This window comes from Martes martes (genome assembly GCF_963455335.1).
Source record: "Martes martes genome assembly, chromosome: X".
NCBI lineage: Eukaryota > Metazoa > Chordata > Mammalia > Carnivora > Mustelidae > Martes > Martes martes.
Window position 1 is genome coordinate 21,991,751 of NC_137897.1, and position 144,179 is coordinate 22,135,929.

The following is a 144,179-nucleotide window of genomic DNA, read 5'->3' on the forward strand; positions in this document are numbered from 1 at the left end:
TTCTGGAAACAGCCAGGACTATAATTCAGTACCTTGGGAGCCTTGATCCTGATGGGTGAGAAAAGACAGGACAGAGGGAACCAGAGAGAGAAAAAGGAGGGAAGCCCAGCTAGATGTACTGAAATATGCAAGGAAAAAGGAACATTTACTCAGTCCTTTGGATGACATATTCACCATTCTTCACGTTTTGTGGCAGACTAATAGATTTTTTCCTTCTGTTATACCTTTTAGGTTTTGTAGACATAAACAAATGATTATAAGGAGCATTTTACAATTCTTCCAATTAATATATGAATCAAAGAAACTGAGACCAGGAAAAGTTAAGTTTCTTGCAGAGTATAAAGAATTTATGTTGACAACAGACTAAAGACAAAGGTCCAACAACCATATTTACTTTATCCATTGTCATTGATTTTTTTTCCCATGAGGGTGTCTTATTACCATAGCTTTATTCTCTTTTATAAAACACGCATAGAATGAATACATACTTCTTCATATATTCATTTTCTCTGAAATTAAAACTAATATTTAGCAGTACAGGAACAGGACAAATAGAGAAGGCAATATATCATTTTCTTCTTTATCTACAAACGTTCCCTCATGTCCTTTGTTCATAAGTATTTTTTTTTAAGATTTTATTTATTTATTTGACAGAGAGAGATCACAAGTAGGCAGAGAGGCAGGCAGAGAGAGAGAGGGGGAAGCAGGCTCCCTGCTGAGCAGAGAGCCCAATGTGGGGCTCGATCCCAGGACCCTGGGATCATGACCTGAGCCGAAGGCAGAGGCTTTAACCCACTGAGCCACCCAGGCGCCCCCATAAGTATTAATAATAAAGCTTGGTCAGATCTGCCTGTCTCATAATTGAGGCTCTCAGTAACTTTTCCTTGTTTTTACTGATGGAAATCTGCTTTATGTTTTTGCAGATAATACTTTTAACCAAGGGCCCAATATTTCATCTTCCATAAAGTAATTTTATCATAGCAATGGTTTGTGATTGCATATATGTATTAGCTGATGTGTTAGCTTATAACCACATGATCATGTATTATCTGTAGCCATAAATGTAAATTTCTTCACAGTAAGGGTCATTCCCTTTTTGCTGTGAAGAATTAAGTACTGGACCTCTGCAGAACAATCTGATATAAAAGAACAAGTATATTAAATGCATGCTGTCATCCCAAGGAAAGGCATATATTAATACTTACCAAATATCCCCTAATCACTATACTAATGACCAGTTTAAAAGGATCCCCCTTACTTTTTGTTTTTTTACAGAGATGGCCTTCTTCAACAGCCACACTAGTAGAGGATGGAAACATGTTCCTTGCATTTATATTAGAGATTACAATGCATCATCTCCTCTACTCATTGTTAGCTTTTCCTCTTAAATTTGTCATTTTTTTAAAAGATTTTATTTATTTATTTGACAGAGACCACAAGCAGGCAGAGAAGCAGGTGGAGAGAGAGAGGAAGGGAAGCAGGCTCCCCGCTGAGCAGAGAGCCCGACGTGGGGCTCGATCCCAGGACCCCGGGATCATGACCCAAGCCGAAGGCAGAGGCTTTAACCCACTGAGCCACCCAGGCGCCCCTTAAATTTATCATTTTTAAATTTAGCTACCACTCAAACCCAAAAGAACAGAAAAATAAACTTCTCATAAACTTCTCCCATAAACTATACCTAATCACACTAAGGTTTTTGCTATGAAAAAACATATTACCTCAGGCAAAGTCTAGATCTATTCCAACTGTGGTAACTGCTAGAAATGTTATTAAACAGTAAAGAGCTAGAATTAAATCTAAGTTCAACACAAAGCAGTATTATTCAACCCTGCATTTAAATAAAAATCTTCTGTGTTCATCATGTGTTTGTTAAACATGCATAAGGTATTTCATTTTTAGCTGATGGTAAAAGAAGGAAAATAGTGAAAGAAGAAGGGAGAGTGAATCATGGCAATCTAATGGCTTACAATTGATTTAAAAATTAATAATAAAATCCTGTGCAGGCAAATAGTTGTTCTCAGATTCATTAAAAGAAGCTCAGTGTTTTGTGATGTTGTCCTAATGTTGCTATTTACCAAGAAAAGTTTCAATTTGCCATGGATTTACCTCTACAGGAAACAAACTGTCAAACAGCATATTAAGGCACACCCATATTTTATAACAGTTTCTTTGTTTCAAAAGTATTTTTTAAATGTATAAATTCACACAAGTAACCTTTCATATCTTTTAAAGTTATTTTTATATGAAAAAACAATGATTAAAATAAAACCCCTAATACATTGCATATATAAACATATACTCCCTTTCCTCACAGGAAGCTGTTATTAAGTTTCTTGTCAACCACCCAGAAATAGTCTAAGCATACATCCTTATCTTTCAAAACACTTTTATTTAAATGAGCATTGTACACACTCTTTATATGTGCCTGTGTGTATAGTTTTACATTTTCTTAGAAAATGTTTTATATGTTTCAATATCACCATATAAGAACAAGAATCTGATTTAACAACTAATATTACAATTGTGCTATTACAATTTTTTAAGGCAAAGTATGACTATAAAACCTTTAGGTCCATTCCAGGATTTGACCAGTAATTAATAATACTGAAATGACAAACACTTTACATATCGTTACATGGTATGTTCCAGTCATATTTATAAATATATATGTAGGTTACATAAATGAAATGACCACATTAAAAATACGTGCATTTTAAAAAATGATACTGCCAAATTGCATGCAAAATGTTTCCTTCTTTCACTTTTTTTAATCAAAATATGAACAATGAATTATAAATCTTCAGATCTATGTCAATATAAACAAAAAACTGTGTCTCCAATTTTTATTCTTCACTCTATTATTCAGGATTTGATTTTTCTAAAGGACCTGTTCAAATGCTATTATTTTTTCTGTAAATTGCATATTACTACATTGATCTATTATTTTATTGTTGTGAGTTTTCTATTCCTATGAAAGAATTCATCAAATGTCAATAAAAAAAGCCCTTCACCATATTTCTAACTAATGCTTTTTGTGTGTTTTATTTGTATTTTGATACTGTGCATGTCCTATTTTGCTTTAGAAGATAATTTAACGCCTCCACTCGCTGATCTCTTTGTGCCAGATCCCTATCTATAAAATGGGGGTAGGACCAGTATCATAGATTCTTCCGAAGGATTAAATGATTAAGAAGGATTAAATGTTTAGAAAAATGCTTAGCACATATTAAGTACGTGGCTGCTATTCGTCACCACCATCATCATCATGGTGTTTTGGTTATTTAATCAGGTTTGGCAACTGTTTTAGAGCTTCTAGATTTTCAGTTTTTCTAAAAAGTTCTTGCTCAACATAAAATTATAAAATAGTTATTTTTAAAAAATGTTTTGTTGGGGTGCCTGGGTGGCTCAGTGGGTTAAAGCCTCTGCCTTCGGCTCAGGTCATGATCCCAGGGTCCTGGGATCGAGCCCCACATCGGGCTCTCTGCTCAGCAGGGAGCCTGCTTCCTCCTCTCTCTCTGCCTGCCTCTCTGCCTACTTGTAATCTCTGTCTGTCAGATAAATAAATAAATAATATTTTTTAAAAACTGTTTTGTTTTTTCTCTGTTTATCCCAAATCTTTTTTGGATTATTTACTTGGCATGAAACACTACATTTAATACATGCTAAATTTTCATATTTTGGAAATTTTCTGGACTCATTATTTAGTTTCTTTGATCTGCCTATCCATTCATTTGTTGATATGAATACAGTTGACTATCTACAACTTATTTAGCTTCATTGTGTTTTTCTTACATGAAGTTAAATATATGCAAATAATTGTGTTATTTATTAGGATCATAAATTTCTAGATTAACTTGGGAAGAAATGGTAAACTTACATGAGTTAGTCTTCAAGACTAAAAGCAGTCTTACACTTCTAATAGTCTTAATTCAATTGAGTTTTAAAGTTTTTTCACATAAATCTTTCACATTTCTTAACTGTAATTTGCTCATTTTTCTTACTATAAGTGGTATTGCTTTACTTCATTACATATTCTAACAGGATGCTATGCAAATCTAGGAGAAATTTTAATTGTTAGCCATTAATTCACAGGTCAGCAAACGAAGGGTCTCAGGCTATGTCCAGCCCTCCGGCTGTTTTTGTAACTAAAGTTTTATTAGAAAACATCCATACCCATTTGTCTATATATTGTCTATGGTTGCTTCCATGCTAAAAAAACAAAGCTGAATGATGAAATTGATTATATGGCCCAGAAAACCAAATATATTTACTGTATGGTCCTTTAGGAAAAAATTGCTATATTATATGTTACCTAACTGGAATTTAAATAAAAATTTGAAATAAAAAGAAAAAAAATTTGCTGATCCCTGACTTCATTAATTTTATAACTATTTAATAATTGTGATTATTCTAATAGACATTAAGCCTGTTTTCTTTTGTCTTCAGCCATATGAACACATTACCCAAATATTAAAACACTTTCTACTCTTCATTAGTTTATGTATTCCCTTATTTCTTTTGCTTGCTTTATTCCATTGGCTAATACTACAATAACAATGCAAAATAATGATGGTGATAATAGAGATATTTTTCATGTTCCTAAATTAAATTTCCTATAGTATTTAATGGCTAAAAATAAGTTGGCTTTTTATAGTCACATTAAAGTATCCCTATGCTTCTATTCTATAAAAATATTTTATCCTTTTCAAAATTAGATTGGTTTTGAATTTTTTGAAATCCATTTGTACACATACAGTAAGAATTATGTTTCATCTCATCACTAATTAATATTAGAAAGCATATTCATAAATATCTTAATTACTTTGCAGTGTTATATTAGTATTAGCCAATTCCATTGAAATAAGCAAGAGTAAGGAACAATAGGTATATAAATTATGCTAGCTTGGTAAAAAGAATTTGGAACTGTCCCTGTTCTCTATGCTCTTTACAGTTTAAAAACCATTGGGTTCACACTACCTGAAGGTTTGCTAGCAATTTTCTTTGAAATTGCCAAGGATTAGTACCTTGTTGAGAGTAATTCTTCAAAAGCATTCTCAATTTACTCAATGGAATTGGAATACTTAGATTGTCTATTTCTGAGATAAAGGTTATTATTATTAATATCTTAAAATAATCAATAAATCCATACTTTCTGCTTCTTTATGAAGATTTGAGGAAGACAGTCTCTTCTTTTTTTCTCAACTATTATTTTCCGCATTTTCATTTTTAATATTTTTATTTTTTACCGATTTTCATTTTTAAATGCATGTATTTATACTTTCTTATTTTTTTAATTAGTTGATTATATTATTTTTTTTGCTCTATTCTCCCTCAAATAACCAATTTTCAATTTGTTTTTTATATCTCTTTCTTTTAAGGTTTACTAAACCTTAAGTTATGTTGCTCTTTTTCTGTTCTCTCCATGTCCTTTCCTTATATTTATTTTATCGCTCTCTAACTTTTAAATTGCATGCTTAATTCACTTATTTTCATCCTTGCTTGTAGTTATCACTTTCTGTTGAAAGAGAATATCCTTATAAATGTGGTTGAAACAATAAGGACATTTATTATCTCATATAACAAGAAGTCTGCAGGCAGGGTGATTTCCACAGCTGGTTTAGCAGCTCAATGATATCTTAAAGGGTCACCCTGTATTTTCTATCTTTCTATTCTACCATTCTTACCATATCAAAGTTGTCACCACTCATGTTTTACAGGTAGCTAGAACAGCTCCTAGCTCCATATGCAAATTCAACTATATCCAACAAAGCACTTGCTATTTTAAGCCTAAAGTGTGGAAAGTAATTTCTGCCAGTAAGTAATTAAGGGGTAGGGAGTTGTTGGTTAGGAAATAACAATATCTGCCACACTTGTTAGGATTTAGAATATTTTAAATTATTAGACACTGAACACAGCTTTAACTGTATCCTACTTACATTGATATATATAGTGTTTGCTTATGATCACGTTAGATATTTATGACTTCTAATTTTTACGTCCTTATTTACACAATTTCAAGTGTTTAAAAGTTATGCACATGTGTTTATTTCCTAAGTCATGGTGGTTTTTTCTTATTATTAATTTGTGGTTCCATTATATTATGAAGATAGAATACGGTATACTTATTTTTAAATATTTGGAAGATTATTAGCAATTCTTATTGATGTATGTGACCAAATATACAGTTGATTTTATAGAATTGTCATGTGGGCATTTCAAATGAAGATACAGTCTCTGATTTTATGGCACAGATTTTGATATATATCTATCAGAGCCATTCAAATTTGTATTTACTTGAGTGAACATGAATTGATAGATGTCAGTTAAAGATGCTCAGTGATATTTCATTCTTTCATTTCTTTCTATTTTTGCTGATTTAAACTTGACTTTCTTTTAATTACTTTTTTTCTTTTATTTTGTGCATTCTGATTGTTTGTCTTTCTCTCTTATTCTCATTTCCCTTCTTTGGAATCTTATACCATATCTCTTAAGCCCTGTTTCAGAGAAGGCATATTTATTTTAATATATTTGATTAAATGTAGAAAGTTTTTAAATGTGTTTTTATTCTATACAACTTTTTTCTAAAAGTTTTTTCTTTTATTTTTAATGTTTTGACTCTCTGGCTTATTTGCATTATTTTTTGTATATGACATATCTAAGATATGTCATCATTCATCTCTGAATCAGTAAACTTCCTTTTGGGACAAGTTTCAAGCAGATTCCAGTTATACAGAACATAAATGTCTGTAGTTATTTTAAGGACAGATTTAAAACAAATTAGAACATATTAAGGAATGGGCTGACATACATTATTCCATAATGAGCAACACAGAACAGATCCACCTGTTGGGAGTTGCTACATCTTCTATTATCAAGACTATAGCTAATCAGAAAGATGTCACTGAAACTAATGACTGCAAGAACACACCACCATAGCTTCAATCCAGTGATCATTAAGTGGCTCCAGTTCTTGGCTCTAGAACCATGCCATTCTTTATAGATCCCCACCAGCCCAAAATAGATATCTCACATTCTGCTTCTTGACACCATGGATGCTAGCAATTAACATTCAGTGTTGTAGGGGTGGAAACGGGGGAACATGGCCTTCCTGACAGCAGAAAAAAAATAGGAACAACACTTCATTCCAAAATTCACATAAATGCTTACAGAAACTACCTAAGTTTCTAGCTAAAGACAGCTAGAAAACACAGTTTTTAGCTTTCCAGACTCTGAAGTACAAAAAAAAAAAAAAAAAACAAAAAAAAAAGACAAAACAAAACAAACAAACAAAAAACTAACTAAAATGCGGTTGAAATGAATACTAAGTGCCAACTGAACATATCTTCTACATTCAAGCTTTCATTAAACAGTGTGAAGGAGAAAGACCCAGGGGATGAGTTGAGAAATAAGTATCTCATGTTTAGATCAACAGAATTAAAACTCTTTCTCCTTGTCATTCACTGCTGAGAGTATTTTCCATTTACCAGTTGGTAGAAGGCACGAGTCTCAGTGAATCCAGTAACTTAGGGATCCTTTATACTGTAATTTAGCTTCCATTCATCTTCAGCTAACCAAGATGAGCAACTACAGATCTTTATTCTCACCTGCTAGTCATTTATGCTGAGCCATAATTAAAATCTGATTCCCCCAATGATGGTATATCTAATTCTTTGAACTCCACTTTCCCCTGAACTTCTTGTTATTTCATGAGTTTTGCCAAACTTCCCCAGCCTGTCCATGGAAAATGACCTTATGATTCAACAGATGGAAGGCCAGTTTGGTAGGCTAATAACTTATGAACAGTTCTATGAGACTGATGCCTGAGAACTTAGAAAGCATATGATTTCTTCAGGGTTACTATCTAGATCTGGTCCAAAGTTTACTCTAATTCATCAGGGACTTGATTTGGATTTTTGTGTGTGTGTTTTTGTTTGTTTGTTTATTTGTTTTTTCTCACAAAGTTTAAGTTTTTAACTTATTTATTTTTCCATGTTGTTTGTCTTCAGCTATTTACAGGGAAGAAGGTGATCCCATTTTAGGCATATATCCCCAATCTCATTTAATAATCAAATAAGCTCATAGATAAATTGGAAATGAAGAAAGTAAAGAAAAAATAAAAGGTACCAAAATGTTTAAATTATGTGATCAATAAATATGGAAGCCTGGAAAGATAAAACCAAGAACATGACTCAGAAAAAAACCTTAAAAACCAAATAGTTCCCAATCTCCTTATTTCATAAGTCAGGAATCTTATAGAAACACATTTGTTTGTTCTAGACTTTGTCAATTTTTAGGAGTGGTCAGGAGGAAACTAAAATCATAAACATAGTATTTTTAAGTTAGGAGCAAAACTATTTCCAATATATGTACCAAATAGGACATTGGACACAGAATTAGTTGACTCTGAGAAACAAACTGAGGGTTTTGGAGGGGAGAGGGAGAGGGGGTTGGGTCAGCCTGGTGGTGGGTATTATGGAGGGCACGTATTGCATGGAGCACTGGGTGTGGTGCATAAACAATGAATTTTGGAACATTGAAAAAAATAAAATAAAAGAAATAAAATCTTCAGAAAAGAAAATAAAAGAATTAGTTGAGTCTGTTCATTCAGAAGCACAATGGTTCCAACAACTCTGTAATGTGTTATCTTTGAGTAAGGCTCATCAGATCCTCACAGATTCTGATGGTTAAAGCCTCATAAATATCAGTCACTCATTCAAAACATGGTCCTGTGTAAAGGGAACTTGCACAAAAAAAGAAAAACAGCTGCTGTGATCTTCAGTCTTTTTAATTTCTTTAAACAAATCTAAGGCAACATGTTCTCCACGGCAATATAGATTCCTTTGAACATAGTTGGACAAAAAATAGAAAAGAAGTAATAGCAAAAAAGGGGGGGAAAGTACAGAAGTGGATATTGTGGGCACAGGATGTTTGAAAAAGTAAATTTCCAACCGTGTATTTTCTTAATACCTGGAATAGTCACAAAAGAATGATCAAAGGGGCCATACATGATCCTAAAAGCATAACATATCCATGTTTATTTTTGTTTATATGAGCAAGAGTATCCCACAAAGAAATGAGAATGAAACATATAAAGGCAAGGTTGATAAGATGGCAACTTAATAGTAAAGCTCTAGATAGAGATTTTAGCTTAGTTCAGAAGATGTACAAAAACTGATTTCCCTCAGCACTGCAAGTTAAGTGTTAAAATCTCCCATACCAGTCAATTACAGTCTTCATCTTCCAACCATTTTCAGCCTAGGGGCAGTAAAGGTGGAATTAAAGAGCAATCACCTTATAAAAAGAGCTTAATGTAGTTTACAACTCTTATTTATATCATCTTCTTAAATGCTGAAATGCTTCATTCAATATAGTATAGCATAGACTATTTTTATAAGTCTCACTTATAAAACTACAATCACTGTGCAATTAAAATACCACTGCAATTAAAATGTGTGTAATGGAACATTCAGAAATGTACACATGACTTTCCATTATAATCACCAAGGGAGACATTTTATATTCAAGTCTCCCAACTTAAAAGATTCATTCAGCTAACAAGGGAACTTCTTTATTCACACAATAGCTTTATACACACACACACACCCCCCTATCCACTCTGGAGTGTCATATGTTTATAAACACCCAAAGGAAAATTTTAAAACTTTATACTTTTAAAGTTTGAATTGTTATATGAGGATAAAATTTATTTTATATTGTTTATAGATTATTCTTTCACATTTTAATTTTTTCAGCTGAGAAGAGAAAGTGAGCAACATCATGGCACCAGACATTATACTAATTGCTTTATGTAAGTTATCTTAATTGATTTCAAAAACAGGGTGGCAAGAAAGTCTCTTTTCAGTTTCACAGAGACTAATGCTCAAAGTGGCCATATCACTTATATTTAGTAAATTATATGGCTGGAATGCAAACCTAACTTGCAAAACCCTTGCCCACATATGAACTCTAGTTACCTAACATAATTCCTACTGTAGTTAATGTACTTAGAAGTTGGTTTTGGTTATTAGGTACACTCGGTGTGAAAAATTTGCCAAGCATTTTGAATGTGCTTTACTTAAATATAGGTAGACTCTTATAGATGATGTGATTTCACCTAAAGATTTTGGGGATCTAAGAAGCTGAGGTGATTGCATCAAGTTCTCAGCAAATACAAAAAAGCAGGTTAAAATTTAGAAATCCCAAACACCTAATAACCTGCTTGCTGTTTGTTGTTTATAATTTACCAAGAACCTTTGGTTTAATAACTATGTAAGTACTGTAGACTCTAAATGGTATTCATAAATATTTCAGAGTATTTAAAAAATCGAGATTAAACAACTACATATATACCACATTAAGCACTGAAGGCGCAAATATTACTACACATTACAATGTAGATCATCCAAAAGATCACATTTTTCCTTTTATATGTTAATAGTACCTACCTCACAGGGTTGTTGTAAGGATTAAATGAAACAATTCATGAGGAAAACTTAGAACAACCCATGACACATAATGAATTGCTAAGTATTATTATTGGTAATGTCACCAATCTATCACCCATACTTCCATCCATTCTATGTAAGTACTGCCTATCCCCTGAAGAAATACAGCTCTATTTCCTAAAGCAGCTTACAAAATAAAAATAACTGTTACTGAGAAATTAAGGAAATGGTATAGTATGTTTGATTTTTTTAAAAAAGATCAAACTGAGATTGTTTTTAAAGATCTCTTTGATTCCTTGATTCCTGTGGTGGCCCCCACATTTTCCACCAACTTATATTTCATGCCTTGCATAATACCCTCCCCTTTAGGGTGGATAGGACCTGTGACTTGCTTCTAGCCACAGAAGAGGCAAAGGTAAAGGGGATCTGCAGATATAATTAAGATACTAAATGAGTCCAAACTGAATTAATCAAAAGGGAGATTATCTAGGGTGGGTCTGATTTAGTCAGGTAAAAACCCTTTGAAAAGGGACTGGGCCCTCCTTGAGCAGATTGAAGAAGTAAGTGGTCATGTTGGAAAAGCCCATGTGGCAAGGAACTATAGGTAGTCTCTGGGATCTGATGATAGCTTCTAGATGACAGCCAACAAAAAGCCAGGGCCCTCAGTGATAGAAGGGCAAAGAAATTAGTTCTGCCAATGACTTGAATGAGGTTGACAGCAGATTCTTTCCCAGTCAGGCCTCAAGATTAGAACACAGCTCAACCAACACCATGACTGAAGTCTTGTGTGACCTTGAGCAGAGCACTAAGCTAAACCCAGACCTGGACTCTTGACCCACAGAAACTATGGGAAAATATATATGTATTGTTTTAAACAGCTAAATTGGTGATAATGTGTTACCCAGCATAGAAAACAAATATGGGCTTATGTTTTATTTCATCTGTCCCTCTGTATAGCATACTGGTATTACAGACTAGAAGTAAAGAATAAGACAAATATGGAGAGAAAGGAAAGAATAGCTTTTTGGTTTACAAGTTAAAGAATCAAACTATGGAGAAAATAATCCTTGAGTTTAGGCAGCAATTTCTTTGTAATGAACTTAAAACCACAAAGTAAGTTATCTCTGACCAAAGATTTCTCCATCCTTAACCAATTTCTTTCCCTGAAATGCCCACTCTTACATTTTCATGGTTGAACACAGTGAAGGTACTATTTCACATACTATCATTCTAAAGATAACACATAAGTGTCCAAATGCTTTCATACTAATGGTCTAATTTGAGTTTCAAAACAATTATGTAAGGTAAGAAAAAAAGAACTGGGATAGCCTCAAATGCAGGGGCATAGTTGTGAACCCAGTGGTTATCCATTGGCCTGAAGATATCAAAGGCCCTCAGGAAGTGCTAAAATGAATGAAGATTACTTTTTCAGATAAAGAAATTACAGTTCAGAAAAAACAAATGACTTGCCTGGCAAAGCCTGTACACAAAAGTATGAGAATTAAAACTCAGACCATCTGCATCAAAGGCCAAAAGTTATTTTCTGTTACAGCATTTTACCCCTGAGAGGGAAACACATTTAGCTATTAACAGCCATTAACCTTTATGTTCAAATTCACATCTCTCCTTAGCAAAGAACCCTGAAGGAAGGGGTGCAAGGAGAGATGAAAGGAAACATCATGGGTATGAAGCAGTGTCCAGCCTGTGGAATGCCTTGAATATCTGAGACACAGCAGGATCACAGTGGATGCCTCTAGATAGAGCTACCTTCTGACAAAGGGAAGATGAGTTGGAAAATGAAATATTAAGATTTTAAAGGAAAACCACCTATTTATTTCCTTTTCTAGCATGGCCTATGAAGATGCAAATCAACAATTGTCTTTTCTGAAAATGAATTTCCAAAAGCTTTTAAAAATAATTTTGCTACTGGGCACCTGGGTGGTTTAGTGGATTAAGCCTCTGCCTTGGGCTCAGGTCATGATCTCAGGGTCCTGGGATCGAGCCCCACATCGGGCTCTCTGCTCCACAGAGAGCCTGCTTCCTCCTCTCTGTCTCTGCCTGCCTTTCCACCTACTTGTGATCTCTCTCTGTCAAATAAATAAATAAAATCTTTAAAAATAATAATAATAATTTTGCTACTAACACTTTCTCTTATTCTAATGTAACCTCAAACAATAGCTCATCATGTAAATCCCTGTCTCAATGAGAGTACTGGATTGATTTGGAAACTACACCATCAGATGTTGAAGAAAATAACAACTGAAGCTTAATACCAGTAGCATCTTCACACTGTCATGAATATCAAGCTATCAGTCTTCTGTTACCCTAAGCCTTCTCATTCTTGTTCAGCTGAAATATATGATTTCCTAGTTTTATCCATACAAAAAGCAGTGGTCATTGAAAAGACGCCAAGATTCCCTAAGCAATAGTTTTGTGGTATTGATGCTTACCAGCTAAAGAACACCAGGAAAGGGACGCCTGGGTGGCTCAGTTGGTTAAGCGGCTGCCTTCGGCTCAGGTCATGATCCCAGCGTCCTGGGATCGAGTCCCACATTGGGCTCCTTGCTCAGCAGGGAGCCTGCTTCTCCCTCTGCCTCTGCCTGCCTCTCTGTCTGCCTGTGCTCACTCTCTCTGACAAATGAATAAATAAAATCTTAAAAAAAAAAAGAACACCAGAAAAGATATCTGGATTTATTAGAAGCTTCCACACCAAGGTGACATGTCAACAAAAGGCTGTTGGGGAGGACTTTTTTGTAGGATTTGGGCTTGTGGCGCCTTTGGCAAATTTTCAAGGAAGTGGAGATTTAGTTTGGATTGGGTGTCATTAGAAAGCAGAAGCAACTGAGTGACAGGATATCTTAATAACTTTTGTCAAGGAGGTGTGAGAAATAAAGTAGGGTCAGAATTGGTAAAGAAAGAGCAACCATCTTATAAGCTGGAAAAGGGGAAAGTGTGGACAATTTTGTGGTTTTTACCATTCTTGTTTTTGGCTGAGCTCAGACACGATTATGAAATGGCCATGTTTTTGTCTCACTTCATCAGGGACACAGATGGACTTCATCTGATGTTGGTATTCTGTGCATTCTTGTTCATGTTCAGCAAGAGATCCCTACCAGACTACAGCTGTCAGGGATGCTTTGTTCTTTCTCAGTGTACATTCAGGTTGTCAATAGAGAGCCACTCCTCCCTATTCACAGACTGTTTGGTTCAGATGAGACTGACTCAGTCCCTCTCTTTTAAGGATGGTCACATGATGTAGGTCTAGTGAATTAAACTTTGGTATCTTTCAGCACACAGTGAATGTTTCAGAAATGAACACTTGATTCAAGGAGGGCCAATGACAGCCAATATCCACAAAAATTTTGCTGAAGCTACCTGGAAGGAGGTGTATTGCTTTAACGAGACCATGTAGGCCCAGAGGCTATAAAGGGTTAAGATGTTTTTACTACCTCTACCCCAGGAGTTATAAGTCCCTACCCTGAACCATCTGGATTTCCTGCTAAACACAAAACCATTCTTCCTTAAACTGTCCGTTTTCCTTGTTAAATTTGAACTGGAGTATGTACTTTCCCAGAATTGCATATCCATAAAACATCTACTTCAGAAAACTGACTATTATCCACTTGCTTTGCCTTGTGTATCATATTTTTTGTTTTTCTATTCCTTTTTCTTTAACCACCTGAGTGCCTGTAGCACATAATACCTCAGCTAACTGCTAGAAGGCACAACAATCCCATTTCAAACTGCAACATTGTGCTTTATAAGAAATATATATATTTGGTCATTCAGATGACCAAAATTTATTTCTCATACATATCTGGTCTTTCCCATTTCTGGCACAGAGCTCCTAAAATTCTTGAAATTTCCTGTCATAAAAGCAATAAAAGTATCTTTTGCTATGTTAATGAGGTGACTTTTGGAAAACCCTTAGGAAAATGTAAGGATAAGGGGTCTGGTTGCCAGGAGAACCAACCCAGTGGAGGAGGAAGGCCTATGTAATGAAGCTTCTATAAAAACCGAAAAGGATGGGGTTCAGAGAGCTTCTGAGTTGGTGAGCACTTAGAGGTGTAGGAAGAATGGTGCACCTGGACAGGGTATGGAAGCTCTGAGTCCCTTCCCCATGCCTTGCCCTATGCATTTCTTCCATATGACTGCTCCTGAGTTAACCCTTCTATAAAAAAATGTGTAACCTAGTAAGTAAATGTTCTTCTAAGTTTTGTGAGTTGCACTAGCAAATTAATCAAACCAAAGGAAGGGGTAGTAGGAACCTCTGATTTATGGCTAGCTGGTCAGAAGCACAGTTGAGAACCTAAGCTTATGACTGGTATCTGAAGTGGGAGCGGCAGTCTTCTAGGACTGAACATTTAACCTGTGGGATCTGACACTATCTCCAGGTAGATAGTGTCAAAAATTGAGTTGGTTTGTAGGACACCCAGCTGGTGTCTAGAGAATTGCCTGTTTGTGGTGCAGGAAAACGCCCCCTCCACACGTTGGAAATTGGGTCCAGGAACCCAAAAGACAGACCAACCCTCCTACTAGCAGCTGATGGGGAGCAGAATTTGTTACCCCAAAATATACCTCTTGGGCGTAAGGATTATTTTAGGCTGATTATTTTTAAAAAACAGCAGACATGAAGGAAGTTCTGAAAACCAAGTAGAAGTTACCCTTTTGTAAGAGACATTTACATTTATAAAGGAAACATATTTGAAAGAGTTTCTCCCTCTCTCCTCTAGGTACCAGAAGAATGACTCAATCTCTAGAACCTCTTATCAATGGAGAAGGCAAGAACTTAAATCTGCATAACAACCTTACCCTTGATTACTCTGTTTTCCCTGGTAACTGGCTCCCCACCCCCAACAGCTTTTATCTTTAGCTGGAGATGTTATTCAATGTGATGGCTTTGGAGAGTTACACAATTTTCCTGGGTATCTTCCATGCATAAAGGAGGTATACATGTTATCAAAATAATGATCGTTTTTCTCTTCTTAATCTGTCTTTTTATTACAAGGGGCTCTAAGTCCTTAGAAGTGTAGAGAAAAAATTATTTTTCCTCCCCCACACAGCCAGTAAAGGCTTTCTTGTTCCACTCTGAAGGTCTTTATTTCAGGATCCTTTTGAGAATGTGATGGTGGCCATTTTTATCTCTATATTGGAAGAGTTTTCTTAAGAAGTAAACAATGACAACAACAAAAAGAGAGCCAAAATATGGACAAAGATCATATCATGATGTCATTTGTTCTTGTGGATAGTTTCTCCTATTTGACTTCAAATAGAGGGAACTTCTTGTGAACTTCTTAGTTATCAATAAATTACCTTTTGGTTTCAAGTACTCTCTGGTTGGGCTTCTGTTACCTCCAAAAGGAACACAGTTCTCCCACTCCCTCACACTAACATTTTGAGTACATGAAGTATGTCAAACAAAAAGAAATCCAGACTAAGATAGGAGAGATTTTAATTAGAAAGCAAGACAAGTGCAGTTGTGAAAACACTCTACTCTCTGAAATCTGCGTCTAAAAATCAAATGGAAAAACTTTTTCTTCCATTGTGGAAAGGAGGCGAGCAGAGACAAGCTTCAACTTTTAAGGGGCTGCTGGACAGGCAAGGGTTGAAAGGAAAAGGGTTTTGCTGTGATCAGCTGATTTTCCAGGAGGAACCCAGAACAGGGACAAGTTCCACAAGTTCCAGTGTTTGCTAAGGCTCTGGGGCAAGCCAAGCTCACTCACCTAAAGGAAGGAGAGAAGCCAAACTCGAATTTGACAAAGACAAGGTCTTTGTCAAAGACTTTGACTTTGACAAAGTCAAGACAAAGTAGAGGATGAGAAATGGGCAATGGTGACCACTTGGTCAAGTTTAGGGTTCTGAAGATCCACACAGGTCTTGATGAGAAGGATAATGACCATTCCTTTGTATCTAATGGTTTATTACTTCAGGCTGCCAATGAAGATTCAAGGTTAAATCTCCATTTCCTTAAGTTTAGCATATGTATCTGTTCCTACAGAATACCCTGTTTTTAGACATTATCTTTTTCTCTAACATAGTATAAAATGGCTCAAATCCCAATTCCATGAAAAGTGGGAAACAGTCATCAGCAAAAATCTGTGAGGTTTTCCAGAGACAGAGAAGAACTTATTTTCCTTGATTCAATCCACATTGCAGCCTGCTTCTCCACCACTATCTCACACCCCACTGATAATCTGAGATCCAGAGCTTGAGTCCTTCTGTTACAGAACCTGGATTGGATCCTGACAGAAGAACCAATGGGCACTTGGAGACTTTGGAGGATCGGAGGTTTATTTAACACCAGTAGGCTCAGAGGAAGTTGTTCTCCAAAGGTCTGAGCCCCGAGCACAAGCAAGGAGAGGAATTTATAACCTTCTACTTCTGCATACTTGGTACTTTTGGTGCACATGTGGGAAACGAGGTAGGAAAGAACCCGGAAGGGCTTTGAGACAGGGACTGGAATTCCCTTGCTGGTTTAGCCAGCCATCTTAGAGTACAGTTTTCCCCTAACACTTCTGTGAGAGGGTAGAGAAAATGCCTTACAAATTGACCCATGAAATTCTCTTTAATACCCCTGCATCCACAACCTCTACTTGTTTTTACATTGAAGTCGGTGACCAAACTGGTATTTTTATGTCTCTTTTACATGTCCTACATAGGTGATCTCCTAATTTGGGAACAGGAGGTTATTGGTACTTAATATCTTAGGGTGTCAGACATAAATAAAACTAAATAATTTCATTTAATATGCTGTTTTTACATTCTTCACATTATGAATGGGTTGTTCATAGAAAAGTCAAAATACCTAAGTAAACACATACTGGAAAAATTATAATTAAATTATCAGATATAATATTTTTTAAATCACACAGCTTTTAAATATATAAAGTGGTAAGAGAAGAACAGGGGACTATAATGGGAAAAGTTACAAATAAAAAAGATTAATTAGCCATTAATTTTTAATGTGTCATTCATTAATTTTTAAAATACATTTTTATATTATTAATTCTGAAACAAATAACATTCATATTGATAGGGTTCAGAATGAGTATCCCCAGAATGTGCCACTTCAGTACGTAGACTATTTTGAGCTGAAGACAGTCAAGGCCCAAAAGACTCAGAAAGAGCTTTTTTCTCCCTCTTAACTTCCTAAAGTAATTTAGATAGAGGGCCTGGTCCAAGAAGAGAGTATCACTAGAGATAACTACAAAGAATATTGGCTAGGTGTGGTAACATGGCAGCAAACTCTGATAGAATCTGTTTGTTCAAAGTCCTCTTTGTGTCCCATTGTCTCTGCATTGGTATTGCAAACATATGTTTACCAAACATTTGTTCTTCCCATCTTCCTGTAAAGTGTTTTCCTCCTCATGGAAGTCCCAGACCCCTAATCCCTTCCTAGCTCAGAATGGCATGTAAGCCTCAATTGTCTGACTACTTGTGGTTCTCTCATTCTTATGAGGCCTTAACACATATGCAATTAAACTATTTTCTCCTATTAACCTGTCTCACGTCAATTTAATTATTCGAGCAGCCAGAAGAATCTGGAAGGGTAAAGGAAAAATTTTCCTCCTCTAAAATACCAAGGATAATTTTGTTGAATTACACATCATGGAGGGTAACTCATGCTGGTAACAACGTGTTTCCTTTCAGATATATACACACTACAAGAATGTTTCTCAGATATGTTATTGTTCTCACCCCTCAACCCAAAGATATCTTAATAGACAAATTAATGAGAGATTTATCAAGATTTTATTTATTTTACTCATATGTGGCAGCCTACATTTCAGAATTCTAATAGGCCAAGGAAACACTTAGTTTCTTCATAAGAATTATGACGAGATCTAGCTTAATTTCAGTAAAAGTATAAATTTAACAAAATTTAAAGCATCTATTTTTTAAAAGATTTATTTATTTATTTTAGAGAGAGAGAAGAGAGAGCGTGAGAGAGCACATGAGCTACAGGAGGGGCAGAGGCATAGAGAGAGAGATAATTGCAAGCCGATTCTGTAATGAGAATGAAGCCCAACACGGGGCTCAACCTCACAACCACGAGATCATGACCTGAGCCAAAATTAAGAGTCAGATGCTCAACAGACTGAGCCCCCCAGGTGCCCCTGAAACACTTATTTAAAATAAAACTTAAAAATTAGAAAAAAATAATACATTTAGCAAAGACACAGTATTCCCTATAGAAATATAAATTGTTGAATCAGAGCCACTAAAATATTTTTTTTCAATAAAATAACCCTTAAACTTTCTCATTTGGAATAAGGAATATGTTGCTATTGCCCAAGAGAATCTATGCTTATACTGCCATTCCTTAATTCAGGCCAGAAATGAAGGTAGGTCTTTGCTAATATATGGATTGCTTATTTTAGGTTTTTCCCCTAAGAGAAGAAGAGAAATTAGAGCTTACGTAGTAGGCTCTATACCATACTGTGCATATTTTGTATTATACATTTCATAACTACTTCATATATATTTTAACATGTTTTAATTAATTAAAACTATAGAGTTAATGATGGGGTGCCTGGGTGGCTCAGCTGGTTAGTGTCTACCTTTGGCTCAGGCCATGATCTCAGGGTCCTGGGACTGAGCCCCACATCAAGCTCCCTGATCAGTGGGGAGTCTGCTTCACCCTCTCCCTCTGCTCCTCTTCCAGCTCATATTCATTCTCTCTCTCTCTCTCTCTCTCTCTCTCTGTTCTCACTCTCTTCCTCTCTCTCAAATAAAAAAATAAAATCTTTAAAATCAAACTGTAGAGTTAATGTTACAAATAAAAATTAAGTCATGGAAGTAATAATTTTCATGTTTTTTTGTGGTTATTTTCATTTGATATAGGTACAGAGTGAATTAGGAAAGGCTATAATATATATTTGCTTCTTACCTCTTGAAAGATAGGCTTAAACATTTACAACGGTTAAAAAACCCATTTGGGCTTCCTTCACTGCATCATTAAGAACTCATTCTAGAGTTTTCATGTCAATTAAGCAACATTATTCTTTAATGGACTCATGAGCACCCTACTAGGTTGTGTAGGGAGATATGCCTGCCTTCAAAATTCTAATGATCATTTGAATTAGAGAACATACATGGTGAACAGGTATAATCCAAATATACTAGCAAGCTTATGAGAATAAACCTTAGATGAACTGATATTATTGATGACCTTAACTCTGAAGTCAAGCAAACATTACACTTTTGATCTCTTTCTGGCTGAAGGCAGCATATCATAAAAACAAAGAAAAAAATGAAACATATAAACTAAAAACTCTACCAGCTTTGGGGCACCTGGGTGGCTCAGTTGGATAAGAATCTGCCTTCCGCTCAAGTAATGCTCTCAGGGTCTTGGGATCAAGCCTCATGTTGGACTCTCCGCTCAGTGGGGAGTTTGCTTCTCACTCTTACTCTCCCGCTGTGTGTGCACTTTCTCCCTTTCTCTCTCTCTCTCAAATAAATAAATAAAAGTAAAAAAAAAAAAACCCTACCAGCTCTAAACAAACAAATCTGAGATAAAAATCTTGGCTAGTAGTTCTAGAAATGGGATAATTTTTTAATCTCTCTGAGCCTGTTTTTTCCTCTGAAAAATGTGAAGTTATTTGTCTCCTAAAACAGAATTATACAAAGATCTGTACCTGACATACCATAAGCATTCTATAAATGTAACTCTTATTACGATGCATATAGAATCAATTGCTGAGAGACACATAACTGGGGGAAATGGTGGTATATATGAAAGTACAAAATGACTTTTTTTTTTTACAAAACAACTAAAAAAAATGAAAAGACATTAAATTAAGGGAGTATGTAAGGGATTTGCCTATGGTTTTGCCTTTGCTTGCTTGTCCGTCATTGGAATTCTCTTCTATTCCTGAATAAACCCATTTTGGCAGGTAAAAATAAGTAAATAAATAAATAAATATAAAGAGAGAGAGAGAGAGAGAGAGAGAGAGAGAGAGAATATAATCGTCCCTGAAACCATGAAAGTTAAAATTTAGATTCTAAGCTCAGAGAATGTAATTTAACAATTTGGATTATATTGGCAATGGGATTCTGGGCTCTACTTTTAGAAAGAAAGGTACATAAGAGTGAATAAACAAGTAGAGAAAATAGAAAAACTTACTAATATATCCAACTATAAAAGTATATTTTAGGCATGAAGATGGCTCCTCATAGAACTTGGGGGAAAAAGTCTTCCCACAGAACCTAATGCAATGAAAAAGATAGGATGTGGGAAATGATTTGAAGAGAAATAGTAAGTATGCACTAAAAGTTTAACCAAGCCATAATTTTTTTTCTGTCCATATATTTTCAACCATTTGGCTCACTGTCTAATAGGAAAAATCATACTGTACCCAGGTAGATAGTGAAGAAAGCAAAACTAAGCCTTGTTCCACCATTTTAGTGCCAGAAGCAGGTCCAGAGCGAATTCCCCCACTTAGCATTTCCAAATATCTGTATATGTGTATCCCTCAAAGAAATATCCATATGCTGACTCATAGATAAGTAGGAGAAAAATCAAATTGGGAACTATATAAACTTATAAAAGGAGAGGAGAATGAGAAAGACGCAGGAAGAAAAAGAAAAGGGAAGGTGGAGAGGAAGTGGAAGATGCTCTAGAGAGAGTTGGAAAGGAGAAGGTAGAAAGACAGGAGAAATCAGGCAAAAGAGGGGGTGTACGCACCTTAGAAGTATTCTTTTAAAAAAAGAAGGAAAAGAAAAGAAATCCTTCATAGTTTCAAGACAATTCAAATGAAATCTGCCTCTATTAAAATGAAGTTATGAGTTATAAGCTGATGTAAAAACAGAATAAGATAAAAAGAGAACTTCCAGAATTAAGGAACTAAATCTGAGGATAAAGCACAGAAATTTAAAATGCATGCAAAGTAGCAAAGTGCAAAAACAATGCTGCCAGGAAGTGAATAAGAGGTTTTGAAGCAAGTATTGGTAAATGTTACAGAGAGAGTAAAGAGAGAATAGTGGGTGGCTTAAAAAGATACAATATGTAAAACGGAAAATAAATGTTTTAAGAATATGATGCTAGGGTGGCGCCTGAGTGGCTCAGTGGGTTAAAGCCTCTGCCTTCGGCTCAGGTCATCATCCCAGGGTCCTGGGATCAAGCCCTGCATCGGGTTCTCTGCTCAGCGGGGAGCCTGCTTCCTCCTCTCTCTCTGCCTGCCTCTCTGCCTACTTGTGATCTCTCTCTGTCAAATAAATAAATAAATTCTTAAAAAAAATAAAGAATATAATGCAAGGAAATTTTCTTATAATAAGAGAAGACCAGGTATTCAGTCTGAAAGTTCTCACTGTGTACCAAGACAATTCATAAGGAATGTTAATGCTAACACATATCCTAGTGAAATGACTAAACCACAAATGTACATTCCTATAAGCCTTCAGTCAGAAAATCAGGCCATTAAGTTGGGGGAAATTATTAACTACTCTTTCTTTTCAAGAACATTAAACATAAAAAGTATAAATGGAAATACCTACTGGGGACTTTTTTAAATAACATTTTCGTCTAACTTTAAAAAGTTAAAATATGTATTATAGAAAAATGAAAAACCAAACAAGGAAAGGACACAAAAAACTTCAATAATCATGAGCAGTTTTGTTTGACATAAGCTTCTAGTTCTGTGTGTGTGTGTGTGTGTGCATGTGTGTACATTTATACAAGTAAGCATCCATTTTGCAGTTGAGATCTGAGAGTATATATCACTCTTTATCACATGTAAATATATTTAACAATTTACATCTTGACTTGGTCATAACTACTTTGATAATGAAGAATACAATACACCAACTCAGTCAGGATAGAAATGTAACCTTATCTTTCTCAAGGTCAAATATTGCTTAAATGACAAAAATGACAAGCCTTTAATAAAAAAAAATATGCTGGCAGAATTACAATTAAAGTACTACATTCCCTGGAGCACCTGGCTGGCTCAGTTGACAGAGCATGTGACTCTTAATCTCAAGGTCCTGAGTTCGAGACCCATGTTGGGCAAAGAGACTACTTTATAAAAAAATACTACATTCCCTTAATGTTCAATTTGAGATGACACAAAGCAGGAGTGCAATGAGCATAGTGCTTTTAAGAAAATCTATTATCAGGTCCATAGCATTAAAATAATAGGTAGAAGGTGTTTCTATTGAATTGTTTAACAATGTATTCAAAGAATATGGCCAAAAGTATTCAAAGAATATGGCCAAAAGTAAGCACATATATATCTTTTTTTTTTTAAAATGGTGAATGTTTATTTATTTGACACAGAGAGACAGAGGAATCACAAGTAGGCAGAGAGGCAGGCAGAGAGAGTGAGGAGGAAGCAGGCTCCCTGCTGAGCAGAGAGTCCTATGCGGGGCTTGATCCCGGGACGCTGGGATCATGACCTGAGCCAAAGGCAGAGGCTTTAACCCACTGAGCCACCCAGGCGCCCAAGCACATATATTTCAATCTTCTTCTATAGTTTACAAATTATATTTCCGAAGAAAATACTTCCCATTAATATTTTCAAAGCTATCCAAAATTCTTATTTTACTACCACTACTTAAATACATTGGGCATTTCTACATATCTAGAAAGTTTAGCTATCTAAAGTAAGAACTGGGGGCACCTGGATGGCTCAGTGGGTTAAAGCCTCTGCCTTCGGCTCGGGTCATGATCCCAGGGTCCTGGGATCAAGCCCCACATCGGGCTCTCTGCCCAGCAGAGAGCCTGCTTCCTTTCCTCTCTCTCTGTCTGCCTCTCTGCCTACTTGTGATCTCTGTCTGTCAAATAAATAAATAAAATATTAAAAAAAAATAAAGTAAGAACTGTTTTTCCACTTTATTCACAGTACCATTAAGCAGAACGACACATGTAAGGATGATTACTGTCCAAGGTAACTTCTAATTATGACCATCCTAGCTATCAACCATGTCCTTCTCACTTCCTTCTCTATACCAATCCAGTGGACAAATATAGATAAATATACTATTCAGAGGTGGTTGAACAAATTCAAATTAATTTCCAAAAGTATTTTACACAAGACAAGCTTTCCTATGTGTTTCAACACAAAATGTACGAATGGGCTAATTTTATTCATATGGTTCTTAAACATCTAGATAGTAGATGCTGCTATATCGGGATTTATTTTTCTTTAATGCACTATAAACAGAGCAAAACAAAATATGGCTTAGAGAAGAGGTTTAGCCATGTCATTCCAAAATGATAAGATCTCATACAGATTTTAATAAAATATTAACAAAACATGTTCTTTTACTACATCTACTTTTAACATATTTTGTGCATCTCAGCAAACTTGGAACATGAAAGATTAGATATTTTTTTAAAAAAAGGACACAACTTTATCAACTATGTATGCAAAAGTGGAATAAGATGCTATATAGATATAGATCCATGTTTATGACATGAAAACATCCTCTAAATATGAACTCTTTTTCCTCCAGGTCTTTGTTCTACCTCTAACCCACTGAAAAAATGTGGTCCTGTGTTGCTCCTGGTGTCCTTCCTAGTGGTGGTCTAAAGATTCTTCCATTTCCAAAAGGCCTACCAGAAGACTTTTTTTTTTAAGATTTTTTTTTTAATATAGAAAAGGTTAGTTAATAAAACCTGTGATTTCTAACTATACTTATTAATCAAGTGTCAGCAACCTCTTTAGGTCTAGATGCCTAGTTGTAGCAAAATAAGAATCTGAAGTTGACTTCCAAAAGGCTGAGGGAAAAACTGAGAGAAGTCTTTTTATGCCATATGTATTAAGCGCTTTATAAATGACCAGTACGTCTCCAAATGTAGGGCTTGCCCTGCTGGCCAAGATAGTACATTTTCTATCTTTCCTCTCACCCACTCACTCCCCAGTCCTGGCAGCAGGCCTACTGCCCACTGCTGGCTGCTGACCTCTCCCCTGGCCTTGTCCAGGGCTCTACTAACCTGCCGGGCCAGAAAGGCCTTGCTGTGTTCTGGTCGCATGAGGCAGCATCTGCTTCAACTGGGACACAGGGGCTTAGCTGAGTCACAGGATGTGCAAGTATCCCGTCAGGACGAGTTCCCGCGCCCATGGGTATTCTGGCAACCTCCAGCTTCTGCACCCCACCGTGGGAATCAAATAGCAAACCACAGTCTGGAAGCGGGGTGGCCTCCAGCCGTGCAATCAGGTCACCAACACAGGTTGTCGCTGCCTCTGGGCCAGGCAGGCTCCCGAGGGCGTGAGCAGATGCGCAGGAGCAGATGCGCGGGAGTCCCTAGCTTCCAAAGCCTACGCGAGGCTGCCGGCTAAAAGGTTTCCGGAACCCTAGTGGAAAGGCACGCGTGTGATCGGAAGAGCCCCCAGCGGCACCAGCTCAGAAGCCGGAAGTGGCTGGAAAATCCCTCAGTCAATAGCAGGAGATGCGGGGCGCCTGGGTGTCTCAGTGGGTTAATCCTCTGCCTTCGGCTCAGGTCATAATCTCAGGGTCCTGGGATCGAGCCCCGCATCGGGCTCTCTGCTCGGCGGGGAGCCTGCTTCCCCTTCTCTCTCTGCCTGCCTCTCCGCCTACTTGTGACCTCTCTCTGCCAAATAAATAAAATCTTTAAAAAAAAAAATAGCAGGAGATGCAACAGTGAGAAGAAGGTCCTTTGTTTCCACAGCATTGCAGCAGGTAAATGGTCAGAAGGGCCTGGGTTCCACAGCGGTCGGGCTGGATTGTGGCCTGAGGAGCCCCACGGATCTTCACCGCAAGAACCATGCTGTGGCTGAAAGGGTAACCAGGTAAGGAGCTCCAGGGCGGGCCGGGATTGGAAAGTGCCTCAGGGCATCAGTGTGTGCCTGCGGTGATTGATGTTAAGAGTCCTAGATTCTGCCCGCACCATGAAGGCAGGTTAGGGATTGAAAGGAACCTCCTGGCACCGGCGCACACGGGGAGGATGGTAGCCAAAAGGAAAAGCCTTCAGTTCCCCCAGAATGCTTGCAGGCCAGTGGCAAGTAACCAGCAGAGCCCTAGTGCCCCAGGATGGGATGCAAGATGACTAGAAAGGCCTTTGTTTTCCCAGCATGCTGGCACATTGGTGTCTGTAAAGTCTTGTCTAGGAAAAACTGTATGTCTAGAAATTAGTAAGGAGAGGATCTTGAGGAAAAATGACTATTGCAATAGGGACGCAGGGACAATTGCACTAAGCAGATGTTTAAAACATAAGCCGGAAACAGTTTAGGGAAGAGGTGGGTAAGAAAGCTTTGATAATCAGAAACCATGGGATAGGTGGCTGTGGGAGAAGAAAGGAGGATGCCAAAACTGCTAGCAGGAGGGCTTAAAACTTAACAACTGTATCAAATATTGCAATAAGGGAAAGGTTGGGGCAGAAAATGTTTATCTGTGCTTAAGCACCTGAGTCACAAGTTGGGCTTGAGGTAAGCAAACAAGTCATGGTGCACGAAGTTCAGGTAAAGTTTAGGGTTTAGCTGTCCTAGTCAAGCTGGTCTAAAGCTATGTCAAGGACAGCATTTGGTCAGTCTTGTCAGTCTCTTCTCTTATTCAAGATAGGTTGCATGATACAGTCTTTGAACAACTCAGGGAGAAGGAGAATCTGAAGTAGGAGATGGCTAAGTGAAATAATCCCCAGGGTCAGTGTTTTCTCATAGTTTTGTCTCTGGAGGACCAGTTAAACCATCTGTTAGATCCACTGACATAGGTCACTTGTTTCACGGTCCTACAGATTAGGCATCTGATAAGAGTGGTGCCCAAATGCAAATGATAAATATTATTATGAAAGGTCATAGCAAGTAATATGAAAGGTCAGGAATTGATCACTAAGGGAATCCAGTCCGGTGAATTCTAAGAAGTCAGTGCTTAAAAATCTTGCAATCACACAACATTGCTTATTGAATTTTTGATGCTGTTGATGACATTGACTATAGCCTTTGTTAACTCTCTTATTAGGGCATGCCTTGCCTGAGCAGTTCATCAGCCTTTACCAGTGGCCCTGAAACTTTTTCCTGAAGAAATTAGCTCATGTATAGTCTGCTGCTGTGATGAATCCTTCAAGATATAAATCACGTTGGTCTGGCTTTAGCTCAATAGTACTTCTTCAGATCCTGGAGAAAAAGGCAGCTATGAGGCCACCTAAAATCCCTAAAAGAATCTGGTAGTCAGGTTTTAGTTTTTGATGATACCAAGGTAAGAAGGAGGTAGAAAAATTGGAAATGTTAGTTTGGAGGAATATAGCCAGATATTAAAATCCACTGGAAGAATGAAAACTTGGTACAGCTTGACTGTAATGGGATCCATTCCAGTTTACAGGTAGATAACAAAAATGGTTTTTCTACCATGGGAGAGAAAGCCAATTTTATCTCCACCATAAAAGACAGAATTTGCATATTCACCAATTACTTTCAATTTATAAAGAGGAATGAAATAGCTCAAAGACACTGAATGAGACCAGAATCTGATAACCCAGAGGGATGTGATATAGTTTTTCTTTGTTTGTTTATTTAATTTCAGGTGTATAACATACTGACTTGACAGTTCTGTGTAATATGTACTCACCATGGTAAGTGTAGTTACCATCTGTCACCATACAACATTAATACAATGTTACTGACAATATTCCCTGTGCTGTACTTTTCATCTCTATGGCTTTATTTTATAACTGAAATTTTGTAGCTTTTAATCCCCATCACCTATTTCCCTACCTCCCACAGCCTTTTCCTCTGGCAACCACCAATTTGTTCTCTGTATTTATGAGTCTTTCTTGTATGCTTTTTCATCTGGTTTGTTTTTAGATTCCACATATAAGAGATCATATGATATTTGTCTTTCTTTGTCTGACTTATTTCACTTAGCATAATACCCTCTAGGTCCATCTGTGTTGTCACAAATGGCAAGATCTCATTCTTTTTTATGGCTGGGTAGTATTCCTGTGTGTGTGTGTGTGTGTGTGTGTGTGTGTGTGTGTACCATATCTTCCTTATCCATTCCTCTATTGATGGGCCCTTAGGTTGTTTCCATGTCTTGGCTATTCTAGATAAAGCTGCCATAAAAGTAGGGGTGCATATAGCTTTTTGAATTAGTGTTTTTGTAAATTCTTTGGGTAAATACCTACTAGTGGAATTACTAAAATATATGGTAGTTCTATTTTCAATTTTTTGAGGAAACTCCATGCTCTTTTTCACACTGGCTGCACCAATTTATATCCCCACCAACAGTGCACTAGGGTTTCCTTTTCTCCATATCCTTGCCAACAGTTATTTCTTATCTTTTTGATACGAGCTATTCTGATACATGTAAGATGGTAGATCATTGTGATTTTGATTTGCATTTCCCTCATAATTAGTGATGTGGAACATCTTTTCATGTGTCTGTTGGCCATCTCTGGAAAAATGTCTGTTCAATTCCTCTGCCCATTTTTTTAAAAAAAATTATTTATTTAATTTATTTCCAGTGTTCCAGAATTTATTGTTTATGCACCACACCCAGTGCTCCATGCAATATGTGCCCTGCTTAATACCCACCACCAGGCTCACCCAACCCACCACCCCTCTCCCCTCCAAAACCTCAGTTTGTTTCTCAGAGTCCACAGTCTCTCGCGGTTCATCTCCCCCTCCAACTTCCCCCAACTCCCTTCTCCTCTCCATCTCCCCATGTCCTCTGTGTTATTCCTTATGCTCCACAAATAAGTGAAACCATATGATAATTGACTCTGTATGCATGACTTATTTCACTCAGCATAATCTTTTCCAGTCCTGTCCATGTTGATACAAAAGTTGGGTATTCATCCTTTCTGATGGAGGCATAATATTCCATAGTATATATGGACCACATCTTCTTATCCATTCATCTGTTGAAGGGCATCTTGGTTCTTTCCACAGTTTGGCGAGTGTTGGAGAGGATGTGGAGAAAGGGGAACCCTCTTACACTGTTGGTGGGGATGCAAGTTGGTGCAGCCACTTTAGAAAACAGTGTGGCGTTTCCTTAAGAAATTAAAAATAGAGCTACCCTATGACCCTGTAATGGCACTGCTGGGTATTTACCCCAAAGATACAGATGTAGTGAAAAGAAGGGCCATCTGTACCCCCATGTTCATAGCAGCAATGGCCATAGTCGCCAAACTGTGGAAAGAACCATTTTTTAATCAAAAACAAGTTTTTGGTGTTGAGTTGTAGGAGTTCTTTATATATTTTGGATATTAACTCCTTATCAGATATATCATTTGCAAACATCTTCTCCCATCCAGTATGTTGCTTTTTTCCTTTTGTTGGTGGTTTCCTTTGCTGTACAACAGCTTTTTACTTTGGTGGTCCCAATAGCTTATTTTTTTGTTGTTGTTGCCCTTGCCTGAGGAGATATATCCAGAAAAATGTTGTTAAGGGTGATATCTATGTTTTCTTTTAGGAGTTTTATGGGTTCAGGTCTCACATTTTCAGGTCTTTAATCCATTCCGAATTTATTTGTAAGTAAGTAGTTCAGTTTTATTCTTTTTCATGTGGCTGTCCAGTTTTGCCAACACCATTTGTTGTCCTTTCCTTATTGTATATTCTTGCCTTCTCTGTTGTAGAATAATTGACCATGTAAGTGTGGGTATATTTCTGGACTCTCCATCTTGTTCCATTTAAGCATTTGTTCCATAAAATCAACCTTGGCTCCTTTAAAGTGTCTAGTTGTAGCTCATTAAGTGAACTTCATTCTCAAATGTGAAATTCTAGACAAAGCCTCGGTGGCATAACCAATGTTTCCAAATACGTTCTGTTAATAAGAAAGATGCATTCTTTGAATCTGTGCAAATAACTAATATTGCCATGAAAATAAGAATACTCAATTAAGAGTTTCTGGATTGATAGAGGGATCAGGCAGGGATAAAAAGATAAATGTTTCATTCTTTTTGCAAAACTGTAGTCTACTAAATTATCATGAGTTGGAGATAGCTTACATGCAGAAATAGAACATTAAAGTACCAGCAGTATTCCTAACAAACCCTATAATCATCCTTCATCAGTTCATTCAGTCCTATGTAATTAATTCTTGTTCCATTTGATTTGGGTTACCAGTCTCATGAACCCATCTGGTTTTTCACTAGAATTCTGGAAATCCTGACTCTAGCCACTGGTATGGTTTTAAAGTTGTTACAGTGATGTCATCAGAAGCCTGTACCCAAGAATACCCAGCTGGCATAGTTCTTTTCTGTGGGCCTCTGAGACTGTCCTTTGTTGAAGATAAACATTCTGCCTGTAGCTGATGGCAGGCACTTTCAGGGAAGCCTCAGAATAAAACAAAAGCTATGTTCTATATGACAAAAGACAAAATAGCTATGGTTAACTTATTACTGCCAAGTTTCAAAATGAATGATCTGATATGAGCTCATTATAAAAATAATGTGATTAACCAGGAGGTTTGCTTGTTGTAAGGCCTGCAAAATGAAAAATGCAATCCCGAAAGGTTTTGGACAAAAAAAAATCTATAAACATAGTGATTAGCCCCATTTTCATAGGAAAGTTGGTATCTAACTTATGAAAATGAATGAATATAGTATTTACAGAGAAAAAATCTTCAAATGTAACATGTAATACTCCTAAGATATAATATACCATGAATATATCAAGAAATTATTTAGATTATACCCAAGAATATATCAAGAATATCAAGTCTGGAGCAATTCCTAAATATCTTTGTATTAATAAAATTCCATAGGCTAGTGTTATGAATTCTCTTTCTAACATGCTGTATTTACTTTTGAGAAGTAAAATTTGATCAAGTTAACATTAAAAAATAACTGAAATTGTCATTAATAACATTATACTGCTGTTGTCTAATATTAAGAAAAGCAGCACCAGGACTCTGATAAGTAGAAGTATCATTGGCAGCAAAGGCATTGATAAATATCTAGGAACTTAATTTAATTTAATTTGTTAATTTATTATTATATATATTAATAACATTTTTACCCGTACACATTTATCCTAGGAAAGGCTTAGTGTCTCTTCTGATTTACAGTACTTCCCATGTAGCTCAAAACATCAAATAAACTTAATTATTGCTAGCAACTTTCTTTTTACAAGGTGAAGGTGAAGGTGAAGGAACAAATCTTTTGTGATTTTCCAGGGACCTTCTGGGAAGTGCAAAGATAGTTTTAGTTACAAAAGATAACATTTAGGATTCACTTTGAGGAAGGCAAAATGTCATAAGCTGTCAGGACATTTAAATACTTGATTAAATGGGGTCAGGGGTCAGTGTAATAGAATATTTGTCTACCCAAGTGACAATAGAAGATTTTTAAGAGTGAATATAGGAAGTAACATGATTATAAAATATCTTAGATCTTTTAAAAGTGAGAACATTTTGTTTTCTTAAACAATCCAGAACATTATAGAGTCAACAAAAGGCATGGGAAATTGTTCTATAATAACCAGCCTATTTGCCTAAAAAGCAGATTACTCAGAAGATAAAGAAAACCTTTTTACTACTTCTTATTAAGAGAAGAGCAATAAAAAAAACAAAAAAATAAAAATAAAAAACAAAAAAAATTTAAAAAAGAGAGAAGAGCAATAATCTAAGAAAATTGTGTCAATTTAACAGAGAGAAAAACCAAATTCTAGTTTTGCATGAATATAATATTTGATACTAAAGCCCTTTTAGAAATCATATAAATAAATTTATTAACCTTAGCTAGCTTAGACCACAATAAAACTCCCTGTACAACAAAATTCCCTGTCGATGAACCTTTTATAACTTTTCAGCTTTGTCCTACACTTTTTTCTTTCTCATTCTGAAATAACCAGTTCTTTTACCTTAGGACAAAACTATCTCTTTTCCTTAATAAAAACATATTCTGCATACCTTGTATACAATATCTTGATTATAAATTTTAACAATTGGTAATTTCTATTATATAGAGGAAACTTGTAAGTGGATAATTATGAACTATCATACACTAGCTTTTTATAGCAGAATAGCAAAACTGACAGATAAACATCTAGTAGTTTTTTATAGTTATGTAAAGGATATAGGAATATATCCTTATAGTACAGTTTCTGAACTTGGCAAAAATAAATACATTCATTAATATATCCAAATATATACACCCTTAAAATTATGCCTAGCAATTAATATTTCAGTATTTTATCTCACTTACAATGATTTGGGTATTTAATGAATATCTATTAATTAACATAATTTAGTATAAGTCTAAGGTTTTTAGTTACCTAAACATCTTTAAAAGTGTCTTTTTTTTTAATACACTCCATACCTAGTGTGGAGCCCAGTGTGGGGCTTGACCTCACAACCCTGAGATCAAGTTCTGAGCTGAACTCAAGTGTTAGATGCTTATCCAACTGAGCTACCCAGATGCCCCAAAAGAATCTTTTTAGAAACAGCCTTATTGGGGGACACCTAGCTGGCTCAGTCAGTAGAGCATGCAACTTTTGATCTCAGGGTAGTAAGTTCAAGCCCCATGTTCTGCATGAAACAGGCCACTCAATGATATCCCTCCCTATTGAAGGTCACTGTATCAGTGATGGGGTTCCCATCATTACTTTTTCTCCTTCTCTCCTACCCTTCTCCATGTAGTCTCTCTGTGGTTTATTGTACAGAAGCTCTTCAGTCAGTCCTCAGTTCCTTTTTGAGAGGAATTTCTCTATATGTAGGTATGAATTCAGTGTGTCCATGGGAGGGGGTGAGTTCAGGATCCTAGACTGCCCTCCTATATATTCTTGGGTGAGGTGTTTATATTTTTTACCCATTTTTAAGTTGTCTTATTTTCTTAATTTTGAGTTCTTGGTGTTCTTTCTATATTTTGGATAATAATCCTTAATCAGATACGTGTTTTGTAAAGATTTTCTCCCAGTCTGGCTTATCTTTTCATTCTCTTAATAGCTTCTTTTTCACTGCAGTTTTTAATTTTAATGAATTCCTGTTTAACTTTTTCTTTCATGGCTCATGTTTTTGATGTTGTATCTAAAAATTCAACACTCACCAGAATTACCTACATTCTTTTCTTTTCTTTTAAGATTTTATTTATTTATTTGACAGAGACACAGCGAGAGAGAGAACAAGCAGGGGGAGTGAGAGAGGGAAAAGCAGGCTTCCCACCGAGCAGAGAACCTGATGTGGGGCTCTATCCCAGGATTCTGGGATCCTGACCTGAGCCAAAGGCAGACACTTAATGACTGAGCCTCCCAAGCGCCACCCCTCAACATTATTTTCTATGTTATCTTCTAGTAATTTATATTTTTTTGTGTTTTACAATTAGCTCTTTGATCCATTTCCAGTTAAATATTGTGAAGGGGGTGGATGTGTGTCTAGATTTAAATGCATTTCTTTGCAGTTAGTTGTCCAGTTGTTTCTGTATCATTTGTTAAAAATACTATTCTTTCTCCATTGAGTTGCCTTTGCTCCTTTATCAAAGATAAGTTGATTTTGAATGGGTCTATTTCTAGACTCTCTTTTCTGTTCCATTAATCTATCTGTGTTTTCTTTCACAATTACCACACTATCTTTATAACTATAGCTTTGTACTCAGACTTTAAGTTGAGTAGTGTCACTCTTCTGACTTTGTTGTTCTCCTGCAATACTGTGTTGACTATTCCAGGTCTTTTACCTCTCCATATAAACTTAAGAATCAGTTCTGTCAGCAGAGTTGACTATTGAACAACATGGGTTTGAACTTCTTGGGTCCAGTTACATATGATCTGCTTATAATATAGTAATGTAAATGTATTTTCTCTTTCTTTTGTTTTCTTAATAACATTGCTTTTCTTTACCTTACTTTATTGTAAGAATACTATATAATACATATAACATACAAAATATGTGTTGACTATTTTATCGCTAAGACTTCTGGTCAACAGTAGGCTATTAGTAGTTAAATTGGGGGGAATTAAAAATTATACATGGATTATTGACTGCATGGGGGTCAGCACCCCTAACCGCTGCATTGTTCAGAGGTCTCTTGTAGCCACAAAATAACTTGCTGTGATAATGACTGAGTTTGCATTGAGTCTCTCAATAAAGTTGGGAAGAACTGATACCTTACTAATATTTACTCCTCCTATTCATTTATATGGAATATCTCTCCATTTTTTGTGTCTTTCATCAGAGTTTTCTAGTTTTGTCATATAGGTCTTGGATATATTTTGTTAGATTTATACCTATGTATTTAATTTTGGTGCTAATATAGATGATACTATGTTTTAAATTTCAGATTCCAATTGTCCATTGCTTTTACATAAGAAAGCAATTGAATTTGTATAGTAGCACTATTCTGCAACTTTGCTATGATTGCTAATTATTAGTCCCAGGTATTGTTGTTGTTGTTGTCATTGTTCTTGTTGTTGCTAATTTAGATATTTGTCTTCTTGTGTATATCTTGGCAGATTGCGTCTTTCAAGGAATTGGTCCATTTCATCTAGGTTATCAAATTTGTGGGCATAGAGCTTTTCATTATGGTCCTCTATTTTCATTTTAATGTTTATGGGATTAGTAGTAATTGGTCCTTTCATTGCTGATATTAATAATTTCTTCTTAGTTTTTCTTAGTCGGTCTAGAGGTCTGTCAATTCTATTAATCTTTACAAAGAACCATCTTTTGGTTGTGTTAATTTTATCTGCTAATTTTCTGTTTCAATTTCATTGATCCTGCTAATTTTTATCCTTTCTTGTTATGCTGGATTTAATTTTCTTTATCTAGCTTTCTAAGGAAGAAACTTAGATTATTGATTTTGATTTTCTCTACTAATTTGTGCTATTAATTTCCCTCTAAGCACCACGTCTGCTGCATCATACAATTTTGATAAGTTGTATTCTCATTTTCATTTCAAATTCTTTTAAGTTCAAAATGTCTAATTTCTCTTGAGACTTATTATTTAACCAAGTGTTATTTAGAAGTGTGCTATTTAATTTCTGAGTGTTTAGGGATTTTCTGGGTACCTTTCTCTTACTGATATCTAGTTTAACTTACTGTGATCTGAGAGCATAATATATATTATTTTATAATTATACATTATATACATATTATATAATTATATGTTATAATTATACATGATAATTATACATCATATAATTATAATTATATGTTATACTATATATACCATGTAATAACATAATATATAATATGTAAATTTTATTATTTCATAATTACAATTATTTACAGTATTCAAAATTTGTTACCTTGTGCTTTATAGCCCAGAATGTGGCTTGTCTTTGTGAAAGTTCAGTATCAGCCTGATGAAAATGTATTCTGCTGAGTTGGATGAATTATTTTTTAAGGTCAGTTAGATCCATTTGATTGGTACTATTTAGCTGAACTCCATTCTTACGTATTTTCTGCCTGTTGATTCTATTAATTACTGATTGAGGGGTGTTTAAATCTCCATTTGTAAGAGTGGATTCATGTATATCTCCCTGCAGTTCTGTCAGCTTGTGCCTTATGTAGTTTGATGCTGTGTTTTTTTTTTTTTTTTTAAAGATTTTATTTATTTGTTTGACTGACAGAGATCACAAGTAGGCAGAGAGACAGGCAGAGAGAGGAGGAAGCAGGCTCCCTGCTGAGCAGAGAGCCCGATGCGGGGCTCGATCCCAGGACCCTGAGATCATGACCTGAGCCGAAGGCAGAGGCTTTAACCCACTGAGCCACCCAGGCGCCCCTGATGCTGTGTTTTAATTGTACATACATTAGGGATTGTTATGACTTCTTGGAAGATTGACTGTTTTACCATTATTTAATGCTCCTCTTTATCTCTGTAATTTTCCTTACTTTTGTGTCTATGTTGTCAGAAATTAATATAGCTACCCACCTTTCTTTTTATTGGTTTTAGTGCATAATATCTATCTTGATCCCTTCATTTTAAATCTGTGTCTTTAAAATGAGTTTCTATGGAAGATACATAGATAACTTGTCTTTATTTAACTATTCTGCCAGTTTCTTTGCTTTAATTGGTATATTTAGACTATTGATATCTAAAGTGAGTGTTCCTTCTCTAACAGTCTTCTTTTGTTTATGTAGATCTGAGTTTCTTGCCTATATAATTTTCCTTCTCTCTGAAGAGTTTCTTATAACATTTCTAGTAAGGGAAGTATATGGACTACAAATTACCTCAGTTTTTGTTAGTCTGAGAAAGTGGTTTTTTTCCTCCTTCACTTCTTTTAATTTATTTATTGGACAGACAGAGATCACAGAGATCACAAGTAGGCAGAGAGGCAGGCAGAGAAATGGGAGGAAGCAGGAAGCAGGCTTGGAGCAGAGAGCCCGATGTGGGGCTCGATCCCAGGACCCCGGGATCATGACCTGAGCCGAAGGCATAGGCTTTAACCCACTGAGCCACCCAGGCGCCCCTCCTCCTTCACTTCTAAAGGGTAATTTCTCTGGATATAGAATTCTAGTTTGGTGTATTTTTTTCTTTGAATATAGTAAATATTTCATTTTATTCTTGTCTTGCTTCTGTGCTTTTAAAGAGAAGACTGGTGTAATTCTTATTCTTGCTCCTCTTTATATAAGGTGATTTTCCCCTTTCTGGCTTCTTTCAATATTTTCTCTTTATTTTTGACTTTCTGAAGTTTGTTCATGCTACACCTAGTAGCAGACTTTTTGGTATTTATACTGCTTGGTGTCCTTTCAGCTTCTTACATCAGTATTTTGGTGTCTATTGTTAATACTAGTCTTTGCCATACTGTGTCTGGTTTTGATACTTGCTACATCTCCTTCATTTTTGTTTCTTGTCTTTTGGTATGACTTGTAATTATTTTGTTCAAAACCAGTCATGATGTGATGGATGAAAGGAACTGATAATGGCTCCAGTGGTTGTTTCTGCTCTTGGGCTTCTGCAAGGTGCCTGTTCCTGCCCGTGTGTCACTAAAATATAAGGGGCATCAGTTTTCCCTGTTACCTCATCTTTGATGGATTTTGACCTTGTTTTATGGCCTACCACATGGTCTATCCTAGTGAATGTTTTATGTGCACTGGAAAAGAATGCATATTCTGCTACTGTTGGGTGGTGTCTTTTATATATGCATGCTACCTCTAGTTGGCTCATAGTGTTTTCAAGCCCTATATATCATTATTGCTCTTGTCTAGATATTCTGTTCATTATTGAAAGTGGAGTATTGAAGTCTTCAACTATTCTTGTTAACCCTTTTATTTCTCCCTTAATTTTAGAGCTAGAAAGGCCCTCCTGACACTAATATGATGGGAATAACAGGGGCCAGAAGGATCCCAATATGCTGGAATTATGGTTTTCAAAAGATTTGTATAATCTATGGCATGTGATTTGCCTGTGGGCATTTTGGTCATCAGAAGGGCTCACAGGGAAGATGGTGTCCAGAAGTTCTACCTGCAGCACCAGCAAACTGTCAGTAAGTGTGGAGTTTTTTAATTTGATTATCTGATTTTTGGATGTTGAGTTTTATAAGTTCTTTATAGGTTTTGGATACTAACCTTTTATCAAATATGTTATTTGCAAATATATCCCATTCTGTAGGTTGCCTTTTAGTTTTGTTGATTGTTTACTTTGCTGAGCAGAAGCATTTTATTTGCTATAGTCCCAATAGTTTATTTTTGCTTTTGTTTCCCTTTCCTCAGGGGACACATCTAGAAAAATGTTGATACAGCCCATGTCAGAGAAATTACTGCATGTGCTTTCTTCAAGGACTTCTATGGTTCAGACCTCACATTTAGGTCTTTAATACATTTCGAGTTTATTTTTTGTGTATGGTGAAAGAGAGCAATCTAGTTTGCTTCTTTTGCATGTTGTCATCCAGTTTTACCAACACCATTCGTTGATGAGACTGTCTTTTTTCCATTGGGTATTCTTTCCTGCTTTGTGGAGGACTAATTGACCATATAGTTGTGGGTTCATTTCTAGGTGTTCTGTTACATTGATCTTTTTTTGTGTGTCAGTATCATACTGTCTTGATCGTTATAGCTTTGTAGTATAACTTGAAGTCCAAAATTGTGATGCTATGAGTTTTGCTTTTCTTTTATAAGATAGATTTGGCTATTCTGGGTCTTTTGTGGCTCCATAAAAATATTAGGCTTGTTTGTTCTAGCTCTGTGAAAAGTGCAGTTGGTATTTTGGTAGAAATTTAATTAAATTCACAAGTTTCTTTTGGATAGTGTAGATATCTTACCAATACTTTTCTTCCATTTCATGAATATGCAATGCCTTTCCATTTCTTTGTGTTGTCTTCAATTTTTTTTTTTTTAATCAGTGTTTATAGTTTTCAGAGTACAGATCTTTCACCGCTTTCTTTAGGTTTCTTCTGAGGTATCTTGCAGTTTTTGGTGCATTTGTAAATGATTGAGTCCTTAATTTCTCTTTCTGTTGCTTCACTATTAGTGTGTAGAAATGCCACAGATTTCTGTATGCTGATTTTGTATCCTGCAACTTTACTGAATTCATGTATCAGCTCTAGAAGTTTTTTGGTGAAGTCTTTTGGGTTTTGTATATATAGTATCATGTCATCTGCAAACAGTTAAAGTTTGACTTTTTCCTTGCCAATTTGGTTATCTTTTATTTCTTTTTGTTGTCTGATTATTAAGACGAGGACTTCCAGAACTGTGTTAAATAACAGTGGTAAGAGTGGACATCCAAAGCTCTCAATTTTTCCCTGTTTAGAAGGATGTTAGCTGTAGATTTTTCATAGATGGCCTTTATTATGTTGAAGTATGTTTCTTCTAAAGCTACTTGGTTGAGGGCTTTTATCACAGATGATGTTCTACATTATCAAATGCTTTTTCCATATTTGTCAAAAGGGTCCTTTTGTTCTTATTCTTTTTTTTTAAATTAAGGTGGTATAGCACATTGATTGATTTGTGAATATTGAACCACCCTGGCAACCCAGGAATAAATCTCACTTGATGTGGTGAATGATTTTTTTTTTAAAGATTTATTTGAGAGAGAGGGAGTGAGAAAGAAAGAGCATGAGAAAAAGGAGGGTCAGAGGGAGATGCAGACTCCACCCTGAGTGGGGAGCCTGATGCAGGACTCAGTCCTGGGACTGCTGGATCATGACCTGGGCCGAAGGCAGACACTTAACTAATGAGCCACCCAGGCACCTGATTTTTTTTAATGTGTTTTTAGATTCAGTTTGTTAATACCTTGTTGAGGATTTTTGCATCTATGTTTATCAGAGTTATTGACCTGTAGTTCTCTTTTTTAGTGGTATCTTTGTCTGGTTTTGGTGTCAGGGAACTGTCGGCCTCATAGAATGAATTTGGAAGTTCATCTTCCTTTCCTATTTTTTGGAATACTTAGAGAAGAGTAGGTATTAACTCTTCTTTAAATGCTTGGTAGAATACACCTGTTAAGCCATCTGATCCTGGACTTTTGTTTTTTGGGAATTTTTCAATTACTGATTCAATTTCTTTGCTGGTTATCAGTCTTTTCAGGTTTTCTATTTCTTCCTGTTTCATTTTTATAGGATCAAGCCCCGCATCCGGCTCCCTCCTCAGTGGGGAGCCTACTTCTCTGCCTCCCACTCCCCCTGATTGTGCTCTCTTACTCTGTCAAGTAAGTAAAATCTTTAAAAAAAAAAAAAAAGAAAGAAAAAAGAATTGTGTTCCCGTGGTGTGTTTGTTGCTGATTCTCCTCCTTCCTTTGTGATTTTCTTTACTTGGGTCCTTTCTTTTTGATAAGTCTTACTAGAGGCTTATCAGTTTCATTGACATTTTCCAAAGAACCATCTCCTGGTTTCATTGTTCTGTCCTGTTGTTTTTTGGTTTTGGTTTATCTATCATTTATTTTTACTCCAATCTTCATTATTTCCTTCATTCTGCTGGTTTTGGATTTTGTTGTTCTTTTTATAGTTCCTTTAAGTATAAGGTTAGGTTGTTTGAGATTTTTCATGCTTCTTGAGGTAGGCCTGTATTGCTATATACTTCTTTTTTTTTTTAAATTTATTTCTTTTCAGCGTAACAGAATTCATTGTTTATGCACCACACCCAGTGCTCCATGCAATATGTGCCCTCCATAATACCCACCACTTGGCTTCCCCAACCTCCCACCTCCCACCCCTTCAAAACCCTCAGATTGTTTTTCAGAGTCCATAGTCTCTCATGGTTCATCTCCCCTTCCAATTTCCCTCAACTCCCTTCTCCTCTCCATCTCCCTATGTCCCCCATGTTATTTGTTATGCTCCACAAATAAGTGAAACCATATGATAATTGACTCTCTCTGCTTGACTTATTTCACTCAGCATAATCTCTTCCAGTCCCGTCCATGTTGCTACAAAAGTTGGGTATTCATCCTTTCTGATGGAGGCATAATACTCCATAATGTATATGGACCACATCTTCCTTATCCATTCGTCCATTGAAGGACATCTTGGTTCTTTCCACAGTCTGGCGACCGTGGCCATTGCTGCTATAAACATTGGGATACAGATGGCCCTTCTTTTCACTACATCTGTATCTTTGGGGTAAATACCCAGTAGTGCAATTGCAGGGTCATAGGGAAGCTCTATTTTTAATTTCTTAAGGAATCTCCACACTGTTCTCCAAAGTGGCTGCACCAACTTGCATTCCCACCAACAGTGGAAGAGGGTTCCCCTTTCTCCACATCCTCTCCAACACACGTTGTCTCCTGTCTTGCTAATTTTGGCCATTCTAACTGGTATAAGGTGGTATCTCAATGTGGTTTTAATTTGAATCACCCTGATGGCTAGTGATGATGAATATTTTTTCATGTGTCTGATTGCCATTTGTATGTCTTCATTGGAGAAATGTCTGTTCATGTCTTCTGCCCATTTTTTGACATGATTATCTGTTTTGTGTATGTTGAGTTTGAGAAGTTCTTTATAGATCCTGGATATCAACCTTTTGTCTGTACTGTCATTTGCAAATATCTTCTCCCATTCTGTGGGTTGCCTCTTTGTTTTGTTGACTGCTATATACTTCTTAAGTTGATTATAATTTTTAAAAGTTACTTGCCTAGGCACAGCATGATGTTTTAGCAGGCATATATCCTAATGATTACTTAGGACAGGATGAACATGAAGTTATTTTATTTCAGATGACATTACAGGTGAGCTTCCACCTAAATTATGCCTCTCTATTATGTGAACATTTAGATAATTTAGTGAGAGGCATTTCTATGGAAACAAAAGAATAACAAATGCTAATAGTCCAAACAAATTATAAGTTCAGTTTTGGAGTTTGGAGAGCAGCCAGTTTAGAAAATTTCTATAGTTGAATATGAATCATGTTCAGATAATAAATTGAGGATGGCAGTTTGAGTCTCATACATATTACTAGTTTGCAATTTGAATGTATTTTGATAATATCATCAAGTGTTCCGTTGTACTTCATTGAATGGCCTATTATAGCAATAGGCACAGAGATTGCCAACACATGAGTTTTTGTGGTGATTTTTCTGAAGTTCATATTATACGTTGTCCAGCTTTAGTTTGCATGACTTTAGGAAAACACAGTTTTAATTTCATAGTAATTCCAAGTTAAAACAGTGAGAGAAAACTGGAAATGTTAGTTTTGAGATTTCTGGCAAAATAGTGGAGGAAATCAAAAGAATTTAGAATCCAGTCCAGTTATAGGGAAAAACAAAACCTCAATGCCATTAACAGCACTAGAATCTGATATCCACAAAGGTGTATTACTGAGACATAATTTTTCTGTCTGTAACCATCTCCATTTTTATCAAAAATTACCATAGTAAGACCAATTTGCTTGCAAATTGTTTAATTTCAATAGACTTGGAGGGATTACTTACATCAGTGAAGTAAGAATAGTGATTGACCATGAAGTCTCTTTTAAATCTGCTTTACTGAAAGTTCATACAGCATTAATGTAGTTTTAGCTGTAGGACATAACGATTTCCTATTTGCATGTATTACAGAATACATGTAATCACCACAGTGTCTGGTTAACATTCATGACCATACACAGTTACAGATTTTTGTATGTATGTTTGATGAGAACATTTAAGATTTACTCTCTTGGTAACTTTCAATTAAATAATACAGTATTTTTTTTTTTTACTGTAGTCACCATGCTATATATTACATCCCCATGACATTTATTTTATAACTAGAAGTTTGTACCTTTTGATTCCCTCCACCCATTTCACCCCACCCCCATCTCTGAACTCTGGCAACCACCAATCTGTTCTGTGCATCTGTGAGCTGAGCTTGAGTGTGTTGGGGGACCCCCTCCCAAAGAGAAAGAAACCAAGAGGAGATCCATTGAGAAAAATTTGTCAAGTGATTCTTAATAAACTTGAAAGGAAGACAAAGCAATGTAAATATTTAAAAAACAATGAAAGGCCATATACCCAAAGGTATTATTGGAGGACATTATTTTGTTTAATTTACTGTCTTATAGGCTCAGGTCTATGGACTTTTTGGTTCAGATAATGGATCTCAAGAGCATAAAAATAATAGATTCATTACTCAAAATTAGATTTATACTTACCGAGCTTAGAATTATGTGAAAAAATTTTAATTATAAAATTAAAAATATATCTATCAATCTACATCTGTATACCAGTGTTCCTATGTAATAGAACACATGTTGAGATGACTAAAATATATGTTTTTAGACAGATGTATGGTGAGAAACCATACTATAACCCAAATACGGCTAAGGAAGCATTGATTCTGGTAAGAGAGTCTTCGGAAGTGTCCTTCAACTGTAAGGTAGTATTGGGCAGGGGATATTTCTCCCCTTCCTCTCTTAACTCATTTGGGCAGGTTAAATAATTAAAATGACAGAAGAAAAACTAATTTCGTACATAGGGGGAATCCACATACACATGAAAGATTCAAAAGGCATTTAGGCAAAATGAGGTATATCAGCCATCTAGAGCTAAGGAGAAGGGAGTAGGGGTCTGGGACTTCAAAGGGAAGGAAAGCAATTCATAGGAAGACCACCAAGTGTAAATAATTGGTAAACAAATGTTTGCTGGGCCATACAGAAACAATGAGACACAGAGAGGAACCTTAACAACAGCCTTTGCTAGATTCCTCCCTATTTACCACACATAGTTCATAGTATAAGGTAATTATCTATGTGATAGCTCTCTTCCTGGAGCAAGTCCTCTAAATTCTTTAAGGCATTTATGGGGGAGGTAAAAAGAAGAGCCCCCATCCCCTCCCCTCCAAAACCCTTAGTTTGTTTCTCAGAGTCCATAGTCTCTTGTGCTTCATCTCCCCTTCCGATTTCCCCCAATTCACTTTTCCTTTCCTTCTCCTAATGTCCTCCATGTTATTCTTTATGCTCCACAAGTAAGTGCTACCATATGATAATTGACTCTATGCTTGACTAATTTCACTCAGCATCAGGGAGATTCAAATCAAAACCACATTGAGATACCACCTTACACCAGTTAGACCGGCCAAAATTAACAAGACAATAAACAACAAGTGTTGGAGAGGATGTGGAGAAAGGGGAACGCTCTTACACTCTTGGTGGGAATGCAAGTTGGTGCAGCCACTTTGGAAAACAGTGTGGAGATTCCTTAAGAAATTAAAAATAAGAGCTACCCTATGACCCTGCAATTGCACTACTGGGTATTTACCCCAAAGATATGGATGTAGTGAAAAGAAGGGCCATCTGTACCCCAGGGTTCATAGCAGCAATGGCCCACCGCCAAACTGTGGAAAGAGCCAAGATACAGATACCCTTCAACAGATGAATGGATAAAGAAGATATGGTCCATAAATACATTGGAATATTATGCCTCCATCAGAAAGGATGAATACCCAACTTTTGTATCAACATGGACGGGACTGGGTCTTCTGTTTCTTAAAAATAATCAACCTAAGGGGCACCTGGGTAGCTCAGTCATTTGAGCATCCAACTTTTGGTTTTGGCACAGGTCATGATCTCAGGATCCTGAGATCTAGCCCCACATTGGACTCTATACTCAGCAGGGAATATGCTTGAGATTCTTTCTCTCTCCCTCTACCCCTCCCCCATGCTCATTCATGTTCTCTCTCTTTCTCAAATAAATAAGTCTTGTGAAAAATGAGCTTAAATTAATCCTCATACCAAAGAGACACTTTAGGGTGGCAAATTCTTCTCCCCTACAGTTAAGCATTCTTCCTTGTAATGAGACCATAATAATATATATGATCATGATTCTCTCTCCCCGAGACTGCTTTGGTGAGTTCTAAGTGCATTTTCTTTTTCACCTCATCTGTTTCAAGGCTGATCAACCTCAACCCAATCCATTTTTTTCTTCACCTAGCTTGAGACCTCCAGTCAAGTCCCTTAAAAATATGTATGTAATACATTTAATCAACACAAGGAGCTATGGTGATTGTTAAAGTAGTTTTATGTATCCCTGTTGAGATTCATTATGGGCTTAATTTATAGATTAAGTTTCAAGACTACCTATCTCCTTTTTTCTTTTTACAAGTTTCTTTTTTTTTCTGAAGTAAGCTGCTTCCCAACCCATTTAAAACACATCTTGAATATGATGGCATATAAGAGTTCTTGACTTGAATCAGGTAGAAGACTTAATAACATAGCTAGAAGTAAGGGCTTCCTTCCCTCATTCAGCTCTATTTTAAGAAAGGAGAGTGAGGGCCTCTGTATCAAGTGAGATAAGAACCAACATCTTTCAGTTTCTAGCATCCCTGACTTTCAAATGAAAATGTAAATGAAAGCATTTTTATTTTTATTGAAACTATTAATGTATCCTCCATTTTGAGCCTGGATGTATCTTTAAGTGTTTAAATAATGATTGTTTCCTCTCCATAAGTATATGAGTGATAGAGGAAGAAACACGTAAGGAGTTATTCGGTTCATATCTTGGAAAAATAATAGCAATAAAGTTCTGATAGTATTGCAGAAGTTATACATTTTTTTGCATGTAGCAGCAATCATATTTTAGTTGGTACTCATGGACATGAATTGAAAGAATGAATTGAAATGGATATAATACTTTCATCTATTCAGGAAGCTATCAAATGAGGTGTTATGACTTACACTGAGCAACTTCAACCTATCATTTTTGCCAAACTAAAAATCTGATTAAATGTCAAGCAAGTGCAATGTGAATGTGACTTCCAGAAATGTTCTAAATAAGTAGAAATGGCTGTTTCTTTAGCTTTATGATTTGAGCAATCCTTTTTTGAGATACCAACTTATTAGAACTAAGATGGGTACTGGTACCTGGAAGTGACAGTAACTGAATTTCAGCTGGTAAGTCTACCTCACCATCTGGTTTCTCTTTCTACTCACCCCCTTTTCATTATGCTGTAATCATAGTGACTATCTTTTGGCATTTTCAACACACCTTATATGCCACGATTTGTTACCCTTTTGAGACTTTACATTTGTGCTTCCTCCATCTCGCTATTTGCATCCAGTTCTTTGATGACTCAGTTACCTGAAGGATTAGCAGGGCAGGAATATCTACTTCCTATGTGGCTCACGTATATGGCTGCCAGTTTAATGCTATCCTTTTAGTCAGAGAACTTATTTCCTTGCTACAGGGGCCTCTCCACAGCACTACTTGAGGATTCTCAAAACATGGAGGCTGGCTTCTCCCAGAGTGAGCCAACCAGAAGAAAGAGAGCCACACAGAAGCTATGCTGTTTGTGACCTAACCTTTGAAGTCACTGCATCACTTTCACTTTTAAATTTGATCCCTTAAGACCATCCCACATTAAAGGGGAGGGGACTTCGATTCCACCATTTTATGGGAAGAAGGTGAAAGAATTTACATTATATTTTAAGACCACCATACTAAGCCTCATGATTCTTCTTAATCTAAACATTCCTCAGTTAACAGGTATTGTATTCCTTATAAAATTAATGCAATAATAATAGTAGCAGTGAACAGATAGTAATATTTATTTGAATGTTATGTTTCCTTTAATTATGTGGCTTTTCAGCAGGACAGTGGTCATGGAAGTTGGAATCTGCTAAGGAGTGTGTAACACCTCACGTGCTGAATCAACTAACCCTGAAAATAGATGGTGCTGGAGTGTTGGGCCCATACTGGCTGTTGTTGGTGGTCAGTGACTTGTGTGAGAGGGATGAGGAGTTCAGGGAGGCATGTTATGGTTTCCTCCCCAGGCGGAGCCCTCTCCCCACCCCTCACCTAGTGGACGCTGAGCTTCTTGAGGTAGGAGTGCTGCTGAGGTAAGCCTTAAAGCCTAGGACGAGGCTGTGGTGGAGCCTCTGTAGGTGCAGATCTTGGTGGTGGTAGCAAATATAAAATAAGAAAATAAATAAGTGGCCTTCAAGAGATGTTTGTCTCTAATTTTATAAAGTATATAGAAGACCAAAATTTACTTACAAATTCATTTATAACAAATGGCGATGGGACACATATATAATATATATATGAATTTTATTTCACTTTACAAGTTGATTAGTAATAAAGTGTTAAACTGTATCATGTATAAGATTCATGCAACTATGTTTTATTTCCTCCAATTAATTGAAGTAGAAATTGCATTCAAATTCTAGGACCTACTTTAATTTTCAAACATTTATATAAAACAGTAAAAAGTAGAAGGTAGATGTTATAACATATAAAAGTGTGTATATTCTTTCTGTATTTAAATAACTTAATGGTCGTTCAAATTACTGCTTTAACTGATTTGACTGAACGTCATTCCACTATTCTAAATTTTAGTTTTTAAAACAACTAATTTGATATATAATTTTTTAAAAAGCAGAGGGTAAAACTTATTCATCTTTGGCATCTTATGTTCAAGTGAGATGTGTGTTTATGAGTACTTCTATCTTCCTGTAGTTAATGAAGTCTTAAAACAGCAAAGTCCATTTTTCAAATAAATGTATAAAATCCTAAAGATTAAAGGCATTACATCATTGTATACTTCAGATAATCATACTATGAGTAGATATCTTTCCTGTAGATATATCCAACTACAGGCAAGAATGGGGTGTTCAAAATTACTAAAGTTATTTCTGTTCTTCAGCTGAAAAAATTTAGTTATATCACCAGCTGGAATTCAACACAATGCTAGTGTTGAGTGAAATAAACCTCTCAAAAATGTCTTTTGATAATCACTGTTAATTGTGATGATTTTATTAACCAAATCTTTTAGTGTTGTTTTAATTCTATCTTCTTATAATTTTATTTCAAAATTCTGGAAGATGTTTGTCTTTAATGTTAATTATTTTAACCATGTAAATTTGCTTTGTACCTCCTGGGCGGCAGCATGTTATGTTTGCAAAAAGACACATTTTAGAGTCAGTTAACTCTATGTTTGAATTCCACTTAGGCCTGTCATTTGCTCATGATCTTGACAAATAGCTGATTTTTTCTTGGTTTCAGTGTTCTCTTATGTAAAAAGGGATTAACACCCAATATGCTGTGCTATTCTAATGATTCAATTAGACAGCATATATGCTTTGCACATAACAGATGCTCAATAAATGTTAGTTCTTTACTCTTTTCCAAAAGAGCCTGTCTTCTGGGAGCATTTCTGTTTAATAAAAAATAAAAGCAAAACCTTGCAAGTCTCTTTCAACAAGTGACTTAAATGTGGTTATAATCTGGTCTGATTTTGGCAAAATGGTGAAACAATGGAAACAAACCTATGCTCTTCTGAATCTACTTTAAGAAACCCTCTTCCTTTTCCCCCATAACCTGATAGATGCCACCACTTAACATGTTGTTACCTTGAACAGGTTACTTAACATCCCTGTGCCTGTTCCTTGTCTGTAAATTGGGGATAATCATAGTGCTAACATCATATAGTTATTATGAAGATCAGTTCAAGTAACTCAGACATTTATAATAGTGCCTGTAAAATACTAAACGGTATTTATATTAGGTACCAATATTATTTGAAAAGATACTATAATTCTTTTTCTTAATGCTCAGGAATCACCTCCAAACCCCCATAGCCTGGCTTGAATCTAACTTTCAAATTTTCATATATATTCCCACCACTAACAACATCCAGTATAATTCTGCTAAACTCAAGTGCAGATGGTGTACTTAACTTCAGGAGGTTCCCACAGCCTTTGAAATCCATTCTTAGATCCCTTAACATACTTACAAAGAATTTAATTTGGAAGATATGCAAAGGAATTTATAATATTTTTGAGTACAAAAGTATAACAGAGCTCCAAATACAGAGCATAACATTTATAGTTTATATAAAATGCTTTGTATTTAAACATCTTTAATATACATTTATTTCTGTACCTCCCAAGCTCAGTCTCTTATACTTCCATGGATGCCTTTTTTCTGGCTTTTGCATCTGAGTTCATAGAATATATTTTACTACAAAGGTATTCTAATGTTTGTGTCCTCATTTTGCTGTTTCTAGCTTAGATAGAGAGTTTCCATTGTGTTGAACATGGCGATTATTCCACTAGCTTTTATTAAAAAGCACTTGTTTCCTCCTTTCAAAGACGTGCAAAACAGAAATCTTTCATAATTCTATTTACATGGTGGAATCCTATTGTGTGAGTCAGCATAAGTAAGACATATCCCTCAGTGAATCATTATTTCCTTCTTTAATTAAGATTATCAACTCCTTGTCTTTTATTGATAGATCCAAATTTCATCCCCCAGGTAATCGATTAAGGGCGAATCATCAAAAATTTGTCACAATTCCAAATAGACAAAGAACGTAAATAATAGATCTGCAGTATAAACTCTGATAAGAAGGGAAGGAGAATGGAGATACCTATTTTGTTCAATATATTTCAGAACTGTGCACACTGTCAGGGATGATGAGTAAGCAAGAACATCAATAAATGGGAAAGTCTAGCCCTTCCACTTTGTTTTATAACTTTTTTAAAAAATATATAATGTTAGTCTCCAATTTTATAAATAGTGGTCTGGTCAATGCTTAAAACAGTAATTTTATTTAACAGTAATAAAATCCCCAAAATACATCAGTTATATACATTTAGCCTTTTTTTCATTGCTGTAGAAATAGAAAGGGAAGGAGGACTGGATCTTTTCTGGAAAAAGTAAGGAAATGGGTTCGGGTGAGGTAGAAAAATGACTCAGTTTTAGTTTTCTATGAATAAAAATAATTGGAATCTAGGGAAAAGAGTGGGTCACTCCAGGGAGCATGCAGTTCCAAATCACGAAATGTAGTTGTTGTGATTCTCCAAACATGAAATGCCTGAACAAAATGTTTCTTTTATCATTTGAGTATTTTTAAGAATTAATAAGGTGACTGCCATCATATTTCATTCCTGATGCCCACTCTAACCATAATAGTGATAGGAACCATATCTTATTTATCTGAATATTTTCAGTAACTGGTACTGTCTGGCATATAACAAACACTTGATGATATTTTATAAATGAAAGAGCCAGTAAATGAAATCCACAAAATAGTATGCTAAACTTGAAATTCATTAAGTTCTATTTGAATATATATGTGATATATGAGTAAATGAGTTGAATTTATATATGAATATATACTTTTGTAGATATGACAGTTGTATATGAATATATTGCATGTATGTATTTATATAAATAGGGAGGGAGAGTCGATATATTGTTTGTCTTATTATTATATTGTATCCTAGAAGGCAGAGCTTCCATTTTCTACTTTCTATGAGGAGCTCTCTCTCATATTATCTTTGTTAAGTAAGTTGGAACACTTTATATAGATTGAATGAATATATTGCCTATAAGATTTTAACTTTTAAAATACTCCTTATCTTATTTTTAATTAGCAGCAAGATAAAGATAAAAATAGTAATTTTCCCATCATTGTGCATGCATAATGTTCATTTATTTTAAGGAATCACTAACATTATTTTCACTTCTAAGTTTATGTGCCATATATTTTTCATTTGGAAGTAAACTAGTTTACACATATTTGCACATTGAGAGGTGTGGCTCACCCTTAACCTTATATCTCCTTATTTGATTATTACTATTTTATAGTTAATATAAAGGCTTTTATCCTCCTAGAGGACTTTAAATATGGTCAGGAAGAAAGTACAATAACCATATTTTAGAACCATATTTATTATATGTATATAACTGGAAGTAAAGTATTCAGGGTGTTAAAGCAAAACATACACTCACAATCTATGCACATAAAGGATTTATGTACAATTTTCCCTCTGTTTCAAATTGAATTGTTGCTGTTTTGATTGGAAAGAAAACTTTTGAGTTTAATAAGATATAAATATATATCCAATATGTCATTCAGAGATATGACATTTTATAGTGCTTTTGGTGATTAAAAAATAATATATAAACATTTTAATTGTGGTTTTAAGTTTAAAAACAGAGATAATTGCTGTTAAGGCATAAGATGGCTGCCAGCCTGTGGCAGGAACAAAGGTGGTGAACATTGCTGGCATTCTGCAGGTCAAGAAATTTCATGCAACACTTACATGTAAGTCTCTCTGTTACTGTAATCAGGGCTGCTGTCAATTGTCATGGCTGACTGCCAACTGGTGGAGTCAGTAGTTGTATTTTATCTTCCTAAGGAAAACTCATTCAGGAAACTATAGAACATAACTGCTGGCCTGTGACTTGTTTTATTTTTTAAATAAACATGCAGTTCAGGGAGGGAATCACCATTCTGTGCCTATTATTTACTTTTGAGTCAGAGAGTCATAATCTTTCAGTTGCAGTGAATTTGAGAAGAGAATATTGGAGAGGCATAACAGCAGCTGTATATACCTTGTATAATATTTATGTCTTTCTCTCTATGAGATGGGACCAAGTTCTGTATTTTTGTGAGTCTTGAATTTTGAACATAAAAAGGTACAGTATCTTTGGTACTGAATTTTAAGGAGAAATTGTGACTAAATGGAACAATACAAAAAGGTTCTTCAAACATTTCACTTCCTGATTTTTAACATCATCAGTTATCTGTGGAGTTATGTTTGCTAAGAATACATAAAGTATTAAACAATTGAAACTATTAGACATCTCTGAAAAATATGAAAGCCATAACACTATTGTACTCAGTTTAATTCAAGTGAGAAGAGATGCCTAATATATGTGGTGATCATTGGTGTGTACTTTGAAGGATGTTAAATATCCTTTATTGCAACTCTTAACCATCTTAAACTTGAGCATGTAAGCTGAAGATTTGCCAAGTTAAAAGTGAATATATAAGGAGAAATGTAGCATGTTAAGTGATTGCTCCCTGGAAGAAAAAGGGATTTGACTAGCATTCCTTTCTTAAATGTCAATTTAAGAGCAGAGGATTAGTCTTTTTGTCTTTGAGAGGTGATAAGCCGTCCTCAGAATCTCCTTAATTCTCTGTGACAGTTTCATGGTACTATACTGCAGTGGTTGAATCTGTTCCATTACTCAGATGAAGAATCCCAAATAAATTTTATATTCTTTCTTTTATCCATGTTTCTTTGATTGATTCTGGCTTATGATAGAAGATTTAAGGTAGCAAATGTGCCAAAATACTGCACCGTGTTGGCATCCAAGCAAGGACAGAAGGAAAACAGAAATAGCCGGTGACCTTTAGCCAGTAAGTGTTTCAGCCAAGAAAGGAACAGACTCAAGAAACAATAAAACTCAATGGGTTAAGTGTAAAGTTCTATGAAATACCAAACACTTGTAGTCCTTCATCAAAATGGCATTCGTTATTTGTGGGATTTTGGGGGGCATTTATTGAGTGCCAGATATTTGCCATTCATAAGTAGTTCACCATCTTGTACGGCATGTGCTTTGCAGAAATTTTCTGAGAGGTGACAGATTTACCTAACTCAGCTATGCCATCTTGCTGGCCTATATTATAACCAAAGACATATATTGTGAGATAGCTAATCAGAGTAAAGGCATTGGAATATAGTAAAACTTGTCAGGAAAATTTTTATAGAACACGATTTTAGTTAGATTCACCAACACTGCTTTAATCTTGTGACCTCCCACTTTCTCAGCAACCTTATCATGTTCTTTGTATAGTGATAAAACTTTTGCTGGATCCTTCCTCTCAGCTAGTAAAATGTTTTTGTTTTGCTTTTCTTCCTCGCTGACTTTAGTTCCTTACCTACCATTCATATTTTAGAAGCTTTCCTGTCTCAAAAACTTGAACGAAATTATCCTAATTAAGGTCAATGAAAATCTCCATTTGGGTCTATCCAATAGAAATGCGTTGCTCCCCATCTTAGATTTTCTTTCAGTAGCATTAGACAGTGAAAGTTTCAGGATCAGAAAAAATAGCGATCTGAGTTATGAATGAAGTGACTTGGAGACCATCAAATGTGTGTAGTGAAGGAAAGTAACAGAGATGACTCAAGGATTTTGGCTTTGGTGACTGAGATGATGCCTTAAATTTAAAACATAAATAGAGAAAAGCAGACATTTTACAAAAGAATAATTAGCTTATTTTTTGATATGTTAAGTGAATTGGAAACATAGACCCTTTTATCAGAAGAAATAGCAAGATGCAAATATCTACTTGAGAATGGAGTTAAGAATGGAGATAAGGAATAAGTGAAAGAAAATGAGAGAGCTGAGGGCAAGGGTACAATGAAAGTAAGGATAAATGGCAACCCTGGGAGGATACTGAGGTGGACAGGAAGAGGAAGCAATGAAAAGATTTGGAAGAGTGATGAGAAAGTTAGAAAAATCAGGATAAGTAAGTGCCTTAAGTCAAAGAAATAGAACTCCAAACAATGAGAAAATGTACAAATACCAAATCATATGAAGACTGGACTCTTGGATGCAGTGATTAAGCTCAACTGTAATCTATATGAGAGCAGTTTCTTTAGAATATAGAAATGAAGTCAGTGAATAAGTGTGAACAAAACATATGGATGTTCCCTTCAAGAATAATTGAAAGTAGGGTACATGGGAACTGGATGAAGCTGTCTGTTTAGGGGAAATCAGGATGGAGGGAAGGTTGTTGTGTTTTGTTATGATTTTAATCTTAGTAATACAAATACATGGTAACAATCACACAAGAATCCCCAGCTTTTTTTTTTTTTTAAAGATTTTATTTATTTATTTGACAGAGATCACAAGCAGGCAGAGAAGCAGGCAGAGAGAGAGAGAGAGGGAAGCAGGCTCCCCGCCGAGCAGAGAGCCCGACGCGGGGCTCGATCCCAGGCCCCTGAGATCATGACCCGAGCCAAAGGCAGAGGCTTTAACCCACTGAGCCACCCAGGCGCCCCAAGAATCCCCAGCTTTTAATCTTTTAAGTCTCACTCCCCGAATTTAAGCTATTTTTAATATTTTTATTCTGGTGGAAACCCCCATATTCAGACAGTATGCTTCTACTTCTATTCTTGAACTGTAAAAGAAGTAAGTCTTTAACTCACTTAAATACTAATATTTCCTTTCCTTTTAATTTTTAATTTTTGATGCAGACTTTATGAATTGTACTATTTTCTTATTTTACTTCTTTATTACAACTTGATTTCCAACTTGATGGGATAATGATATTAAGCCACTAAATTTTTTATCCACCTTTTCCCCTTACTTCCATCTCCTGTATTTATCAGCTACACTTTTACACTGGCAGTAGTATTAACATCTAGATTGTATCATACAGTCATTGTAAAGTCTTCCGTGTTCACTCCATAGGAAATGTGAAAGCTCCCATTTCTCTCTCCTGGCATGAACCATCATGACTGAAAAGAATGTTTCTAGAATCAAGAGCGAATGGATTTTTTTCCTTCTACTTCATCAGTTACTTAAACTAATGGAACTTTTTAGTTTATTTCCTAACTGGGCCATTAGTTTCTTACAGAAACATTTCCCTTGAGTTCCTATCGGTCTTTCTTTTGTACTATTTGTCTTATCAATTTTATTAATCATACATCAAAATATTGATAAAATTAAATATTAAATGCAAATTAAACTTCATGTTGAAAGTTTTCTATTTCTGCTTATGCATTTTTACATCATGAAATATTTTCTGAATATTTTATTTATAACTTGTTTATAGTTATTAAAACTAAAGTATAAATATTGAATACTTTATAAATGCTTAATATCTATAAGATGTTAAACATATAGTAAATGCAGTGTATAAGTTTTGAGGATTAGCAGTAATGTAAACATTCATGCATCTATCAACTATTTAAAAAGGTAAAACTTTACCATTAACATCATAATCCCCTTTGGGGACTTCCCTACCACTATCCCCTTTCCTCCAGCTTCAAAAGAAACCACTAATATAAACTTAATATTTATTATCCCTTGCCTTTTTTTGGTAAAGGTGTATATATATATATAGTGTTTGTATGTGTGTGTGTGTGTATATATATATATATATATATATATATATATATATATATTTGAATCCCCAAAATAGGTTGCTTAATTTTACATGTTTGAGATCTTTATATAAATTGAATATTAACTGTAAATTCTTTGAAAACTTTTACATTCAAGATGTTTTAGAAATACAAGTATGTTTTTTTTTCTTTGCTGGAAGTCATCCTGTATATTGTTGTATTGTATATTATACAACAATATTGTTGTATAATATTCCATTTTATGAATATACCGAACATGTAATCAATATCCTGTTTACAGGTAGGCAGACAGTTGCTGATTGTTTTTGGTTTTTTTATGAATTTTCTTGCACATTTTTCTGGCACTTACTTACAAGAGCTTAGTGGTATATATCCAGAACAAGAATTACTGGATCACAGAGTAGGCATATCATTGATTTTTCTAGGTAAACCCAAAATGCTTTCTAAATTAATTGTACTAATGTATATATGTATTTCTATTGCTCCAGACTCCTGAAAAAATAATTGTCTATTCAGATCCTCTGCCCATTTTTTATTTGGATTGTTTGAATTTTTGCTATTCAGTTTTATGAGTTCTTTATATATTTTAGATGTTAACCCCTTATCAGATACATGATTGGCAAATATTGCCTCCCATTCTGTAGGTCACCTTTTCATTTTGATGATGGTTTCCTTTGCTGTGCAGCTTTTTAGTTAGATATAGATAGATATAGTTCCATTGTCTGTTTTTGCTTCTGAAGTCAGATCCAGAAATCATTGCCAACCCTTATGTTAAGAAGTTTATTGCCTATGTTTTCTTGTGGGAGCTTTAAGGCTTTTGGTCTTACATTCAAGTCCTTAATCCATTTCCAGTTAAATTTGGTGTAAGATGATAGTCTCTTTTAGTTCTTTTGCATGTGGTTGTCCAGTTTTCCCAACACCACTCATTGAAGAAACTGTACTTTCCCCCATTGTATATTCTTGCCTCATAAGCTAATTAACCCTGTATATGTACATTTATTCCTGGATTCTCTATTCTGTTCCATTGATCTATGTGTCTGTTTTCATGCCAATACCATACTCTTTTGATTATTATAGTTTTGTCATATAGTTGAAAATCAGGGAGTGTGATGCCTCCAGCTTTGTTCTTTCTTAAGGTTGATTTAGCTATTTGGGGACTTCTATGTTTTTTCTGTTTCTGTGAAAAATGACATTGGCATTTTGATAGGGGTCGCACTGAATCTGTAGATTGCTTTGGGTAGTGTGAATATTTTAACAATGTTAAATCTCCCAGTCCATGAGTGTGAAATATCTTTTTTTTTGTAATTTATTATTAATATATAATGTATTATTTGTTTCAGGGGTACAGTCTATGACTCATCAGTCTTACAAAATTCAGAGCTCTCTCCACAACACATACCCTCCCCAATGTCCATCACCCAGCCACCCCATATCCTACCCCCTCCACCATCAACCCTCAGTTTGTTTCCTGAGATTAAGAGTCTCATATCATTTGTCTCCCTCTCTGGTTTTGTCTTGTTTCATTTTTTCCTCTCTTCCCCTATGATTCTCTGCCTTGTTTCTTAAATTCCACATATCAGTGAGATCATATGACAATTGTTTTTCTCTGATTGATCTATTTCACTTAACATAATACCCTCTAGTCCCTGCCACATCATTGCAAGTGGCAAGATTTCATTTTTGATGGCTGCATAATATTCCATTATATGTATGTGTATATATATATATATATATACCACATCTTCTTTATCCATTCATCTGTCAGTGTACATCTGGGCTTTTCCCATAGTTTGGCTATTCTGGACATTGCTGGTATAAACATTGGGGTGCAGATGCCCCTTCGGATCACTACATATACAAATGTAGTGTAATTGCTGGGTCATAGGGTAGCTCTATTTTCAACTTTATAAGGAATCTCTATACTGTTTTTGAGTGGCTGCACTAGCTTGCATTCCCACCAACAGGGTAGGAAGGTTCCACTTTCTCTCTCTGCATGCATGCCAACATCTGTCTCTTGACTGACTTGTTAATTGTAGCCATTCTGACTGGTGTGAGGTGGTATCTCATTATACTTTTGATTTGCATTTCCCTGATGCCCAGTGATGTTGAGCACTTTTTCATGTATCTGTTGGCCATTTGGATGTCTTCTTTGCAGAAATGTCTGTTCATATCTTCTGCCCATTTCTTGATTGGATTATTTGTTCTTTGGGTATTGAGTTTGATAAGTTCTTTAGAGATTTTGGATACTAGCCCTTTATCTGATGCGTCATTTGCAAATATTTTCTCCCATTCATATGTCTTTTGGTTTTGTTGACTGTTTCCTTTGCTGTGTGGAAGCTTTTTACCTTGATGAGGTCAAAGTAGTTAATTTTTGCCTTTGTTTACCTTGCCTTTAGAGACATCTCTAGCAAGAAGTTGTTGCGTGTATTCTTCTCAAGGATTTTGATGGATACCTGCCTCACATCAAGCTCTTTCATCCATTTTGAGTCTATTTTTGTGTATGGTATAAGGAAATGGTACAGTTGCATTCTTCTACATGTGGCTGTGCAATTTTCCTAACACCATCTGTTGAAGAGACTGTCTTTTTTCCACTGGACATTCTTTCCTGCTTTGTCGAAGATTAGTTGACCATAGAGTTGAGGGTTCATATCTGAGTTCTTTATTCTGTTCCATTGATCTATGTGTCAGTTTTTGTGTCAGCACCATACTGTCTTGATGATTACAGCTTTGTAATAGAACTTGAAGTCCAGAATTGTGATGCCACCAGCTTTGGTTTTTCTTTTTCAACATTCCTCTGGCTATTCAGGGTCTTTTCTGGTTCCATTCAAATTTTAGGATTATTTGTTTCATTTCTGTAAAAAAAAGTTGATAGTATTTTCATAGGGATTGCATTGAATGTGTAGATAGTTCTAGGTTGCATAGACATTTTAACAATATTTGTTCTCCCAATCCATTTGCATGGAATGTTTTTTCCATTTCTTTGTGTCTTCCTCAATTTCTTTCATGAGTATTCTATAGTTTTCTGAGTACAGATTCTTTGCCTCTTTTGTTAGATTTATTCCTAGGTATCTATGGTTTGGGGTGTAATTGTAAATGGAATTGACACCTTAATTTCTCTTTCTTCTGTCTTGTTGTTGGTGTATAGAAATTCAATTAATTTCTGTGCATTGATTTTTACATTCTGCCACTTTACTGAATTCCTGTATGAGTTAAAGCAGTTTTTGTGTGGATTTCCACATAAAGTATCATATCAGCAAAGAGTGAGAGTTTGACTTCTTCTTTGCTGATTTGGATGCCTTTTATTTCTTTTTGTTGTCTGATTGCTGGGGCTAGGACTTCTAGTACTATGTTGAATAGCAGTGGTGATAGTGGACATCCCTGCCATGTTCCTGATCTTAGGAGGAAGAGGTCTCAGTTTTTCCCTATTGAGAATGATATTTGCTGTGGGGTTTTCATAGATGGCTTTATGATACTGAGATATTTACCCTCTATCCCTACACTGTGAAGAGTTTTAATCAAGAAAGGGTGTTGTACTTTGTCAAATGCTTTTTCTGCATCTTTTGAGAGAATCATATGGGTCTTGTCCTTTCTTTTATTAATGCAGAAGATCAGTAAGAACATCCAGCCAACACCAAGTTTACTAATCAATGAGAACTGAAAAACTCCAGTGCTAAGGGAATACAGCACATAGAATTTATGGCTTTCCCCCCATGATTCTTTAGTCTTTCAACTTTAATTTTAAAAATTTTCTTTCTTATTTCTTTTATCTTTTTTTCTTAATTTTTCTTTCCTTTTTCAACCAACTTCTTACCAATTCATTTTAAAAATCTTTTTTAATGTTCATTTTTATAGTCATATTCTATCCCTTCATTGTTTTTAACCTTATTTTTGTATATATAAAAGTTTCTCTTTCTTTAAAATTTTGGGATGCAGTTTTTTCTAACAGACCAAAATACACCCCAAAATTTAGTGTATAGCTCTGTTCTATTCATCAGCCTGATCATACTCTCTCCACCCCCCACCTCTAGTTTTGGGTCTCTTCTGATTCATTTAGTGTATATTTTTCTGCTGACATTGTTGCTCTTTTAGTATTTTGTTCTCTTGTTCATCTATTCTTCTCTGGACAGAAGGACAAGATGTAAAAACTCACTTCAAAAAAGAGAAGAAGAGGTAGTACTGACTGCCAGGGACCTAATCAATATGGACATTAGTAAGATGTCGGAATTAGAGTTCAGAATAACAATTATAAAGATACTAGCTGGGTTTGAAAAAACATAGAAGACACTAGAGAATCCCTTTCTGGAGAAATAAAAGAACTAAAATCAAACCAAGTCAAAATCAAAAAGGCTGTTAATGAGGTGCAATCAAAAGTGGAGGCTCTAACTGCTAAGATAAATGAGGCAGAAGAAAGAATTAGTGATGTGGAAGACCAAATTATAGAGAATCCAGAAGCTGAGAAAAAGATGAAACAACTACTGGATTATGAGGGGAGTATTTGAGAGGTAAGTGATACCATAAAGTGAAACAATAGTAGCATAATTGGGATCCCAGAAGAAGCAGAAAGAGAGAGAAGGGCAGAAAGTTTATTGAAGCAAATTATAGCAGCAAACCTCCCTAGTTTGGGGAGGGAAAGAGGCATCAAAATCCAGGAGGCACAGAGAATCCCCCTCGAATCCCCCTCTATATCAATAAAAATAGGTCAACACCCTGACATCTAACAATAAAACTTGTAAATCTCAGAGACAAAGAGAAAATCCTGAAAACAGCTTGGGATAAGAGGTCTGTAGCCTCCAATGGCAGAAATATTAGATTGGCAGCAGACCTATCCACAGAGACTTGGCAGGCCAGGAAGGACTGACATGATATATTCTGGGTACTAAACAAGAAAAATATGCAGCCAAGAATACTTTATCCAGCTAGGCTGTTATTGAAAATGTCTTTCTATATATTTGTGTCATTTTCAAATTCCTTTGGTCAGTGTCCTACAGTTTTCAGTGTAATGCTTGCTTTGGCAGCACATATACTACAGTTTTCAGTATATATAGGTCTTTTACCTCCTTGGTTTAATGTAGCCCTATTTTATTCTTTTTGATGGAGTTGTAAATGGGAATGTTTTCTTAATTTCATTTTCTGCTAATTCATTATTAGGGTATGGAGATACAATGGATTTCTTTATATTGATCTTATATCTTGCAACTTGACTGAATTCATTTATTCTAATAGTTGTTTGGTGGAGGCGTTAGGAATTTCTATATAGTAGTATCATGTCATCTGCAAATAGTAACAGTTTTAATTTTTTCTTTCCAATTTGGATGCCTTTTCTTGCTTTTTCTTTGCCTTTTTTGCTAAGACTTCTAGAACTATGTTGAATAAAAGTGCAAGAGTATTTTGTCTTGTTCCTGATCTTATAGGAAAAGTTTTTAGCTTTTCTTCATTGAGCATGATGATAGCTGTCATATATGGCCTTTATTATGTTGAGGTATATTTCATCTGTACCCACTTTTTTGAGAGTTTTTATCATAAATGGATGTTGAATTTTGTGAAATGCTTATTCTGCCTCTATTGAGATGATTGTATGTTTTTTTCTTTATCTTGTTAATGTGGTGTATCACATTGATTGATTTGTGGATATTGAATCATCCTTGGATCTCTGGAATAAATACCATTTGATCGTGGTGTATGCTTCTTTTATTTTACTGTTGAGTTTGGTTTGCTAATGTTTCATTGAGGATTTTTGCATCTGTGTTTATCAGGGACATTGGCCTGTAATTTGCTTGCTTACTTGCTTTTTTTAAATTTTATTTATTTATTTATTTATTTAGATGTCTTTGGGTTTGGTTTTGGGTAATGGTGGCTTTATAATGAGTTTTTTTTTTATTTCTTTGGTATTAGTTATTATGTTTCCTTTATCATTTATTATTCTGCTGACTTGGGTCCTACTTTTTTTCCCTAGGTTAGGCTAGCTAAGGGTTTATCAGTTGTGTTTAGCTTTTTGAAGAACCAACTCTTAGTTTGGTTGATACTTCGTTTTCTTTTTTGGTTCTCTGTTTCATTTATTTCTGCCCTAATCTATATTATTTCCCTTTGTCTGTTAACTTGGAATTTTCTGTGTTTTTTTTTTTCCCCTAGTTTCATAATATGTAGACTTGGATTTATTTATTTGATCTTTTTGTTTCTTAATATAGAAATTGATTGCTATGAAGTTTCTTCTTAAAACTGCTTTTGCTGCATCTTATAAGTTGTGGAATATTGTGTTTCCATCTTCATTTGTCTCAAGGCACTCTTTTGTTTCGCTTTTAATTTTTTCCTTTACTTGCTCATTGTTTGGGAATGTTAATTTCCTTGTATTTGTGAATTTTCCAGTTTCCCCGTTGTTAATCATTTGTAGTTTCATGTAGCTGTATTCAGAGAAGATCCTTGTTGTGATTTCAGTCTTGGATTTACTGAGATTTGTTCTGTGACCTAACATATGGTTTATCCTGGAAATTTTTTGTGTGTGCTTCTTCTACATGGTAAAGTCCGATTTTGAAACTTTCTATTGAATTCTTCAGTGACTGCATTTTTCATGTCTCAGGTTTCTTTTTTTTTATTGTTTTTATTTCTTTGTCAAACTTACTTTGTTCATGCATTGTTTTCCTATTTTTATGTAGTTTTCTGTCTCTGTGCTCTTGTAGTTTGCTGAACTTCCTTTGGAGGATTATTCTGAACTCTTTGGCAGTTCACAGATCTCCATTTCTTTAGAGTCAGCTGTTGGAGATTTATTAGTTTCCTTGGCAGTATGTTATTTACTTGATTTTTTTTTCATTATTCTTGATTCTTTATGTTGGATTCTGTGCATTTGAGTAATTGGGCTCCTCTTTCAGATTTTACAGGTTTGCTTTGGCCGAGACAGATCTTTACCAGTCAGCTCAATTTGTGTTACTAGGTGTGAGATGGTAATATCCTTGGACAGGTAGAGCCTGCTATTATGGTTTATTTGGGAGCCAGGCAACTGTTTGAGCTCTGAAATAAGAGTTGACAATTGTGGTACTGACTGAGAATGGTTGGATAGGACGCCTAGTTTAGTTCCTTACTCAGCTAAGGGTATAGAGTGGGCTACACAATTGCCTGGATTCTCTGATCAGGCTTACCAGATGGTCAGGAATGGGTATTTTTTAGTAATAGGTGGGGCTATAAATTAGCTTTCTTACTCTGGGAAGGCAGCAAGATGAGACCCAGCATCCATAACTTGAATCAAGCAAGACTGTATACTAATTTCCTGGCCAGATGGGTCCATTGGTTTTACTCTGCAGATGGGGTATGCCATAGGCCATGCCCTTCATTCAGTTGCCATTGGAAACAAGGGCTGTTGGTTGGGGTATGATGTTTACTATGTTCTCTGGTTAGGTTCCCTGGTTTTGCAGGCTGATGAGTATGTTTAGCAATGGGCAGGTCAATGAAGTAGTGTCTCTGGCTGAGTGCATCTGGGAAAAGCAGCTCTAAAGCTGGTTAAGTCTCTTTGTTATCTTCTCTTAAGCCCAGCAGTGCCCCAAGTTCCCTGGCGGAACACGCTATTGACTTTGTTCTGTGCGTTATCAACTGTTCTTGCCTACCTTTCTGCTTCCCATGTTGCTTGTTGTACAGCCTCCAGGTATTCTTGCCAGCCCTTTTGGTTGGATGCAGCCCAGGATCTCAGGAGTGGGGCTGTGTTTCACCTCACTTGGCTGGGCATGACAGGTAGGGGTCACTCCATGCAACTCCCCAGATTTTTCCAGTAGGCTTTGCAGTTGGGTGGGGCTGGGAGCTATTCTCAGCCTTGGCTATAAATTAATCCCCCTGCCTGTGTGTACCAGGGGAAACCTCCATGCATTTACTGACTTTGCTCTGGGAGGTGATCAGCTGCACCAGCTTACCATCGAGGTGAGATCAACATCTCATCTTGAGCATTGCTGGGCTGAACAACTCCAGCCACTCTGGTCATATTGAGCTGGGAATTACCTAGTCATAGGCAAACCAGGTTCTAGGGCTGCAAGACAGAATACTCAAATCCAGCAGATGTGTACCCCAGTGAGTTTGCTGGTCAGAGTGCACTACTGACTTGGTTTTGCTAATGAGAAAAGCTGCTAGTTGGGATTACTGCTTGGGTACTGCATGTATGAACTGGATCTGCCAAGATCCATGTGCTAGGTGTTGCATCCTTTCCATCACAGATTCCCAGTGGTTGAGCCAGGCAGATTGCCCTGCAAGCCCTGTTTTGTAAGACCAGAGTAGGGGCCTCCACAAAGCAACTCACAATGATGGGGGTGCTGGTTGTTTCTTCTAGGCTCTCCTTTCCCACTGGAGGACCTATAGGCTCAAGGGAGACCTCTCCTCATGGTGCTACCCTGACCTCGGGGAGGGGCAGTGTAGTCATCATGTACCCACTTCTGTTTACCCTTCTAGGGAAGTCTGTCTTGGTCTCTGTGGTGCCAGAGTGTGTTTCAGCTTCACCCCCAGGCCCTAGGATTCTCTCATTTGTGTTTTGTTCATGAATAGTTGTTCTTCTTGTGAGATGAACCAAAGAAATGACCCATGTTGCCACCTTGGTAATAGCACTCCCCCATTACTTTCTTTAACAGCACATCCTCCAAATAGGATGCTAAGAAAGAAGGAATTATTTGTAAAGATTCTTCCAACTCAGTACCTGGGACACTATTTCTTACCATTTCTGTGGCTAACACCTGCTTATCCTTTACATCTCAGCTTAAATTTATACTTTGTCTCTCCAGACTAAGTAAGTTTACCCTTGGTATATGCTTTACAGTACTAAGTGTCTTGTCTGAATATCATTAATTGTTTTTTCATTATTTTTCATCCCCACCAGACCACCATGATGACAGGAATCATTTCAGTTTTATTACCTTCCATGTCTAACACAGGAGTAGGTAATTAATATTCAGTAGATATTGGTTGATTGGTTTAATGAGCAATTTATTTGGTGTTATGGTAATGGTTCTAGAAGCTTTCCAAATAAAAATTTGCAAATTTTAAATATCTAGTTTTCTAGTGTACTTCACATTTATATCAAATGTGTTGTTATATTCTCATAAAACTATATCTTTATCTAGTATTCTTTAGATGCTTGGCTATTATTAACAAAGTTTTGAATATTTTATATAATAATACAATTCCCCATATTGACATTAGGTTTGTAAAGGACATTTATATATAAATTAATGAATTTGTATGACAGAGGTTTAATACACTGTTGGTTGGGTTCTCCTGAAACAGATGTATAGACAGAGATCGGTTGAGGGGGGGTGCAAGACATTAATTTGGTATCAGTAACCTATGAAAGGAAGAGGGAGAAAGCAGAGCTGGACAGAGGGAGAAGCTGATCTGGATGCAGCCTGACAAAGCCCTGGTCTTGGCCAACCTAATGGGAGGACTTTTGACTAAGTAGTTCCCATCAGAGTGTCCCACTCTGGGATGAAAAGGCAGGAACTTTTGCACCCCTGCCTCACTCCATTATTATTGGGCATAGGCTGCCCCGGGGAAGAGAATGGCCTCAGACAAGGCTGCTCACACCATCAGAGTCTGACCCTGCAAGGGCTGCCAGCTGGATGTTGCCTGCTGACCAGGCTTCTCAAGCTGGGCAGCAAGCCCTTCCTATATTTATTATTTAAATTAAGTATTCCCAGTGCTTGAGAGTTCTGGTACTTTCTGCCCACAAAACAGCCATAAGAACTACTAGCAGAGCTGAGATTCAAACTCAGTTTGACTTCAGAGTTTGTGCTCTTGACCACTCTGCTATCCTGTCTCCCTACTTTGTTCGGTACAGAGGTGTATGCACAGTATGAACAAACTGACTACCCATGTCCCAACTAATAACATATATAAATAGTATGGAGGTTGAGCTTTGTTATTTTATGAAAACTGTGAAATTATGTTAATCCTTAAGAGTATATCAGTAAGGTTCTCAATCAAGAAAGGTAAAATTGTCATTCTTGCCCAGATTTTTTTTTGTCCAAGGTAGATACTGTTCTTTGACTCAAGTGATCTGCTTCTCTATTCCAAGCCAGTCTATTCTAACCTTGTCACTTCCTTTTATAACTCAGGTTTCACTGGCTTTGAGCCAGCCTATTAAAGTAGACATTCTGTCCACCTGTACTTAATCCCTCAGAATTTCTTGGAGTCCAGAGGTAGTGCATCACACATTCTCATTAAAATGTTTGGTCTGCTACAACATAGTATCCATGGTGCATTTCTGCTCCCCCTGCTCTTGTCTTTCCTTCTGCTGTACATAGGTGTATCTATGAGTTATAACCATCTCTCAGGCTGCTTCGCTTCCAAAAGGATCCTGCTGCCATGTTGCCCACTTCTGATGAAGGAATAGTACAATGATTCCAGAGTATTTAGGATTGCTCCTCTTCTCTGCCTCCTGTGGCATGGTTACTGGATCAAGCTGCTTCTCTGGTTGTCTCTAACTTCACACTGAATTCTCTCTTAGGGCCTCATCCACATAGATGTCTCTTGATTCATGGCCACTAGCTCACCAGACATGTCTTAACATTGGTGGCTGTAGGCCAGTTTTAAGGCACATTTGTGTGGTTACATTTCCTGGAAATCGATTCTGAACTGGAGTTTTGCTGGCAAGAGGTTTATTGAAGTCAACATCTGAGAGGGAGTGAAGGTAGCCTGAAGGGGCAAAGGGAGAAGTTAAGCTTCAGTGCATTTAGTAAAGAGGCCTCATCACCCTTGGGGAGCTCTGGAGCTGGGATGGCCCTTTATTGTTGTCCTAATAGTACATAAGTCAGTCATTGGATGCCCATCTATAAATGAAGGTAAAGTATTACTCTTTGAGGAAAATTCCTGGGGAGGCTCTCTGCTGTAAGCTGCCATCAGGTAACAGTCCCCAGAGTGGGGAGAATGAGTGCCTCGGTTCTGAAGGGTAGAACGGATTGGCACTTCATACCATCCAGTCCACCATCCAGATTATTATTTTTTTAAGGATTTTAAAAATTTAGTTATTAGAGAGCACACACAAGCAAGGGGAGCTGTAGGCAGAGGGAGAGGGAGAAACAGGTTCCCTGCTGAGAAGGGACCCTGGGATCATGACTTGACCTGAAGGCAGATGTCTAACTGACTGAGCCAACCAGGCACCCCACACCATGCAGATTATTTATTCTACTGACCAAAATTTGGTCTTTTAAGTTACAAGATTGTCTCAGAAATACTCCCTATTATATTTGCTTGGTTCTGGATAGATTATTTTTTTCTCTTTGCAATTTTAACACACATGTACACATGCAGCAGTTACTGTTAGGACTGTAACACTCTCGACCTTTCTATTCTGCCTACTCTATGTATACTTTTCATTTGCAAAGGATTGCAAAACACTACTGCTTCATGCAATTAAAAATAGTATCTTCCAAAATGAGTGCTGTCTGGAAGATTCTCTATGTAACTCACATGCACTTTCTTAACTGCTTGGTTTCCTTATTTTTTTTCAATTTTTATTTGAATATAGTTGATATTCAATGTTGTTAGTTTCAGATGTACAACATAGTGATTCAACAAATTTATGTGTTGTTATATTCAGTGCAAGAATAGTTCCCATCTGTCACCATATATAGACTCTATATTGACTACTGAATACCATTGACTATATTCTTTTATTCCCATGATTTATTCATTCCATAGCTAGAAGTCTGTATCTTCCACTCCCATTCATCCTTCCTGCCCATCTCCCCATCTCCCTCCCCTCTGGCAACCATTAGTTCTCTGTATTCATAGGTCTGATTCTGCTTTTTGTGTTTGTTTATTCATTTTTTAGAGTGAAATCATATGGTATTTGTCTTTCTTATTCTGATTTATTTTAGTTAGCATAATACCCTTTGGGTCCGGGGCACCTGGGTGGCTCAGTGGTTTAAGCCTCTGCCTTGGGCTCAGGTCATGATCTCAGGGTCCGGGGATCGAACCCCACATCCGGCTCTCTGCTCAGCGGGAAGCCTGTTTCCCCCTCTCTCTCTGCCTGCCTCTCTGCCTACTTGTGATCTCTCTCTGTCAAATAAATAAATAAAATCTTAAAAAAAAAATAATACCCTCTGGGTCCATCTACATTGTCACAGATGGCATGATAACATCCTTTTAATGGCTGCATAATATTCCTGTGTGTGTGTATGTGTGTGTGTGTGCGCGCGCGCACGCGCATACCACATCTTCCTTATCCATTCGTCTATCTGGGCCTTTAGGTTTTATCCATATCTTTCAAAAGTGCTGTATCCCTGGATCAGGATGCTTTTAACAAAATGCTGCCTCACTGAGGTGAGTGAATGGGAGTAACAAAACTCCCCAAAGAAGGAGTTTTAAGTAAGCTTTCCAATGATTAGTTCCAGTAATTCAAAAGCTACATATATATATATATATCCTGCCCAAATATAAAATAAGCAATATACAGTGATACTATAGATATTGTACAAACTCAGTATTTCTAGTATCTTCACAATATTAGACAAAATCCATTTTGTTTAATTCAAGTGTGTATGGGTCTCCTGCAAAAGTCTTAGAAATATGTAAATTAATAGTTATTTGCTTATGAGGATGTCTCCCGGGTGACTTTGTAGTATAGTTTCTTTTCAGCACTTTCTCACCCTGATGTAATTCTTGTTCACCCTCTTCCCATGGTCTCCACTGGCAGGCCAAAACCAAGATGACCAATCACCTGCTCCCCGTTGTTCTTTCTTTCATTCCTCAGAGCTATAAATCTCTACCAAGTGTTAAGGTAGTGATGAGATCAAATATTTTGACTTTAAGGTGGGAACAGTTTATTTAATCCTTCTGAATGTTTGCATATGAAAACATGAAACCTGTTGGTGAAATTTAGAAATGTGAGGCAATCAACGATGAATAAAGCATTTCAGAAAGTTTGGTTTTGAGGAAGAGAAGGCCATTTCCTGTGCCCCTTAAAAGACGTGATTTGGGTAATTGCTGTTCTTTATACATGATTGACCTGCTAATTTTGTGTGCCATAGCACACTGGACATGTAGAAACACTGCCAGGATGCGGCAAAAGGAAAATTTCTACTTAGTTCTGTGAAGTATCATAAAATGATACCAGCATACTAAGGATTAACTATTGATCAACGTTATTATTTGGTTAAGCACGTAAGATTTGGGTTTTGAACTGTAAATCAAATTATAACAGTAGCATATACTACTTCTTTGAGCTGAGACAGTGATCTAGATACTCAGCTACTTCCTAAGGAATTCATTTTCATCCAGTCTGTACATTTTGCTCTCTGAAGTTTTTATAGTTGTAGAAACAGCATGAGGAAGAGGACCAAATAAATACTTTGATGATGTTGACCCTGTTTTGGTTGATAAATGATGGAGCTGTTTTTTGCTATGTAAGTGTTTTGCATATCAATTTTAAATTATTTAGTAAATACATAATTCCCCTTAGCATAACTAAATACGTCACATGTGTTTGGGAGATAGACTGAGATTGCTCTTTATAATGTTTTGCAAATTGCAACCAACTGCAATTTAATGGTTACTATATTGAAATCACACTTGTTAACTTATCTTGGAACTATAGGTTATATCAGGCAATTTAACCCCATAGTGTTAAATTTAAAAAAATTTCCTGCATAATAATTTTCCCCTGATTAAAACAATGAGAAGAACTTAAGTCATCACTAACAGTGACAGTGATTCGATGCAGGGCAGGCGTTCCTTGTGAATCTAGGTCAAAGTAAAATAGTGGCTCTTACCTTCAAAAATAGGCTGCCATCATTGGAATAACGTTTGTATAAACTTCATTTCAGTAGCACTTTATCTATTCAGTGGAAGTTACACAGGTGTAATGACTCTGTGTATGTGTGTGTGTGTGTGTGTGTGTAGCACAGCAATGAATTAATATTACAAGTGACAGTGCATTAAGACCCTATCCGTGGAGGTCAACTAGCTTCATACCTTTGGGCAATAAGCAAATAAGCATTAGCTACTATATATATATATATATATATATATATATGCATGCTACACATACACATATATATAATTATATATAATTCTTACATATTATACATACATATATATTGCTTAAATATATGGATCAATGTGTTTATGCATATATACCTATATTTTATTTAAGTTTTATATAATATAACCTAAATAAAATAGATTATATATAATAAAATCTAAAAATAATATTTTTATTTAGATTACTCATATTATTTTATTTGATTATATCTTTACCAATGAATGAAGTATATGAATTGGATTTGCTAATGTTGTAATACATTTCTTATGGCACGGCTTTTAGTGCTTTGATAAATGGTATTATATACTTTCAACCACTTTTAATTATCCCTAATAACCCCAAAAGGTTTAAAAGTGTTTTCAACCCTATTCAAAGTGGCTTGCCGGCTATTAAAGGCTGAGTGCCTCTGGCTGAGAGGCATCTTGGCTGCTAACATGGGTAATTATAGACATTCCTAAGGCTATTAAATTTGTAAGGCTATTAAAACATCTAATGTTTCTTAGCTTTGATTATAAGATATCTGAAATTGCCTGGCTGGACTAGGAGTTTCTTATATTAAGCATTTAGGTGATAAAATTTCTAGACCAAGTCTTATCTATGTTCTGTGATGTAAAACTATACTTCAGCTACTCCATAAACATTATCTAGTAGCTAGTTTTTGAAGACTTAACGTATCTTCCCATGCTATAGTTGAGTTCTTTATTTATGTAGCATTTCTATGGACGTTGAAAAGTTAAATCTTGTACTTAGATTTCATTACATGTGGAAATATGTACTGTGGGTAAAATTGAACACACACACATACTACAGGGCATTGTTATTTGTATATCACACTGACATATGCAAATACAATTAAATACAAATACAACAATTAAAACATTGTTATTTGTAAATATCACTGACATATATAAAGCAAGAGATATTTTTTTAAACTGTAAGCGACCTTAGAGATAGTCTTGACCAAACATCTTATTTTTTAGTTGATAAAGCTGGGAAAGATAGAGTTTATATGACTTATACTGTCACATAACAGGTTATTGGCAATATCAAAGCTATATGGACCTAGAGCTGCCAATTCTCAATAGAGAATAATAGGCTATTATGATAATATAATCCACTCTTTGTAAAATAGAAAGCTCTCCCAGTTTTACTTTCTTCTAAGTAAATTTATTACAGTTGATGATTCAGTTGTTTGTGTGAATAAACCTGATGGTTGTTATTCAGTTAGAATGCAAATAAAAATTAATAATAATTAGTTTCTGACAGTTCCATCCTGTCAAATTGCCTGAATCTATTTTAGAGCCCATGTACTTTTTAAAGCACTCATATCATCTCTCCCTAAAATATCTTTAAATAGAATGTTTCCATGTATAAAAAGAGAATAATTTAGTATAAAACAGGGATGCATCCTTCATTATCTTCATTAGGTAAGGGCTTGAGGATGACTGGGTCCTTAACCTATATTTGACCAACAGATACAATTGTCAAGAAATCAGACTGTGTACTGGAAAATTCTAAGATCAGCTTTTTCAAATATTAGTTTTGTCCATTTTATCACAAGAGGATAGCTATTTACCTCACCAGATCTCAGTTTGTTCACCTATGAAATGGGGATAATATTACATTAAGTTATCTGTTCTATGAGTATTAAATGAAATAATGATAGTAAAGCACATGTCACAGAAAATACCTAGTACGTTGAGATGGTGTGGCATTTATTTACTTACCACTGGCCTCCGTAAGTACTTCTCAGATCCTGTAAGAGATGATCCTTGACTTTTTGAGACCCAGAGTTAAATGGGCATTAAAAATACCAAGGATTAGCAGAAATGTGGATCACTCAAAAGTTTCTGGGGGGGGGGAGGAGTTTAATTAAAATTAGTATCAATTTGTGGCCATTCACAAGATAAGATGAAGTAAAACTGTATTATAAGGAGCACATAACCCTGTCAGGAATTCAGAAGAAAGAGAGTAAGGAAAATTAAGAATGAGAATGCTATTCATATAAGAAAGAATGATTCACAGGGCTTTACTCTAGAGAGGATCTAATTCAAATTAAAGATCTCCAGTTACTCAAATCCATATCTTGTGTAACTGCACAGCATTTGATTATTTCTGAAAAAGCCTAGTTTGGAAAGAAGTGGTTATATTTCCTACTTGGTTCTGTCACCTCTTGTTCAGAACACCTCCCACTGACTTTGGCTCTGACATCAATGCCTTTTCATGCTCCTCTAAGTGTTTCCTAGTTTGTTTTTGTCCTTAATCATGGTTCAACCTTTCCTGTACTTTTCAAGACATTTCTAACAAGTCTGATACTCAATTATTTGTGTTAACAAAGCTGCATCGAAGGATGATATTAGGGAATAACAAAGGTTATAGAGACTATAATAGAAAAAAATTAAAAACTAAACATCAAAACTTCCTCCTCCAACTGTGACAGGGTAGTGGTAGTTAGATAAAATATACTTGCACGCACAATGATATAAGGCATCAGAGAACAATAATGGTTGCTAGTAATTGAAGGACAGTGATCTTGAAGAGAAGGAAGGTGTATTTAGGTGAGTCCTGCATCCCTCATGTCTTTCCCTTAGGAAAGTTAAAGGCTCTCGGTGTAAATTTGAGACTCAAAAGAAGTAGCAACTTAGAGCTTCTGTCTGTCTCATTGAAAATAATTGGAGCTCAGGACTACCAAAAAGCCAGAACCTGAGAATTTAAGATGCTGGAAAGGAGGAAACTCCTAAAAATTTAGCTCTGTATTCTGAACATTTTCCCCTTTTGAGGCATTTGTCAAACTCCAAGCTGCCCAAATACTGAAGCAAGACATATAAAAAAGGATGTTATTTTTTTAAAAAAAGGATGTTATATACAGTGTTCATGGGTTGGATGATATTCTGTTGCTATCAGTGCTCCCCAAATCAATCTATAAACATTGTGCAGTTTTAATAACTAGATTTTGTTCATGGAAACTGATAAGCTGGTTTTAAAAATGTATGAAAATACAAAAGGCCAAGAAGAGTTAAGGCTAGGTTGAAGAAGAACAATGTTAATTATCTTATACTACCAGATATGAAGATTTATTATAAAGCTTCAGTGATTTAGAAGTGTAATATTGGATCAGAGATAAACAGACCAGGTGAACCAAATAGAGTCCAGAAAAAGACCCAATACAGTGAAGAAAAGAAGATCTTTTCAATAAATGATGTTGCATCAATTGGGTATGAAACATGAAACTTAACCCATACCTCCCATTATTCACAGAATCAATTCTAGGTATATCATAATCATAAAAGTCAAAACAATAGAGCTTCTAGAAGGTAATGTAAGAGAATGTCATCATGATTTTAGAGTAGGCAGTGGTTTCAAAAAGCCATTAAAATACTAATCAAAAAGAAAAAAAGACTGATAAATTGCTTTATGAAAATTGAGAACTTCCATTCATAAAAAGACACTTTAGTATATGCATTCCCAAAGCAAGCACTAAAAAGACATTTTAAAAGAATGAAAAGGCAAGCCACAAAGTGGGAGAAGATATTTGCAATATGTCAGTCCAATATAGAACTGATATTGTGACATACAAAAAATTTTCTTGTATCAACAGGGGAAGAATTGACAATACAAATTGTAATTTAGATAAAATATGTAAACAATGACTTCACAGAAAAAGAATGCAAGGGACTAAATGTTTGTGTCCCCCCCACACACAACTTATATATTGAAGCCCGAACCCTCAGTGTGACTGTTTTTGAAGATAAGGCCTTTAGGGAGATAATTAAGGTTAAATGAAGTAATAAGTATGGGGCTTTAATCCTTTAGGATTAGTGTTCTCATAAGAAGAAACATCATAGAGAGCTCTTTCTTCATGTGAGGACACAGTGAGAAGGCTGATATCTGCAAGCCAGGAAGCGGGGGGGGGTTCTCACTGGAAATCATCCATGCAGCCACCATGATTTGGGGTTTCCAGCCTCCAGAACTATAGGAGAACAATTTTCTGTTGTTTAAGCCACCCAGTCTGTGGTATTTTGTTATGGCAGACCAAGTTGACTAATATGGAGGATATCTAAATGGCCAATAAGCTTATGTAGAAAGGTGCTGGAACAAAATTAGTCATGAGTGAAATGCAAATTAAAAGCACAATGAGATACTGTGTACTGACCAAAATGTGGAGGAAAAAATTAAAATACAAACTTTCAGAGAGGATGTGAAGAACTTTTAATTCTTGACCACTGCTTGTGGGATTTAAATTGGGTCAACCATTTTAGAAAAAGTGTTTTCTAGTGTCTATTAAAGCTGAAAATATGTACCCAAGATAAATGAGTATATATGACCATTAAAATACATAAAGCCCAAATGTAACATATTTTAAGAAAAAAAAGATTGATTTTTTGGTACTATTATGAAAATAGTGAATTCAGTAAGAGACAACTATAATTCATTTGTGGGATGCCTGGCTATTCTTACCACTTTAGTGTTGTTATCAAATGACTAATGTAACCCACATTTTACTAAATTTTATTCATTTGCCGATTATCATACTTTTGTATTGTCATAGCTCTGATCCTGATTTCTGCAACTTTACAGAATCATTCAAAATTGATGAATTTGAGCAATACATACGCAAACAGATGGGAAAGGAAGAGGTAAATAATACCCAGCAAAGCAAAAAGTGGATTAGGCTGCAGATGGGTTGTCACTGAGATAAAAATTTGTAAGCTCATGAAATAAGATGCGTAAGGTGAGTCAGAGAGGTTCATGTCACCTGGTCAGAGAATCCAGGCAGTATTATAAGAGGCTTCATCTCTTTGATAGTTTTTATCACCGTTAAGAGGCTAACTGTAGGTCAAGAAACCTAAGAATCCTCCATTTTTAAGAACCCAGGAACACATTCATATTCATAGTGGTTACAAGACTGATACATAAAATTAGAATTCTTATATTGGCTTAAAATTAAATTATCATAAAAACTGAAATGCTCAAACATGGTAAGGGAAGCCAAATTAATGGCTAGATTGATTGAAACTTAAAAAAAGGAAATCCACACCTGTGATGTTTAATGGCCCAGGCTAAGATACCCAGATGCTTAAAATTTAGAATTGTGTAAACCTTGTCAGTGGAAGAGAATTCTTAATCTCAACTGATGTTTCTTTCTCCTCAATGGTGCTTGAATGTGTACTACCACTGCACTGTTTAACCCTGTTTCCTTCCCCCTCCTCTCATTTTATATGTTTCTATCTAACCGAACCCCCTTTGGATTGACTCTCTTTAAATACAATAATATATTGAAACATGTTAAAGTCAAGTTTTGCAAGCTGGATGCCTGTCTCTTTGAGGTGACTCTTGTGAACTGTTTTATGCTGTTATTGAAAATAATGTTTGTTTTTAAAATTTTAAAGGAAAACCTACTCCCATATATTGACTGCATTAAGTAAATATATAAACAAAGACCACTAAGATTTGAAGGTGTTCTTTTTTCCTCTCTGAACAATAAAGTCTATACAATTCTTACTATAGGAGCGGAGGAAAAAAGGTATTTTGAAGCAAGTAGGCATTTCTTGAAGAACTCAAATTCATACATGCATTAATACTTAGAATATTTCATCAGTAAACATTCTTACAAGATTTTATGCAGTAGGCACTAAAAACATGGAGATGCACAGTTTAGACGTGCTCTTTCTGAGTGCTTACAATCTATAGGGGAAACAGGAAAGTAATCACATGGCTCAGTTCCAAAATTATTGACGTCTAGGAAGAAATAGATAAATCCAATTTTTTTTTTAAATTGGGGCTTGAACCCTTTTTTTTTTTTTTTAAGATTTTGTTTATTTATTTGACAGATAGAGATCACAAGTCGGCAGAGAGGCAGGCAGAGAGAGAGGGGGAAGCAGGCTCCCTGCTAAGCAGAGAGCCCGATGCGGGACTTGATCCCAGAACCCCAAGATCATGTCCTGAGCTGAAGGCAGAGGCTTAACCCACTGAGCCACCCAGGTGCCCCAATAAATCCAATTTTATGTAAAAAAAATTATGATAGAGAAATAAACAGATATATAGAAGAGCATAAGGAAGCTAGATTTCCTACTCTAGTTCAAGGATGAGGGATGGAAAGAGTGTTCAGTGACAATAGAAAACTTAAAGATACGGGAAAGTGAAAGAGGGATGATATTTGATCGAGTAATTTCTCTAAGCAGACCAAGCTGAAAGTTTGCTTAGTAAATGATTGGGGTGGTAAAGGCGGGGATATAACTAATGGTCGATCTCTATATAGAATTTGTGGGTTGGTTGTAAAGATATTAATGTAGAGGAGAATTTTTCCCCAATAGCTTGTATTATTTTTGTAAAATGGGAAGTAACTTGCCATAAGTAAAAGAAAGCTGTAACAGAGGAAAGCCCAGGTGAATTTGAAAATCAGGGATTTATGGCATAACCAATATAAATAACTGAATGTACTTCTCCAGCAACCAGGTCAAGAGAGAGAAAGGTTAAATTATCCAGGGTGAAATTGTACAAGTCATATATGGTAGAAAAACAAGGGGAAGGTGAGTCATGGCAATGATGGAACACATGATACAGAATAGGTAGAAAAGAAGACTGAAAGAGAGGAGCGCCCTGGGTGCCTCAGTCAGTTAAAGGTCGGCCTTTGGCTCAGGTCAAGATTCCAGAGTCCTGGGTTGGAGAACCCCGCCCCCCTGCCTCAGGCTCCCTGCTGAGCGGGGAGCCTGCTCCTCCCTCTGACTGCCACTCCCCTGGCTTGTGCGCTCTCTTTCTCTCTCAAATCAGTAAATAAAATCTTTTAAAAAATAAAAAAAGAAAGGAGCTAATAGATTGGGAGGAAATCAGGAGAGAGAGAGAGAGAATGTGTGTGTGTATGTCTGTATAAAGGTGGTAAGATGAAGAGTCTGGAGGGCATAATGAGCTAAGAACCTTGTCTGGCTTTAAATGAATCTTAGCACTTATAAATAAAAATAGAAATAGTAGAGCACTAGAAACACTGACAGCATTCCGCAATTTGAAAGATAACTTTGTAAAACTGCAGACATAGACACTGAAGACATTAAGAGTACATTGGTTCTGATAAATTGAAGGCAGAGGTCCAGTATGGCCCAGTAATAGCACAGGACTTGAAAACAGATCAGTGGATCTTGTCTGTTTGGAAAGACTTAAAGCAATATCAAGGATTTCAACAATAGCTTAGAGAGGAGGGTTGTGAATTACCGTAGGGTATTACAGCTGATTCCACCCTGGGATTCAGTCAGCCTGTCTGTAAAAGTAGTAGGCCACAAACCCTTCTCCCTGTCTCTGGTTTCTATTTGTAATAGTTGTTGTCCATGAGGATCTTGTTTTCTTGCAGAAACGGGAAAAGATGGACAGTTGTCCTACTTCTGGAACAAATGATCTTATTTGATACCTTTAAAATTTTGTATTTGATGAGAGGAGATAACTATGGGAGGGAGGAGATGGACTCAGTAGAATTCTATCTGGAAACATAGATAACCTTAGCAGTCTAGAGTGGCAATAGTTGTGTTCTTTGGCCCTGACTTAATTTTAGCAGATAATATCCACTGGAAAGGAATAAAATCCTTGTTGGAGGCTAGACTTTTGAGGGGGTTGATATCCAGCTAATACATTTTTGGGGTCACTATTGTCAAAAATCCAGAAATACCAAAACAAAAAATGCCAAATCATTAAATACTATTTAGTAAGAGTTTATTATGCATATAAGAACAGTTCACAAAGTGGGAGCTTCCAAATTCAAAGACTGATAAGAAGCTCAGGGGCATGAAATTACAGGATGGCTTATGAAGTAAAAATGAAGAAGCTGTTAACCTTTTCAGTAATTGGTTATTACAGTGGGGGTTTCCAGACAGCAGGAGAATGGTTAAAAGTGATTATCTTGTATCATTCTTAGGAAGATGACTTGTTTCTCTTATGATTGAGGCATTTATAAGAATAACCTAAGTTATGTTTCTCATGAAATAAACTAAATTTAGTTTTGCTGACATGGCCTAAATGGTTTTGTCTGTTCAGGGAATTCTCAAGTCTGGTGTTTATTTTGTATTTTGTATTTAATTTTAACACTATCAGGTGAACTTTTGGTGGTAATATATTCACCCTTCTACCCACATAAAATAAAGCAGAGCCATACCACATTTATATTTGTATGTAATCTATATTTTACTTTACATTTGAACTCACAATTCAGCTAGTTATTTAGGACATTATTGATGTTTAATTTCTTTTTTTTTAGTTTTATTTTTTCAGTGTTCCAAGATTTGATCTTTAATTTCTTGAATACATTTTAATATATTGTTTACATTGCTATTATCACAGATTTCTGATTAAGAGATTTTTATATTATTTTCACCTGAGATGTCCAGGTTTACCTTATTTTTATAACTAAGACCCGGATACTTACCATGAGAATGCTAATGGGCAGATCTATCTTAATACACATAGTAGAATGCTGTCTAAAAAATGTCTTCTCTCATTTGGGGATATATTATTTTCTCTTGCTGCTGTACAAATTTCCACAAATTTACTGGCATAACATAAATTTATTATCTCACAGTAAGAGTGGTGGTAAGTCATAAAATCAAGATACTGAAAAGGATGTGCTCCTTCTGGAACATGGAGGGAAGAATCCATTTCCTTGCCTTTTTCAGCTTCTAGAAACCAACTGCATTCCTTGATTTATGGCCCCTTCCTCCATTTTCAAAGCCTCTACCTTCAAAGCATATTTAAACATTTCCCCTTTTCTTCCTTTTTTTTAAGATTTTATTTTTAAGTAACTCTACACCCAACATGTGGCTCAAACTTACAATCATGAGATCACAGTCCACCGTCCATCAACCAAGCCAGTAAGGTGCTCCAAATCTTTTCCTTTTTCTATTTTTTCCTCTTTCTTTCTTCCTCTGTCTCTCTCTTCCTCTTTCTGTCCATTTCTCCAACCTCTGCCTCTATCCTAACATTTCCTTGTTTGACTCAGACCCTCTGCTACCCTCTTATAAGGACCCTTGTGGTTATGTTACACCTACCTGGATGATCCAAAATATTCTCCTTATCTCCATGTCCTTGGCTTAATCTTACCTGCAAAGTCTCTTTTGACATGTAAAATATTCACAAGTTTTGGGGATTAGGACATGGAGTTCTTTGGTGGTAGGCACCATTCTGCCTGTAACTGGGAGGTTATTTTCCAGTACATTTATCAACTGTGGAAAATTCTTTACCTTTTTTTTTTTCTTTCACACATATTTCCTGAGCATGTACCTGTCCCCTCATGAAAGGCAGTAGTAAATAGTAAAGACACTGTTCTTGCAGTCAAAAAGCTGAATGTCTCTTGGAAAAATAAGTGAACTTTGGACTTAAGAATTATTTTTTTTATAGTTTTCAGATTGCACCATGATCTTGTTTATATTTAAGTGCTATATGTTGGTAATACTTGATATCACATTTGTTTATATTTATGATAAAAACATCAATGCCCTCCAGCCAAAGACCACCAGGAACATAAAGATAATGGAACAAATTGAGTTTATTACTTACTGTAGTGAGGGAGAATATATATCATGGGGAATATGTGGCATCTCAGGTTGTTAGAAAAGACTTACTATTGGATTTGTGTTTGGTTATGAAATCTTGGAGAAAGTCTAAGGAAATGGAAATTCAGTCTCAATTAGGTTCTCTTAGTAAGCCAGGGCAATTCTGTGACTGATTATCTCAGACACCTTACCTATGGGGAGGGGGCAGAGTAGAGCAGGGATAAAGCTGTCATAGGCAAAGAAGCAACAGTCACTTAGGTTAGCTGAGAGAGGGACATGTTTGGTATTCTGTGGGTGAAATAGTAATCTTACTTACATCCCAATTTATTCATGGTCTAATAGTAACCTTGTGTGATATTGGTGTTCTGTGAGATTGTTTATGTCCAACAAGAGAACAACATAGCCTAGCAGTGAGCCTCAGGCCAGCTTATAATAACATGGAGGTCTAGGTCATTCTAGTTCCTATTATGTTGCATTCATGGTATTTCACATCCTTGTCCCATCTGTGGCACTTGTTAAACATGCAGAATTCTGGATCTATGCTACAGTCACAGCATCAGAATCTCTGAGGATTGATTTATACACTAAAGATTCAAAATATCTCTTTTTAAAATAGCAAATATTTATCAGTGTTAAGTATTTGCTTGTTTGTGATTATTATCTTTAGTAATTTCTCATATTTTAATTTTTTTATTCATAATCCACGTACTATGATTATGCTTATATTTATGCATGACACTTTGTTAGATATTCCTTGGGAATAGCTGACCTGTGTCTAAATGATAAACCGAAATAAAGATGCATTTTTGAAGAGTTTTAAATTAGGCACTAATGATGCTTATGTAGACTTAACATCTTTAGTTTAGTCTTTTATTTTCACCAGTTGCTCTTCTGTTGACTGCATATCACCTGATATCAGCACTGTAGACCACAGCAGGACTGAACAACCTTTCCTATTTGGGTTCTGAATGCACGCTTTGCCATCATCTCTTTGTATCATCTTCCTGCTGACAAGTTTCCTCATGTACTTTAAACCTGAAACCACATATGCCTTACAACCTCACTCTGATGAGAATGCCCTTTAAAAGCTGAGCTAAAGATATTTTCCTAGTCCCAACAGGACAACATGATGAATGCAGAGCCTACAAGAGGGAGTCTGTGCCTTCAAAATAGCTTTCATGATACTTATGCATTAATTTCTGGGTGTTTTATTTTTGCAACAGTATAAACATGTACAATAGGAAAACAAAAGCAAACGTACTCTCTTCATTACAATCTCACATAATTATGAACACTCTAAAATATGGCTCCAGGTTCTCAAAATAAATTTTTCTGAAACAGTAACAATTTTAATGTCATGCTTCAAGTATTTTTATGTGTTTATAGGTAATTTTAGAAAAATGTATGTTTCCAGAGAACATGATAAAGCTCAACATAAATTAAGGAAGAGAAGATAGATCTGTAAAGTATATATTTAGTCATAACTTTTTACAATTTGTATTCCAGTAGAAAATTAGAATTTAATAGACATTCTGGAAGAGTGGCAGTGTAAAACAGCCACATTGTCTTACAAAATGTCTTATACTGGTACTTTTTAAAGTGCCACACCGAATGGAGCCTGATGTGAGACTGGATCTCACAACCCTGAGATCATGACCTGAGCCAAAATCAACAGTTGGATGCTTAACAGAGTCACCCAAGCTTCCCATTGTCCATTCACTTTTTAAATATAATTACCAATTTCTCACAGATGGATAATCTTTAATAGAGTAACACTTAATTTATAAAAATATTCTAAAGAAACAGACTATAAATCTGTTCTTAAATTATTAGAATCAATAAGCATAAAATTACTCTTGTCAGATTGCTCTAAGCATTTCTAAAGGTTTAGCTTCAGTTTCTGCACTTACTTTATTGTAGACCAGTAAAAAACATTCACAGGTCTCCACCCTTTGAGTGGTACTGTCTGATATCATATTTAAGCAAAGAGTTTTTTGTTTTGTTTTTTTCCTTAAAGATTTTATTTATCTGAGAGAGAGAGTCGGGGGGAAGGAGCAGAGAGAGAGAGGGACAAGCAGACTCTGGCCTGAGTGTGGCACCCAATGCAGCACTCAATCCCACAACCCTGAGATCATGACCTTAGCCAAAATCAAGAGTCAGAAGCCCAACTGATTGAGCCATCCTGGTGCCCCAGGCACTGGGTTTTTAATGTTTATAACATCATAATTTGTTAGAGTTATAAGGGAGCTAAGAAATTTAACCCCAGATTTTTTCCAGTTCTATTGAGAAATAAGTGACCTACATCACTGTATAAGTTTAAGATGTTCAGAATGATGGTCTGATTTACATATATTGTGAAATGATTATAATAGGTTCATATAGCAATATCCATTTATTTCATGTAGATACAACAAAAAGAGAAGGAAGAAAAGGAAAATTCTTCTTATGATCTGAACTCTCAAGATTTACTCTCTTAACAACTTTATTATATACCATACAACAGTGTTAACTATACTCGTCATGTTGTACATTACATCCCAATCCTTATTTATTGAATAACTGGACGTTTGTATCTTTTGACCACCTTCTTCCAGTTCCCCTTTCCCCTACCTCTGGTAGCCACAAGTCTGATTTCTTTTTCTGTGAGTTTGGCTTTTTTTGTTGTTTTATATTATACATACAAGTGAGAGAGATCATATAATATTTGTCTTTGTCTGACTTATTTCACTTAGCATAGTGCCTTTAGGGTCCATCTATGTTGTCATAAATGGTATGATTTCTTTGTGTTTTTTTTAATGGCTGAATGTTAGTCCATTGCACATATATATATATATACTACAACATCTTCATCTCTTCATCCATTGAAGGACACTTAGGTTGTTTCCATATATTGACTATTCTAAATAATGCTGCCAAGAACGTGGAGATGCATATATCTTTTCAAATTAGTGTTTTCCTTTGAATATATTCCCAGAAGTGGAATTGCTGGATCATAGAGTAGTTCTATTTTTAAGTTTTTGAGGAACCTCCATACTGTTTTCTATAGTGGCTGTCCCACCAGCAATGCACAATAGTTCATTTTTTTCAAGATCCACACCAGCATTTGTTATCTCTTGTCTTTTGGTTGATAGCTATACTGATAGGCATGAGGTGATATCTCATTGTAGTTTTAATTTGCATTTCCCTAATGACTAGTGTTGTTGAGGATCTTTTCATTTACCCTTTGGCATATGGTATGTGTATATCTTCTTTGGAAAAATGTCTGTTCAGGTCCTTTGCCCATTTTTAACTGGGTTATTTGGGTTGGGATGTTGTTTCCTTTTTTCTTTTTCGCTATGGATTTGTAGGAATTTTTTATTTATTTTTGAATATTTACCCATATCTGTTATATGGTTTGTAATTATTGTTCCTATTCTGTAGATTGTCTTTACTTTATTGATGGTTTCTTTTGCTGTGCAGAAACTTTATAGTTTAAAGTAGTCCCACTTGTTATTTATTTTGTTGCTTGTGCATTAGGTGTCATATCCAAGAAATGTTTACCAAGATCCATGCCAAGGAGCTTCATTCCTATATTTTCTTCTAGGAGTTTCATGATTTCAGATCTTGCATTTAAGTCTTTAATCCCTTTTGAGTTAATTATTTTCAGTGGTGCATGATACAGGTCTACTTTTCATTTTTTTTTTTTTACATCTGATTGTCCAATTATTCCAGCAACATTTATTGAAGAGACTGTCTTTTCTACATTGAGCATTCTTGGCTCCCTTGTCAAGCCTTAGTTGTATATATAGGCTTGGGTTTATTTCTGGGCTCTTGATTCCATTCTGTTGGTCTATCTGTGTATTGTTTACGCCAATACCATACTGTTTTGATTACTGCAGCTTTTAGTATAGCCTGAAATCAGGAAGTGTGATGCCTCCTACTTTGTTCTTTTTTTCTCATCATTTCTTTGGCTATCAGGGTCTTCTGTGGTTCCATATAAGTTTTACCATGTTTTGTCCTACTTGTGTAAAAAAAAAAATGCCATTGGAATTTTGGTAGGTATTGCACTGAATCTATGGAAGACTTTTGGTAGTATTGACATTTTAACAATTTTAAAGTTTCTAATTCATAAACTTGGGATACCTTTCCATTTATTTGTGTCTTCTTAAATTTCTTTCATCAATGTCTTGTACTTTCCTGAGTAGAGAGCTTTCACCTCCTTGATTAAATTTAATCTTTGTATTTTACTGTTTTTTTTAAAGATTTTTTATTTATTTATTTGACAGACAGAGATCACAGGTAGGCAGAGAGGCAGGCAGAGAGAGAGGAGAAAGCAGGCTCTCCATGGAGCAGAGAGCCCGATGTGGGGCTCGATCCCAGTACCCTGGGATCATGACCTGAGCCAAAGGCAGAGGCTTTAATCCACTGAGCCACCCAGGCGCCCCTATTTTATTGTTTTTGATGCTATTACAAGTGGAATTGGCTTATTTCTTTTTCAGAGAATTCATTGGTAGCATATACAGGTGTTACTGGTTTTGTATGTTAATTTTATGTCTTGCAACTTTATTCATTCTTTTCATTTTATTTTATTTTATTTCTTTTCAGTGTTTTTCATTGATTAGATGTAACAGATTTTTGGTTGAGTCTTTATGACTTTGTATATATAAAATCATATCATCTGCAAATAGAGGCAATATTACTTCTTCCTTTCCAATTCTGATGGCTTTTATTTCTTTTTGTTGTCTGATCACTGTGGTTAGGACTTCCAGTACTGTGTTGAATAGGAATGGTGAGAATAGGCACCCTTTTCTTGTTCCTTATCTTCAAGGAAAAGCTTTTAACCTTTCACCTTGGGTACAATGTTAGGTGTGAGCTTGTCATATATGGTGTTTATTGAGATATGTTCCTTCATTGCTTTATTTGTTAAGCTTTTTATCATGCACGGATGTTAAATTTTGCTTTTTTGTGTGTCCATTGAGATGATCATATAATTCTTTTATTCTGTTAATGGAGAATAAAAGAATAAATCAGTCACATTGATTTATTTGTGTATGTTGAACCATCTTTGCATCCCAGGGACAAATCCCACTTGATTATGGTGAATTACTCTTTCAATGTGCTGCTTAATTTGGTTTGATAATATTTTATTGAGAACTTTTGCCTCTATATTTATCAAGGATATTGGCCTGTAGTTTTCTAGTACTGTCCTTTTTTGGTTTTGGTATCATAATAATGTTGGTTTTGTAAAATTAGTTTGAGAGTGTTTCCTCTTTGATTTGTTTGGAAGAGTTTGAGAAGGATTGGTATTAATTCTTCTTTAAATGTTTGGTAAAATTCACCTATGAAGCTTTCGGGTCCTGGGCTTCTCTTCATTAGGTTATTTTTGATTACTGATCCAGTCTTTTTTTTTTTTTTTAAATTGTGTTATGTTAGTCACCATCCAATACATCATTAGTTTTTGATGTAGAGTTCCATGATTCATTGTTTGCATATAACACCCAGTGCTCCATTCAATCCATGTCCTCCTTAATACCCGTCACCAGACTCACCCATCCCCCTACCCTCCTCCCCTCTAAAACCCTCAGTTTGTTTCTCAGAGTCCATAGTCTCTCATGATTACTGATCCAGTCTTAATCAGAGCATAGAAAGCAGTAAGAATGACACTGTTGGTCAGGTTCTTGGCAGATACAAAAGCAAAGGCAGCCAGTTAAAGAATGGGATAAGAAGGGTGCCTGGGTGGCTCAGTGGGTTAAGCCTGTGCCTTCAGCTCAGGTCATGATCTCAGGGTCCTGGGATCTAGTCTGCATTGGGCTCTCTGCTCAGGAGGGAGCCTGTTTCCCCCTCTCTCTCTGCCTGCCTCTCTGCCTACTTGTGATCTCTTTCTCTGTCAAATAAATAAAATCTGAAAAAAAAAGAATGGAATAAGAGAGGCTAATGGACAAGAAGGAAATAAATATTGTTTGCCTTGTATATATAGAATAAATGAAGAGAGTGATGCTATTTATAATTTTAAAATGATAGTAGGAATGAGTTAATTACAGAAAAGATTAATTTGAGTTTTTTGATCTACCAAGTGTAGAAGTAACAAAGCTAAATAGAATTGTGATCCAGTTTTACTTCTTAGGAAACTATTATTGCTGCTGTGACTGAGCCCATCCTTCATTTGTCTTTTTCCTCCCCTCCCACTTCCAGTGTGTCATCAAGCCCCACTGAGATAGCTACCTAATGATGCCTCAATTTTTTTATAGTCTCTGCTTTGTCCCTGAGACTCCAGTAGTGCCTGACACATAGTAAATGTTGAATAGCTATGTGTCAAAAGATCAAATGAATGTGTGTTCCCCGGTACATGCCACGATGCTGTTTTTCCTTGTCTTTGTGATTTTGAACATGGGTCTCACTTTGCCTGTAATATTCTTTTATAACAGAAGACAGGCTTCATCCACATGGCACAACTTATCTGAACTTCTACCTAAAATCTCCAGAAAAAGGCCTCCTTAACTCTAGTCTGAGCCTAGATGTATTATTTCACTAAATTTACTTATATATGTCTTCCACAATAGACTCAATGATCTTGAGTACAAAAATTATATCATTCTTCTGTCTTTATCTGTGCTTTAGCTCTATTTATCACAAATACAAGTTTTATGGGGTGCCTGGGTGGCTCAGTCTGTTAAGTGTCTGCCTTTGGCTCAGGTCATGATTCTGGAGTCCTGGGATTGAGCCCCATATTAGGCTCCCTGCTCAGTGGGGGGGGGGGGGGAGGGATCTGCTTCTTCCTCTCCCCCTGCTCCTTTTCTCTTGCTCACTCTCTCTCTCAAATAAATAAATAAAAGTTTTTTTAAAAGTTTTATATTTTGCTTTTCTAATTTGTGTAAAGCTTCTTACTCCTAAAGTCTAATAGTTATCATTTTCACTTTGATTGATAAGTTCACTAGAAACTTCTACCCCAGTCTTTTTGTTTCACTGTTTATTTACATGTCTTTTTGCTTCCTTTTTTGAAACAAGGAAAAATTTAACCAAATTAACTAGACATGCTCTTATTAATATTCTAAAATATACAATCCTTTCTCTGGGAAGTAATTATGAAGGATGTACTACCTACTTCGATGTTTTCTGTGGTGTGGGTTGTACTTCTAAATACCAGAGATTTCTTGCCTTAGTACTGACCCCAATTTTATCGGAAGAAGTTTATAATTGAGGGCACACTCAACTGATCCCCAATCTATGTCAAGGTTACTTCCCTTGGGTTAATTACCCAGTACTTAATGCTTGCACCTGACCCTCATACAAGAGCATATTCAAAAGGATTCCATCCTTACTGAAGTAATGGATTGCATCTTTTCATAATTCTCTACTAGTTGGATAATAAAGTAATTTACAACAAAATCTAATCTTTTCTAACTTCATCTCATTGTTTACAACATCCCAAGATAAAGGTTCTTTGAAGATCACTTATATACTATCACACATTTTATGGTAATCCCTTTCATTAATATATAGTCCTAACTCCTTTGCCCCCATTTTATCTTCTGAATAATTAGTAGATTAATAGAGTCACAGTCCTCTAATTTATCCCAGATATTTGACAGTAAACTTTATGGGGGGAAATTCCTTTTTATTTGATAACACCTTGCTAGGCTACCTGTATCATCAAGTGACACACTTGTTCTCAGTTAAGTTTTCCTTATAGGACTATTCCAAATTAATGTTGAAGCAACACAGCCTATTTTAATATATGGCCAAGACCTAAATAAACCCAGCAACTTAACTATAGTTCTTACACTCACATTTTAATCTGCTTATTCAGCAAATATTTTTTGATGACTTAATATGAAACAGGCTCTGGTTTATTCTGAGGATTTAGTGTGGAGAAAGACAAACAAGTTTCCCACATTGGACCTTATATTCTAGAGGTTAAAGGTAGATAACAAAAAAGTGAAAAACTGCATAAACAAGATTATGTCTCACCATTATGTACTGTGTAGCATAAACAAGTAGATGTAATAGTGACTGGATGTTTTCTTTACATATGTTTTTAGGGAAGGCATCTCTGAAGAGATGGGCTTTGATCTGAGGCCTGAGAATTGAGAAAAGGCATTTACAGACAAAGGAAAATTTTTCCAAGTAGAGGAAGCCAACAAATGCAAAGGCTCTATGGAATGGATCACCTTGGCATATTCAAAAAACACTAAGATCACTGTGACTGGGTGTAATATAAGCAGTATTTGCAGGGAAAAGAGTGTATGGATTGATGTCTAGTGTTAGGCAAAAACCAGATCACAGAGGGTTTTAGAATGTAAAGGTAAGCCATGGGATGTTAAGGAGATGACACAGTTGGATTTTTGTTTTTGAAAAATTTGTCATACTGCTGTAGTGAGAATGGATTTTTATGGTTGGAAGCAGGAATCCCAAATTAGAGATTATGTCAAGAGTCCGGGAATAAGATGATGGTCACCTGGACTGACTTGAGTTAAATGCTGGAAGTAGAATAGATGGCATTAAATTGATATTCTGGGTGAATAATACATAAGAGTAAAAAAAACTGCCTTTTTTTTAACTTAAGCTTAATATAAAGAACCATGCCTATTACACATGTAATGTGGGGGAATATAAGGATAGCTGTTATTTTTTTCCTGTTCAGCTTCCATTCCCACTTCTAAATTTAGCATCCTGATTTTTCATTGAGGATTCTCCCTTTTCCTCCTTAGTTACATTGTTTGTGTGGGACTTCCTGCACTTCCTCGCTCATATGTGGGTATGAGATGCAAGCTTGGTTAACAAATATTTTCAAATCTTGCATCAAAGTGATTGATTTAGTGACCACACCTGGCCCAGCCAAATGCATCCCTCAGTTCTTGGATTCCACTAATGGAGATAAGGTGCTCTTTTTCTAAAGTGAATGATAAATTAGTAGGATTTTAATTTGGAACATCTGGAGGTTAGCACACTGAGAGAGCATGCCAAGGCAGAGACAAACCAAGCTAAGTGGTAGATTGAGAAACCAAGTCCTGATACTATTTTTTAATCCCCTAAACAGTGCTATTCCTGAAACAGGATTGATTCTGGGACCTTTCAGTTATTCATTCCAAAACTTAGCTTTAACATGCTTGAGACAGTTATAGTTCACTTCTCTCCCATGTAACCAGGAGTTCTTATTGATATAGATGAGAAATTTGTTTTAGGTATATTAAGATTGAAATACCTGTTTAGGTTTGCTAGATTAAGATACAGGATACCTGGTTAAATTGGAATTTCAAATGATGAATACTTTTTTAGTATAAGTGTGCCCCAAGTACCGCTAATACTGGCAAGCCTGTGTTTATTAGATATCCAAGTGGAGATGTCAAGTGAGCCATTGCATCTATAGGCCTGGCTGTCAGGAGAGAGTTCGGGGATTTTGATGTATATTTGGAAGTTGTCACAATCGTGATGGTGTTCACAGCCTTGGAGCTAAAGCATTACAAGTTGAGAAAGAAGGCAGATAGAATTGAGAGAGTATTCAGTGCTAAACCTGAGGGCAACCCACTTCATCGATTGTAAAAGATCCTAAAAGTTTGAGAAGAAATAGTCAGTGAAGGTGAAAATAGTGTCAAGGACAGTAAATTGAGTTTCAAGACTGGAGTCATCAACACCAACAAAGAATAGCAAACTTCCCTATCAAAACAGTGGACTCCTTTTGCTTCTTATCAGTTACGTACTTAGCCCCTCAACCTTTCCATCATTTCCTGTAACTATTCAGATTTCATGGCCCCTCTGGCCATTGTTAGAGACTTCTAGAAAATTAACTCCTTTCTTATTGGTGTAGTGATGTGCACCATCTCTTCTGCCTTTGATATTTTTGGACTTTAAAATCTCTTCCATTTCTGTCAAACAGCTTGAGACTTTAAAGGTTTAAAGATAATAAAGAATTAGGTGACTAACATAACATGATTTTAAAAAAAAGATAAAGAAAAGTTAGAATAGGTGCAATGACTGGTAAATCAATGTACTCTATTCAGGAGTGAGAACAAGGGAAAAAAAGCAGCTCTAGTGAACAGTTGCTCATTACCCAACTGTTATCAACACTGCAGGACCTATAGGCCTTTTTCCTCAGTCTAAGTCTGACATGTCTTCCACCTTCACTCTGTTTAGGTGTCCTTACAGAGCAATTAGTCACCCTCTTGTTTCTCTTGTTTTCTTATTTTAACTTCTCCCTTAATTAGTTGTGGAATGGAAGTACCTTGTGGGAGGAGTTTTTGTTTTGTAATTCTCTTTTTATTTTTAATCAGATTATTTATAATTATAAAGTAATAAAAACTTGCACAAAAGGAATTGAAATGATACACATAGAGGGCAAAAACTGAGAACTGAAAGTCCTCTTTCTTTTTTCCTACTTCAGCCCATGTCCTTGAGATAATTGTTAACAATTTTTTTCTCTAATTACTCATATTTATTGTGTGCTTACTATGTGCCAGAAGCTACAAAAATGCTTTAAATAATTTATTTTATCTTCACAAAAGTCCTTTGGCAGTTAAGGAAAATGACCCATTGAGAAGACAGGCAACTTTTCCATAGTCACAAAGCTATAAGTGTGTAATACACATTCTTTAGTATGGATGATATAAAACATTCTTTGACTGAGGTAAAATAAGCAGATGTTTTCAATGAAATCTATTTAGAAAACATCATGTTGCTTTCGACATACTGTTTAATGATACAAACACTAATACAGCTTTTGGGTCTGCAGAATTTGTTTTGTGGCATTGGGCTCCACATCTGTTGTTTTCTTATCTGTGAGCTCACCTTCCATTAAAGGTATCCTTCTACAGAAATTTTCTCCCTCGTGTGATCTGACTGGGTATCTTTTCTATGGAGTATTTTGAAATATCTAGGAACTTCAATTTTTAATTGTTACAAACTTCAAATTCCCATTTTCCACAGATAACTTTTTCCACCTGTGCTATAGGCCAAGTAGCTTGTTATTGGCAAATAAGCCATAGACATAACTATGGCAAATAAGCCATAGACATAACTGGCAGAGACTTGGAGGCTCCTTCTCAGGAACAAGAAGCATAGTCTGGGCTTTTGGCTTCCAGCAGCACTTGGGGTTTATAGCCTCCATTTTTATCATGAAGCAAGCATTAACACAACAGGTTCCAATTTCTGTTTTGTGTTATCTTGTTATTTCCAGTCCTCTGAAAATTCCTGTTTTGCCTGTGCATTCATCTATATATTTTTATTTAATATCTTTTGGATATTTTATTGAGCATTTTAAATGTATTGGAATTGGAGAGAAAAGTTAATGCCCGTGCTCAATCGCCCTTCTTGACTCAAAAGTTTTAGTGCCACTTTTACCTTGGAGATACATAAATCTTAAAAGTATGTGGTCCACTCAATCTTTTTAAATTTCTCCTTGATTTTTAGTATTTGGTAAGTTTCAAAAATTATTTTCATGCCTCCCTTCCCTTTTTCCCTTCTTCTTATTCACACCTTCCAAACTTAATGTTTTAACTTAGGGAAAATAGGGAAAGACTTAGACAAAGGGATTGATTTCTTTCATTTCATTTTGTTTATAAGTTTACATACAGTTGCAGTTATGCAGAAAATCTACCTACAGTAAGACACCATATATTCTCTCATTTCTTTAATTAGGAAGAATATGAAAACTGAAGAGTCTACTCACACTGAGAGAATGGAGGGAGTGACACATACTTCAAAATGAACTAGCACACAGATTTTCTGTGCCTCAAGGTCAAATAAATTACTAATACAACTTAAATATTTTTGTCCCTAAGGAATGGGAAATCTAATGGTTTCCTTGTCTCAAGCAACAAAGGAGATATATAAACCTCAGGAAGGATGGACTGGGGAAACTTCACAAGCAGACATTTGGTACCAATTTGAGAAATTTGATTGCCTGACACCCTGGTTGGGTGTTATTTATCTGTTTTTAAAATAGCTTTCCCAACTATTAAATTTCACTTGACTCTCTAAAAACTTATCCCACTTGAGATACTATGAGGTCAGGATCAGAATTTGGATCACTATCTTATTAAATACCGAATGTTTTCCCGTGATGATAAAGAGAAAAGATATTTTGGGGCCTCTTGCCTTCAATAGTCCAAAATTTTGGTTAAGCACCTACTACAGGAAAAGCACATTATTAATGAATTCCTATTTGTTTCTTACTACCCTGTCCCATCCTGAGTTTGCCTTTGATCTAAGACTTTTTGCTCCTTAAAGACTATGACTTTCACTAAGTGTCTGCTCAGCCACTTCCTGGGTTTTAGCAAATAATTCTATCAACACTAATCTTCTATAGGCATAAGCCAGGTCCCTACTTGCTGTGATATCAGAAAACAAGGAAAGGGAGAAAAGTCAATGATCCTGAAAAGGAACTAGAGAGAAGCAATGAAAAGGACCACAGTGATTCACTGTTGTAAAGAGTATCAAATAATCTTGCCAATAAATTACCTGGAAGTAGACTCAATAGTTAGAAGAATTTACTTTTGCAGGGGAAAAAATGCTATACATGTTTAGAAACTATAAAGTCGGCATTTATTGTGAGAGACTTCTGAAAACTTCCACATGAAGACATAAAGATTACTTATGTCTTTTATTGACATTAAGATTTACTCATTATACATATTCTGATTTGTTTAAAAAAATTAAGCACCTCGTTATGCTAAAGCAAACATCAAACAAACATTATACCTGTTTTGATTTTATTTTTCCATCTAAACTTAGTAAGTCACTAACATTTTTAACTTTTGTGCATATAATCTCAGTATTTCCACAGTTTTTATTACATCACAGGATTTCTTGAGTGGTTGTCAGATCATATTTTTATAATAATGTTTTTTGGGGATTTTAACTGCTTCTATAGTTAGCAAGCAAATACCTGTTTTTGTTTGCATTGATGAACATTACAGTATGATTTGTCCTGAGATAATGGATAGTTTTTTCTGTATTTGATAGTTTTTCCTATCTTTTTCTTAAAATTGCAAATTTTAGATGATTCCTTACTTACATTGTCCTCCCTTCTAACATAACACCAACTAAAGTTAAAAAAAAAAAGGAAAGAAAAAAAGCATACTGGATTCCAAAGTCAAAGTGTCAGATAGTTCTCTAGGATGACTGGATGATCCATATTCCTAAATATTTGCATTCATTTAAGGACTCGGGAAAACTGCCACAAATAATGGCTGTAATTATTACAGTACATTTGTTCTCTAAATCGACTTTAGGGAGAAAACGTTATGCTGTTATTTTTAGCGATGATATAAACTAGGCTCTTGAATTGAGGGATAGCTTCCGAACTGACCTGGAAAGGAGACATAGCTACTGCTGCTTCAATTACATTAATATGGAATACCTGACTATTTTAAGACCTATTTAGTCTTCTATTTTCTGGCTGGGAAATCACATGTTTGCCACCCCTTTAGAAATTTAAATACTCTATAAATAAAGAAGGAAATGTGATTTATTTATCTGCTTTATATTTTTCTTTTTCTAATTATTTTAACATAATCCATTTTAATTGTTTATTAATGTTGAAATTTTACTTGGACTTTGCAGATGTATAGGTAAGTGCATTCAGGATTTCTCATGAAATTAAGGTGTGGGTCTTTTATAGATCATTTTGTAGTAATAAAAATCAAGTTCTTCTAAATCAACTGAAATTTTATAGATTCGTCACTGAAGCCCAAAACTGATAGCTTTATTCTCTGTGTCAGTCCTGGAAGAGTTAGCCCAACAAGAAGGGTGGTAAGCTGACTTTTGTATTTTTTTTTTCCTGATTATGATCTTAAATTCCTTATTTCCCAATGCACTTGTGTATCTGAGTTAAAACCAAAACACAATGTTAATAGTACTTGCATATAAACCACCCTTAAAGTCTTCTTTCAGTTTTGTTTTTGCCACACTTCAGTTTACATTATTTTTGTTTGGAGACATTTTGTTTGTTTGTTTGTTTGGCTAATTGCTTGCTTCCCCCCTCCAAATTATTTATATGAAACTGAATTATCTGGCTTAGTGGCTGCAATTCATTTTTTCCATTTTTGAAAATAGAGAATATTTTTAGAAACATAATAGTGTAAAGAAAAAAAATACGTGGTAAGAGGATAATGGCAACAAAAGTAAAGAATAGAGATTTGTATGGTTATGATACTAAATAACTACAGCAGCAGCAACAACAATAATAATGATAGTGTTACTAGATGCCATTTATATAGCATTTATCATGAGCTTTATACTGTTCTAAGTGCTTCATGCACACTAACTCATGTAATTCTCACAACAGTGGGAATAATCAAGAGAAAAAAAGGTTAACTAATTTGCTAAAGGTCACAATGGAAAGGTCATGAAGGAAATATGGAAGAGTTAAGTTTAAAGTAGAAGATTAAAAATAAATACATTTTAGGAATGTTGTTAAGTGCAGCTATTGAGGAATGCAGGAATTAAAATGTTAACTCTAGGCTGGATATCTTTCACTGCAACAAAAGGTATTTGATGAATTTATAAAGACCTTTCCCCCCAGATCAAGTAGACTACATTTATTTAATACTTTTTGCCAAGAATGGGTTTTTGGCTGAAAGCAGTTTTAAAATGTGGGGTCACGCAAGCATAATGCATTGGAAAGAATTCATAGTATTTTTAAAATTTATTTTTAATTATTATTTTTCCTAAGTAACATATAATTGTTTCAAGGGTACAGGTCTGTGATCTTGAAGGGAAAGGCAAAGAACCAAATATGGTCTAGACTGGAACCTGGCAGGTTTAGAAAAGCTTAGGTGACATTTGTGCTCACCACTAGAGCCAGTGAATCCTCAATGTTTCTTAAAACCCTGGACCCTCTAAGTCTAGGAGACTCAAGTTGGTCAAGGTTTTGTCCTGTGTCCAGAAATGGGTAACACTAAAGCAGTGAGAGAAAATAACGCAGTGAAAAGAGACTTACATAGAAGAAAGACAGGTTTACCAATGGAAAAGTCAGTCTTCTGTTTACTATGGTTTAATAACTGTGGGTGTCATAAGACTCCTATAATACATTTTTTAAAATGTGGGTCATCAATATATGATTCTGTTTTCCCTTAAGATAATATTTATATTGGGACAACTATATTAATAATGAAAAAAGTAAGATGTTAGAAATAGTCTATATGTCTTACTGCTACATATTTATTATAGAGATTGTAAAAGAGACAAGCACTGTCTCTTAAAAATCCTTCCCTTCAATTTTTAAGTCCAAGTATATAATTATGGATGCAAACTTGTAAGAACTTTTTAAGTCTTGTAACTGACAGGCTGAACATAATTACTAATTTCTTCCCAGAATTTCTGTCTTTGATAAACTTGTAAGAGGTTTTTTTTCTCAATAGATAGATACATGATTGAAAAATCACCAAAAGAAAATACATTTTTAAAAGATGAAGATATTATCTAAGTGGAAAACTGGCAAGCTTTAATTGAGAATTTTTTTATTATTACAAATTAAGTGAATGATTAAAAATGCCAGGGAACAGAAGATTGTTTCATATGGCTCTCTGTTCAATGTGGATTGCCAGTGTGGGAGAAAATCCTTGTAAATCTTAGCATTGCTCCCACACAACCACCTACACAGATGATCGCTTGACTTTCATGCTAACAATAGATGTGTTAGTAGAGCTCTCACCATCTGCAAAATGAAGTGCACTTAAAAAAAAAGAAACTGTAGCAGACAGTAGTAATTGCTTATATATTGTTATTAGCATTTTATATTTACATTTAACAGGTAAGAATTTAAACAGTGATGACTCCCAGTTTAAATAAGGGCAGTCCCTGTGATAGCTCCCAGATTAAATAGTCCTAGATATCAGATAAAGTTGTTAGAAAACTTGACTTTTAAAGAAAATTTGATTAATTTCTTTCTACTTAAAATTCATCTGTATCCAAAAATGCAGAATAGAATATAGATTAAATGAATTCTGATATACTTACTTCTTCAGTAATAATACTTAGAATCATGTACATTATTTGCTATAAACCCCTCTACAAAGTCTAATTATCACAGCTATCCTAATTTTTTCTTCAAAGGCACATTTACTTGGGTTTCTCTGCTCTTAAATCTATTTTATTAACAGTGCAGAATGAGTATTGTAGAAATAATCTTTATATTATTAGAAAATACAGTGGCCTCCTTTCCCTTATTGACTTTTTTGTCAAGAATGGAAGGGTACATGATTCCACTACTGGGACTTATTCAAAGACTCAAAGGCATAGTGTTAGAAAATGAATTATCTGGATTCTCTGTAGGAAATGGGGTGGCCTAAGGCTTCATATGTATACCCTGCTCACACTTGTAAGGCTGGATGTGACAGAGAGGACAGCAGGCATGTGACTGATGGAAGGCAGGTTGAGACCCATTTTTTTTCAACCCAACACAAGCAGGTGTGATACTATTTTGTATTGGCAAAGTTCCCATGTTTCCAACCCACGCATTCAAACATTTGGCCTGAATAATTTTATCCTTTCATATAGATGACTAAGGCAGTCTACATGAGCTGTGAGAGTTACTGTAACCCTAAAATATCATCCTAAATAGCATTGCCTAAAATTTTGTGATGAAATGTTCATTTCTTTAATATATATACCTTTTTTTCCTCTTATTTTTTAAAGTAATCTCTGTGCCCAACATGGGACTCAAACTCACAGCTCCAAGATCAAGAGTCAGTCACATACTCTACCTACTGAGCCAGCCAGGTGCTCTTCATTTCTTTATTATCAATGTTGCCTTTTCAAAGCCTATTTTAATACAGATGATTTTAGAAATAGTACTACTTAAGACAATATTAACTTAGTATGATTTAGTTTTACCTAATTTATTTTCCCTCTTAAATAGACTATAGTTTTAGAAATATAATAGAAGGAAATTTAGAATTAGAAGGAAAATAAAATATCGAGTCCAAACACTTCATTTTACAGATGATAAAATTGAAGCTCAATAACGGCTCTTATACCTAGTCAAGCACAAATCTAGAACTAATCCCTAAGACTCCTGACTCTCGTCCAGTGCTTTTTCCATTATACTGTCATAAAACATTAAGAGAACAGTAATCTTTTGGGGTAAAGGTTAGGGGGTGCTTGAAAGGAATAGAAAGCAGGGGGAAAAAGTAGAGAATAGGAGGTATGCTGATCCTTTGCAATTATTTGTCTACGGTTAATCCACATAACAGAGTCATTAGTAGGATTGAGTTTAATTATACCAATGTTAGATATGTAGGTCAGTTAACTTCACAATACAATGGTACCTTTTTGCTAAAGTTCAGCAGTAACAAAAAGTCTCATAATGCCAGGACTGTGGAAATTTGCACTCACATCATTCCCATCCAAAAAGCTGTGAATGTAGAAAAAGATAGGGATAGTTGTTCAAATATCCTGTGCATTAGCCAGTTCTGCTGCAAAAGCAAATTGTTGAAGATTAGGAAGTATGTAAAAGGAAGGTCATTTTTTCTAAGGTTGGGGGTTAATATTTTTCTTCAAAGTCAGAAAATAAATAAAAAGAATCAGGCTCAAAGGTAATAAGCAATTCAAAGGCAATAAAACCAAAAAATTCAGTTCTTACAGTACACACTTTATTCATTTAGGGAAAAAAGTCTATATAATAAATTCAGTGAATAAGAGTAGCCAGAAAATTTGAAACATGTGGTAACTAATCTAGATTATATATTTGGTAAGTCTTAATACATTTAAAATAACAAAATATTTTCTTATTCATGTTTTATTAGTCAAGTTTTATTCTAACTTGACTAATATTAGGCAGATCCATGGAACTTTAGGAAATTAATTTTATCTTCATTGGTTAGCTCCATTGTATACTGTATATGTGATGAAACATAAACTCATAAATTTGGTAAAACCAGTTAATGAAAACTGCTTTGAAAATAGTAGGTAATCATTAATATTTGTTAGGTAAGGTATTTCTTAAAAGTTAAAAGGAAATAAACTCCTTTTAGTTTTTTTAAATTAGAAATCATATTTGTTGTTCTTCCTGTTTAGGAAATTGATGTCTAATAAGATAATGCAATTAGAATCAGAATAGTCTAGGATAAGACAACTTCAAAATCTCAGTGGCCCCAGAAGGTGTCATTGAAGTTCACAGGGGAAGCTGCAATAAAGCATTATTGAGTCAGTGCCCTTCTTTGGCAAGGTGGTGTCACTGGGGTCCAGTGAGAAATGAACATACACACCCACTCAGTTGTCATGATACACACCAATGCAAGACTGGCTAATTAAAAAATTAAATAGAAATCAAAGTCTTATAATACAGGACCTCAGATGTCTAGGATACAATAAAAGTATTACTCATTATACCAAGAAGTGTGAAAATCACAACATGACTGAGAAAAATGAATCCATAGATGCTAGCACTAAGATGAATCAGATTTTGAAATTATCTGACAAGGACTTTAAAACAGCCATCATAATACTGCCTCATTGATAATATGACACGATCATTTTAATAGATAAAGAAAAAGCATCTAAGTTGGATGTCCATGATTTAAACTGTGGACAAAATAGGTATAAAAGGAACTTATCACAATGAGGGCCATATATGAAAATCCCATAGCTAACATGATAATCAATAGGGAAAAACTGAAAGTCTTCCTTCTAAGAACCAATACAAAGCAAGGATGCCCACTCTTCACCACTTCTACAAAGTACTAGAAATCCTAACCAGAGAAATTAGAGAAGAAAAAGAAATAAAAGTCACCCGAATCAGAATGAAATGATCTCTGTTTACAAGGTATGACATGATCATATAGGTAGAAAATTCTAAAGATTCAACAACAAGAAAACTGTTAAAACTAATAAATGAGGGCAACCATCTCAGGTCCTCTCTCTCTTGGGAGCTTTGTACTATCACTTTGCTATTACTCAATAAACCTTGCTTTGCTGCCCAACAAACAAACAAACAAACGAACAAAAACTAATAAGCAAATTCAGTAAAGTTTCAGGGTACAAAATCAGCATAAAAAATCTGTCACATTTTTATACACAAATATCAAACTATTCAAAAAAGAAATTAAAGAAACATTCCCATTTACAGTAGCAACAAAAATAATAAAATACTTAGTAATAAACGTATGAAAAAGATGGAAGACATATACTTAAAAATGTGACACAAAGGGGGGTGCCTGGGTGGCTCAGTGGGTTAAAGCCTCTGCCTTCGGCTCAGGTCATGATCTCAGGGTCCTGGAATTGAGCCCCACATCAGGCTCTCTGCTCAGCAGGGAGCCTGCCTCCCCCCTCTCTCTCTGTCTGCCTCTCTGCCTACTTGTGATCTCCGTGTGTCAAATAAATAAATAAAATCTTTAAAAATGTGACACAAATGAAAGAAGACCTAGATAAATGGAAACATATCCCATGCTCATGAATTAGAAGAATAATATTAAAATGTCAATTCTACCTAAAATGTTCATAGGTTTAATGCAATTTTTATCAAAATCCAATGGCATTCTTTACAGAAAAAAAATTTTTAATCCTAAAATTCATACAGAACAACAAAATACATTCAACAGTGAAAGCAATCTCAAGCAAGAACAAAACTGGAAGAATAATATTGCCTGATTTCACATATATTAAAAAGCTATAGTACTGAAGATTGTTTGATACTGGCAGAAAGACAGACATAAAGACCGCTGGAACAGAATAGAAATCCCAGAAATCACACATCTATCGTCAACTGATTTTCAGCATGGGTGCCAGGAACACACAATGGGGAAATTACAGTCTTTAATAAATGGTGTTGGGAACACTGGATATCAACATGAAGAAGATTGAAATTGGAACCTTACCTCACACCACATAGGAAGAAACATAGTAAAAAAGCTTCTTGGCATTGGTCTGGGCAGTGATTGTTTTTGGATATGGCAAAGGCAACAAAATCGAACATAGACAAGTGAGGTTGTATCAAAGTAAAAAGTTTCTACACAGCAAAGAGAACATTCAAAACAGTGAAAAGGTAACTAGTGGAATGAGAACAGTCGTGCAGAAGTTATATGAAAATGTGTTCAATAGCACTAATAATCAGGGAGATAATGTCAAACCACAATGAGGTATCACCTCAGACCTGTTAGAATGGCTGTTATCAAAAAGATATATATATAAAAAGGTAACAACTGTTGGTGAGAATGTGGCAAAAAGGGAGCACTGTGCACTGACAGTAGGAATGCAAATAGGTACAGCCATTATGGAAAACACTATGATTCCTCAAAATAATTAAAAATAAAACTACCATAGGATCCAGCAATCGCACTTCTGTTTATATATCCAAAGGAAATGAAATCAGTATTTCAAAGAGATAATCTACACTCCCATGTTTATGGAAAGAACCTAAGTGTCCATTGATGGATGAATAGATAAAGAAAGATCACATGTATGTGTGTGTGTGTGTGTGTGTGTGTATACATATATATATGTATATATATGTATAGTTCAGCCTTTATAAAAGGTGATTCTGCTATTTGCAACAACATGGGTGAACCAAGGACATTACACTGAATGAAATAAGCAGTCACAGAAAGGTAAATACTGCATGATCTCACTTATATGTGGAATAAATAACTAGAATTCATAAAACAGAGAGTAGAGTGGTGGTTGCCAGGGACTCTGGGGAGAGGTTGGTTAAAAGGGTACAAACTTTGAGTTATGAGTTTCTCAGGATCTAATGTACAGCATGGTGGTTATAGTTAGTTAATACTATACTTATACTTGAAATTTGCTAAGTGAGTTGATCTTAAGCATTCTCACCACACACATATGAAAACTATATGAATTGATCGTTATGGAAACTCTGGCCTCTTGATACCTATCTGTTTAACCTAGCTGCTCTCACATTCCCCTTTAAGTGATTCCCCTATCCATTCTGGGCCTTCATCAATCCCCTTAAATCTATATTGACCAGCATTCTCAATTTAGTCATTTCTTTATTTCTTCTTGTATGTGCCCTTTTAAACTTCACCATTGTATCAATTATAGCTCTAAATACTTTGTTTACTCTTGCCCCTGGGCTGCTAAGCTTTACTAAGAAAAAAAGCATATAATTTTTCATCAGCACCATTAAACTTATGATTTCTTGTTCATTCTGATTCTTCAACACCATGTAATAATAATTTCATCTGGCTAAATAACTGTCTTCCCATTAACTTGTGTTGATTGTGCCATATCTTTGCTACCTTCCTCAGATCTCCTTATCTTAAGTAAATGGTTTGCTACATGAGAAAGAAAAGATAGGACATCAGTTTACTGAGTATTTCACATTTATCCCCTTGTTTGCAGAAGTATCTGTAAGAATCCTCACTGCCCCCTCATTCCATATGTTCTGAAAAATGTGTCCATTCTCCTCATCAAAGGCAAACTTTCTCTCTGCATCCCCACTTATTCTTGCTTCCTGGGCCCATGGATTATCACTTTACTCTTTATCATATTAAACACCTCCCTTCTCCATTCAGTCCCGTACTACCAGATGCCCCTGTATATCTTCCAGGAACCAAAACCTCAAAATATATGACTAGGTTGATTACCTTTATTCCCTTTCTACTCTTACTCTTATTTTCTTTTTTTAGTTTCAGGGATAAAAGTTAGTGATTCATCAGTTGCCTATAACACCCAGTGCTCATTCCATCAAGTGCCCTCCTTACTGCCCATAACCCAATTACTTCATCCCTGCCATCCACCTCCCCTCCACAACCCTCAGTTTTTTCCCTATAGTTAAGAATCTCTTATGGTTTGATTACCTCTCTGTTTTTATCTTAGTGTTCCTTCTCTTCCCCTGTGTTCATCTTTCTGTTTCTTAAATTCCACATGAGTGAATCATACGTATTTGTCTTTCTTTGACTGACTTATTTCACTTAACATAATACCCTCTAGCTCCATCCATGTTGTTGCATTCTCCAGTATAGACCACATACTGGATTACAAATCAGGTATCAACCACTATAAAAAGACTGAGATCAAACCATGCATTTTTTTCTGACCACAACACTATGAAACTTGAAGGCAACCACAAGAAGAAATTTGGAAGCACCACAAATACATGGAGGTTAAAGAACACCCTACTAGATAATGAATGGGTCAAACAGGAAATTAAAGAAGAATTTTTAAAAATACATGGAAGCAAATGAAAATGAAAACATGACTGTCCCAAACCCCTGGGATGCAGAAAAGACAATACTAAGAGGGAAGTATATAGCAACACGGGCCTTCCTTTAAGAAGCAAGAAAAGTCTCAAATACACAACCCAACCTTACACTTAAAGGAGCTGGAAAAAGGGGATGGCTCGGTGGCTCAGTTGGTTGAGCGTCTGCCTTTGGCTCAGGTCATGATCCCAGGCCCCTGGGATTGAGTCCCACATCGGACCCCTTGCTTAGCAGGGAGCCTGCTTCTCCCTCTCCCATTCCCCTTGCTTGTGTGCTCTCTCGCTCTGTCAAACGAATAAATGAAATCTTTAAAAAAATAATAATAATAAAGGAGCTGGAAAAGGAACAGCAAATAAAGCCTAAATCAAGCAGGAAAAGAGAAATAATAAAGATTAAAGCAGAAATTGATGTTAGAGAATTAAAAAAAAAAAACAGAACAGATCAACACACTAGGAGCTGGTTCTTCAAAAGAATTAACAAAATGGATCAACCCTTAGCCAGACTTAACAAAAAGAAATGGGATTGCTGGATCATAGTGTGGTTCTATTTTTAATATTTTGAGAAACCTTTATATTGTTTTCCAAAATACCTGTAACATTTTGCATTTCCACCAACAGTGCAAAAGTGTTCCTTTTTTTCCACATCCTCACCAACACTTGTTGTTTCTTATGTTTTTGATTTTTAGCCATTCTGACAGGTGCAAAGTGATGCCTCATTCTAATTTTCATTTGCATTTTCCTGATGATTAGTAACATTGAACATCTTTTCATGGGTCTTTTAGCCATCTGTATATCTTCTTTGAAAAAATGTCTATTCAGATCCTCTTATCATTTTTAAATCAGATTTTTTTGTTATTGACTTTTTTTTTTTTTTTTTTTTTTTTTTTTTTTTTTTGACAGAGAGAGAAATCACAAGTAGGCAGAGAGGCAGGCAGATAGGAAGGGAGAAGCAGGCTCCCTGCTGAGCAGAGAGCCCGATGTGGGGCTCGATCCCAGGACCCTGGGATCAGGACCTGAGCTGAAGGCAGAGGCTTAACCCACTGAGCCACCCAGGCGCCCCTGTTATTGACTTTTTAAAAGATTTTATTTATTTATTTGACAGACAGAGATCACAAGTAGTCAGAGAGGCAGGCAGAGTGAGAGGAAGGGAAGCAGGCTCCCTGCTGAGCAGAGAGCCCGATGCGGGGGTCGATCCTGGGACTCTGGGATCATGACCTGAGCTGAAGGCAGAGGCTTTAACCCACTGAGCCACCCAGGCACCCTGTTGTTATTGACTTATATGAGTCTTTATGTATTTTCGATATTGACCTTTTATCAGATGTCAGTCTTCTTACTTACTTCTATTCAGATTTTCTTTTTTTTAAGATTTTATTTATTCATTTGATGGGAAGGAGGAATCACAAGTAAGCAGAGCAGCAGGCAAAGGGAGAGGGAGAAGCAGGTTCCCCTCTGAGCAGAGAGCCTGATGCAGTAGTGGATCCCAGGATCCTGGGATCATGACCTGAGCTGAAGGCAGACACTCAACGGAGCCACCCAGGTACCCCAGTCTATTCAAATTTTCTGTTGTTCATGATTTAGTCTTGGAGATAAATTTCTAGGAATTTATCTATTTTATCTAGATTGCCCAATATGTCGGTGTATTTCTTTGTATTTCTGTGGTATCAGTTGTAACTTCTCCTTTTGCATTTCTGATTTTATTTGAGCCATCTCTCCCTCTCTCTCTCTCTCTCTCCCTCTCCCTCTCCCTCTCTTTTTTGCTAAGTCTAGCCAGAGGTTTTTTTTTGGTAAGTCTAGCCAGAGGTCAATTTTATTTAGCATTTTGAAGAACCAGCTCTTAGTTTCATTGATCTTTTGTCTTCTTAGTTTCTATTTCATTTATGTCCTCTCTGATCTCTATTATTTCCCTCCTCCTACTAAGTTGGGGCTTTGCTTGTTCTTTCTCTGTTTGCTTTAGGTATAAAGCTAAATTGTTTATTTGAGATTTCTCTTGTTTCTTGAGGCAGGCCTATATTCCTCTGAACTTCCCTCTTAAAATTGCTTTTGCCATATTTCATAGGTTTTGGCATATCATACTTCTGTTTCTGTGTATCTGTAGGTATTATTTTTTTAAATTTCTCCTTTGATTTCTTCTATGACCCAGTAGTTGTTCAGTAATATGTTGTTTAACCTGCATGTATTTTTAGTTCTTTTTATTTTTTTTTCTTATAATTGATTGCTAGTTTCATACCATTGTGGTCAGAAAAGATGCCTGATATGCTTCCAATATTAAATTTATTGAGACTAAAGTTTTGTGTCCTAACATGTGATCTATCCTGGAGAATGTTCCACGTACACTTGAGAAGAATATGTATGCTACTTTTGGACAGAATATAATGTTCTGTATGTATCTAAGTCCATCTGGTCTAATGTGTTGTTTAAGACTGGTGTTTCCTTATTGACTTTCTATCTGGATGATCTTTTCAATGATGTAGGCTGGGTATGAAACTCCCCTAGCATTATTTTGTTACTGTTAATTTCTCCCTTTAGATCTGTTAACATTTGCTTTATATATTTTGGTGTTCCTATGTTGGTTACATATATATTTTTAAATATTATATCTTCTTGTTGGATTGACCCCTTATCATTCTGTAGTGCCCCTCTTTGTCTTATTACAGCCTTTGTTTTAAAGTCTGTTTTGTTTGATATGAGTATTGCTATCCCAGCTTTCTTTTAAATTCCAGTTGCATGGAATAACTTTTGCCATCCCTTCACTTTCAGTGTGTGTCTTTCCTTCTGAAGTCTCTTGTAGGCAGCATATAGATAGGTCTTGTTTTTTGTGCATTCAGCAGCTCTGTCTTTTAATTGGAAAATTGAGTTTACTTATATTTAAAGTAATTTTTATAATCATGCACTTACTACCATTTTGTTCATTGATTTCTGACTGTTTTATAGTTCTGTTCTGTTCCTTTTTTCTCTTTCTTTCCTTCCTTATGGTGTGATGACGTTTTTAGTGTTACCATGAGATTCACCTATATCACCTTGTACATATAATAGTCTATTTTACAAGGTAGTTTTGTTTTTAGATTTTGAATCCACCTGGATAGCACTTTTCTATGTTTTTTGATATTTTAATTTTCAAATATTATATATATATGTGTGTGTGTGTGTATAAAATTTATTTATTTGACACCGAGAGAAAGATCACAAGTAGGCAGAGCAGTAGGCGGGGGGATGCGGGGGGGAAGCAGGGTCCCTGCTGAGCACAGAGCCAGAAGCTGGGCTTGATCCCAGGACCCTGAAATCATGACCTGAGCCAAAGGGAGAGGCTTAATCCACTGAGCCACCCAGGTGCCCCTCAAATATATATTTTAAGTTTTTATTTAAATTCCATTTAGTTAACATACAATGTAATATTAGTTTCAGGTATACGACATAGGTATTCAACACTTCGATACAGTACCTAGTGCTCATCACAGTAAGTGCACTTCTTAATCTCCAACACCTATTTAACCCATCTCCCCACAAACCTCCCCAATGGTAACCATCAGTTTGTTCTCTATAGTTAAGATTCTGTGGGCACCTGAGTGACTCAGTGGGTTAAGCCTCGGCCTTTGGCTCAGGTCATGATCTCAGTCAGGGTCCTGGGATTGAGCCCCACACCAGGCTCTCTGCTCAGCAGGGAGCCTGCTTCCTTCTCTCTCTCTCTGCCTACTTGTGATCTCTGTCAAATAAATAAATAAAAATCTTAAAAAAAATCTTAAAAAAAAATTCTGTTTCTTGGATGGCAAGTTAAATCTGAACATACTCTAAGACTCAACATTCTTACTCCCCACCCCCACCTTATACTTTTTTTTTTTTTTTCAGATTTTATTTCTTTATTTGACAGATAGAGATCACAGGTAGGCAGAGAGGCAGGCAGAAAGAGAGGAAGGGAAGCAGGCTCCCTGCTGAGCAGAGAGCCCTATATGGGGCTCCATCCCAGGACACTGGGATCACGACCTGAGCCAAGCAGAGGCTTAACCCACTGAGCCACCCAGGCACCCCACACTTTATGTTTTTGATGTCACTTTTTATGTATTCTTGTTTACTAATTCACTTGGATGTTTTTCTACTTGTAGGTGCTACCTAATTCACTTACAAAGTTAAAGCTATAGTCTTACAAATTGAGAAATTACATATAAAGAGACAATAATTCTAATTCTTTCTGGTTTCAGCTGTAGTTAGTAGTCTTTTTTATTCTCCAGATGGTATAGTCTAGCCTTAGAAGTACAGTATTGTTTTATTTTCTCGTGGATGCTCTGGGGATTAAAATTAGCATGATAATTTAAAATAACCTAATTTAGATTGATACTAACTTAATCTCAATTGTATACAGAAACTTCACTCCAGTATACCTCCAGTCCCTCCTCTTCCTTCATGCTATTATTACAAACAAATTACATTTTTATTACGTTATATTATGCATATCTTATACATTATATTTACTATGCCTTATAAACCTGTCAACACAATTTTATAATTATTGCTTTACGCACTGTCTTTTAAGTCATATAGAAGAAGAAAAGTGTTACTAAGAAAAATACACTTACACTGTTTTTTATATTTACCTATATAGTTATCTTTACTTGTGCTCTTTATTTTTTTTATTGAGGTATGATTGACATATAAAAAGCTGGTACATATTTAATGTATACATGTTGGTGAGTTTGAAGATAAGTGTACACCTGTGAAGTCATCGCTACATACATTACCATAAACTGAACCATCACCTCTAAAAGTTCTTTCTCTCTCTTTTGGATAAGCATCAGTGAAACTGTGTACCCTTTGACCCACACATCATGTAGATTTGATTTACCATCTAATCTTCTTTAGTATTACTTGTAGGGTAGATCTGCTTATGGTGAATCTGTTTTTGTTTTTCTGGAAATGTTGTAATTTCTTTTTTCATTTCTGAAGAATAGTTTTGCTACATATAGGACTTTTGGTTAATAGTCTTTTTCTTCAGGGCTTTGAATATGCAGTCCCACTGCCTTCTAGCCTTCATGGCTTCCCAGATTTGGGGGAAGGCTTGACAATCACTTTTTCAAAGAGGTAGAGGTGGTACAAAATCATTGCTCTATAGTGAGTAGTAGGTTTGATTGCTGGGAGATTCAGCCCAAGGGGTGATGTAATAATCTTCAAATGTGACTCATGCAAACTGAAGTCTAATGTCAAGTAGAAGGGTATTCCTTCAGGTATTCAACTCCACCTAAACATGTCACAGAACATTCCCAAATAATGAAATATTTTTAAGCAAGTAAGCATTCACCAAGGACACACACTCTGGGTTAAAGAAAACCAAGATGGGGAACTACATATACAAATCAGAGAGAATGGGTGTGATGTGATCAAGAAGTTCAGCTACCATGCTAGAGAACTGTAGGAGTAGAAGAAAATGGTGAGAGGTTGGTAGTGACCACATTTTAGTAAGCCCTTCAAATAACCCCAGAGAAAGTGGACACAATACTGATGTATACGGTGAAAGATAAAATCTATTTGCTTTCCAGGTATGTGTTAAAAATAAGGGAATTAGGGACACCTTTGTAGGCCCATTTCTCAAGACTGTGGACTCAGTCCCTCATCAGTCTAAGGACAGCCTGAGGGAAAGAGTGAGGGATGATGTATAGAAACTCAGTAGTCATACTGGTAAACATATATATGTCTGGGAAATGAGACAGGAGCAGGCCTCCTTATGGGCAAACAGAAGAGCAATGAACCCACAAAATGAGAAATATTTACATAGAAGAGACTTTCTATGTTCTGTCTCATCATTGACACTCTATAAGTTATCTGACCAGGGAGTAGAGCTGAGCTAACATTTTAAATAAAGATGAAAAAACTACAGATTCGAAGATTGACATAAAAGCAGGCTATAGAGGAGTGTTTCCTTGTGGGGAAGAAAGGAACAAGCTTTGAGGTCAGATTGTACTGATTTTATACCAAGCCTGGCTACTTTGTCACTTTATTAGCTTCCTCATAGTTATGGGGGTTGAATTCTTTTTAAAATAATATTTGTGTATATCACTTGCTATTTGTGGCATTGTAGATACTCAATAAATTATTATTATTTATCAGTCATAGAATATTTCACTGGCATAAGAAATGAAGTAAAGGTTTTGCTCAAACATTATTTTTCTCTAGCAATTATTTCTGGAACCTATGAGGGACGTTGTGTTGGATGATGAATAGAAACTCCTGCAGGAATCAATATTGGTGAGTTCCCACACAATTAAATTCAGGATCATGGTAGGAAAGGAAGTCAAAGGAATATGTAACATAAGCATTCAGTATACAAATGAAACTGACAAAATGCAGTAGTAAGTCAGATTTTGGAGATAAAATGTAAAAGTCAATAATCACAGGAAATTAGTGGACTGTATAAAACCATCTTCAAAAAATATATTTATTTATTTGAGAGGAAGAGAGAGACAGTGAGCATGAGCAGGGGAAGAGGCAGAGAGAGAGGGAGAAGCAGACTCCCCGCTGAGCAGGGAGCATGATATGGGGATGGATCCTAGGACCCTGGATCATGACCTGAGCCAAAGGCAGATGCTTAACCACCTGAGCAAGCCAGGCACCCCTATTTAAAACCATCCTATTAAAAGTTTGAGATAAACGTTTTTAAAAGCAAAAGAATTGGCCATTCAAGATAGCTTTCTAGACCCTTCACCTCCATTTTCTTATTATTAATATATAAGGTATTTTTTGATACCCTAGTTCAGGCTCTTAGTACTCTTACATCAATTGTTGCAATAATAACCCAGTAATTCTCATTGTCATCAGATGTTTGTTTCTACAGAACATCTGCCACACTTCCTCATCCATCTTTCTTTCCATTTATCCATTTATCCTTCCATACAAATATTTATCCATCTATTAGGTAGTATGTTCAGGGGATCTATTAAAAATGAGTACCTTAGGAATTCCCTATTCTCAGTAAATACTGAGTCCTGTGAGGAGGGTACATAAGTAACAAAATGATAATGTAATATGATAAAATAACTACTTGTAGGGATTGGTTGATTTAATTATATTATACCTACATATTGAATTTTTATGCAGCTCTGCATATTGGTAAGTGAAAAGGGAGATAATAAAACAGTATATAATGTTGCTATCATGGTGTTGATATCAGTATATCTACTGTCTATATGCATATGAATTATACAACTGTATTTTAGGTAACTATATATATATATATATATATATATATATATATGAAAACACAATGATGTTTGTCTTTTTTTTTTAAAGATTTTTATTTATTTATTTGACAGAGAGAGATCACAAGTAGACAGAGAGGCAGGCAGAGAGAGAGAGAAGGAAGCAGGCTCCCTGCTGAGCAGAGAGCCCGACGCGGGACTCGATCCCAGGACCCTGAGATCATGACCTGAGCCGAAGGCAGCAGCTTAACCCACTGAGCCACCCAGGCGCCCAATGATGTTTGTCTTAACAGTGCTTATAGTTTTCTGCTAAGCTGTCAGAGTTGGGGATTTTCCACCTGCCTCTTAACTCTTGCAGACTGAATTTTTTACAGTAAGCATGTATTATATGTGTAGTTAGATTTATAACCTAAAAGCTGTACAGACAATATCCAGTTGTGCTTGACTTGGGGTTTCAGTGAATCTCAGTCCCACTTCTTCCTAGACATTACCTGATCCATTTCTGCCTCACTTCTTAATCTGAAGAATGGAGGAAATTATAGTGCCTTCTTCATAGAGTTGTTGTCAGCACAAGACGATAACCCAGTTAAAGTCTTATTTAGTGATATATGACAAAAAGTAAGCATTCAAAACAGTCTGATGATGGAGAGCAGAGGAGAGGAGAAGAAAAGAAGAAAAATTAACCCATTTAAACCTCTCCTGACATAAATCTATCTCAATAAGGAGTCTCACAGTCAAAGAAATCATAGACTAAGGCTTGTCGTCTCTTTTAAGCTACATTGTTTTCTCAGATTTGCCCAGTGGCAGGCCCTCCACTAACTAGCACATCTCAGGTGGTTCTTATGATTGTTTCATATAAATCAAAGACCAGAGTTGGCCTATGGAAAGAATGGAGTGATGGAGGTAGTTATCAGGAGTCATTGGCCATACTGTCAAAGATCTGTCTCACCTCAGAGGGACCATGGATCAAAACCCAGCTTCACACATGAATGAGAGTAGATGTGTATGGAATACATTTCCCAGTGAGATGTCCTTCCCTGGAGTCTGGTACCAGTTGATGTTCCTTGTGTGGATCTTAAAGTGCCTAAGGGTGTCCAAGTGTTCTTTTTTAACAACTAGAGCAGTATATCTAGAGTATCAGGACAAAGGGAAAATAGCAAAAAGGAAGTGAGAGTTGTAGTGAAAATGGTATACTATGAAAGTTAGTGTGCAGTGATTCATTTGAGTTTGACTCTGCTATGGAGAGTCCAGGGAAACTGTAATGTTATTCAAGGCAAAGTTATACTATTGTATCCTTCTCAATCATGTTGTTATGGTTTTATGATCTTTGTTGAGGAAGTTGAACCATGCTCCCCAAGTTTGAAATATAATCTTGAGGAAAGATGTGCACCTTTTGACGTGGCAAGAAAGCTGAAGAGGACCTGAGGCAGCTTGTGGAGTTGGGACATGGCCATCTCAAAGGTAAGCTATGTGGAGAGAGGAAGCTGACTATGCCTTGTTGCTGTGCAAGACCCCACGGTTACTGAACATTTTTGTTGGAAGGAGGAGAATAATGATGACTGAGGCTGAATAACAGTGATAAGGTAGAGACTTTAGGCATTATAATTTTTATGGATGCAGAAGATCTTAAGGATTGTGGTATTTTTTGTGCTTTCAAGTTTGTGGATTAAGACTCTTGCACATTACATGTAGGGACTTCATTCAGGTTTACTAAGAGTTCTTATAGCACTTAAATGTAACAGGGACCAATTTCACCCCTACTGCTGCAACTTACTCATTTTGAGATCATGATCATGATCACATTTTAAAAATTGCACATAATTATAACTATAAAGCCTCAGAAATCCCTTCACACATGTAGCATAAAGTGGATTTTAACGAGAATAACTTTGAAAGACTTATAAATACTCATTTAGGACCTCTAATAACATGTAGTTGTCGGAAGGAAGAGAGAGAGGGGAAATGAAGCTTCCAATCTACTGAAAAGTTTCATTTCTCCATCCTTCCAAGGTGATACCTAAAAATGGAGGCACCTGGGTGGTGAAACTTAAGAAACCTATTTCAAACTAACGAAAACCAAAACCAAACAAAAAAGACCTCTTTCTAGAACTGGAGAGGCACAAAGTGGACAATACTACCATAGTAGTACTCTGATATCAAAACAACCTTAATAAATCAAGATATGGGCTAAAATGATAAAAAAGAATATAAATATAAAGAAGATGTGGTTCATATCTACAATGGAATATTATGCAGCCATCAGAAGGGATGAATACCACCATTGGCACTGACATGGATGGAACTGGAGGGGATTATGCTAAGTAAAATAAAGCAAGCAGAGAAAGACAATTACCATATGGTTTCACTCATATGTGGAACGTAAGGAATAGTGTGGAGGACCATAGGGGAAGGGAGGGAAAACTGAATGGGAAGGAATCAGAGAGGAAGGCAAACCATGAAAGACTCTGGACTCTGGGAACCTAATTGAGAGGTTACAGAAGTGAGGTAGGGAGAAGGGTGATGGGTATTAAGGAGGGCACATGTGGTGATGAGCACTGGGTATTATATGCAGCTAATGAATTGTTGAATACTACGTCGGAAACTAACATTGTACCATATTCTGGCTAATTGAACATAATAAAAAAAAGAATATAGGTGAATCTGTTTTGCCAGTGATGCAGTGATTCATCAAAATTTAAAGGTGTTTTCTACTGATGATAAACCTCTTTATCCAGAAGAAGACACATTTGAATTTTGTTTGAAACAGTGTAATTGATGCCAAATAGCAGGTACCTGTGACATCCAAACATTTGCAGATAATGGACATTTGTGATTTCAAAACAAACAGTGCCAGAGGGACGATGAATTATTGAATGTAAGTGTAAGAACAGGCTAATAGACATTTAAATCAGAGAACATACTTAGTAAATTTGGTTAAGATTTTATAAGGGGCAAGAGTGCAGTCATACAAAAATGGAAGACTTTGGCTCCAAATACAGTAGCTCCTGGGAACTTAAAACTCAGAAATCCTGGATCTGGCCTTTTTAGAACATATTAAGGCAAGCACAGAATTGAGCTGAACTATCTGCGAACTATTCCCAAATAATGATGCTACTCTAGGAAGGGGAGAAGCTTGAGGTAGTTGATCTCCATGGATCAGGGAAGCCAAGCATGGACAGTAGATTTCAGTGACACAGTATCTCCTCGAGGTACCCTTGCCTCAAGGAGAAGCATGGCCAGCTTCTTGGATGTATGACCTGTGCAGTTGCACAGGGCACTGCACTTAGAAGGGAGCTACACTTGATTTAATTCTCTGCTGTCAGTGTCTTGAAATACTTAATAATCCTCTAACAAGGGGCCCTGAATTCCATTTTGAAATGGGCCCTACAACTTGCATATATTTCAGGGCATACAGAAATTTTCTTGCAAGATGTTTTTCTTCCTGGTACCTAGCACAGAAACATAGAGCTATAAGACTAAAGGGACCATATTAGCTGGGACAAGACACATCTCATGGGTGTTAAATGTAGCCAGACAGTGATGCTTTGGGGCAGTGGAAGGCTCTGAAAATGTTTATGGAAGCTTGACCAGAGTGGTAAAATTGGATTTCAGACATTCTTGAATTTCCCCACATCCCAGAAGGATGGGAACAGTCATAAATAATTGATTTAAAGAAATAAAGAATCTCATTCTCTTTTGCCTAACTGACTTTGTGGACTGTGATCCGAATCCATTATTAGACAGGGGAATGTCTTGGGGTGCCTGGGTGGCTCATTGGGTTAAGGCCTCTGCTTTCGGCTCAGGTCATGATCCCAGGGTCCTGGGATCGAGCCCCACATGGGGCTCTCTGCTCAGCAGGGAGCCTGCTTCCTCCTCTCTCTCTCTCTGCCTGCTTCTCTGCCTACTTGTGATCTCTGTCAAATAAATAAATAAAATCTTAAAAAAAAAAAGACAGGGGAAAGTCTTTTGCAGTAGGAGTTCAGAACTCAACAGTACATACTAACTGTACAAACTTGAACTAGCCACTTACAAATTTCATAGATCAGTTTAAAAGCAGGATTTGATCTGCATATCAGAACTCATTCCATTTTAGAGTATAATGAAATTTTATAAAGGTGTTTTATAAATTAAAAATAATGATACAAAAATAAGATAGTGATTTGTTATCAAGAGTTTTATTTTTGTTGCCACACTTGAAAGATAAACTTATGAACATTAAGTTGGTAGAAGGGAAGTGCTCTAAAAATGTTGAAAAGACTTTAAATTAAAGTGCCTTATCTTGTAAAGACATAGATTTTAAAAGTAGATACTGGGGCACTTGGGTGGCTCATTCAGTTGTGTCTAACCCTTGATTTCAGCTGAGGTCATGATCTCAGGTTCAGGAGATCAAGCCCAGCATTAGGCTCTGTGCTGGGCATAGGTCCTGCTTAAGATTGTCTCTCTCCCTCTCTCTCTGCCACTCCCCCTGCTCATGTGTTCTCATTCTCTCTCTCTCTCTCCCTCCCTCCCTCCCTCCCTCAAAAAAAAAGATATGCACTGAAATCTGTACCATTATAAAAAGAATAACATAATGTGACCTATTCATCACATTCTTAAGTGATAGAGCAAGGAAGCATTCTTTGAAGCATGCCAGAGGTATCATACAAATGGAGAGAAACCCTAATTTGAGCAATAGACAATAATTTACGGGATTCACCAATTCTAGTAGCTCTAACACAGAAAGATGAAAAAACTCAAACTGATGCTAGATAAATTAGTGGTGATAAACTACTAAAAATACTCTTTAAGAGATGCCAAAATATTTAGGTATATATTTGTAAACCATGAAGATAACATTTGTTCTAAAGAAAATATTCACAACAGCTATGTTTTTGGTTTTGAAGGGGATAAAACACCTTATTGATATTATAAAAATCTAATAGAAACAGAAAGAAGAAAAAGGAAATCTACACATAGATGAGGACAATAGTAAGCGGTTAAGGAAAATAAGTCAGACTTACATCAAATCAGTTACTTAGGACATCCAGCCTCACTAGCTGGGGAAGCCCCAGGGAGATAGCCAGGCTGGAGTCCTGATGAAAAGGCCTGGGCAAAACATCCTACCCTCAGGTGACAGTTCCATCTGACCATCCCCATAAGGGCCATATTTATAGGACAGATGATGGAATCTGAAGTTAAACATTTGCTTGCCTACCTGCAGTTTGGAGAGAGCTGTGTTTCTATGTTATCACATCTTTACAGCCTCAAGGAGCCTGGGCTAGGTATGATTGCCTCTCCTCCTGGATTCCATTCCAGGGGGACCAGCCCAGCCTGGATCCAGAAGGGATGGAATGTAAGGCAAAATTTATAGCTCTTGGCATCCAGGCCAAAAGGGCCAGTTCTCACCTACAGTCTGGCTAATGTCAATTAACCAGGGTCCTAAGGTCACTCATGAAGCATGAGTCTCACAAACAATATTCTTTCACCTGCCTGTGAAGCTCGGGGTGGTCAGTCATGCAGGACAAATCAAAGAAACCTCCAACCATACAACACAACCTCAAAAATGGAAATTATTGGATTCTGCTAATTTTGCATAGCACCTAACAGAGAGAATACTTCCTTCAAGGGCCATAGGCATGTTTGGTAATTCTTAAACTCTTAATTTTGTGCTCCCTCGGAATAAAAGTATGCTCTGAAAATTATATTTCAGCCTGGCTGTCAATACTGATATGCCCTATATTTAATTTTTAGCAGAAAGCCATTTTTTTAATCCTAAAAGAGCCAGGTATACACTCATGAAAACAAGAAGCTCAGAATTAGAAGTTCTAATCCAATAATAAGTGATACTTATAAATTGAATATTAGTATTCAGCAATATCATATCATGCTCCACATAACCAACACAAGCATGGCAATGTTTTTATTCTCTTGAAAGAAAAACCACAGCTCAGAAAGGTTAACTGATTTTCTTTTCTTTTTTTTTTTTTTTAAGATTTTATTTATTTGACAGAGAGAGATCACAAGTAGGCAGAGAAGCAGGCGTGGAGGGGGGAAGCAGGCTCCCTGCCGAGCAGAGAGCCCGATGCGGGGCTTGATCCCAGGATCCTGGGATCATGACCTGAGCCGAAGGCAGAGGCTTAACCCACTGAGCCACCCAGGCGCCCCAGTTAACTGATTTTCTGAAAGAAACTGTGCCTTCTCACTGAGCGCCAAGTGTTCTAAAGTGCTCATTAAAACTTAAAAATATGAGTTTTATTAACCAGTCTAGTTGTGATTACACTATGACTTTTAGTGGGTTTGTTTTATTCAGTCCATCTTCTACTTCTCACCCTTGCTCTAGGAGAATGCCCTGCCTTCCTGAGTGGATGCTGTGGTATTCTGCCCAGATCCCCATCCCTTCCTCCTCCAGGACTGAAGAATCCATCCTCCCAGCTCTTGGGAATGTTGACAGCTGACCACTTAACAGCCGAGTCTCCCTCCACAGTGTACTCTAGCTGAAGATAACTATAGTTAGCCTAAAGTCTATAGCCTAAAGTCACAGATAGTCCCAGGAGCAACCTTCTACTAATGACTAGTGGATTCAGGAGTAAAAAGCCCTAGGCTCCTCCTCTGATTCAGAACAAGTCTGCAGAGACATCCCACTTTCATTGTTTTCTCTGGAATTGGCTCAGGTTTTTGTCACAACTAATGACAAAAAGCTGTGTCTCCTATTGTACAGTCATTTCTAAACTCTCTCACAGATACTGATTTTAAGAGCACTTAAATTTGCATGCACTTCCTGCATGCAAATCTCTTTCTCAGAGCCTGCTTACCAGGGAACCCAACCTGAAACGAAGCCCTTAGTACTGGGATGAACATAAGACCTAGGCAGATGCAGTCATGGTATCTCTCTTACCTATGCATTTTGATTGCTTCAGTGACTAGCATATGAGCCAGGCTAAACCAACCAGAGTTTCTCTTAGAGATGTTTTTGAAATTGGGCAGGGTAAAAGACTTCCTTGTTATCCTTTGGACATAACCTATTAGGGGGTAGAATTTAGTCAAGTGCATATCATGCCCACTGCTCTGTAGTCTGTGTAAATAAAAGAAGCAGAAAGCAGGGACAGAAAGAATTTTGTGCTCATCCCTTTTTATCATAAAGGATAATTGAGCTCATGCATTAGCCTTTTTGCTTAAGTTAATTCAAGTTGAATTTCTGAATAAAATCAAAGGACTCTTATCAATGAATACTTTATCTTCCAGCTTTATAAAAATAAAATAATAAAAGACCCTAATTTATTCAGGTGGTTGGAAAAAAATTAGGTTTCTTCATATATTCACCATTTGGAGGAAAGGAAGTAAGCTGTTGTTCTCTAGAAGCCATTATTAAAAGAGTCGAGAATTACCTTACTTGATTTCAGAACTCAGAAACCTGAAAACACGTAGTATGCAGGAATGAATACAAGCTGCAGGCAGATGCGATAATTAGGCCCTTTTTCTTCTGCTTGGGAATTTATCTTTGTATTTATTTGAATAGTAGCTGTTGCACAAATGTTTCTTCGAGAATGCATGTAGACCTTTATCATTCCCTTTAAAAAAACAAATTTCCTTTCCATGAATGACTTTTTACCTATGAACTAATAGAAACATATGTCTTTCATGTATTAGCAGTTTTTGTGTGCTTGATACAAAAGAGATTTTGGTATGTTGGGCATTTGATATCCTTTAATTCCCCTCTGTAAATCTCAAGAGATATTTTCTCTGGCTGAAAACTAAATCATTATGTGTAGCAGTAAAAAAAGCTATATGGATCAGGGGATAGGAAGACACCGAGGAACCTGTAAATATGCCTCCTTTAGCCTGTACTTTTCATTTTGTTCCTATGCTTTCACTCCCAAAGCTTTCCAGGTCCTCTGGACTTTCGCTCCCAAAAATCACCACCTCAGCTTACATTAGCTCAGAAACAATTACAGAGAAACTGTTATACGTCAGGGACTGTGATATGTCTTATACTGAGCATTTCCCAGACGTTTTTGTTTTTTCCCCTCTAATGCAGGTCTTTCTAAAAATTTTTTATTTATTATTATTTTTTTAATAAACATATAATGTATTTTTATCCCCAGGGGTACAGGTCTGTGAATCGCCAAGTTTACACACTTCACAGCAATCACCATAGCACATACCCTCCACAATGTCCATAACCCCACCCCCCTCTCCCGACCCCCCTCCTCCCAGCAACCCTCAGTTTGTTTTGTGAGATTAAGAGTCTCTTATAGTTTGTCTCCCTCCCGATCCCATCTTGTTTCATTTATTCTTCTCCTGCCCCCCTAACCCCCCATGTTGCATCTCCACTTCCTCATATCAGGGAGATCATGTGATAGTTGTCTTTCTCCGATTGACTTATTTCACTAAGCATGATACCCTCTAGTTCCATCCACGTCATCGCAAATGGCAAGATTTCATGTCTTTTGATGGCTGCATAGTATTCCATTGTGTATATATCCCACATCTTCTTTATCCATTCATCTGTTGATGGACATCTAGGTTCTTTCCATAGTTTGGCTATTGTGGACATTGCTGCTATAAACATCCAGGTGCACGTGCCCCTTCGGATCACTACGTTTGTCTCTTTAGGGTAAATACCCAGTAGTGCAATTGCTGGGTCATAGGGTAGTTCTATTTTCAACTTTTTGAGGAACCTCCACACTGTTTTCCAGCGTGGCTGCACCAGCTTGCATTCCCACCAACAGTGTAGGAGGGTTCCCCTCTCTCCGCATCCTCGCCAGCATCTGTCATTTCCTGACTTGTTAATTTTAGCCATTCTGACTGGTTAATGCAGGTCTTTTTATGATAAACCTATAGCTTTTTTTAAATGCCTGATAACACATATATTACACTCTCACATAATAATGTCAATATGACTGATTATATAAATCTAAATGAAGAAATCTTTTTCTTCAGTTCTTGAAAAATGTCATTCTTTACTTACATCCAAAGATACAATGATGTCAGTCTGATTTTTGTTTCTTTGTAGTTATTTCTACTCTCTTTCTGGAATTTCTTACCTTCCTTTGGCCTTTTATGTGCCTTTTCAATATAAAGTATTTATTTCACCTTTTTAAATTTGGCAATTTTGTCTATATTAGTTCTTCAAATTTCTCTCTCCCCTCCTTCCTTCCACCATTTTTTCTCCCCCTACTCCTCTTTCCCTCCCCTCTTTAAAAAAAATTCATCTTCTTCTCTTAGTGTGTGTTGCTACTATTCTGTATTCTGTATTTATAAACTTGTCTTTTGCATATCCTCTCTATTCTTTCTGCTTTCAGGGAGGGTAATTCCATTTGTTGTTCTACATCACAAACACACCTAATATGTTCCTTATTTCAACAGCATAGATTTTATGCCCTAATAATTCTTCTGAATTCATGATTGTGGTTCTTGTTTTATATTGTTAATATCTTTACTAATTTACAATTAATTTACTTATGACCTCTTTTTGCAAGTTTTTAGGGTTTTCTCTTTCTCCTGGAATAGTGAATGTTCCCAGTGATTTGGCGTAGTGTGGGTCCCTTTTATTCATGTTTTAAGCTCTTAATGGGACATTTTAATCTGGAGATTTATCATTCAGTTTGGGAAGTTTCATTCTTTGACAGTTTACTTCCATCTGTTTCTTCTATTCTTTCTTGTACTGCCATTGGATGTTGGAGCTAGTAATTGTTTACCTGTTTTCTTATTTTTAGTCTCTTATTTTCCATCTCTTTGTCTCATTCTACTTTTTTGAGATTTTTCTCAACTTTATCTTTCAGCCCTATTGAATTTTAAATTCTGAATATCTTACGGTTATCATCAAGAACTCTTTGATGTTCTTTGAATTTCTCCTGTTTTAGTAGAATTCTTCTGTTTCTTAGATGAAATGTCTTGTGTTTTGTATTAATATTTTCAGTTTTCTTTTACTGTATACAGTATCTAAGTTTCCTTCAATTTCCTTTTTTTTCCAAGTATGAAGCCCATCAAATGCCTACTATTTGGGGGCTGTTAATTAAAAGTGAGACACTAGAAAAGCCTCTTTTGTGTCTTAACTCTAGGGTTATCAAAGGTCAAACCCAGCTTTTATTAATGGATCTCCCAAATGTCAGTTTTAGGACATTTTTTTTTTCTCTGAGGAAATAAAAAATAATCCTTACTCTCCTATCTGGTAAGCATATGCCTAAGTGTTTGTGTTCTAGAATCATGAAGGAAGAACTGGGATAATACCCACAGTTCAGTATATAGACATAAACTTAATTCTGCCATTTTCAGGTCTGCATCTCAGCATGAACCATCTTCTCTGGTCCCCAACCAGACCCTCACTGGTTCAGTTTCCCCAGAGAGAAATCCTCCCTGAGCTCATGGGTATGTAGTCATGTTCTTAGTGATCTTGTTTGTTATTAATACCTCTAAAAAATTCACTGTCAGTTTGGTTCCACTTTTAGAGGAAGAAGATGTATTATGCACATACAGTAGTAATAATAAAATTAATTAGACTATTATATTTGTCAACCTGTTTTGTGATTCATGATTGCAAGCTTCTTTGATATTTATTTCTCTGATTTATTTTTTTGGTTTTTTTAAATACTTATTGACCAAATGCTCCTTCTTAGAAGATTGTAGAATCATAATTATTTTTATACTGTTATTATTTGAATGTCTGTTTTTCTACCAGTACCTATAACCTATAAGTATCCTATCCCTCAGTAGGATAATGTAAAGCATAATTTTACTTACTTCCTGCAACCCCTTTATATGATTGAAGTCATCTTATTTCTGAAAAACACAACTTTTTATTATTTGGTTTATTGTTGCTCACAAAAAGTGTTTTAATTACATTCCTGAACCCTTCTAATATAGCACTCATTTAGACATTAATTTTTAGTTTCAACAAGTGTTTTGTCCCATGTATTCTGTCTTCCTCATGCTTGAGATACTTAGCTGTAGCGATTACTCAAGTGCTAAAGTATTTCTGTGAATTTGTGTTTTTTGTTTTTGTTTTTTTGTTGGGGGGGGAATGTCTATGTGTGTGTGTGTGTGTGTGTGTGCGCGCGCGCGCACACACACACGTGCAGATAGGCAGTGGTACATTAATTCTTAATTCCTGAGATGGCTTCTCTGTTGTCTTTATGTATGAACATACCATAACTTTACTGTAAGGTATACTCACAGACAGTCACACCTTTGAAATTCTGTGTGCTTTGAATCCCATGGACCATCTAGGATATGTGAATGGACTTCAGGGAGTTTGTGAATCAACTCCTTGTATGAATGAGTATACATTAATTTTTCCAGGGAAAAGGTGTATAATCAGATTGTCAAAGATACCCATTTCTCCAAAAGATTGTTTATAGTCTTTGTATCAGTGTATTCAGATATTTAGTGTTACCAACCTATTTTTCTTTTCCCTTGCTGACAACTTACTGGGAAGCCTTTAGAAATTTACTTAATTGTTTTAATTTCATAAATTTTACCCTGATATGTCTACATGTTTTTCTTTTTCCATTAACTTTGCCAGGTACTTCAGGAGTTCTTTTAGTCTGAAAACTTCAGCCTTGTGTAAACTCTGGTAATTTTTTTTCCTGTTATTTCTTTATATAGTGCATTTTCTCCACCATCTTTATTTTCTTCTGAGATTTTTGTAACAGATATAAAGGATCTTTCCTTCTTTTCCTACCTTAATATCTTTTCTTTGCATCATATTTAACTACTACATCCTTTACCTCAAGGATTTGAAAACAATTGAGCTGTTATGGTAATTCTCTGCTAAAGCCAGGAAGGTTGGGTTTTTTTGTTTGTTTGCTTCTTTTGTTGTGTTTTCCCTTTTAAAAACAATATTGTTTTTGTTGAGGCAGACTGAATTAACTGGAACAATATACTCTCTGTCTGGCACAACTAAATAACTAGGAATTGTGCTATTTTCACAACAGTACTCATTTTCTAAAAATGCCAAATATTCTAAGGGAAACATAGGAGCCAGTCTTAAAGGTCACTTAATGGTGGTGGAATTGTGATGGCATACAGGGGTGTGAAGCAGTCTCTTTCCTCTTCTTTATGCAACCCCTTCTTTGACAGTTCACTGTTTTTGGAATTGGAGTAATTCCCCCTGGTTTATTTACTTTATACTTAGCTAATTCAAGGCCTGAGTGGATGTCCTAAAATCTTATTTAACCCTGCTAGATTCATAGACTGGCGTGCCTCTAGTTTCCTACGCTCAGAGGTTAGGGGTTTTCCCAGAACCAGAACATTCTTGGCACACACTTGCTCAAAATTTAAATCTGAAGCTACCTTCTAAAATCCATACCCTCTCCTATTCCCTAATCTTTACTGTGCTCAAAGATTTTTAATGGCTCCACATTTTTTCCCAAATAATAAAATTAGATTTAGATTTAGATTCCTAAATCTAAACCTTACCCTATTTCTCCAACATGGAAAAGCTGCCTGTTTCAACCTAACAGGTCTGTGCATTGTTTCCTAGATAACCATGTTTCTGATACTTTATAAATCACCCTCATGTACAGCATAACCTCTTCCATTCATACATATAAATATTAAAGAACTGATTGTTCACCAAGGATGCTATTTTAAGATGTGACTTAATAAAGGAGTTAATAAAATGAAGTCCCTTTCATTTGGTTGGTAGTCCAAACCTTGATGGAATTAGGAAGCTCAGATAGAAAGTGAAAGAAGTTATCTTGTTCTTCAAAGTTGTCAATAAATTTCAAGAATACAGAGGACTATGTCAATATCTTTGGGCTATTTAGATAGACACAAAACTTAGAGCTTTGAGGTTTAGTAGCATAAGCTGATAGGAATATTAACATCTACTTGATCACATGGTTGGCCCAAGAAGCACCAAACACAGAAAACCCAGAACTCATATTGCCAAATTCCCATGAGTTTAGACTACTAAACACAGCTTATTTCTATGTGGAGAAACTGCTAATATTTTAGTTTTTATCTGATTTACCTAAAAGCAAGCAAACAAAGATAACAAAACACAGGGATTATAAAGGTGCCATAATAAGTGAAGTGTTAGTAGGACACTACAAAATTATCATCCTTTCCCTCTAGGAAAATTCAAAATCTATTGCAGGTTCCTGGGCTTCCTGATGATAAAACTAACAAAATATGCTAAGAAGGCCACATGTGGAAAATAAAACACATCAGGCTTTATTGAATTTATAGCACCATTATTTCCACAGATATTTGAAAGGAAAGTAAATATGGTGATGTTAAGATGGTATTTATTGAAAGTTAGTTTCCTAGTTCTGAAATATTACAATGTGCAAAAATGAATACTTTCTAGAATTAGTGAAAAACAGCCTATCTCATTTGGCCCTAAGGAACACTGTTATGGTCAAGGCCTTCATAATAGTGTCCTCACTTCTTGCTGAGTGGCCTTTAACTTTCCAGTGAAATACCTAAAATTAAACTCAGTCCATATTCCTTTATGGACTCATTTTTAAGGAAACTACCTGAACTGCTTTTAATCACTTTGATCCAAGTTCAGAGAAATTGGAGTATAAATTTTATGTAAGATAACGTCAAACATTCACTAAAGCATTTGGGATTTCTTTCCAAACAGAATGTGGACATGGCTATGGCTGCTGTTTAAGAAATGAAGATAAAAGATAAGATTAATATTGCTATACATGTGACATTACCATTAAAAGAAAAACATTTGCAATCATGTCTGAAATGTACCTAATGTTAGACAGGAACTTTCCATGAGTATTATGCTTGTTAGTGTATTTAGGCAACTCAGAATTTAATAAAACCCAAGGTATCAAATATGGAAAAAGCACTGCATGGTAAGATAGAATGTTTGGTAGGCTATAGCACTTTTTAAAATATTGTTTTTAATTAGCTTCTTTGTGGGGTTTCTTTTTTGGTGTGGTATACTAACTTTACATCCCCCCCCATTTAACATTCCTGAGGAATAACTGACAAAGATAATTGTATATATTTAAAGTGTACAATGTGATGATTTGATATAAATTGTAGAATGATTGAGGTGACACATGCATTAATTAACTAGCTTTGATTTTGATCTATAAAAGATATACATATGTTAGTAAATCTTATTATATAGCTAAAATGAATCATTCAGACTTGTTTCAAGTTAAAATAATTGGTTAAAACAGTGAAATAAAATTTAAAATAAGTGGCAACAAAAGTTATACACATAGTGAAAAATAAAATCTGCTAAACTGTAATTATTTTAAATCAGTGACATGGAAAAAAAGTGATACATAAAAATTAAAGGAGTCATGATTTTAATGTGGTGACTATAAATGATGTATTTAAGTTAGGGACTTGAGATGTCACATAGAAAATGTTTCTGCAGTTTTAAATAGGTTACTCAAAATATTTAGGAGAAACTAGGACTTACTTTTTGCCCAAAATGTCAATAAACTGAACTCTAATTGTATTTTATTACTTCTGAGATAAGTTTATCTATCTCTATTCTTCATATTATCTTTAGTTCTTAACCTCCTGGTCTCTCATTTATCTTCACTATTCACTGAGCATTTTTTTATTATAACTCAGTACTGTGATCTTGATTTTTAATTTTTATTTTTTTCATTTTTATTAAGAAATACAGTTAACCCTTGAATAACATGGGTTTGAACTATGCAGGCCCACTTATATGTGAATTTTTGTTTTTATTTTTTTACAGTACAGTATTATAAATGTATTTTCTCTTCCTTATGATTCTCTTAATAACATTGTCTTCTCTCAAACTTATCTTATTGTAAGAATATAGTATGTAATACATGTAACATGCAAAGTATGCGTTAATCATCTGTTCTTGTTACTGTTAAGGGTTCCAGCCAACAATAGGCTATTAGTAGTTAAGTTTTGGAGGAGTCAAATGTTATATGCAGATATACGTAGTATTTATTTATTTTATAACAGGAAGTTTGTACCTTTTGACCATCTCCTTCAGTTACCCCTCTTCCACTCCTGCTTCTGGTAATGACAGATCTGACCTCTTTTACTGAGTTTGTTTTGAGGTTTTTTTTTTTAATTCCACATATAAAAGAGATCAAATTATTTGTCTTTCTCTTTCTGACTTATTTCTTTTAACATAATGTTTTCAGGATCTATCCATGTTGTCACAAATTGCTGCCTCCTGACAACGCATGGGAGAAAAATGAGGCACAAACAAGTTAGTTGTAAGAGAATGGAATTAGGGGGCGGTCGCTAACTTGTTTGTGCCTCATTCTTGTCCCATGCACCATCAGGAGGTGGCAAGTGGCATCCAAACAGGGACATTAAAGACCTGATAAAGGCAAGACACAGAAACTGTATTTTTTTAGGCAGGCAGAGAGAAAACAACTATTTGTATGTTCTTATTAAGAACCGACCAACAATTGAGAATACTTTGTCTTTTTGAACGGAGTGAAAACCGACCTTCTATTTTATACCAATGTCTTTAAAATTTGTTCATTTTAATTTTAGTCCATCCTGACCATACCTAAAATTCGTTTTCAAAGATTTCCCTTTACAAACCTTCTACAGATTTTTTTTTTGGTATTCAGATTCTGTCCTGAGCCATTTCCTTCCAAACAACCATCTCATTTAGGACAAAATTACCCTTTTTTTAACATTTAACAAAAATGTATTCCCATTCCTTATCTTCTTTACATATCTCCAACTTTTCTACATACAGAGTTGCAATCCTTATTTCCATTAGGCTTACAGTTAGTAGAATTTTTCACTTTTTAGAAACCTTAATCTCCAGTGAAGACCAAGGAGTAACCAATTGTGAACTATTACACCATAATTCTTAAATGGCAAATTTTTTAATCAGTTAAGCACAAAACTTGTTTACCAACAGATTTAAATATCCTTAGTTCTTTGTAATAAGTCAAAAGGATAAATCTGGGGCGCCTGGGTGGCTCAGTGGGTTAAGCCTCTGCCTTTGACTCAGGTCATGATCCCAGGGTCCTGGGATCGAGCCCTGCATCAGGCTCCCTGCTGAGCAGGGAGCCTGCTTCCTCCCTCTCTCTCTGCCTGCCTCTCTGCCTACTTGTGATCTCTGTCTGTCAAATAAATAAATAAAATCTGAAAAAAAAGAGAAATCTTACAAAAGCATAAACCTATGTCCAGTAATCAATGTTTTAGCACTTTATCCCATTTGGAAAAGACCTAGGTGTCCAACAAATTTTATTCCATTTATCATTCAAGCAAAACTTTAAAGTTTCAGGTTGTCAAAGACTTTGAAAGCTATCTTAACAATTACCCATGAAAACTTTGAGACAGACAATTAACTATCAGTTTAGTCATCTTTTTGTTAACAAATTCCAACAGAAATAATATGAGCTTATTTGACATTTAGTAAACCTTAATAGAATAAATTTTACAATTAGTGCTGGTAACTTTAAAGACATGTCTATCTTAAAACCAACAAACTTAACTTAGTTTAAATACTGATTTATGTTCCATTTGGCCCCACCCTATTTTCAATTTTTACCTGAGACACTGGGGTTTGTAAAAGTTTCAAAACAGAGCGAATAAGAGTCCAAGTAGACCATATAGTAATTAGAATTGATTTTCCTTTAGCAGGTAAAAGTTTTAACTCATGTCCTACTTTTTCCCATGTCTGTAAATCTAAAGTCCCTAATATAGGGAATTAGGAGCAATGTTCTTTAATTACCTTTAAAAGCTCCGGAAGTTTGCCCTCACTGACTTTTGCTCCTCCTGCCTTAGGAGCTGTCTCAACAAACATACATAAGGGTGATAATCATTTGTACTCTTTGTATTACCCATACCCTGCGATAAGTACCCACAACACACCAGCAGGAAAAAGGCACGGCCATGCAAAACTCACGTTGGGGGTTCCGCTCCTGTTTCATTTCTCCTCTCTTGTGTCACTGTTTGGGTGCAGCACATAGGAGAAGAATGAGGCATAAACAGTCAGCTGCAAGAGAATGGGAGCAGGGTGCTCAGGAGGTGGCAACAAATAGGATTGAATCTTTTTTATGGTTGAATAATGTTCCAGTACGTGTATGTGTGTATAATGGTACATATATTACTTTGTTCATTCATCAGTGGAACTCAGGTTGTTTCCATGTTTTGGCTGTGGAGAATGCTGTTACGAACATGGGGGAGTAGATACCTTTTTGAGTTAATGGTTTTGTTTCCTTTGGATATTTTCCCAAAAGTGGAATTTCTGGATCTAATGGTAGTTCTAGTTTTAACTTTTTGAGTAACCTCTGTTATCTTTTCCATAGTGGCTATACCAATTTACAGTCCTCCCAACAATACCCAAATGTTCCCGCTTCTCCCATCCATGCCAGCATTTGTCACCTTTTTTAATAATGGCCATTCTAACAGGTATGAAGTGACTTTAATTTGCATTTCCCTAATGACTAGTGATGTTAGGCATCTTTTCATGTGCCTGTTGGCCATTCATATATCTTCTTCAGGATAATGTCTATTCAGGTCATCTGCCCAATGTCCATAACCCAGCCACCCTATCCCTCTCCCCACCCCCCAGTAACCCTCAGTTTGTATCCTGAGATTAAGAGTCTCTTATCATTTATCTCCTGCATGATCCCACCTTGTTTCATTTTTTCCCCTCCCTCCCCACAAATGACCCCCCATCCACCTATCAAATTCCTTATATCAGAGAGATTATATGATAATTATCTTTCTCTGATTGACATATTTTGCTTAGCATAATACCCTCTAGTTTCATCCATGTCATTGCAAATGGCAAGATTTTGGTTTTTTATGGCTGCATAGTATTCCATTATATATATATATATATATCACTTCTTCTTTATCCATTCATCTATTGATGGACATCTAGGTTCTTTCCATAGCTTGGCTATTGTGGACATTGCTGCTATAAACATTCAGGTGCACGTGCCCCTTCAGATCACTACATTTGTATCTTTAGGGTAAATACCCAGTAGTGTGATTGCTGGGTCATAAGGTAGCTCTATTTTCAACTTTTTGAGGAACTTCCATACTGTTTTCCAGAGTGGCTGCACCAGCTTGCATTCCCACCAACAGTGTAGGAGGCTTCCCCTTACTCTGCATCCTCACCAACATCTGTTATTTCCTGACTTGTTAATTTTAGCCATTCTGACTCCTGTGAGGTGGTATCTCATTGTGGTTTTGATTTGTATTTCCCTGATGCTGGGTGATGTTGAACACTTTTTCATTGAGTCTGTTGGCCATCTGGATGTCTTCTTTGCAGAAATGTCTGTTCATGTCCTCTGCCCATTTCTTGATTGGATTATTTGTTCTCTGGGTGTTGAGTTTGTTAAGTTCTTCTTAGATTTTTGGATACTAGCCCTTTATCTGATATGTCATTTGTGAATATCTTCTTCCATTCTGTCAGTTGTCTTTTAGTGTTGTTGACTGTTTCCTTTGCTGTGCAAAAGCTTATGATCTTGATGCAGTCCCATAGTTCATTTTTGCCTTTGCTTCCCTTGCCTTTGGCGATGTTTCTAGGAAGAAGTTGCTGTGGCTAAGGTCAAAGAGGTTGCAGCCTGTGTTCTCCTCAAGGATTTTGATGGATTCCTACCTCACACTGAGGTCTTTCATCCAATTTGAGTCTATTTTTGTGTGTGGTGTAAGGAAATGGTCCTATTTCATTCTTCTGCATGTGACTGTCCAGTTTTCCCAAAACCATTTGTTGAAAAGACTGTCTTTTTTTCCATTGGACAGTCTTTCCTGCTTTATCAAAGATTGGCCGACCATACAGTTGAGGGTACATTTCTGGAATCTCTATTCTGTTCCAGTGATCTATGTGTCTGTTCCACAGACGATGTGATCTATGTTTTTATGCCAATACCGTACTGTCTTGATTACAGCTTTGTAATGAAGCTTGAAGTCTGGCATTGTGATACCACCTTTGGTTTTCTTTTTCAACATTCCTCTGACTATTTGGGGTCTTTTCTGGTTCCTTATAAATTTTAGGATTATTTGTTACATTTTTTTGAAAAACATTGATGATATTTTGATACAGATTGCATTAAATGTGTATATTGCTTTAGTTTACATAGACATTTTCACATTATTTGTTCTTCCAATCCATGAGCATGGAAGGTTTTTCCATTTCTTTGTGACTTCCTCCATTGCTTTCATGAGTACTTTATAGTTTTCTGAGTACAGATTCTTTGCCTCTTTGGTTAGGTTTATTCCTAGGTATCTTATGGTTTGGGGTGCAGTTGTAAATGGGATCGACTCCTTAATTTCTCGTTCTTCTGTCTTGTTGGTGTATAGAAATGCAACTGATTTCCGTACATTGATTATATATCCTGACACTTTACTTAATTCCTGTATGAGTTCTAGCAGTTTTGGAGGGGAGTCTTTTGGGTTTTCCACACAAAGTATCATATCACCAGCAAAGAGTGAGAGTTTGAGTTCTTCTTTGCCAATTCAGATGCCTTTTATTTCGTTTTGTTGTCTGATTGCTGAGACTAGGACCCCTAGTACTATGTTGAATAGCAGTGGTGCTAGTGGACATCCCTGCCATGTTCCTGACTTTAGGGGAAAAGCTCTCAGTTTTTCCCCATTGAGAATGATATTTGCTGTGGGTTTTTCATAGATGGCTTTGATGATATTGAGATATGTACCCTCTATGCCAACACCGTGAAGAGTTTTGATCAAGAAAGGATGCTGTACTTTGTCAAATGCTTTTTCAGCATCTATTGAGAGTATCATATGTTCTAGTTCTTTCTTTCATTAATGTATTGTATCACAGTGATTGATTTGCAGATGTTGAACCAACCTTGCAGCCCAGGAATAAATTCCACTTGTTCATGGTGAATAATCCTCTTAATGTACTGTTGGATCCTGTTGGCTAGTATTTTGGTGAGAATTTTTGCATCCATGTTCATCAGGGATATTGGTCTCTAATTCTCCTTTTTGATAAGGTCTTTGTCTGTTTTGGGATCAAGGTGATGCTGGCCTCATAAAATGAGTTTGGACGTTTTCCTTCCTTTTCTATTTTTTGGAACAGCTTCAGGAAAATAGGTTTAATTCTTCTTTAAATGTTTGGTAGAATTCCCCTGGGAAGCTGTCTGGTCCTGGGCTCTTGTTTGTTGGGACATTTTTGATGACTGCTTCAATCTCCTTACTGGTTATGGGTCTGTTCATGTTTTCTATTTCTTCCTGGTTCAGTTTTGGTAGTTCATGTGTCTCTAGGAATGTATCCATTTCTTCTAGATTGTCAAATTTGCTGGTGTATAGTTGCTTATGGTTGTTTGCATTTCTTTGGTGTTGGTCATGATCTCTCCTCTTTCATTGATGATTTTATTAATTTGGTTCCTTTCTCTTTTCTTTTTGATAAGTCTGGCCAGGGGTTTATCAATCTTATTAATTCTTTCAAAGAACCAGCTCCTAGTTTCATTGATTTGTTCTACTATTCTTTTGGTTTCTATTTCATTGATTTCTACTCTGATCTTTATTATTTCTCTTCTTCTGGTGGGTTTAGGTATTCTTTGCTGTTCTTTCTCCAGCTCCTTTAGGTGTAGGGTTAGGCTCTGTACTTGAAACCTTTCTTGTTTCTTGAATAAGGCTTGTATTGCTATATACTTTCCTCTTAGGACCCCTTTTGCTGTGTCCCACAGATTTTGAGCAGTTGTGTTTTCATTTTCATTTGTTTCCATGAATTTTTTTCAATTCGTCTTTAATTTCCTGGTTGACCCATTCATTCTTTAGTAGGATGCTCTTTAGCCTCCATGAATTTGAGTTCTTTCCAACTTTCCTCTTATGACTGAGTTTTAGTTTCAAATCATTGTGGTTTCAAAACATGCAGGGAAGATCCCAATTTTTTGGTACTAGTTGAGACCTGATTTGTGACCCAGGATGTGATCTATTCTGGAGAATGTTCCATGTGCACTAGAGAAGAATGTGTATTCTGTCACTTTGGGATGGAATGTTCTGAATATACCTGTGATATCCATCTGGTCCAGTGTGTCATTTAAAGATTTTATGTCCTGTTGAACTTTTACTTAGATGATCTGTCCATTTCAGTGAGGGGGGTGTTAAAGTCCCCTACTATTATTGTATTATTGTTGATGTGTTTCTTTGATTTTGTTATTAATTGGTTTATATAATTGGCTGCTCCCATGTTAGGGGCATAGATATTTAAAATTGTTAGGTCTTCTTGTTGGACAGACCCTTTGATTATGATATAGTGTCCTTCCTCATCTCTTATTATAGTCTTTGGCTTAAAAATCTAATTTGTCTGATATAAGGATTGCCACCCCAGCATTCTTTTGATGTCCATTAACATGGTAACTTGTTTTCCACCCCCTCATTTTAAATCTGGAGGTGTTTTGGGGTCTAAAATGAGTTTCTTGCAGACAGCATATCGAAGGTCTTGTTTTTTTTAATCCATTCTGATACCCTGTGTCTTTTGACTGGGGCATTTAGCCCATTAATTCAGGGTAACTACTGAAAGATATGAATTTCATGGCATTTTATTGCCTATATAGTGACTGTTACTCTATATTGTCTCTGTTCCTTTCTGGTCTGTTATTTTTAGGCTCTCTGTTTGCTTAGAGGACCCTTTCAATATTTCCTGTAGGGCGGGTTTGGTGTTTGCAAATTCTTTTAATTTTTGTTTGTCCTGGACACTTTCTATCTCTCCTTCTATTTTCAATGACAGCCTAGCTGAATATAGTATTCTTGGCTGCATATTTTTCTCATTTAGTGCTCTGAATATATCATGCAGTCCTTTCTGGCCTGCCAGGTCTCTGTGGAGAGATCTGCTAGCAACTTAATATTTCCATTGTATGTTACAGACTTTTGTCCCAAGCTGTTTTCAGGATTTTCTCTTTGTCACTGAGACTTGTAAGTTTTACTATTAGATGACCTGTAGACCTATTTTTATTGATTTTGAGGGGGGTTCTCAGTGCCTCCTGGATTTTGATGCTTGTTCCTTTTGCCAAATTGGGGAAATTCTCTGCTATAATTTGCTCCAATATACCCTCTGCCCTTCTCTTCTTCTGGGATCACAATTATTCTAATATTGTTCTGTCTTATGGTATCACTTATCTCTTGAATTCTCCCCTCTTGGTCATGTAGTTGTTTATCTCTTTTTCTCACCTTCTTTATTCTCCATCATTTGGTCTTCTATATCAGTAATTCTGTCTTCTGCCTCATTTATCCTAGCAGTAAGAGCCTCCATTTTTTATTACACCTCATTAATAGCTTTTTTAATTTCAACTTGGTTAGATTTTTCATTCTTCTATTTCTCCAGAAAGGGATTTTATTTCTCCAGAAAGGTATTCTGTAGTATCTTCCATGCTTTTTTTTGAGTCCAGCTAGCACCTTGATAATCATCATTCTGAATTCTAATTCTGACATATTGCTAATATCCATATTGATTAGGTCCCTAGCCATCAGTACTGCCTCTTGTTCTTTTGTTTGTGGTAAGTTGTTCCACCTTGTCATTTTATCCAGGTAAGAATAGATGAATGAGAGAACAAAATAGTAAAAGGGTAGCAACAACCCTAGAAAAATATACACTGACCAAGACCCAAAACCAGGGGGAGAAGAAAGGAGGAAAAAAAGAAAAACTATATTCCATATATACATATATATGGTGAATAGAATAGAGCCACACACTTGATTTTGGGTGTATTTTAGTCTATTAGAAGAAACTGCCTCCCAAAATTTGAAAGAAAGAAAAACTTATATGTATACAAAAATAAGGGTAAACACAGTGAAAGGATGGAATATGACTGTAAAGATGAAAATTTAAAAAGATTCTAGAGAAGGAATTGGTAAGAAGTTGGTTGAAAAAAGAAAAAAAATGAGGACAGAATGTGATCAGGCTGAAGACTAGAACAAAACCATGCACTAGATTTAGGGTATATTTTGCTCTATTAGAAGAAATTGTATATCAAAATTTTAAAGAAAGAAAAACCTATATGTATGCAAAAAACAAGGTTAAATACAATGAAGGTATAGGTTATGACTATAGCAATGAAAATTTAAAAAGATTTTTTAAAAGGTATTGATAAGATAAAATAGTTAAAACCATTAAAATAGGAAAGAGGGAAATTTTTAAAAAATAGAATAAGAAAAAAATAAAATTTAAAAAATTTAATTTTGAAAGACTAAAGAATCATGGGGGAAAAGCCATGAATTCTCTGTGTTGCATTCCCCTAGCTCTGGCATTCTGCTGTTCTCATTGATTGGTGAACTTCATCTTGGCTATATGCCCTTGCTAATCTTCTGGGCTAGGAGCCTGTTGCCATGATTCTCAAATGTCTTTGCCCGAGGCGGAATTGCACCACCCTTCCCAGGGGCCAAACTATGTAATCTGCTTGGTTTTGGTCTTGGGAGCACTTTTGCCCTGAATGCTTTTCTTATAGCTTGGAGGACAGGAATGGAAATGGCAGCCTCCCAATCTCCGGCCCTGCAGGAGCTAAGAGCTTGGGGCCCCACGCCTCAGTGAGCCCTCAGAGAAAAGCAGTCAGACCCTCCTTTCTCCCTGTTCTCCGGCCACACTCCATGCTCACCTGGCCTATGACCAAGTGTTTCTGTCTCTGGCTCACGGCCCCATTTGGAGTCTCCAAATCCAGCAGATTTCTGCAGCATGCCCCCATGCCACTCCTCCCAGAGGAGGAAGGAGGGGGTCTCTCTTGATCTGCCACTTGTTGGGTCCCTGCTCAAAGAGCAGAGTTCCGACTGTGCCTTGGATCATGGTTTAAGGTAACCCTGAGCTGAGAGCCCACTCCTTGGCCCCATCTCTGCAGCTGGCTTCCCTCCTCAAATATCTGGGAGCTCTGCCACACTCAGATACCCCTGGTCTTTTTGTGAACCCACAGGTCCTGAGACCACAGTGTTCCCACGAGGGCTTCATACCCCGCTTAGCCTCTGGAGCAACGTCCCTCAGTGGAACAGACTTCTAAAAGTTCTGATTTTGTGCTCCACTGCTCTACCGCTTGCTGGGAATGGGCCCCTCCCCCCATGGTCTCTCTTCCCATATATCACTTCAGATTCACTTCTCTGCATGTTCTACCTTCCAGAAAGTGGCCACTTTTCTGTTCCTAGAATTGCTGCTCGTCTCTTTGCTCTCCTGTTGAGTTTGTAGGTATTCAGAATGGTTTGATAACTATCTAGCTGAACTCCTGGGACCTGATGAAACTTAGGTCTCCTACTCCTCTGCCATATTGCTCCTCCCTTCATCTGCCCATTTCTTAATTGGACTGTCTATTTTGGGTTTTTGCTATTGAGTTGTATGAGTTTTTGTGTATTTGGAGTATTATCCCCTTATCAGTTAGATGGTTTGCAAGTATTTTTTCCCATTCTGTAAATTGTCTTTTCACTTTGTTGATGGTTTCTTTTGCTATGCACAGCTCTTTAGTTTGATGTAGTCCCACTTATCTCTTTTTATTTCTTGCTTGTGCTTTAGGTGTGATTTCCAAAAAACCATTACCAAGAACCATGTCAGATTTCTTTACCCCTTTATTTTCTTCTAGGAATTTTACGGTTTTCAGTTTTACATTGAAGCCCTTAATCCAGTTGGGTTAATTTTCATGAGTTGTGTAAGATGGGGTCAACTTTCATGCATTTACATGTAAATACCTTGTTTTCCCTCTACCATTTATCCAAGAGACTATCATTCCCCATTGAGTATTAGTCCAATATTAGTCCACCATATATGCTTGGCTTTGTTTCTGGGCTTTTGATTCTGTTCATTGATCTATTTGTTTTTATTCCAGTACCATACTATTTTAATTACTATAATATTATAGTACGCAGGCATATCTCATTTTATTGTGCTTTGCTTTATTGCGCTTTGCAGGTATTGTACTTCTAATAAATTGAAGGTCTGTGGCAAGTGTGCATTGAGCAAATCTATATTGGCACCATTTTTACAGCAGCATTTGCTCATTTCATGGTTCTGTATCACATTTTGATAATTCTTACAATATTTCAAATTTTTCATTATTATATTTGTTATGGTGATCTGTGAGCAGTGATATTTGATGTTACTATTGTAATTGTTTTGGAGTACCACAAACCACACCCACCTAAAGATGGAAAACTTAATTGATAAATATTGTGTGTTTTCTGACTGCACCACCAACCAGCCATTTTCCAATTTCTTTTCATCTCCTCAGGCTTTCCTATTCCCTAAGAACAAAAGTGTTGAAAGTAGGCCAAATAATAACTCTACAATGTCTTCTGAGTGTTTCAGTGAAAGTAAGAGTCAGCTGATAGGGCAAACTTTATTGTGGTCTTATTTTAAGAAATTACCATAGCTACCTCAACCTTCAGTAACCACCACCCTGATCAGTCTGCATACATCAACAGAGGCAAGACCCTCCATTAGTAAAAAAGATAATGATTCAGTGAAAACTAAGATACTGTTTAGCTATTTTTAGCAATATTTTTAAATTAAGTCATGTACATTTTTTGACATAATGCCATTGTATACCTTATAGACTACAGTACAGTGTAAATATGTTTATATGCATTGGGTAACCAAAAAAATTCATTTGTCCCACTTTATTGAGATACCTGCTTTATTACAGGGGTTTATAACTGAACTTGCAGTATCTCCAAGGTTTTCCTGTATAAAATCATGTCATGTGACAGTTTTACTCCTTCCTTTACAATTCTAATGGCTGTATTTCTTTTTCTTGCCTGATTGTTCAACCTACAATGACTTCCTACTAGTACTATGTTGAATAGGGTGGTGAGAGGAGGCACCCTTATCTTTTTTCTTTCTAAATCTTTCACCACTGAATATGCTGTTAGCTGTATTCTTGTCATATATGGCCTTTACTATGTTGAGATATGTTCCTTCTATGCCTAATTTGTCAAGTGTTTTTATCATGAATTGATGTTGAATTTGTGAAATTCTTTTTCTGTATCTGTTGGGATGATTGTATGATTCTTTTCTTTCATTCTGTCAATGTGATATATCATGTGGATTGATTTGGACATGTTGAACCATCCTTGCATCCCAGGGATAAATCTCACTTGATCTTGGTGAATGATGTGATCTTCATTTAACTTGTAATATATTTCCTGGAATTTTTGTTCTCTTTAATTTTATTTTTTTAGCTTATTGTCTTCTCACATGGAACATATATTGAAAGAAAGTGTTCTCTAAATATTCCTATATCTACAAACAAAAGAGTACCCCTATCACATGTAGCAAAAAACTTCCCATGACAGAAATAATAAGTACTTCAGGCTTTGACCAAAGTGACCTTGGCCTTAATATTCCCCTCAGCTTAACATTCCTCTCCCTATAGGGGAATAAAAATAAAATCAGATTTAATGATTATTTTATGATCATGCTTTTGGTGTTAAGTCCTGAAGATATTTATCAATATTATCTTCTAAAAGTTTTGTAGTTTTCTTATAGTTTCACATTTTGCATTCAGTTTTTGATTAGTTTTTAATTAAATTTTGTATATGGTTTGAGACTTATATTGAGACACCTTTTTTTTTGCCTTTGTATATTTAACTGCTCCAACACCATTTGACAAAAAGTATATCTGTGCTCCATTGAATTGCTTTTGCACCTTTTTTGTTGTTTTTGAAAATTTTTATCTGTGTTTTTGTTTTATTTTGTGTTTTGGATTTTGTAGATCCTTTGGAATTTGTATGTAAACCATCAGATCACCTTCAAATAGGGACAGTTTTATTTCTTTGTTTTCCATTTGTATAATTTTTCTTTCCTATTCTTTACTTATTGCACTGGTTAAAGACTTGTAGCACTATGTTGAAAAGCAGGGGTGACAGTCGACATTCTTCCCTCAGTCCCTTTCTTAGCGGGGAAGCATTCAGTCTTTCATAATTAACTATGTTACCTGAGTTTCTTGTAGATCGTCTTTAACAAGTTGAGGAAGTTTGCTTCTATTCTAGGTTTGCTGATAGCTTTATCCTGAAGGGTGGTTGGACCTTGTGAAATGCTTTCTTTGCATCAGTTGATAGAATCATGATTTTTTTTTCTTTGTTAGTGTGTTGATATGATAGATTACATTGATTAATTCTGGAGCATGGACGCAGCCTTGTACTAACATCTGATACACAAATCTTTTTCACACTGCTGGATTCTATTTGTTAATATATTGCTGGGGATTTTTGTGTTTAAGTTCATGAAAGATCCTGGTCTCTAGTCTTTTTTGTGCTGTTTTTGATGGGTATTAAGGTAATACTTGCCTCATAAAATGAGTTGGGGAAGTGTCCTCTCCTTCTGTTTTCTGGAAGACTGTGTAAAATAGGTGTTAATATTTCTTTAAATCTTAAAATTCTGCTGCAAAATCATCTGGCATTGGAGAGCTTTTAAATTACAAATTAAATATCTTTGATGGTTATAGTACTATTCATATTGCCTGTTTCATCATGGCAGAATTTTGTTAATTTGTTTTTTGAGGAATTTATTTTTCTTTTAAGTTGAGTGTATGAACATAAAGTTGCTTGTAGTATTTCCTTATTATCTTTTGTGAATGACCGCACAATCTGTAATGATATACTATGTCTTTTTTGTCAGAACTTCTAGAGGTTTTTCAATTTTACTGTTTTCAAAGAACAAAGGTTTTTGTTTCATTGACTTTCTCTATTTCCCTGTTTTTAATTTCACTGATTTCTGACTTCTATTTTTTTTCCTTACTCCTGCTTGCTTTGGGCTTAATTTACTCCTTATTTTCTTGTGATGGGAATGTTAGATTACTGATTTGAGATATTGGTTATTGGTATGAAAAGTGATTTTTAATTGAAATGTGGAATTTGGGGGGGTGTTTATGAGACTCTGGATCTTATTTAAATCTGTTTCAACAAGCTTCCTCCAGCAGAGTGAGGCACCATCTCTCCTTACTCCCACATTGATGGTAGTGATGGGGTGGGAGGGGGGAATCCAGACTCTCTACTTAACTTTTGCCAACACCTGAGGAGAAAGGGGCACCTACTGCTAGGCAGGTTTGGGAGCTGAGACTGTCCATTAGGCCTCTGTTGATAATCTAGCTCAGAGGAGCAGTGTGCTTCTTTTTTTTTTTTTTTTAAGATTTTATTTATTTATTTGTCAGAGAGAGAGTACACACAAGCAGGCAGAGAGGCAGGCAGAGGCAGCGAGAGAAGCAGGCTCCCTGCTGAGCAAGGAGCCCGATGTGGGACTCGGTCCCAGGACCCTGGGATCATGACCCGAGCCAAAGGCAGTGGCTTAACCAACTGAGCCACCCAGGCGTCCCAGCAGTGTGCTTCTTAACTGCTTCCTCCACTTACACTGAAGAGGGAGGGATGGCATCCTTATCATTGAGTGGTATTGGTAATCCTGACTCTCTGTTAGGCCTGCTCAGACACAACATTAGTTCAGAGGGAGAAGTGTACTTTGTTACTACTATGTGGGAATTAATATCCTGGCTCTTCACTCAGGCTTTTCTGACTCCATTATGGTAGTGTTTAGGAGGAGGGTAACAGATGCTTCATCACATCCTGGCAAGGGTAGAATTATAATTTTGAGTAGGGCCACAGATTTTTTCTGTGATGTTTAGCTAGAGTAGAATGATTTTTGTCTAAAAGTTTTGTCTTGCAAGATTGACGCTTTCATGATTTTGGCTAAAGATAGGTGGCTTTCCTTGTGCGTGTTTTTTTTTGTCTGAACCCATAGCCATCTTTTTTTTTTAAATTAACATATAATGTATTATTTGCTTCAGGGGTACAGGTCTGTGAATCCTCAGTCTTACACAATTCACAGCACTCATAGCACATACCCTCCCCAATGTCCATAATCCAGCCACCCTATCCCTTCTCCCCCACCCCCCAGAAACCCTCAGTTTGTGTACTGAGATTGAGTATCTTACGGCCCATTGACATTTCTAAATTGCTGCTTTATTACTCAATCTGGGGTATTTGAGACTTAAAAAAAAAAAAAAAAAAACAAGTGTACTCATTAGTGTGTCATTCCTTGAGTCCTGAGGGCTATAGCTGGTTTACTTCTCTCCACCATTCAGATTCTTTTTGTGTATGATAAATATAAATATAAATATATGTATATGAATATGTATATATGCATATATATGAAATGCCCCAGATTTTTAGCTGTATCTAGTAGGAAGACTAAGGACAAACATGTCTATTCCATCTTTTCAGTACTGCAAGTCCAGATTTGATTTCTGCATAAGAACTTTTTATCTTTTCAATTTTGCTATTTTTGATTATGTTAAGATTTTCTAATTTGTTATTAACATTGCTATATTGAGTCTTTCATGTGCTGCTTATCATTCACTTATTAGTCCTGTCAGAATGCTGGCTTGAATTGCTGTATTATCCTTATTAATAGAAGTCCATCATTTCATCATCCTGGTTTTAATGTCTTCTTTTCACTGAGTATATTCATTTAAACTCTTCTATATCTTGGTTGTTGTGAATAATGCAATGAAAATTGGAGTACAGATATCTCTTCCAAGATATGGAAACAACCTAAGTGTGTGTTAACAATAAATTGATCAAGAATATGGGTGTGTGTGTACACACACACACACATACACATGCATGCATGTACACAATGGAGTATTATTCAGCCATAAAAAAGAAGGAAATCCTACCATTTGCAACAGATATGAATGCACCTGGAGGGAATTATGCCAAGTGAAATAAGTCAGAGAAAGCCAAACAGTGTATGATATTTGTGGATTCAAAAAAAAATGCAACTCCTAAAAACAGAAAATAGAATGGTAGTTCACAAGGGGGGAGTGAAATGGGAAGATGTTGATCAAAGGATATAAACTGCAACTAAAAGATGAATAAATTTTGAGGATCTAATGTACAGCATGTTGACTGTAGCTAATAATGTTGTATTATGTACTTGAAATGTGCTAAGAGAATAGATCTAAAGCATTCTAACCACGAAAAATAAGGTAGCTATGTGAGGTAATGGATGTGTTAGTTTATTTGATATTGGTAAATATTTCATAATGTATACATAAAGCAAATCACCACACTGTATACTTTTAAATAAATATTTAAATAAAATTCTATACATTTAGAGAGAGAGCAAGCATGGTGGGGGACAGGGCAGAGGGAGAGGGGAGAGAGAATCTTAAGCAGACCCTGTGCTGAGTGTGGATCCCAATGCAGGGCTTAATCCCATGATCCAGAGATCACAACCTGAGCCAAAACCAAGAGTCTGACACTTAACCAGTTGTGCCACCCAGGCACCCCCAAAGAATTTTATTTATTAATTATGCCTCAACAGCTGGAAAGATTCTTCTGTAGTGCAGATAATTTATTGTATTTTCATTTGCTTTTTGATTGTTTCTGTCATATTTTCTGTCCCTATTTTTTACCCTCTTTTTCAAATTATGTTCCTGTATTTTTCTATTTTTTGTACTTTTTGCACATTTGTCATGACATTTATTTTCATCATATTCATAAATAGAGGGGGAAGCTCCATGAACAGGAAATATTTACACTAGTTAATGTGCATGAATTTTCCTTGATACTTTCCCAATATATCTGAGGCCCAATTTGTCTCAAGAGTTTCTACATGAGAGTTGTATAGTAAGTGTCGTATTCACATTTTTGTTTTGTAATCCGGTTATTTTTCAGAACTGGTGGTGGCCAGAAAAAGAGGGACAGAAACTTGCAGGAGTTGGTATAGGTCTTGAGGGTGTGTGCCATTTTTTAGATGCCTTTAGCAAGTAGTGTTAATGGGGTGTGGGAAAGTTACTATTTCAATGCATAAAATTTCTGAAAAGTCATTATGGGGTCTATTATTTTTGTTAATTTCATTAGATGCAAGTAAAGTAGACTTGATACTCTGAGACTTTCATAGACGTGTTTTTTTAACTTTAACTGATTGATTTATAAAATGATTTCATCTTTAATTAGCTAAGCAGATTGGTAGCTCTAACTGTTGTGTGGGGAAATTCCTCACATGCTTTAAATTCTTCCTTCAAGTCTACGTGGAGGCTTAGGGAATTTGCTTTAGATGGAGACAGTTACCCCAAATTCTCATACCCCATACTTCATCATCTTCTCTCCTAAACTTATATCCACTCTTCTCATCCAGCGGAGGTAAACATAGGTGGTATCTGTTGGGAAAGTTCTCTGAAGTTTGGTCTTATGAGAAAAAATATATTACTGTGCTTGACTTTCTTTTGTTTGAGCTATTTTACAATTTTGTAAGGCAGAGGTTAAATTTGTAGATTTTTTTATCTGATAAAAAATGAAACCCCTTTCTCTTTATTGAAACAGGTAACCCCTAAAGGTTTGTGGCTCTGTTAGACATTAGCAGTTTTATATCTAACCCAACAATCTTACCATTTCTTTTTTTTTTAATTTAATTCCCATGTAGTTAACATACAGTGTTATATTAGTTTCAGGTGTACAAAATATTGGTTCAACACTTCCACACATCACCCGGTGCTCATTACAAGTGCCCTCCTTAATCCCCATCACCTATTTCGCCCAAACCTTCACCCACCTCCTTTCTTGTAACCATCAGTTCTCTGTTGTTGAGTTGGCTTTGTGGTTTTCATTTCTCTTTTTTTCCCCCATGATTGTTCTTTTTCTTAAATTCCACATATGAGTGAAATTATAAGATATACGTCCTTGTTAAATTCCTATATACCTAACTTTTCAGATGTTCTCTGGGCTTTTTTTTTTTTTTTTTAACAATCCAACTTGTTTTCTAATTGATGAATTTTAAAAATCTGTAACATTTTTTATTTTCCTTGGATTCATGATTTTACCTTTTTGAAAACTGTACTTGAACCATTTTGGAGGTTTCACTGAGGTTCCCCCGTGGTCTCACCTGATGGAGACAAATAAACTAAATCTTCTGGGCTGGTTAAGTCCAGGCCAGTCTTCTCTTGGCTCCTGGAGTGAATTCTGAACTTTCAGTTTACTAACTTTGTTTTTCTAAGTTGCTTTCCCCCATACTGTAATGATTTTGTGTTTTGTATTTTGTTCCTTTTTGCTCACCTGATAAGTTATTTTCCATTAGTGGCAGCAGTGATTGGAAATTTGGTCTTATGGTCTAACCATTTGGTGATATCTTGCAGACGAATCACAGAGAAATCTATTCTCTGGCTGTGAGAGAAATGACAGAGAATATGGCTTGTTAACCATTTTGGGTTTTTGTCTATGAACTTAAATCAGTTAAGAATTTTGTACCCATTAAGTTCTTTGTATATTTTGGATAATAACCCTTTATTGGTTATATCATTTGCAGATATCTTCTCCCATTCACTAAGTTGCCTATTTATTCTTTTGAGTTTGATTTTTTTGTTTTGATTTTTGTTTTTTGGGATTTGTTTTTCTGTACATTTTATTTTGGCAGAGTCCTAATAGTTTATTTTTTCTTTTGTTTCCCTTACTTGAGGAAACACATCCATAAATATGTTGCTATGACTTATGTCCAACAGATTACTGCTTATGTTTTCTTTTAGGATTTTTACGGTTCCATGTTCTCACAGTTAGGTCTTTAATCCATTTTGAGTTTGTTTGTTTATTTATTTATTTATTGTCTATGTATGGTATAAGAAAGTGGTCCAGTTTCATTCTTTTGTGTGTAGCTATCCAATTTTTCCAACACCATTTACTGAAAAGACTGTCTTTTCCCTATTGTATATTCTTGCCTTTTTTGTCATAAATTGACCCTATATAAGTGTGGGTTTATTTCTGGTCTTTATATCCTGTTCCATTGATTTATGCATCTGCTTTTGTGCCAGTACCATACTCTTTTGATTACTATAGCTTTGTAGTATATCTTGAGATCTAGGATTGTGATACCTCCAGCTTTGTTCTTCTCTCTCAATTTTGCTGTGGCTATTGGAGATCTTTTGTGGTTCCATACAAATGTGAGGATTATTTGTACTAGTTCTGTTAAAAATGTTATTGATATTTTGATAGGGTTTGCATTGATTCTGTAGATTATTTTGTGTTGTATTATTCTTTTGGTGCAATTGTAAATAGGATGATTTTCTTAATTTTGCTTTCTGTTACTTTGTTTTTAGTGTATAGAAATGCCACAGAGTCCTACATATTATAAGTTCTAATAGTTTTCTTTGATAGATTCTTGAGAGGATTCTCCCTATATAGTATCCTGTCATCTGCAAATAGTGACAGTTTTACTTCTTCCTTTCCAGTTTGGATACATATGCTTTTTCTTATCTCATGGCTACAACTAGAACTTCTCTTACACTATGTTGAGTAAAAGTGGTGAGAGTAGACATCCTTGTCTTATTCCTTATCTTAGAGGACTAGCCTTCAGTCTTCCACACTGAATATGATGTTAAGGTTTGTCATACATGGCCTTTATCAGGTTGAGATGTATTCCCTCTAAACGCACCTTGCGGAGAGTTTTTAACATGACCAATTATTACATTTTGTCAGTTGCCTTTTCTGCCTCTTTTGAAATAATCATATGGTTTCTACCCTTTTTCTTGTTAATGTGATATATAACATTGACTTATTTGCAAATACTGAACCACTCTTGCTTGCATCCCTGGAATAAATCCCACTTGACTGTGGTAAATGATTTGAATTTCTTTATCATTTTATAATTTTTTAAAAGATTTTATTTATTTATTTGTCAGAGAGAGAAAGAGAGAACACAAGTAGGGGAAGTGGCAGGCAGAGGGAGAACCAGGCTCCCTGCTGAGCGGGGAGCCCAATGTGGGACTCGATCCCAGGGCACTGGGATTACGACCTGAGCTGAAGGCAGACGCTTAACTGACTGAGCCACCTAGGCATCCCATTTCGGTAATTTTTAAAAAAGATACTATTCAGGAAACTTTGGAAGTATTGTGTTTGGATATAAGCAAAAGCACCTTCTCTGAAATTAAGATGGTGTGGTTGAGAGGAAGGTGTTTCAGAACCAAATTTGTAGGGAATTTGGAAATTGGGACAGATAAGGAAATATGAGACAAAAAAACTTTGCTTCTCCAAATCATTTTTCTTTTTTAGTAATGTAATCCTGAAATTCATTAAGTCATTGCAGAATAAAGAATCGTTATAATCAGAAATGATTTTTGAAATCTATAGGCATTTTTTATAAATAATTTATGCATTAATGGTTCTAATCTTCATATTATGTTAGGATAAATTTATTTCCATGAAAATCCACCTTCATATGACTCTTGTTATCAGTAGAAAAGCATATTTTGGATTTTCAGAAAGTTTATTACCACACAGATTCTTAAATTATTCCCATTCCTAGAATCAGAATTACAAAAGCACAAGCAACATTCTCTTTAATATATACATTATTCAACTTTTAAAATTTTGATTCAAATACCAAATTATTTGATTCATACCAAAATTTTTTTAGTAATTGTAAATATCTGCCTTCTAATAAAGAGCCTTAAGGTCCAAAGAGAATCTTTTTTCCCAATAACACTCTCATTATTTCAAATACCAGTGACTTAAAAATCTTGTCACCAAGGGGTTTGATCATTGATGCCAAAATTTCTCTCAGTTTATTACCACAACTACAAATACAAGCAATTAAAATGAATTTTCTCCCACTGCTTTGTCTTTCTGAATTATATCACATTTGTTTCACAAAATAACAATTTTACAAATCAAGAGTTTTCTCAGTTTCTAAATGTTTGCATAAGTCAAACATTCTCTTTTCCTAAAAACAAATTTAATTTCTTTATATAAAATTTCTGGTTTGGGTCATAAAATGTAACATAATATCTTTCATTCAAGTAATATAAGTCCCCTTTTTTGAAATTTCAGCCAAAATGTATTTGTGTTATGTATCCATATAAAATTATTGCTTGCAGTGCCACCATGACTAAGCAGCAATGTAAATATAGATTTCAGTAAAAGCAGCATCTCTTGACACCTTGTCATATTTTGCAAACAGAATTTAAGATGTGATCTGACAAGTACCAGTGCCACTGTATTTATGGTATTTTTGATGCTCATATCATCAAGAATACATACCTCTATATTCTTCATATGAGACTTTCAAAGCAAATGCTAGAATCATGTACTAAATGAGTATATTGTCTGTAGATTCATAAGGTGTGCATTCAGGTCCCATTTGGGGGTTATACCACTAGTGTATGTTACCACTAGTGGTGTAGACTGGTGCTATGATGCCAGGTGACTGAAACTTAGCTTTCTATTCTGTAAAAATAGGGATATTCTTAACATGTACCTCATAAAAGCACTGTTAACATTAAATTAATACATGTAAAGCATCTGAAATGGTGTCAGGTTTGTATTCTATACAGGGTGTTCTCAATGTTACATACTTTTCACCAAATGGATACTGTTTATAAAAATATATTCAAAAGTAATTTTTATCAATGATATATATGTGTATATATGTATACATATACATACTCTACTCTGAGTTTATATACATGTATCATATTTTACTTTTGTTTAACCCTCATTCATTTGCAAAGACTCACTTCCGGCTCTACGTATTTACTATGCCACTCTGTCTGATCTCACCAAATCATTCTATGACCTTTTGTAATACTACCTCCCCTAAATAACATCCAAATAGTGGCTGATTATCAAAATTGCCTGCTGAGGTGGTATGTAGATATTTTAGTGTACAGTCATTTGTCGTTCTTTATCTGCAAGATAAAAGAACTTACTACACATTCATATTCAAATGCTATTAAACAATTCTACCTAGTAGTAACACTTAGTAGTAAGTTAAGTGTAAGAAATGCTATAAACAATGTAGTATCAACAGTTATATTTTGAAATAATGGGTTAAGTAAGTAAATAATGGATTAAGTAAATAAGGATCTAAACAAATCTATTTCTAAAGGCTTTGAATTTAGATGTCTTAAAAAAATTTTTAAAGAAAACATAAAATAATGGAAGACTAAAGAAAGGAAAACCAAAGGAATAGAGAGGAAGAAAAAAATCTATTTTACAGAAAGAAATAGTTACATTACAATATGTTCTGGCTTGACTGCATAAAGAATATGGTAAAGTTCTAAGTGTCCTGTTTGCCAAGAGAAATTGAAAACCTGGAGTACATTCAGAAGTGAGTGATCTTGATGTCATACTCTTGAAGTGTTCTACCCTTGATTGCCATAGGACTCTACGTAGATTTAACCTAGCAGAGTAGTTCAGGAGTCTTACTCCTATCAATGGTAAAAGCTAAAAGAATATAAGCTTCATACCTGAAAACTGTTGGTGAATTTCAAGGGAGGATAAGTAATCCAATTTTACTCATAATCTTTGGCTTTATATTTCATTTAATTGATCAACCCCTCTGTAATTGTGTGAACAGTACCAGTACCAGTTCAGTGTTCCCCCAGATGTAATATGCAGTGTATAACACAAAGTGCTCTGATTCTAAGTTGAAATTCTGGACTAAGCAAGTTCAAACATTCTTGACGTGTTATTTCCCTGGGCTTTTACTCTGATAATCTATACAGTAACACTCTGAGAATGTGTTTTGCAGCATTTCCCACACATACATGACAATGGAATACCTGTCCTGGGGACAATTTCTTAAGGCTAGTTTGGAGAATCCTTTCTTTAGTCCAGTCGTAACAGTATTTTTAGTTTGTTCACACTCTTCAAAAGCTTGGTAATCCTTCTATTTTATTTACATATTTTCTTTATATTTTGCCAGTATTTTCTATTTAAATCCTTCATCATCTTATGAAATATTTAAGATTCTTTGAAGTTGAAATGGCCAAATCCAAGTGAATTTCTTAGAATCCAAAAACTGGTTTTACCCTGACTTTGTAGTCTTATACCTCCTTTTTTCCTACCATGGCCATTCTGCCCTGGGTGAGAGGTAGAAAGTGACAAGGTTTGGTCAGGGATGAGGGTGAGGTGTTTCATACAAGGTTAGCAGTTTATGGGACAGGAAGCACAAACTTAAGTGGCCAGAGGGTTTTGTTCTGTTGCTCAAACTCCCTTCACAATTGCTGTCACCAGTCATTCCTGTGCCTCTATATGCAAGTGTTAATAAGAATGCTCCTTAGAATGGAGTGTATATAAATGTGGGATGGAGGCCATACTCACTGACTCCCACTCCTCTATGACTTCACCTCCAAAATGAGTAGAGACAAATTTTAACAGAATATCACATACAGCCTGGACTAACCTTGATTACACCTAAGATGGAAAAGAGGGCCTTGAGCCAGGGAGTTCTCTTCTACAGTGAGAGGCTCTCAGCAGGTAGCTGATCAACTCACATACCTGAAAACCTTTATCATCTCATTAGTTTCCAATTGTCTGCTCCTCAGTGGACTCACACATCATTTCGCTAAAGCCTCAGCTGGTCTTTGTCAGCTCTCATCAGGAGATCTGCATCCCAGTGATATCAAATCGATTTTATATCACAATGTAAGTCAAATTTTAAGTTTGCTTGGCCAGCATCTCTGAACTATGTTATAATAACTGAAATTCAGCACTTCCAAAACCTGTGTTTTGAAAATGCTGCCAGGTGAAAGCCCATAATGGACTTTGGAAGACCAATTAATTAGGATACTGTTTCATCTGTCAGGATTATTTAGCAATATCCAAGTTAACAGCCATGTGTTGCTTCCAGGTGTATTGCTTAATTTCCAAACTTTGTTATTATTTTTGAAAGAGTTTAAAGCATTTGTCCTCAAACTTGGCTACACATGAGAATCATCTAAGGAAAATTTAAATATACTGATTTAATTGATCTGGGGTGAACCCCATCAGTGGTATTGTTTAAAAAGCCTCCCAGGTGATTCCAGTTTGAAGCCAGGCTAGAAAACCACTGGTTTATAATAGCAGTGGTTGCTTAAACTTTTCTATGCTTTATAATAAACTTCTAAGTCAATTAAAACAATATTCCACTAAGAAAAAAATTTT